The following is a 144179-nucleotide window of genomic DNA, read 5'->3' as shown; positions in this document are numbered from 1 at the left end:
ACCTTCTCCCTGAGGATGAAGCTAATATTTAAGCTGGGGGATGCTGGAAATAAGCTTTGACCAGGTAGAATAAGAAACTGAGAAAATAGTCCAGGTGAAGGAGTCATAGAAAGATGAGAGAGAGCCCGACAGTGTCCGTGTGTCTCGTTCCAATTATTCTAAGGCCCGGAGGAACCTAAACTTTCTTTGGGTTGTGTAGCAGAGCAGATACTGCAGGGTGCTGTCCAGATCCTCCCCTTCAGGACCAAGGGGCTTGTTCCCTGAAACACCAGGAGTGTGTGTTACTGCTGGCCCATAGCCGAGTCACTTTCTAGGACTTCCCCTTGAACTGAGGGAGCTTCTTGGACCAATGTCACACACCCTTTCCAGGGGCAGCCTACATCCAATGATTGATACTATGTGAAAACAAATGTCTGGGTTCCTTGCCTCAGTAGAGAACAACGCCAGAGCTCTCCATGGCATTAGCTGTGGCGTGACTGTAACTGTATCCCAGTTCAGTTTTGCCCTTTGCCCAATCCTGCTTCCCCCCATCTCTTACAGGTATTGATTCAAAGGACACTATCCAGTAAAGTTTCTGCATGCAAATCTCTGTCTCCATCTGTTTCCTGGGAAGACTGACTTAAGACAGTGGGTGTGGCAGAACTGTCTAAATGTCCCACATAATGTATTCTTCCTTTGTAATACAGCTTGTAATGTATCACAATAAATCATTCCACTATTATTGCTTAAGCTAGCACAAGTGGCTTCTTGTTATTTGCAACCAAAAGCACTCTAACTAATATATTATTTGCTTATGATAAATTTCTCAAGGTAAAATTGATGTTACACAGGAGCTAAACATTTTTAAGACTTTAATCCCTATTGCCATATTATCCTTCAGAAGCATTGTACCAATTTACATTCTCATCAGTAGCATGTGAAAGCAACCATTTCCCAGACTCTGCCCGACACTGATAGCATCCTGTTTTCACTCTGTCATTCAACAAATGTTCATTGAGTACCTGCTATGTGCCTGGCTGTATACTAAGGCCTGGGATTATATAAATCCCTACCCTCCTGGAGGTTGCATTCTAGGTGTGAAGAGACAGATAATAAACAAAATAAGTAAGTTATGTTGTACACCAGAAGGTGGTAAATGCTATAGAGACACATGAAACAGCAGAGTGGCAGGAAGGGGGTGAGGAGTGATCATTTTAAGTATAATGGTTAGGGAAAGCCTCTCTGAGAAGTGACTTGTCAGCAAAGAGTAGAAGGAGGTAAAGGACAAAGGCATGGGAATACCTGGGGGAAGAGCATTTCAGGCAGAGGAAGCATCAGGGGCCAAGTTCTGGAGGTGGGAGCAGGCTTGGTGTGTACAAGCAACAGCAACCAGGCAGGATTGAAGAGGCAGAAGCGATGGAGCAGGTGGGAGAGCAGGAGGAGGTAAGGTTGAGAAGGTACTGGCGTCTGCCACATGATCCTGAGGACCGCACCTTTCTCTAGGGGAGATGGAGAGCCACCAGAGGGAATTGAGTAGCGGAGTGACGTGTCACCATGTATGATTTTAAAGGCACCCTGGCTGCTGCATTAAGAAAAGACTACAGGCCAGGCATGATGGCTCACACCAGTAATCCTAGCACTTTGGGTGGCTGAGGCAGGAGGATCGCTTGAGGCCAGGAGTTTGAGACCAGCCTGAGCAAGAGCGGCACCCTTTCACTACTAAAAATACAAAGGTTAGCTGGGTGTGGTGGCACGTATCTGTAGTCCCAGCTACTTGGGAGGCTGAAGCAGGAGGATCACTTGAGCCCAGGAGTTTGAGGTTACAGTGAGCTGTGATGATGCCACTGCACCCAGGACAACAGAGCAAGACTGTCTCAAAACAAAACAAAAAAAAAAAAAAGAAGAAAAGAAAAGAAAGAAAAAAGAAAAGGCTACAGCCATATGTTGCTTAATGAAGGGGATATGTTCCGAAAAATGTGTCCTTAGTGATTTTGTTGTATGAACATCATAGAGTATGCTTATACAAACCTAGATGGTGCAACCTACAACACACCTAGGCTGTACAATGTAGCATATTGCTCCTAGGATACAAGCCTGTACAGCATGTGACTGTACTGAATACTGTAGGCAACATTAACACAATGGTAAGAATTTGTATATCTAAACATAGAAAAGATACAGTAAAAAATATGGTATTATAATCTTATGGGGCCACTGTAGTATATAGGGGCCATCATTGATCAAAACATTGTTACGCAGTGCTTTGTTGTTTATCTTGCACCTGAACATTTTATATATCAATTGGTTGTTTGCATTTCTTCTATTGGGAATGTCCTATTTAAGACCTTTGCTGATTTTTCTATTATAATATTAATACTTGCCTTTTCTTATGGATTTTCAATGATATTAAGAATGTAGCTCTTTGTTATATATATTCTTTGTCCCTGATTGTTCTTTTAGTTTAATGCTGTTTATTATTTTTTTAGATAAATAAATTTTTAATTTTTATGAGGACAGATTTTTAAAAAACTTTTCCTTTGGGGATTCTACTTGTAATATCATACTTAGAAAGCATTTTGCCAAGATTATTGCTTCAGTCTAGGCTTTTTTCTTTGCAAGCAATAGAAGCCAGCTTAAATATAGAGAAATGCATCATAATACATGCGATTTAAACTGGAACCCAGGCATAGGAGAGTTAGCCAGGCTGCATGAGATACTGGAACTAAGAACTGAAACGTTGTCCAGAATCAAAGCATCTTCTTTCTCTTTCTCCCTGAGCTGGCCTGCTCTCTCCTCTCTGCTTCTGTCCAAGCACCTGTTTCATTCTTCTCTCCTCTTCTCTGATAAATTGTTTATCCACCCATGGCTCTGATGTGGCCACCAGAGTTCTGGCACCACTGACAAGCAGACTAGCATCTCTGTGCCCCAATTTTAATTTGTGGGAAAGAAAAGCTAATTCACACAGTCTGTCTAGTAAATTGTCTGGTCCAGGGTCAAGTGCCCATCCCCTCCCAACCCCCCCCCCCCCATCCCCTGACAAATGAGCTGTGGCCAGGGTGTGTGGGAATCACAAGATACCAGGGGCTCATCTTGAGGGGGTATATAGAGAAAGGGCTGTTCTCAAAGGGAATAGGGGTATGCATTGAGCATATCCCATAAAAGACTATAACCCACATTCCTTTATGCTTTATTCTAGTATTTTTATTGTTTTAATCTGAAATCAATTTTTGTGTGAGGTATGCGTTAGAATTCTCACATTATTTTATTGCAAAAGGTTAGCCAGTTGTCCCAAAAATTTAATACAAAAAAAAGTTTAACTTGTTCCCAAATTACAATTGAAATGAACCAGATATCTTATTTTTTAGATTGCTTAAAATACTTTGACAACTACTATTTAAATAAGGCTTATCTGATTGTTGGAAATTCTTGGTTGTATGTTTTGTTGCTATTCCTTACCAGTTAAAAAGCAAGTTGACGAACAGAACCAGACAAACATGATTACTCTATCTAAAGGTTCATTAATGCCAGGAGGACGGGAGCCACCATGGAGCGACCATGCTTAGGAAATCCTTGATCTGAACTTGGTGAAGAAACAGCTATTGGTCAAAGGGTACAAACTTTCAGTTATAAGATGAACAAGTTCTGGGTATCTGAGATGCAGCAAGGGTGGAGGTGGATGTGTTACTTAATTTGATTGTGATAATTATTGGATAAGGTATATGTATATCAAATCATCATGTTGTATACCTTGAATATATACAAATGTCGTCAATTAAATATTTTTAAAAATCACCCAGAAAGTTTTAAAAACAAAGGTTTCCCATGCTCAAAAAGGGAAGAAAAGAAAAAAAAAATGGCACCGTCAGAGAAGTGACTACCACATCTTTCCCATCCTTTTCTTCCTTTGAGAAGAGAGTGTCTCTAGATTGGATAAATCAGAGATTGCAGAAGCACAAACTACACAAATTTAAAAAATCTGACAAGATTTTTGTTGCTATTTATTTTGAGGGACTGTGTCATTGCTCAGCAAGATAATTTTTTAATTAATTAGTTATATCATAATTTTTTCCAAAAAAAACTTGCCAAATAACTGTAGACTAAATGTCTCAGTTGAACTAGATGATTTCTAATGTTCTTGCAAACATAAAAATTTTTATTTACTGATTTATACTAATTTCCTGTGTATAAATGTGCTGGGTTGTATGAAATCATTAACGAAATGCTGTTTACTCCAAAGGCATTTAAAATCCACCAAAGGCAATACCACCAAAGACCAACTTACCAAAGACTTATTGAGAAATTAGCATACATTTAATAATTCCTTCATAGATAAGCAAACTATTTTCTGCATGATGTAAACCATGGAGTGAGCACAATACAAGTGGGCACTCCACAGTGTGATTTCCAAGAAAGTAATTGAAAGGGGCGGCTTTGCAAAAATAACAGGGAAATACCTAATCCTACAATTTCCCCAGGAACAGTTAAAGATCCATCCTCTGAGTTCACTCCCTAACAGGCACCCTGCAGGAGTTCTGTTTTGCGCAACTTCTGAAGAGCTGAAGGAACAGAAAAGAGATGTAAATCTCTCTCTTTCAAAATTGTTTTTTGGCCATCTGCTTTTACAGAGCTCCTGAGTAAACAGCAGAACAAACTACAGCTTCAACCCCGTATCTCCTGTAATAATCCTTTCTCCAAGGAAAGGCAGGAAACCAACTCTTGGACTTGGACATCCTTGCAGTTTTTCTTATCTATCTGCTGCCACTTTTGTTACCAACTGACAACCATCCCTATTTTTTTCCCTCTTCATCACCCTTAAAATCAGCGAACCACTGGGCCTTTCGACAGGCACCCCTTCTCTTTCTTTGGGATGCCACGCCATCTCCCTGTTGTCTTCCACCCCTTCTCTCTCTCTCTCTCTCTCTCTCTCATTCTCTTTATCCTTCTGAGAGGATAAAATAACTTTTTTTACTTTTATATATCTTAATTTCTGTGTGAGAAATCTTTCTCCGCCCCCACTGTGAGCACCTACTAGCCTTTCCACGCTAATGGTAATTTCTTCAGACAAGGTGGTGGCTGAAAGAGGAGGGGAATTGTCATCTCTTTCCCAATTCTTTAATGAAGACTTTGTAGAGAATATTTTTAGCAGCTTTTTTGAGGTGTGATTGACACATGATTAACTGTACATATTTAAAGTGTACAATTCGATACATTTAGACATATGTATAAACCTATGAAACCATCACCACAGTCAAGATAATAAACATATTCATCACCCCAAAAAGTTTTCTTGTGTTCATTTGTAATTTCTTCCTCCAGCTGCTCCCTAACTGCAGAAAACCACTCATCTCCTGTCACTACAGATTAGTTTTCATTTTTTAGAATTTCATATAAATGGAATCATACAATATGTAATCTTTCTTGTCTGGCTTCTTTCATTCAGCATAATTATTTAGACATTTATCCATGTCATCGTGTGCATCAGTTGTTCATACCCTTTTATTGCTAAGTAGTATCTTATTGTGTGAATATACTAGTTTAACTAGTCACTTTTTGATGGGTATTTTAGTTGTTTCCAGTTTAGGGCCATCACGAACAAAGTGCTGTGAACATTCATGTACAAGTCTTAGTATGCACACTTGTTTCCATTTCTCTTGGGCAAATACCTAGTATAATGGAAGAATGCTTGAGTCACATGATAAATGCATGTCTAACTTTTTAAGAAACAACTACACTGTTTTGCAAAATGGTTGTGCAATTTTACATCTCCACCAATGGTATATGAGAGCTACTGTTTCCTCCATATGCTCATCAACCCTTGGTTTTTCATTTTAGCTGTGCTAACAGGTGTGCAGTGGTGTTTCATTAATCTTGAATGGAGGAACACAGGGAGAGAAAAAAAAATGATTAGTGTTGCTTCATTCTAGCAAAGAAGCCTGTGAGTTAATCTCATGCTCCCTGGATCCCCAAAGCTGCCCTCGTTTTGCTCCTGGTGAGCTTGGTGTGCTTGGCTCTTCAGCTGATTTTATGAAAGGCAGGCTTTCTCTCATCTTTTACTGGCTACAGATCCCACCCATGTCGTTACCACATCTTTGTTTCTAGAGCTTATGGCCTCTAAAGCAAAATTTATTCCTCTTATACTTTAGACATATGAGCCAATAAATTTGCCTTTTGGCTTCATCTAGTTTGAATCATGTTTCTGTCACTTGCAACTGAAATCACCCTATGCCCAACCTTCCCCTTGTCTGGGCTGTAGGCTGTGTACCCAGTGCCAATAAGTAAGGGAATCAGAAGGTGCTACATAAGTAAACTACTATCCTCTGAAAAATAAATGAAGACATTTTTATCAAATCTATAGGTGGCACAAAGCTGGACACGTTGCTTCAACAGGCATAGTGGCTAAGTACACCTCTTTTGGGGCCAGACTGCGTGGGTTTGAATCCTAGTTCTGCTTCTACCAATTGTGCGACCTCAGGCATGTTACTAACTTCTTTGTGTCTCAGCTTCTTCATCCCTAAAATGCGGATGGCAATAGGATCTGCCTCAGAAAGTCATTATGGGAATTACATGAGTTAATTTACAAAAAGCACTTAATGCCTGACACATGCAAGTGTTTCTTCATCTTTGTTTTGCTTTTGTGCTAATAATTTTTTGGACGATAAAGTTGAAATTGAAATAGACCTTGATAGGCCATCAAGGAATGGTATGCTGAAACCTCAATTAATCAGTTGCTGTAAGAAATGCCTACCTTGCCTGAGAAACAGCTTTTTACTATTTAACCAGGCAAATTCAAAGTCCTGTACTCTGGCTCAAATGGACATAAGATGGTTTAACAGAAGTTCACTTAAGACCCTGAGTTTGGGGGTTGACATGGAGTCAGCTTGACCGCAAGGTCATTTTGAGCCAGTAGAGAGGCAAGGCCACCATAAACCTTGCAAAGGTCAGACTGCATTGCTAGAAGTAATGCGTCTTAATTAAGGAAGATTACAATCCTTGTGTCCTCTGCCCAGCACTCATCAAGCAAAGAGCACACATTCAGCACTTTGACAGGCTGGAGAGCCTCTAGGGGAGGGTGAGGAGAACGTGAGAGACTAGCAACTATGTAATTTGAAGAACAGTCGAGAGCCTTCAGAATGCTTGTTCTGAATAACCGAGACACAAAGCAGACAAAATAACAGTCTTCAAATACCTGAGGTGCTATCTGTGGAAGAGGGATGGGGCTTCCTCTGACGTGCTCCCGAAGCCCTGGCTGGAAGGCGTCGGTGCAGACTCGGGCTCAGCGTGAGGACTTGAGGACGCAGCTCGTTGCCAGCCACAGCTGTCGATGGAGAGGGCTGCCTCCCACAGCTGCAAGCCCTTAACCCCAAGAAGAGACGGGTGGACATCCATTCAGGGACATATTAACAAGGAATCCCAAACTGGGGGTGGACGGATCATACAGGACTGTTCTGTTTGGTTTTACTCTAAAAATGTGTGACTTTTTTTTTTTTTTTTTTGAGATTTTGTTTAGATTTAAAAGAGGAGAACCAAACACCAGACCGATGAATTGCTATTTTAAGCAGGAGAAGCAGTTGCCTTTTGCCTTTTGTCCTGCAGGCCCTGTGGGAATGAAAACAGGCACCGCCACCTCCCAGGCCAGATTGTCCTCAACTGGTCCTGTCTTCAGGACTGTCCCACGCAGGGAGGGTGGAGTCTACTTTCACTATTGCTGATGCCTGTGGCCACAACCGCAGAAAGACCCAGGAGTGGCACTGGGCCTGCACCTGTGTAAGATAAAGACTTGCTTGTAGTTTTTCATTTTGGTCACCTCCCCTCACCCTGGAGGCATAGAAGACAGAGCTGACAGCGCAAATCCATCCGCAAGTGCCAGAAAGAGTGGCCAGACTGTTTGCTCACAGAACAACCGCTGGCTAGACAAGCCCACACTAAATAAACACAGAGGAATAAAACAAATCAGAGGGATTGGAATTTGGGTAAATTTACAGTGAAAGCAGTTTACTTTTTCTTAAAAAAAAAAAAAAAAAGCTTTGTTCTCAAAAGCTGCCGCACCTTCATGCTGCTTTTTAAAAAACAAAAAACATATATAGGAAGATAGTATGTTAAAAGACTATTGTTTAAAAGTCTATTTCTTGAACATTGTAGATTCAAATAGCAGTGAAAACAGCCCATGGACATATATTGATATAAATATATATGCTTACAGGAAAAACATTTTATAATATAGAAAATGTTAATTAAATACAGCTTATTTAACCAAATAGAGGCAACAAGAGGGGTCAGTCACTCTGGGAAATTTTTGTTTTGTTTTGTTTTTTACTGTAAAAGCAGTATATGATCACTGTAGTAAAATATAAAAAAAGTGTGAAGATTTTGAGTTTCACAGAATGAATATAAAAATTTTAAAATGCACACTGTAGGTGGTTAGTTTTACACTTACTAAATGTGTTACTTTAAAAAAAATGTTTTAAATGCCCTAACAAAAGGGGCTGACTGGTTAATCTCCCTTCTGAGGATTGCAGAGCAATTTACCAATACTCTTCTAGGGCTGTGAAAAGGGTATGATGAGTCTTCTAGTCTTTAAAAGCATATTGATCCTCTCAAGCTCTTTGGGTACTCAGCACTGATTAACTCACTGCAAAGTAGTCTCAAAAAGGCAATGTACTGATCCACTCTATGCTTATAACTTTGGCGACCTCTTTCCTGGCAACGGAGACCTGGTCCAAAGATTCTGGGTCAGGCAATTGAAGGCCAGAATTTAAAAATCCTTGGTTAAGTATGTGGCCAAATGATTTTTATTAAAATTGTTCTGCTAATGGGCTTTCTTTCTTTGTATGATTATAAAAAACCAGCTGCTTAAATAATGCTTCCTGGCAATCTGAGCGCTGGGATTCTCTAAGTGTAGTCCCTGAACCAGCAGCGTCAGTATCACCTGGTACTGGCAATCTGTGTTTTAACAAGCCCTCTCCGTGATTCTGATGCACGATGAAGTTTGAGAATCACTGCCCTTCCCTGAACATGGAAATCGGCTCTGACTGACTCACAGTCTCAAACTCCAATTACATGTATAGCTGGATCGGGATGGTGGTTATATGGGCACACACCTCCATAAAAATTCTCCAAGCTCTGTATTTAAGATCTGTGCCTTTTGCTGGATTTAATTAAAGCTGGTTTAAAAAAAAAAAAAATCACAACCAAACTATGTTTCTGAGAAAATTGGTTGGGGCTCAGATTGTCCCTTTGCATGAAAGTGCTTGGTCCTAGGGGCTTAGGCCACAGTATCACTGTTCTCTAACCAGCACCCTCTAACCTGCCAGGAAGGGCCACGCCATGGTACTGACAACTAAGGAGATCTGTGTGTAGCAACCCCAAAGGAATTTATTGATGTTTTTTAGCAGTGATTCAATCCCTAAGCAATAACCTCAACTTGTTTGACATCATCCTGGGTATATTTTGGAGTTGTGAGGTACAGCCACAGGAACCCCTGACATGACCCCAAAAAGTGCGGGTAGGGAAAGTGCTGGTCTGTTAAGCTGGAGAAGGAAGCATGAGAAATCTAGGAAGCAGAAATTAAAATCAGCTGATCCGGTGGTATGTGGACGTCTCAGGCAAGAGAGGAGCCATGGCCAAAGGCCATGAGAGACACAGTGGTGAGCACAGAGCTGCCAGGTCGTGGGAGAGAGGGAGGAAGGATACAAGGGCCATGAAGGGCCCCACTGGGCCACAGCTCTACCAGGCATCTGCCCACTGTCTTGGCTGTAAGGGTGAGGCAAGGGCTTCCGAGAGCCGCGGTGTCTATTGTGCACCCAGTCCCAGAACCACAGAAAGTCTCCACCTCAGTGCTGAGGTATCTTAACGAACGAAAAAACACTCACGGAGCTTCCAGGTTCCCACTCTGACCCACCAAGAACTGCCTTCTTGATCAATCATCCCCTCTTCCACTTTTATTCCGTCCCGGAACCCACATTAGACTTTGCATCTGTGCCCATTTTGGGGCATTGCCACACTGCTGGGAAATGGGGGCCGTACACAGTGAACGAGAAGTTGAAGAAAAATTGCACCAGCAGGTGGACCCAGAGTCCAAATTATGCCGGGCTCATGTGCACAGCTGCCCGGCAGCACCTCCCTGACGGTTCCTGGATCCTCAGAGTTGCTTCTGCCTTCCTGGGCCTCTTGAGTTATGTAAATGTGACTTTTTTCATTCACGTACTCCCTACAAGGTGTTTTCTGGTCCTACCCTGTGCAGTTGAAACGTAAACAAATTTGAAATCATTCCTATCTAGACCACTGAATTTCCCCTTATTTTCCTAGGCCATTTCAGCTTGGGAAGCCGTCCTAGGTATTTTGGGCTCAGCTCCTGCTCAGTTTTGTTTCTGATGCTTCAATTTCACATTTCACAGTGGTGGATGCTTGTTCCTAAAAAATTCCTGCATGACAATTTCTCCTTAGTTCTTTGTTCCAATTTCTAGCTTTGCCTCTCAGTTGTAGACTAGATCAGATTCTAACCCTGTGTTCCTCTGTCTTCAGTCTCTGAGATACACAGACGGCAGCATCAGAAGCACATCAATCAAGTGGTAATAGTGCAGGAAGTTTGCCTTCATTTTTAGTAATGCTCCCAATATCAATCATCAGAATAGTTTGGTTTTTAGTCTTAATTTTTTTTTCTTGAGACAGGGTCTCACTCTGTCACCCAGGAGTGCAGTGGCCTGATCATAGCTCACTGTAACCTCTACCTTCTGGGCTCAAGCAATCCTTCCACCTTGGCTTCCAAGTAGCTGGGACTATAGGGACATCCTAGCACTCCAGCTAATTTTTTTTTTTTTTTTCATAGAGACAGGGTCTTACTACGTTGCCCAGGCTGGTTTCAAACTCCTAACCTCAAGTGATCTTCCCACCTTGGTCTCCCAAAGTGCTGAGATTACAGACATGAGCCACTGCACCCAGCAAAGTGTCCTAAGTCATTAATTCAACAAAGTAAAGAAATGTGATCACTTTTAAAATTTAACCTAGAATAGAAGGAAAGACTTAAAATGACCTTTTTTTAAAAATAAGATTCTGTATTTTAGTACTCAGAGTAAAAAAAAGAGAGGATGTCTACCCATTGGGTACATATTCAATTGGCTCTGGGGAAAAAGTCTTTTTTTGCAGAATAGGCCCACCTCACTCAAAGTCACCTTCAAAGAAGTCAAGAGTCTGCTCTCAGCCCCTGCTTCAGCACGCCAAAGGCGTGATCAGCATTTGCCAGAAGTGCATGAAGCATGTTCTGCATAATAAACTGCCCTAGTAAGGGTGGAGGTGTCCTGAGAGACAGGTGAATTGGCAAGGTAGGGTGGGATTCACGGAGAGAGCTTAGAACACTGACTTCTACTTCGTCAGAAAAGACAAGAGGTTGGTTTAGAAAAAGCTACTCTGACTAGAACGTCTGTCTGTCACCTTTTCGGCAGTTCTTACACAAAGGAAAAAGTCTGTAAAGGGTAAATTAAGCTGCTTAATATGTAAGCCAAAAGGATCTTAAGGCAGGGGAAATTCCTTTATTGACTTCACATTGTGGGTTTACAGCATACAGTATGTAACAGAAATTTAGATCCCGTGACTTTTCCCCAGTTCTACACCACTACTCCCCCCAATCTCCATCAAATTCTATTCATGCTGAGTAAAGCTAAAAAAAAAAAAAAAAAAAAGGAGCAAGGGATACTCTAGGCCAGGGTTTTTTCAGCACTGTTGGCCTGGGTAATTCTTTGCTTGGGATAAAGGGGACTGTCTTGTGCACTGTACTGTGTTTGGCAGCGTCCCTGACTTCTACCTAGCAGCTGCCAGTAGCAACGTCCCATGTGCGACTTTGGCTTCTATATTGAACAGATATTCTCCTGAGATACTCTTCCCTAATATCGTGAACCAAATGTGGCTCAGCATCACTGAACTGTTTCTTTACGGCCCAGAGTCGTTACTGGAAACATGAAGAGTTCCACTGCACTATAATGCAGTGAACGACCTCTTGGTCTACTGAAGGGTGTAAAGCGGCTTGTTTCAGTGGCAAAGTGGCCCCATATTCCCATGCTGCTTAAATTCTTATGTCTACTTTTTATTGTTTTCCCATATCCCTTCTTTCCTTAGGCAGTCACGCTCATTCAGATTCATTTTCTTTCTCTCTCTCTTTCCCTCCTCCCTCCCTCCTTCTTTTTAATTTATAAAGTGTCTTCCTACTGCTTAGAGTGTGTCTGACTGAATCAGCCATGTTATTCCCTTATAATCATCGTTCTGAATGTGGTATCGACCTGTTAACCAGACTTGTGGTTCCAGCGCATTCCATGCTTCATGGCTGCACGGACACCTACTCCCTTCCTAGTTTCCTGTCATAGTCTGGATAGTTGAGGTTTTTATATAGCCAAGTTCAACAAAGGTACCTCTTAACTAGTATATAAAAATGATAATTATAATAGGCCTGAATCATTAAGAAAAACTGAGTGGATTTCATCCTGTAACTGAGCTATTAAAGAATTTTAAGCAGGAGAGTGATGCGATCAGACATCACTCTGGCAGCAGCATAGCAGAGGGTCCAAGGCCAATGTGAAGTTTGATAAGCATGGTTACTATCACCTTTCATTTGTATCTTCCCAGAATTATGTGCTGTGTGGTGGGTAATGTAATTTTAGAGTGTAAGAAAAGATGACGAGTTTTATTCAGGGTTTATTTTCACTTTGGGGAGAAAGTCAATAACGGTTGATTTACAGAGGACAATAAGGCTTCGCTGTAAGAGCAGTGCCTGTCTGGGGCAGGGAGTGCATCTTTGTACCATACAGGGGCACTGGAAGGGAAACCTTCTCCCTATTAGCTACCTAGGCAGAGAGAATGGCAGGAGATAAAAAAAAAAAAAAAAAAGAAAAGAAAAAACACCAAAAAACAAAATACAAACCATGAGGAGAAAACTGTGTTTTCAACTCCGCTGAAAAGTTGTTAGCCGAGGTTAACTATGAACCCACGACTCAGGCTCTGATTTACAAAGAGGCTCAGCTCTGTAGGAGTAACGTGCTCCCAACAGAAAGAGCCAGCTGGGGAAGTTACTACATACTTCTACCAGCTCTGGAAACCAATATTTTAACTTCTCAAGATGGACATTTATAATCACTATGTAGAACTAAATAAAATCACATATAACTGAGCTGCAAGGCACCTCATTTTTTAAATAGTGTATTCATATTTTGATTAGATTCATTTATTCCATTCAGCATATATTGAGGACATCTTTTTTGTTAGGTCTACAGACCATAAAGGTAAATCATATATAAAGAAGTTAACAGAAATAATCCATGCCTTCATAGAGTTTACAGTCTAACGGAAAACGCAGACAATTAAAATATTGTGATTGGTACGATGGATGGATATATATGTGCAGGTTGCTATGAGACCCCATAGAGAGGCTTTCAAAGTGCCCTTAGAAGGTCCCAGGCTGCTGCAAATGGTTCTGCAGGATGAGCACTGAAGATTACAGTCTTGGTGACGAGCACCCCCTAGAGATGTGCAGTGCACATGGAGCTTGGTCAAGGAAGACTTTTCGGGGAAAGTGACCTCTAAACTGAGAGCTTAGATGAGGGGTAACAATGTATGCAAAGAATATGTTGCTTTCAGGAAACTGCAAACAGCTCCCTACAGTTGCAGCTTAGGATGCAAAGTTGAACATGGCAAGAGATGATTCTAAAAAGGTAGGCAGAGGCCTCAGCACAAGGGCCTTTCATCTCCTACAAAGGAGGGTGGGTTTGTTTTGAAGGCAGAAAGATAACACCAAATGGCATTAAGAGTTGTAATATTTGTGTTGTATAAAGACCATTTGGGCTGCAGTGTGGAAAAGTGCCTGGGAAGTGCGTTCCTGGAGATGAGAGAGATCATTTGGGAAGTGGTCACAGTAGCCAGGCTGAGACAATTGTGGCCTCTCACTTCTATTGATAATTCCCCTTTTCATGTCTCATGAATAGACTCAAGAGATACCAAGAAGATAAAATCAAAATAATTGTATAATTCATTAGATCTGGAAATTATGGTTGAGCCCCAGGACTCTTACTTGAACAATTATGTCAATAGCTAAAACTTATTGAGAATGTAACACATGCCAGGAACTATTCTTGGTATTTTATGTGTATTCTCTCATTTAAACTCATAACAATCCTCTGATGGAGGAAGTTTTATTATTTACATTTTAGAAATTTGGGGACCAAGACACAAAGAAGTTAAGTAACTTGCTCAATGATACCAGCTAGAATGTAGTGGAGTTGGGCTACAAACCTACGCAGTCTGCCTCCAGAGCCATTACCCCATGGGGTGCCGTCTTCTGAGCTAGGTCAGACGAGAGGAGGAGCAGATTTTGTGAGGGAGGATGATGGGTTTGGTTGATAAGCATGATAAGTCCAGGGGTCTGAATAATACCCAAGTGGAGAAGTTCGTCAGGCAATTGCACGTCTGGGTCTGGAGCTCAGGCACGAGATCCAGGAGAGATCCAGATGCAGGAATCATCAGTTTATGATGTAGTTGATGCCACTGGGTGTGAAAACAGTTAGCCAGCAAGATGTCTAGAATGGAAGGAAGAAGGAGCTTAGAGACTTGGGAGTGCAAGAATACAAGTAACAAGGAGAGTATAGTGATCGGGATGTCAAAAGAAGAGATTGTCTTGAGAAGGGAAGGCGAGTGGTACGAAATGCTCCCAATATGGCAAGTGCAATAAAGGAGAATGTTCGTTAGATCTGGTAACACGAGGGCCTGTCGGGAATCACTCAGTGAAAGAATGTGGGTGACGGCCACACTGGAGTGGGCTTGTGAATGAAAGGGAGGAGAATGGCAGGCAGTAGAAGCCCACCGTTTAAAATTGCTTGAGGAAGAAGGGGAGAAGTCAATAGGGTGGTAGCTAGACAGGGACACCAGGTCAGCGAAGGCTTTTGTTATGAGAAGAGAGAATGGGAAGGATTTAAATAATGATAGGAGGTATGGAAGTGGGATGGAAGACGTGGTTGAGTGGTCAGCTTGTGCTGTGTTCATGAAGTCACAGGAGGAGCGCCACCCTTCTCTGTGTGTGGATTTGGCAGAAGCACAGAAGGTGGCAGGCAAAGGGAATGAAGGGCTGGGCTTCTGCCGGGCAGGCGCAGCAGAAGAATAACAAGACACGTGAGTTTAGACCCTTGGAAAGAGTGTGGTGGAAATGATGCTCCGTGGCATCTTAGCTGGATAAAGAAGGCACTGAACACAGAGGAGGAAGGCCTGGTAGGAAACAAGAAAGGGGACCCTTTGTGGTTGGACTGATTGAAGTGAAGTGTGGGGGGAACATGAGTTTAGGGCCAGAGGGAGGGATGTTTGAACACAAGGGCTCCGAAGTGGAGCAGTTTGGGGTGAGGGTGGCCTACAGCGTGGCCATGGAAGGGCAGGCTGAGCTCTCAGGATGACGGTAATGCCCAGGATTCCTGGGTACCTCAGCCTGCACTTTTGGGTCACAGACAGGAGAAACCTCCAGCTCCTGCCTGGGGACATAATAAACAGACATGTCTGCTGCATACAGACTCAACAATGTCCAAAGTCTGAAACAGCTACTGTCATGGGTTGAACTGTGTCCCCCTCAAATTCATACGTTGAAGTCCTAACTCCCAGGACCTCAGAATGTGACCTGGAGACAGGGCACTTACAATGGTAATCAAGTTAAAATGAAGTCGTTAGAGTAGGCCCTAGTTCAATATAACTGGTGTCCTAAAAAGGGGAAGTTTGGACACAAACGTGTGCAGGGAGAACGCCATGTGGCCATGAGGATGGCCATCTGTAGCCAAGGAGATAACCCTGAAACAGACCCTCCCTTCGTAGCCCTCGGAAGGAACCAACCCTGCGGACACCTTGATTTCAGACTTGTAGGCTCCAGAATGAGATGATAAATTTCTGTCATTTAAGCCACCTAGTTTGTTGTATTAATGCTTTGTTATGACAGCTCCAGCAAACAAATGCAGATACCATCCCAAAACTGCTCCAGGACCTCCCTGGCAGCCATTGCTTTATGGGTTATTGGACAGAGTTTAGCAAAGGGCCTGGGATTACAATGAGGATTTAGGCAGGGCTGAGGTACGTTCCCTGAAGCACTGGTGTGCCTGATTCCTGACCAAAGTAAGCGATGAATAAACAAAGAAAAGGGGAGGGAATGCTAGTGGGTAGACAACCCCAGTGTCCGCTGCACCCCCTGAGGGGTCTGTTCCTTACGACCTGCTCGGCAGGCTGGTTTCTGTATTGTTCTACTCACTCAGGCTCCTTGGGGTGTTGAGGAATATACACATGCAGATTACTTACATTGATGAAAAATTTAATTAGGATACACAGAACATAAGCTAGACAGGAATTTACCATTTTAGGGCAGATCTCAATGGACACCGAGGGAAGGATCAGCCTTTCTACTTTAACCCTGAGTGACCTGGTTATACCCAGAAATGCTCAGCAAAGATAAACTCTCACAATTGATGTTTCCAATTAATTAGCTCTTAAACTTTAATAAGACTAACTTTATTTCTTACCACCCAAAAAGTGTTCTTGACCCTCAGTCTCTCGAAGAGTAAAATGAGGAAAATATATTTCCATAATGACAAAATAAAAAATCATGTTAAGCTATTTTCTAATGATTGTCATCAAAATATCAAATATGTCTGTATTTAATAATTAGTGCACATATTTCGGTGTTCTTGGAGGGGCCAACAATTTTCTTACATGAATAAGAAGAGTAAGAAACAAAATTTATGACATTTGATCTGTTTATTCTTGCCTTCATTTCAATAGAATAACTATGTTATAATAAGATTTCCACATAATTTTTGTTTTCTTAAAACAGTGATTAAAACAAAGCAATTACTCAAAGTATACAAAATTTAAATATATTTTCATCAAAATGTAAATTTAAATGAATACAAAAATAAAAAATTAAAATTGTTTTTAAAAACATTATTTTTTCCATACTAGTAAAATTTATCTATGAAAAGATAAAATTTTTTATTTTATAAAATTTTTTATTTTATAAAAAAGTAAAATAAAGTTACATTTAATGAATATCAAACTTATACTTCAAAATTATTTAAATAAACATAAATCATTTTACTATTTTGAAATTTTAATTAACTCATTAACTTTTTGTAACTTTTATTGCAATTGTAGTGTTTTAATGTCCATCTAGGTGCTGATATAAAGGGAATTGGTATCCTTTCACACATGCATTTAGAGCTGATACATACAAATTTAAGAGTAATATGAATTGTTAGTATTGCAAAATATTTCTCAGACACCGTGTGCATCTTGTGACAATCCTACAAATTGCAACAGGAAAAGAAGAAAATGAGCATTTGAGATTACTGGGAAATGATATTTTGTCGTGCAAGAATCTATTGCATTCATGTTGAGAGAAAAGATTTGACAAGTTAATTTGTCTTTTTTCTTACCTAAGTATTTCTACCACTCAAATCTTCCCTGCACTACAAACTAGTGTTCATCTGACATTGGCAATGACACAGCCCACAAAACTTCACAGCTCTTTGATGCAGTCACTTTTGTTTTGATGGCATATGAAAGAGATGTAGAGAAGTGTTTCCCTAGGGCCTGAGTGGTGTGAGTTATGAGAGCAGATGTTTAGGGTTGTGGGTTGTGCTGTGCTAGTGATGAGCACCAGATCTCCAGTGATAAAGGGACCCTCTAAAGTGTGGAGCCCAGGGCAGCTGCCTGTCTTGTTCAGGTCTGCGGGGACTAGAGAGACAGGGTTGGAGAAGCCAACTGCTTCTAAACTCTAAAGAATAAGCGACACCAAGAAAAGATTTGAATGTCAAAGGCCAATCCAGACTGAACCCAACAGCGAAGAATTGAGTCTTCTCACTGAAGTCGGATGGCTTCAAGCTGCCCCTGATTAAAGAGAGAAAGAGGCCTGGCAGTGAGCCACTAACGCAGGAAACCAGACTTGAGATGTTTGGAAAGATATGTCTAGGAACAAATGGTGGGTGTGCCTACTGGCTCATGAAACTGACTTGAAACAAATAAATCAAAAGCCAATTGAGCTTTTGAGAAAGTTGTATTGCAGAAGAAAACATAACCCTGCACTAAAAAGCCTTTAACAGATTGAGACAATCCCTGGCCCCCAAATTTGCAAAGGTAGGAAGTAGGCTGTGAAATATTGAGGCTCCCAAGGAGGGCATAATCTCCAATAGCAACCACAGATGTGGCCAAGGAGGATAATGAACATGGAAGAACTGCCAGAAAGATGACCCAGGGGCCACAAAGGAAGAGAGATTCCACCAATGAGTAGAATCAGGTCTAATCAAGGAAATTCTCCAACTGCCAAAAAAGAGGACCCTCGCAACACCAGTGCCATCAGATGTCATAATTTCTACTGACCAGTGGTTGCTGTGTGCCCTCCAACAGTCCTTTCTACGAAGGGAAGTGTCTATTGTAGTTATCCTGACATTGATACGCAGTTGTACAGTGGGAGCATTGGAGGTCCAAAGGAACATGACACGTCCATCAGTTCATGTGTCAGCAGGTCACAAGGAGCCACATCTAACTCTGACAGAGGGGTCTGTGCTTCAGTCTTCCCCAGCAGCCCTGAATTTGAGCTGGATGCAGTAACTTGATGGGACTTTGGTCTTCCTTCAGGGCATAAGAGTATGTCCAGTGTGGGAAGAAGAGTGTGGTCAATAGCTGGTGGCCAGGGAGGTGTATGTTGTGGACGTGAGCACCTTCTATCAAAGACTGCTCTCCTTCCATAGCGTAGAGATATTGCTGGAAGACATGCAGTCAATGTTTATACTTCACTCACATGGAGAACACAGACTGTCTAAAGGTTACTGGGTATGAGAAAAACTGGTCAGCAATGGCATATTAGGATACAAAATCACTGGCCACTTTCAAACATTGGTCAACTAAATCTGCTCTTGGTATGAAGATGTGCTGAGGTTTAAGGTTTCGAATAGCCTCAAGAGAAGTAACACACAGAAATTGGTCATGGTATTTTTTAAAGCAGGCTGCTATGAGAAAAACTGAGCGAGCTACGTTGAGTGTAATTTTAGTAAGATTATTTGTTTTTCTTAAATCTAGCATTGCTGAATATTTTCTTTTTAAAATTTTATTTAAATTATGAAACATTTTTGTATCTAGAAAATTAGACAGGTAAAATGAAACACCTGAGCAGTAGGATGTGTATCTTCGGCTTTATCAGGTATCGGGAAGTCGCTCGTCAAAGTCATTACACGAGTTTATGCTTCCCCCAGCGAAGTACGTGAGTTCCAATACTTGGTCACATATGATTTATTTATCTTTCCAATTTGATGAGAAATTTTATCTTATTTTGTTTTAATTTACATTTCTCTGATTATTGTTAAGGTTGATTTTTTTTGTTTGTTTTGCTTTGTTTTTAGAGATGAGGTCTCATTCTGTCATGCAGGCTGGAGTGCAATGGTGTCATCATAGCTCACTGCAGACTCAAAACTCCTGGGCTAAAGTGATACTCCTGCTTCAGCCTCCCAAGTCGTTGGGACTATAGGTGCATGCCACCACACCATATAATTTTTAAAATTTTGTAGAGATGGGTGCTTGTTATGTTGCCCAGGCTGGTCTCGAATTCCCAGGCTCAGGCAATCGTTACACCTTGGCCTCCCAAAGTGTTGGGATTCCAGGCCTGAGCCACTGTGCCCGGTCTGAGGTTGAATATTTTCAAACATACTGTATTTATTGACTATTTGGGTTTCTTCTGTTTGTCTTTTTTTTATCCTTTATCTATTTTTTTATTGGAATATTTGCCTTTTCATATTAATTTATAGGAGTTCTTTAAAGAGCACATTATTTATCTCTCTTCAAAATTTCATTTTTTAAGTGGTTATCCTAAGATTTACAGTATATATTTTTACTTAATCTCAGTTTATTTTAAATGATACCATATTACTTCACATATAGCTTAAGAACCTTACAACATTATTGCAATCTCTTCTTCCCATTTTTGGTGCTGTTGTGGTCATATATTTTATTTTTGCATATGCTATAAACTTACATTGCTTTTATTTTTGTTTTAGATGATCAATGACCTTTTAGAATGATTAGACATTTAAGAAAAATGTCTTTTATATTTACCTTCATTTTAACCATTTATAGAAATTTTAATTTTTTTTCCCTTCAATCCAAGTTTGAGTCTGTTATCATATTCCTTCTTCCTGAAGAACTTCCTTCAATATTTCTTATAGTGTAGCTCTGCTGGCAACAAATTCTTTCAGTATCTAATTGTCTAATAAAGTCTTTATTTTCCTCTAGTTTTTAAAGATATTTTTATTGGATATAGAAATTTGGATTGATCATTTTTCCCCACACTTTAAAGAAGTCACTCCATTGTTGTCTGGCTTGCTTAGTTTTGGACAAGATGCCTGGCGTATTTCTCATCGTTTTTCTCTATATGTACTTTTTTTTCCTGGTTGTCTTCAAGATTTATATTTCATTTTCAGCAGTTTATGTATGATATGCCTAGATGTGCCTTTTTTTGTATTCATCTCCTTGGATTTCTCTAAGTTTCTTAGATTTGTGGTTGGTTATTTGAAAAATTCTTAGCTGTTTTCTCTTGAAATGATACTTTTGTCAAGTTCTCAATTTGATATTGTTTAACACAGCTCTTGGATGCTCTGTTGCATTTTTTCCCTCATTCTCTTTTCACTTTGTTTCAGTTTGAGTAATTTCTGTGCACTCATCTTTAAGTTCATTGATTCTTTCCTTGGCTGCGTTGAGTCTATGATAAGCATGTTGAAGGCATTCTTCATTTATGTTATTGTGTTTTTTATTTCTAGTATTTCCAATTGGTTTGATCTTACTCTTTTATCTTTCTGCTAAAATTCACCATCAATTCCTGTATACTGGCCAATTTTTCCACCAGAGCCTTTAACATGTTCAGCATAGTTATTTTAAATTCCCAGTCTGATAGTATTGACATTTGGGTCATCTCTGAGTCTGGTTCTGTTGATTGCTTTGTATTTTGTCAATGGATTTTTTTTTTGGTGTGTATAATTTTTACTGCAATTGTAAGACCTAAGCAGAGAACCCAGTCATGCCAGACATTGTGTGTAGGACAGCTATATTGTAAAATATTTATTATTTTTCTACATATTATGATGTTTTGACTATTTTTTTTTTTTTTTGGAAATAGAGTCTTACTCAGTCACCCAGGCTAGGTTGCAGTGGTGTCATCATAGCTCAGTGTAAATGCAAACTCAAACTCCTGGGCTCAAGCGATCCTCTGGCCTCAGCCTCCCGAGTAGCTGGGATTACAGGCACATGCCACCATACCTGGCTAATTTTTCTATTTTTAGTAGAGATGGGGTCTCGCTCTTGCTCAGGCTGGTCTTGGACTCCTGAACTCAAGTGATCCTCCCACCTTGGCCTCCCAGAGTGCTAGGATTACAGGTGTGAACTACCACACCCTGCTGATGTTTTGACATCTTAAATAGAAGGCATAGAAGGTTTTTTCCCTGTTTCCTTCTTCCCTGGTGCCCTGGGGCAACATGGCTTGCTGCTGCTTTCCAGAGGAGCTTAAGTCTTTTTTGTTTGTTTGTTGGGTTTTCCTGCAGAGGAGAAGGGTCTGGGTGGAGGTTTGAGCTTTCCCTACAGCTTTCCCCTCCTCTGGGCCTGCACCGCCGCCGATGGTTTCAGGTCTCCCATCCTGCCTGGATCGCCTTGTGAGGGCCTGGTGGAGGTCTGTGGAGAACAGCCTGCAAGTGGCTGCAAATCTCTTTATGTCAGTGGCTGCCAGGGGTTGTAGAGTCCCATACTTGGTCTCTATCAATTTGTTAAACATTTTAGCTGAACTCTTTTTACCCATTTGTATGGCTACCCCACCTCCCTCCATGCCTGAGTTACTGCAACAACTTCTTAGTTGGTTTCTATGAGCACCCGCCTTCATACTGTTGTCCATTGCTTAAATACGACTTTCCTCATGTTCCTTTTCAAGTCAAGTTTACCGTTTTCTAGTATATAAACCAACTTTCAAGGCCCTCTAAAATTCAGCCCTATTCTAACTATCCGACTTCAGTTCTCATCTGCTTCTTCCCATCTCCTCACTGTCCTATGCACATTATACATTTGTTTATCTAAACTTTTGTCCTTACCTTTGTCTTTATACCCAAATCCCATTGATAATTTAGGTTGAAGCTCAAATCTAATGTGGTTTGCCTCCTACTTTTCTGAACTTATAAAACCAGTTTCATAAATTGTTAGGCTGTAATTACTTCCTGTTAGAGGGGTGACAACTATGTTGTCTTTCTAAATGGACCCCACTTGCAGGTAGGACCCTGGTCTTTATTTTTGTGGTCCCTACAGCATCCGACATCCTAGCACAAAGTAGGTGCTCTATAGGTACTTACCAAATTCTTCTCTTCCATGACCTGTCGTTTAGTGGACTAATATCCGTAAGTACCTTCACCAGTAAGAGAATCTAAATTCATTTTTTTAATACGTTAAGAATTCTAGTGACAGATTAGGGGAAATTTTTAAAAGGCTAAAAATTTTAAATTATAAATGATTTTAAATTATACATGCCTATGCACTTCTAGATAGTCATAGCAGGAATACAAATATATTTTATGCAAGTTCTTCTTAAATTATTGATCAATGTCATTTTCAAAAGTAGCTCACTACTTTTGAGGCACTTACAAAGCTTCCACAAACAGGACACTTAGTAATGAAAATGACAAAGGAAGCATATCTTATTTTCAAAATGTTATCTAATGTTTCCTTGTCACAAATATACTCTAGTCCATAAAGAATTGCAGCTAGTTTTATTTGAAATGTACTTCAGTGTCATAAAAAAGATCTGAAGAGTTTTGTTTGCAGAATGTTAACTTAGGCTACTGACACGGTTGTTTATTATCCAGCAGATTGCCTCATGGTGCTGGACGTCTCAGAAACCACTAGCTAAGTTGAATAAATTAAGATGTAACATAGAAGATATTTTCCTGAGAATTTAGCCATTGGGGAAGTCAATAATTATCTGAATAATTTTTAATGTCCAAGTTAATGATGCTAGGATAGTTAATATCACTTAACTCATTTTATTTGTATTGATGTTAATTAGACCCTAGCACAATGAATTTTAACAAGTACACCTCCTCAAAACAGACTGAGGAACTAGCCGCATGTTTAAATTACACGGAGACAAAAAATTATTGATGGGAAAAAATAAATCAAATAGATTAATGGATAATGCAAAGTGTTTATTTTTGAAGATAATGGCATTGACAAATTTTCTTATTTCCTCATAAACATCACACAATGCATTTGTTTCCAATTATGAGAAACTCAGACAATGCTATTATCTTAAATTCTGCTATATAAACAGAATTAAAGAATTTTTGCCTAATTTTTGTGTCAGGCTATGAAAAATAGCATCTCTTTTTAATTTACATGCTATTAAAAATTATTAAGCAAAAATAACTTTTAAAGGAGTTCTTTTGGGGGAACATTCTCCTCTTTTGTCTTTCACAGAAAGCAAAATCTACTGCAAAATTGAGTGAATAAAGTAAGCCAACCCTTATGTGACATAACTGACATAGTTAAAAGTGAAATTTAGAATCGGGAATACTTTCCCAAATAATTGAGGTGATTTTTTGTTAAAAAAATTCCATCTCTAGGAATGATGTCTTAAATGTAAAATCTAATGCCAAATAAAGAGGCATGGGAAGGTGTTGTGACCATGACAAGAGTGTACTAATGACACTGATGGAAATGAGGTCAACAACTTCTTGGAAAGTCACTGTAAGAACTTGCACGTACATTTGAGGAAAAAAGACACAAGCCATGGCTCATTAATGAGTAACAGAACCCTTCTAGCTTGATTGCTGTGACATGTTTGATAATTTATTTTACAGTTAACCCTTGATTTGGTGCATTGGGACTACTACAATAAAACTACGCATGTTTTTTCTTTCATTGTAGGTTGCAATGTCACATGGCCATTGGTATTTCAAAGTCCTTTAATTTTGGAAATATTTTCACTGCCTTTTTTTTTATGGCAATATATGTAATTTGCAACTCACCATTTATTTAAATTGTAGGACTATTTATTCCTTCAGATAGGCCTTTATTCTACATTTCGTCAGTTTTTTATTCACACAGAAGGATGCTAGCTCTCTAGGATCTTAACACCAGATTGTTAACTCTATGCACACCTAAGTCTCCGTATGTAGTTACTAATAATCTGGAAAGAACTACACTTTAAAAAAAAAAATCATATGGGAGAATTACAGAAAAAGCTTATTTGTATTTATTAGAAGTTTTAAAAAATAATTTTTTCCTTACAACGGACACAAAATGGTGTAACTTTAATTGCTGCAAAAGTAACTCTTCTGTGGTCAAGATAATCTAGAAATGTCAGATTTGAAAATTAATCCTTCTAAGTGTCATTATTGTAGAACTAATTGCTTTGATAACTCTGTGTTCTTTAGATATTTTGTGTGTGTTTGTGCATGTGTCTTCAACCAAGATGAAGTCCAGGGAGTAAATGGGATTCTCCCATAACTACATCCTCACGAAAAAATTGTCAGGCATCAAATCCTACAGTTTCAGATGTTGAATCAGCAAAACTACATAAAACAGTAAGTACACACCAGATGAGATATTTTCTTTCCTGTCCTGTGAAATAAGACAAAGCAAACATGTGTTTGATCTTTTAATACATCACTCATGTCGAAACTTATTTGTTACAGAAATACATCAGCTTGTCTTCATGAAACCTTTTATTAAACATCACATGATCTACCTTAGGCACATTGGCAGAATGTGTTCATGAACACTAGCTATGCAATTCTTTGCATCTCCTCAGATTGGTTCAATCTGACAGGTATGACTAAAATGTCACTCTACATGTTCTCCAGCAAAACTGGTATAAGTCTATTTCTTCACATAGCACTTCTAACATACAATTTACTTATTCACTGATTGTGTTTCCCAATGCCTCCCCCCACCCTCTTTAGAGTATAAGCTCCACGAAGGCCAAGAGTTTTGGTTTGGACCATTGGGGTATTTCAAGTGTCTAGAGCATGTATGGCACCTGGTACCACTCAAAACATTCACTGGTAAAACGTGGTAGATGAGGTCAGAGAGAGAATGGGATAGGGAAACAGACTGTTTAGGGCTTTGTGGGCCATTCTAGGGACTTGAGCTCTTACTGAGTGAAATGGGGGAGCCACTCCAGGATTCTGAGCAGAGGAGCGCTATCACCTGAATTATGTTCAAAAGTATCACTCAGGCTGCTCTACTGAGGATGGGCTGTGGTGGGGAGGGGTGAAGGCAGAGACAATTACAAGTCAACTACTAATTGGGTGAAGAATGATGAGGACACATATCAGGGTAAAGGCAGTGTAAATGGTGAGATGTTGTTGCATTCTGGGTTATTTTGAAGGTAAAGCAAACAGCATTTCCTGATGGGTTAGATGTGGGCTTTGAGGTGGTTCTAGCTTATGCAACTGAAGAACTGCATTGTCATCAATTGACTTATGAAAGTTTGTGGGAGGAGTATGTTTGAGGGTATAGGGCAAGGGAAGATTAGCAGTTCAGTGTCGGACATGTTATAATTAAGATGTTTTATTACGAGATCACCAAGAGATGCCAAAAGCTAAAATTCAGGAAGTGTCCTGGGATGAGGACATTGATTAAAGGTTTACTGTATATGAATTTCAGGGACATAAAAGTGAACGCAGAGAAGAGGAACAAAGCCTGAGCACTCTGCAGTTAAAAGGTCTTCAAGAAGGAATGAATTTTATCACAGAAATAGAAAGAATCTCAGTTTCTTCTTAGGTAATAAATGCCCTAAAGGAAAAAAAATTATCAGGTGATGTTACTTTATGAAAGACAGGTAAGAACAAGCAAATTATGAACATAATTTAAAGATAGAATTTATTCTCTGATGGTTTACTCATGCAAACTGCACATAAAAGAAAATAGTACAGTTTGTGTAACATCGCAAATATAAGGACTGAAAATGCTAAGTACAGAAGTAGTGTGACATCCTGAAAGTCAAAATGGAATTTGTGTTTATACAACTAATAATGATTTTTATTTGCTGAGTACAGATTGATTTACAATGAAAGTTTTGCTAACCTTGGTAAGCTCATTAACTGTTTACATGACTTCTTACATCTATGTAGTTTATTTTACAGTTGCAAGAATTCTGTTACCAAAGAACTTTAACTTGCATAAATAATAAGATGAAAGAAAAATGCACTGAAGGACTTAAGAGTGAAAAATTGAGGCTTTCCCTAACCCATCCAAACAACAATAAAAAGAGCCTTCTTGCAGAATTCATATTTTGTGCCTTTGAGATAACTCCTTAGCATAACTATGGCAAAATCATGATTAGAAACTGATTACTTTAAAATTATGAAATCAGTTAAAAATAGACAATTTCAGAATTATCAACTAAAAGTGCTCTCATTTTTAATAAGCCAAACAATAAAATTCCTATTATCTTCATACTTAAAAGTCCTGAAATGTCATTTGTATAATTTGAATGTTTCCCAGTTTGGAACTTAGGCAGGTGGGATATTTCCTTGAATTATCAAGGATATTCCATACAGACTTTTAAAATGTCAGTCTCATTAGGAGATGGCACTGAGACTTTAGCAAATAGTGCAGTATGGATGCAGAACAAACTACACAACTTATTATAAATGCATTACAGATATTTACATAATGGAATCCTGCTTGAATGCCAGAAGTTGCTACTGGGTAGGACTCATAACTATTTTACAAAGTTTTCTTACGCACATCTACTACTTTATGTTTAACAATTTAGTCTATTTTAAAATATTGTACTGTATTTTGAACATAATTTCAGAATAAAAATAGATAATGGCACATTAGAAAACTCAGTATCCCACAGATGACTGGATAATGAGAAAAGTGTACCTACAATCATCTCATCAGAAACAAGCTACATCATGGAATGTTAGTTATCCAAGCCTGCACAGTAATGACATTTTAAACTGCAATCATCTATTGGCCAGCATCACACTGAAGGCATCGTTAAACATTCAAGCAAAGATTGCTGGCATAAACTATTTGAAGACATACACACATACACACACACACACACTCACTCTCTCATGCTCACGCACGCTTCCCACATTATAATTACATTGTTCTAAAGATAGATACTGATTTTTTTTCCACGAGAAACGTTATCAAAATTTGCTACTAAAAGATGACAGTGCTTTCACAAGAATAAGTACAAGTTAGCTCGCAAGTACAACACAATGGGGGTAAACAGTCTTAAATTTTCTAAGTAGTAATTTTAGGCTTTTCTGGCAACCATACCGTACTTGATTATGCATAAACTTCTCAGTTTGTAAGCCGAAATCTGCAAAAAAGAAAAAAAAAAAAACCCCAAACCAACAAGAGCTAATTTCAAAAATTATTAGCTATCTGATAACCCTGTATTGTATATCATATTTCATATTTTTTAGCCTCAAAACATAGGTTTAAAATACTGAATTTAAGATTTGGAAAATAAAGTCATTTTTGAAATGCTGAAAATTCTAACATTTATGTTACTTAAAATCTTAAAAAAAGGAAAATGCACTATTATTAATGACCTTGATTTAGTTTAAGAATGTGCATAAAAACACTGTATGTCTTTTACCATATTTTCACTCACTTAAAAAAAAGTGTTCTCTAACGTTCTTCCTTTTGCATAATGTGCAAAATAAAAGGCAAAAAGATTAAAAGCAAATTTCTGTCTCTCTCTTGCCTAGTGCTTTATGACTTTGTTAACATTACAAAGTCAATAGGGACTATGCAGAACTTTGGTATAAATGATAACAATACTACCATCACAGTTGAGGGTTAAGGGGTGGTCAAAAGAAATGGAAGTGGGAAGAGAGATTCAGTATCACCCCCATTTATTAAAACACCACCAAATTAAAAGTGAAATAAATCACAATGAATTATAATACAATTTACACATTGAGCACAGAAAAATTAATAAATCTAACAATATTTATAAAAAAAGCAAAATCAGTCTTTTTCCAGAGACTAAAAACTGTTGTTCAGTCTGATCATCAACTGCTGCTACACCAACTTTAGAGCCAAATTTAATTTCAAGTAAAAAAAAAATTTACAACCACAGATTTCTCATAAATGGAAACTGGTCTTTCCTTGATTTCCCTTTGAAGTCACTAATGAGTATCTAAAACTGTTGTACTGCAGGTTTTTAATCAACTTCCTGAGGGCTGTGCCTGGGAGGAAGGAGCCATGACAATCTGTGAAAGCGCAGGCTCTGTACTCTGGTCCGCCATCTGGGTGAGGACTGAAGTGGCTACGGCTTCTGCCTTGGTGGTTGAACTGACTCCATTGGATGTGCTGACAGAACTATGCTGTATAGCTTCTGTATGTGGACTACTCGGCACTGAAATGTCTTCTGAACTATCATCTTTATCAGCAGCTGAGTGGAAAAAAGAAAAATTATTCATTTTCTTAAATAAAATATCTGTAAGAATGTCTCATTAGGTTTAGTCAATATACAGAGTAAATGTTAAAAGGTATTTTACAAAATTGATTATGTAGACAAGTCAGTGAGACTGGAATTGAGGAGCTATTAACATAAGTCATGAAGTAGGCAATTTTACCTGTAACAGGTCAAAGCAAGGCACAACCATACATATGGAAATATGTGGGTGCATTGTGCCTCACAGAATAGAGCTGAAGAAATTTTTATTTAACACTATTTCACTATTTGCTAAATAGTGTTAAGAAAGAAAATATGGTAAGAGTTTGGGAGATAGGCTTTTACAGATATAATCAAACACTTACCAAGCAACACATTTAACAAAACCAGTCTGGTTTGCCTACATGTCATTCTTATTAAAAGATAAAAAAGCATTTATTACCACATGCATAAACAAAATGAATTCTTACATACAAATTATATTTTCAAATGATTCCCTCTGCATTCTCCAGAACTGTATTTATTCTGGCTATCCATCTATTGTAGCCATGGATGATTATGACACCTGATTCTAATGATGATTACACATGAGACTAAGCACTATTTAGAATCTAAATGCCACCACCTGCTATAGTTGCATGAATTGATTGGGATTCAAATAAAAATACATATAAAACTCTACTGCAACTGCAAAGATATTCAGGATGGGGCATTCTAAATATTTATGAAAATAAATCCACCACTATTTAGGCCTGAACAAATCTTATATTTTGTTTATTGTAATAGAATAGAATCCAGTAATTTCATTTAGTGAAAAATTTGATATAGACAACACATGCAATTATTTACAGCATATGTAAGTTATGAGGCACAATAGTAACATGAGTACCTGTGAACCCAGCCCCCAACTTGAGAGAACACTGCCAATAATACTGCGGTTTCCTGGAGGTGCCCCTCCTCGCCAAAGGTAATCACCACTCTGATATTTCTTTAACCATTCCCATTGTTTTTATTTTTTGTAGTTTTACCATATAGGTATGTATCCCTAAACATAGTTTAGCTTTGTTTATTTATTTATTTTTTTAGACAGAGTCTTGCTCTGTTGCCCGGGCTAGAGGGAGTGCTGTGGCGTCAGCCTAGCTCACAGCAACCTCAAACTCCTGGGCTTAAGCGAGCCTACTGCCTCAGCCTCCCGAGTAGCTGGGACTACAGGCATGCACCACCATGCCCGGCTAATTTTTTCTATATATATATTTTAGTTGTCCAGCTAATTTCTTTCTATTTTCAGTAGAGACGGGGGTCTCGCTCTTGCTCAGGCTGGTCTTGAACTCCTGACCTTGAGCGATCCACCCGCCTCGGCCTCCCAGAGTGCTAGGATTACAGGCGTGAGCCACCGCGTCCCCGGCCAGCTTTGTTTATTTTTAAACATTCTAAAAATAGTATCATGTTGGATGCATTCTTTTATACTTTGCTTTTTCCACTTGGCATTAAAAATAATTTTCATTCAGTGTTCAGAAGTGACAATATGCAGGCTTACTATCAAATCTGATAATGGATATTGGCCTGCTTAACTGATGGCCAGATGCCCATACTGAAAGTCAATTAGTAAAAGACATAAGAAGCGGGACTTACCCCCCGCCCCCTGCCACGATTTGTCATGTACACGATGGAGGGGGAGGATACCTAGCAAGAACAACTTTAGTTCAAAAAAACTCCCCATTTTGAGGGTTTTCTGAAATATAGTAATTCTTATGGAATTTTGAAACATCTGCCTCAAATCCATGCACTTTTGAAAAGCAGGTTTTAAAATACATTAATTAGATGGAATGCCATCTTCTTTATAATGTGCTATAAATGTAAACCCATATCCTTAGATAAAAACTTGACGTCAAGATACAATAAAAAAAAAATCAAAATTAGTAATCCTTTAAAAATTATATAAAACAGAAAGAATAACTTTCTGATCAAGCAATAATGAAGTTATAAAGCATCTGTAATTCAGTTATTTAAATAGCCAATACAATAGTTACATGTTCAAAGAAAAGAAAACATTGGCAATGACAGTTTAAATGAAAAGAATACTAAAAAGCCCTGTTTGTTTAGTTCACCACTACTCTTCAACAGAACATGCTGACTCTTCCCTGAATGTTAAGTTCTAGAGATATACTATCTCTCAAAAATAAAGAAGTGATTTGTGATGAATGGTATAAGGAAATGTAAATATATACTGGAAGTAATGACTCAAAACAGTAAATTATAATGGACTAGTGCTTATCTACAGACTTTCAGAATTAGGTAAAGCAAATCTTTAGGTAGTACAAAGAATCAGGTACTCATAATTATGTAATTATAAATTTTATATAAAATACCTTTACAATGTGATATATCTGCACCCATGTCCAGTTCTAGAAGGTGAGGGGAGAAAATTACTGGTATAATCACAAGTACTAGAAAGATACAGGAAATCATGTTGCACTCAAAGAGCCACTTTTAGTTCTGCTTAAGTTAAAAGAAACCAGCTGTATTGACTATTCGATTCTCTACAAAGCTCTCTACCTATGTTCACATATATTTTTAATAAAAATTATTAGTCCTCATTTAGGACCCAAAAAGCTTTCCTTTCCATTTATGGTTATAGAGACAATTATAATACAAAATTAATTATGCCTAGATCTAGAGACTATGAATTCATGGTGATAAGATCACTTTTGTGCTTTATTCTTCAAATATTAAACTCAAATATTAAAAATGGAACTCAAATATTAAGATGTACTCTTATTTTCATTCAGGTTTTATATTATTTAACTGTTAGGGTGACCAACTGTCATAGTTTTCCCATCACTCAGTGGTTTCCTAGGATGTGGGACCTTTTCAGTTTTAAAACTGGGTGGGACAGACAGTATGACTGTTGACTTATCACCTTTGCCCGCAAGATTTTGTAATATTCCTTAATTTCTACGAAATCTTAGTTTTCTTCCCCACAAACGTTTTGAAAGATTTAGCTAGTATTACAGTTTACCACCATTAACAACTGCTGTGTGCCACAACATGACGAATTTGTGAATTTCTCTAACATACATTCACTTACCCAATCTATCTACCTTGGCTATTAAAAGAGAAGTCAGATTTACTTCAAAATTTTTAAATTTTAAAATAGAAATTACTTGAAAATTTCTACAAAATCCAATTATCTCCCGAGAACTGAGAAGAGAATTAATTTTATGGTAGAGCTATACTTTAGTTTGATTATCTAAATGACCAGACAAGAACAAAGGTAGGAATAGTTCTAAACAACAAAAATATCTTTATTCATTTCTTGTATCTCACAAACTAGCACAATATATATTCAGATTATTGAGATTTATATGCTCCAAATAGACAAAAAATTTATGAATCTAGATTTTTGTTTTATTTAAGTATATAATATATAAATCTACACATCTATACACTTAAAAATATATCTTTGTAAATCAATTAAAATGAATAATTGGCTTGCATCTGCTGAGGACCTATTGCTTGGATAACAGTTCAAATTGAGATTACCCAGTAAATTATCAAAGATTAAAAATTATAATTTTGAATTGAATACAATTTAAGAGGTGAGTTAATTTCTTTCTAATTTTATAGAATCATTTGTATATGTTCTTTTAAATTATCAAAATTCAAAAGAGCTTTCTTAAGAAAATCATATATGCATAATGCTGAACTCAGTAGCTTCTATAGGAAATTATGTTGTTAAGTCAGATGGGAACCATAATGGCCTCATCCCTGCAGCAATCATTGTTAATATAAATCCCAAACATATTTCTATATGGTTCCAATTTACTCCACAATGTGTTTCACCATCCTGTCAAAATGACAAGATATCAAATAACTGAGATTTATATGCTCAAAACTGACAAAAATCAGTGTTCTAAATATATATGGCAATTGAGAGTTGCTAAATCTACTGAATCTTTTAAATTAAAAAATATTGCCCATTCTGATGAAACTGCTTACAATGACTACAGGTAAAGATGGTGGCCATTAAGTTTTATTGTGAGCACCTGAGGAACTGTTTGCATCCAATACAAAATGTTTCTTTCTTTTGAATTACTGACATTGGCAAATTAAAATGAAGTGGATACATATGGTTGAAACAATCTTCACATTTACAAATATCCTGAAATATCACTAAATCATAAAAATGAAAGCTGTGGGTTATCTATTATGAATGTTGCCTAATGCATTCCCAACTCTATTATTTGTTACAAATTTGTGTACGATGGACAAAATTGGCCATTTATTCAAGAGTAACAGCTGGTTCTAACATTGTTCCTCTTATCAAAAAAGAAGGACATTACAAAAAGGAAAAAGCACCGTTAACCTCTAAAATACTGAAAAGATTCTGATTTTGGGGGAAAACATTTTGGTAGAAACTTACAAGCAGATTCTGTTTTAATATTTTTATGACTAACTAGAAAGCTTAATATAAAGGTTTACAACAATAAAAACACTGCACAATGCTGACATTATTTAAGAAAGAACAGGATCTAATGTTGTAAATGGATTTTTAAATATTGTTAAATGAAGATGGCTGATTAAAAACAAAATCTCATCATTACTGAATGGAGGCTGGGAAGGAAGTGTTTCACCCTGTCTATCTAAGACAAAGCATTAGCCTCAGAAGATAAACAAAATATCATTAATACTTACAGTATATTTTAAATTATCAGCTAACCCATTTTGTTGGTCTATAGTAATACCTAGAAAAAAGCTAGATATAGGAAAACAAACTCGCTAGATTCTAAAAAAGTAAACCCTTCCATCCCACTCCATAATAACCTTACAGAAATTCTGATATTTAATCTTAAATATTAGAACTGCAGTCTCTATTTTTTTCATAGTAGCTCAATTCACTCTGGCAGTATTTCACTGATGTAGCCTAAGGCTATAGGTAATGGAACATTACTCACTATGATAGCCAGATTTCTTCTGCATGGCGGTTACAGGGCAATCTTTATGAGCCAGAAGAAGCTGTTTCAGCTGTGCCACTTCATTTCTCAGCAGGGTGACTTCACTCTGGAGAAGAAACAACTTATGTACCTTACCGGTTTCAGACTAAACGTATTTTTTTTACTGTTTAAAAAACAAGTGAGGATTAAAATATGAAAACTGGACATCACTGGCAGAAACTTAAGGAATAAAGAAAATATGCTGCTCAAATATGTCTAATCAGTACACATTAGTTTTATATTTTAGCATTTATATAAAAATTGCAACTTGTTTAAAAATTTAAATAAGATAACAGCACAACTGGACAGCATATTTTAAAGTTTTTATATTACCATTTGCTCTGGGACTCTTTGTGCATTATAGGTTATCTGTTGAAAGCATTTTTATTCTATATATATTATATGCTTTCTTTTTTTTCTTTTTTTGAGACAGGGTCTTGCTCTGTCACCCAAGCTGGAGTGCAGAGGCCTCATCACAGCTCACTGCAACTTTGATCTCCTGGGATCCTTCTGCCTCAGCCTCCTGAGTAGCTGGGACTACAGGTGCGTGCCACCATACCTGGCTAATTTTCTACTCTTTTGTAGAGATGGGGTTTTGTTCTTGCTCAGGCTGGTCTCAGATTCCTGGCTTTGGCCTCCCAAAGTGCTAGGATTACAGGAGTGACCCACTGCACCTGACCTACACGCTCTTTTGATTATTTGAAAAGCTAGAAACATCAAGGGAGTCAGGATGAATTTTCACTGACTCCATTCTCTTGAAAATGAAAAATCCATTCTGGGAATTCAATTAAGCATGTTTCTAGTTTCCTAGAAACTAGGAAAAGCTCCACAGGGGAAACTATAACCAAGGAATCATGGATACCTAAAATTAATTGCAAGGCACTATGTTGGACACTGAAACCAATGAAACTAGATGTAATATTTAAATGGCTTTGTTGCCTTTGACCCAGGCAATTTGTACACATCTAAATTTAAATCTGGTAAGTCAATGGTGATTTGTCCTACTCCTTATAGCAGAACACATGCTTCAGCCTTTGTTTGGGATACATTAATCTGGTAAATTCTATGTAAAAGTTCCAAATTGAAGGAGTCCGATTAATTTCTTTGTGTTACCCTCAAATATTAAAAACATATAAATTAGTGATCGTTACCAGTACTTAAGAATTAGAAATAATATGAATTTAATACATTGGTAACATAAAAAAATTCTTAACTTATAAACACCTCTACTTACTTGAACCTACATTAACTTTAACCATTCAGATTCTATTCATGAACCCAAAAGTAAATGCGAAAATATAGCAAACAGGTGTAGGTAAAAGCTCAGGCATGCCATTTTCCACTCCATCTCTTAACCAGAAAACTGAATACAAAATAATTTTGCAGATTAGGCTCATTAGGCCTCTTCAAGTGATAAATGACAGAAACATACAAATCAAAAGAGTAAAAATTAAGTAATCTAAGGGCATGTCTATTGGGTCAAATAGTTCCTCACATCCCAATAACAATGAACCACAACATTTTGTATTTAAGTACAGAACAAAAATTGATGCTCATAATAAACCCTTAATAAAAAAGGCTTAAATTATGTTTAGAATATTGTATTTGAGGCCGGGCGCGGTGGCTCACGCCTGTAATCCTAGCTCTCTGGGAGGCCGAGGTGGGCGGATCGTTTGAGCTCAGGAGTTCGAGACCAGCCTGAGCAAGAGCGAGACCCCATCTCTACTAAAAATAGAAAGAAATTATATGGACAGCTAAAAATATATAGAGAAAAAATTAGCCGGGCATGGTGGTGCATGCCTGTAGTCCCAGCTACTCGGGAGGCTGAGACAGGAGGATCCCTTGAGCCCAGGAGTTTGAGGTTGCTGTGAGCTAGGCTGACGCCACGGCACTCACTCTAGCCCGGGCAACAAAGTGAGACTCTGTCTCAAAAAAAAAAAAAAAAAAAAAAAGAATATTGTATTTGAGTGGTGGCTCACGCCTGTAATCCTAGCGCTCTGGGAGGCTGAGGTGGGAGGATCATTTGATGTCAGGAGTTTGAGACCAGCCTGAGCAAGAGCGAGACCTCATTGCTACAAAAAATAGAAAAATTAGCCTGGCATGGTGGCACGAGCCCATAGTCCCAGCTATAGGAGGGTTGCTTAAGCCCAGGAGTTTAAGGTTACAGTGAGCTATGATCACGCCACTGCAGTCTAGCTGGGGTGACAGAGCAAGACCTTGTCTCAAAACACAAAACAAAAACAAAAAAACCCCCAAAAAGAATAGTGTATTTCAGATAAGGCTGGCTGCAAAGTACAAAAGATAAAATACAAAGTTTGCTTTAAATAAGATGTTATTTAGAAAACTTGTTTCTAGAGAATACAGCAACTGCTAGTGTCAATACCGCTAATTACAGCTCATTATTAATGACACTATTGATGAGAAACCATGTTACGAATAATCTAATATATATTATCCAAGTCCTCTCCCCTCACCTTGTCAGTTTGACTTTGAGACTGATATCTGCAAGTTTCTCATTAATTTCTGTAATATGAAATGGGGCTGGGTATTTATTTTTAGCCAAGAATTTAGAATCTTTTATAATCTGGTAGCCATGACCATACTGACATTCAAACTCTGACTGCTCTTCCAATATACTCTATCCTTTAACCATACCAAAACGGTAGTACTGCCCCAAGCCCGGCACACCCTTGCTGCCTTCACATTAGTTTGAACCATATGAAACAGCCAATATTTAAATTGTCTTGACCTACAAAAATAGCAATTTTAAGTGGCTCAGTGGATACTGTTGTCTCTGTCTACAGCACATTTCCTCTCTTCTTTGCCTTGCTAATTATTTCACTCATCTTTAAGAGTCAACTTAGTACAGTATAAACTGCATAGGAAAAGAAGTCAGGAGTCCATTTGTATGCTCATAGAGCCATATACTTTTGGGTATATTAGATATAGATATTTTCCATAGTACTTATCACACTGGATCGTAACTTTTGGTGTACTTGCTTGCTACCTCTATCAGACTGCGAATTTCTTGAGGTCAGACACTATCTTTTTCTTTGTACCCTCAGAGCATACATAGCACATTGCCTGGCATGGACTGAGTAGATAGTTATATTTTAGAGAGGACCATGTAATTCTATGTCTAGGCAGTAAAAAAACCAAAGAAGGTGACAAGAAATAGCTTAAATCTGCAGCCCCCAACCTCCGGTCCACACGTTACTAGGAACTGGGCCTCGCATCACCGTCTGAGCACTGCCACCCAGCCCACCCCCCAAGAAAACTTGTCTTCCATGAAACTCAGGAACCCCGGGGGCAGGAGGTGAGCGTGTGGTGTGGTGTATTTATTTACAACCGTTCCCTTCTCGTGCTCGCTTGCATCATGGCCAGAGTTCCGCCGCACCGCCCCTCACCAGCCCAGCCCACTGGTGGAAAAACCGTCTTCCATGAAACAGGTCCCTGGTGCCAAAAAAGTTGGGGACTGCTAGCTTAAATAATATAAAACAGGTCAGAGGTCCTAACTTCACTATTTATAACAACCATCTCATCAACATAGCTACATTGTTAATTTTCTCAGTTCTGAAAAGAAAATTTGCATATTTTACACCATCACCCAAATTACACAATTTAAAAAAATTACAAATACCCTTAAAGACTCTATGCATTCATCAAAAACCATATTATGAAACAAAATGCTGTATGTGATACAATTACTGAAAGCAGTTACGAGTTATCTAACCAATATAAAACAGTCGGTTTAAATACTTCTTTGAGAATTAAAAATTAAAATAATATTCCCATGCTCTGAAATAAAATTAAATATATACATATACATTCTTTCTTTAAATAGACAGGTTTGAAAGTGATGAATGGGACATCAATTTCTATATTTCAAACTTAACAGTTGGTGGTAGTAAGGCTGTTGATCTAATTAGACTATCTGGTCCATTAACAAATAAACAAATGTGAAGATGCCACTAGCTAACAATGGGTAATGAACATTAAGGACTCAAGAGGTAAGGCACTTGATTCTTGTTACAACTTACATTTGTGCTAACTGAATTTTAATTGAAGTTACGCTTGGAGCAAACAATGGAAAAGACCAAAAAGAGAAGAGGAAATTAAAAATAAAACTTGCACATTTTTACACATAAATTTACATATACCTAACAGATACAACAGATGAGTATACTGTAAATTATATTTAGCTAAAATTCAAATAACCAATCTCCCCCTGCACCTTTTAAATGACAGAAATAGGAAAAAAACCAATAATTTCAAAGCATGCTGGAATACAAATTCAGTCCAATCTTTTAACATCTTCCTGATCTAAAATGTTTTACAATGATAATAGATGTCGTAATAATGACCCTGAAGCTCAAAAGTGACTTTTAGACAAGAGGTTACAATTAGATACAGTTTGTATTATTATTTCATCCTGATACTTGATTTCTTTAAAAGCTGGTATCAGCACTAGACTGAAAGCAGCAGCAAATGAGACATAGTTCTGGGCAAGGAATTGGGACTGAGAGAAATACTATAAAGCAAACACAGCTGGAATAGAGGTTAGGCATGAGAGTGGGCCAAGCCTTGAAGGAAGTGAATGTAGTTGAGCTGTACAGCCCTAAGTGTAAGCATATGCTAGTGGTCAAGACCAAGTCAAACAGAGGCTGAAAATAGGAAGCTCATGCAAGAAAAGATTATATAACTAAATTAGGCAGAAGAGGCGGAAGCTCGGTGGTTTCTAAATCATTTACGATAAACAATAAAATTCAACAAATTAATCCAAGCATTCAAGAATTTTAATCTTATACATATATGTATAAATATTTTATTAAAAATACAGGCACAACTATAGTATTTAGATAAAATGGTTGCATAAATCATGATTTTAATTCTGAAATTTTTCTATGAAGAAAGATCCGAAAATAGATAGATAGACAGGTAAAGGGCTGCTACATAAATATAATGTGAAGACTCGTAAAGATTCTACACAGAGACTGTAAAAAATGTAAAAAAATAAGTGAGCCAGGTGCAATGGCACATGCACACCTGTAATCCCAGTTACTTGGGAGACTGAGGCAGGAGCATGCCTTGAGCCCAGGAGTTCAAGGCTGCAATGTGCTGTGACCATGCCTGTGAATAGCTACTGCACTCCAGCCTGGGGTACATAGCGAGATCCTGTTTCTTAAAAAAAAAAAAAAAAAAAAAATTTAAAAAATGTAAAAAAAGAAAGAGGATAATTTACCCGCCTTCCCCCACTCGCCCCCCCCCTACTGGTTTGCTTAAGCCAAAGTAAATCTGAGGGGGATGTTAAGCCATAAACAGATTTAACATTAAATGAAAAAAAAATGTACACCTCTACTATCTACTCTGTGGATTATTTTAGACTAGATTTTGATTGGATTTAGCTTTCAAAGTCCTTCTGGTTGTACTGTACTATTTGTTAGTATACTTGTAGGATATGTTAATTATCTTCCTGGATCATTTTGAAGATGAAATGAAATAAGGAATGTCGAAGCATTTTGAAAATGTGAAACTCCCATTCAAATGCGAGCAATTATTATTTTGTCAAAGTAAAACATATTTGGGAAGATGGAATAAATGCTAAAACAAATTATTATTCTGGCCTGAAATCCAATGTAAATTATTTTGGCATTATTTGTATCACTGCTCCACTCTAATAAATGTGGCTACTCATCATCAGCCTGATGAAATTATGACAGGATAGCCAATTGATTAATCAATCAAAACTTTTTATTGGTATCTGGCCATGAACTGATGACCAGGTATTACATAAATTTATGATCTTTGACTTTCTAGTTCAGTCATTACCCCCCACATTAAAGAATATTTGACAGTTTCTTCTTTTGGGGAATTTCTCATTACCCTAGATAGATAGATAGATAGATATATGTATATATATATTTTTTTGTTTAGTTTTCAAACAAGTCAGTGATTAAGTATCAAGATTCTCACCACAAAGTTCCAAGGGTTATTGCATATACAAAACCTTCTACTTAAGAACAAACTAGTTATTTAATTTATATCTATAACAATAAAAAAAGATGACAGCGTTCTCTCTAGAACTATAAAATATTTCAGAAACACATTGCAAAATGCATGGGAATGATTCTTACCCTACTCTCACACTTTAATTACTTGTTACATATCTGTCTCCTCTGACTACAAATACCATAAGTGCAAAGACAATGTCTTTTTTCACTGTTACCCCTGTGTCTAATAACCTGCCTTGCACACAATAGATAGATACATAATGACACTACGAATGATAAATAACTAGCATTTGCACAGTATGGTAACAACATACTTTTCTATACCCTGTCTCATTTGATCTTCTTAATATCTCTTATTCTATCAGTTTGACCAATGGAGAAGGCTCAAAAAGATCTTCAGAAAAGGCTAGTAAAAATAAGTACTAGATCTATAGTTAAAAACTCAGGGTAAAAAAGGGAGGACAGATCACAGAATAGTATCTTTTTCAGGAATTAAAACAAACAGGTATTATTGTATGGCATCTTCCAATTGTTGCTATTCTTTCCTATTTGAAGTGATAAATACAGAAATAGCATATTGTTTAAGTACAGGAATAAAAGATTTAATACCATTCCCAAAAGTCAAAGGACCAATAAATAAAACCTTTTCCACATCAACTTATGAGTGAAAAATCCTCACATATCCTAGCTATAAAAGTATGCTTTATGAATTTATAGAGCTTTTACTCACACATATTTTGTAATATCTAAGTTATAAAAGCAAAATTCACAACAAAACAATTTCGAAGTTTTACCCACAGAGTAATTGTTAAGGAGCTACTACTGTTAGTAAAGAGAAGAGTCTGCCTTTTTGTTCATAAAGAAAACATGCTAAAATTCTAAACTGAAAACTTCCATAATGAGTATAACAGAAAGACAAGGCCATAAACAGATTAAAACCATTTCAAGTTAAAGATAACAAAATTAGCAAAACACGTATTACTTTAAAAATTGCAATTTATAACCAACAGTATTCAACTCTTGGTCTAGATTATGTCAAATGTCTCTAATATAATTTGATGAAATTGTTCTTTTAGTAATGATTTTGGAAAGCTAAAACATGAGTAAATTCAGTAAATGGCACAAAAAGGTTGAATAACGTTTTCTTTAAAGCCTAATACGTATTCAGTAAAAATATGAACAATCATACTTCAATACTTGTTAAACCTTTTTATTATATATTAACATAATATATAAGTAACTATGGGTCATTACTGCCCACTACACTGATCAACTAAGCCTGTATATACGTCACAGGAAGGATTATTAAGGAAATGTAGAATTGATGAATGTTTTCACATAAAGTAGAGTTTAATTATTTCTTTGACATTCAATTTTCTTTACAAGTCATTCTGTTCTTCACAGTTAACGGTTTTGCTGTTGGCAGACTGAAAGAAATTTTTTCTCCCTGAATCTACTATAAGCATGTCAACTATTTATACTCTGAAAACTGAAATCTGTCACTTTATAAAAACTGTTCTTATTTTATTTGACAAGTAAGTAGGGAACAACAAAAAGTAAAAATCATATATTGACTTGAAACAATAACAGAAAGTCATAATGGAAGTACCCTTTCTACCCAAACCATCCATGCTTCTCTATCTTCTCCTCACCGGTGTTTACATCTTGGTAATATGTCATTCCTAAAATTTTACCTATACTGAAGGAGTCATTTCTATACCAATTACCATACTTATACATTTATTCATCTAAGTGTAAACCTTTTATTAGTAAAAAACGATTGTTATACCTTTTAATATGCAACTGATTTTGAATAATTTACTGAGGCAAAATTCACATAACATAAAGGTAACCACTTTAAAGTAGCATTTAGTACATTTTATAATACTGTGCACCTCCCACCCTATTTCTAGTTACAAAACATTTCTATCATTCCAAAGTAAACTCCCTTACCCATTAAGTAGTTTTTTTCCTATTCCCTCCTTCTCCCCACCAATATGCATTCTGTCTCTATGGATTTATCTAGTCTAGATATTTTGCATACATGGAATCATGTAATAAATATCCTATGTTTTGTTCTGGTTTCTTTCACTTAGCATGTTTCAAGCTTCATCCACATTGTAGTATATACTTCATTCTTTTTATGGCTGAATAGTAATACATTGTATGCATATACCACAATGTGTTTATCCATTCATCCTTGATGGACACTTGAGCTGTTTGTTTCCAGCAACTTTCATTTTGCCCATTAAAATATATTATGGGTATTTCCTTAGGTTAATATATACAGATGGACCTAATTGCTTTTGTTTTTTGGAGAAGCATTTTAAATCAAATCCCTGATAATACATCATTTCAGCCCCTCGTATTCTGGAATGCATTTCTAAAACTAAGATGATCACTTAATTTTTAAAAAAATTTCATAAGATTTACATGGATGAATTGTATAGTGGTAAAGTCTGGGCTTTTAGTGTATTTGTCACCCAAATAGTGTATATTATACTCAATAGGTAATTTTTCATCCCTCAAAGGAGTAATATCCACAATCTACAAAGGACTCAAATAAATCAGCAAGAAAAGACCCAAATAACCCTATTAAAAAGTGGGCAAAAGACATGAACATTTTTCAAAAGAAGAGATACAAATGGCCAAGACACATGAAAAAATGTTCACCATCAATAATTACTCAGTTTTTTTTTTTTTTTTTTTTTTGAGACAGAGTCTCACTCTGTTGCCCGGGCTAGAGTGAGTGCCGTGGCGTCAGTCTAGCTCACAGCAACCTCAAACTCCTGGGCTCAAGCGATCCTACTGCCTCAGCCTCCCGAGTAGCTGGGACTACAGGCATGCGCCACCATGCCCGGCTAATTTTTTGTATGTATATATTTTAGTTGTCCATATAATTTCTTTCTATTTTTAGTAGAGATGGGGTCTCACTCTTGCTCAGGCTGGTCTTGAACTCCTGACCTCGAGCGATCCACCCGCCTCGGCCTCCCAGAGTGCTAGGATTACAGGCGTGAGCCACCGCGCCCGGCCATTACTCAGTTTTTAATGATTAAAAATAGTGATCTTACTATGTTTGTAATTTGAAGTAGTAATGAAATTCCTGATCAATTGTAGAGCTTAATTAGTGATTTCCTGAATGTGACTTCCATTTAAAAGTCTCATGCTTCAAAAAATGTGCCAGCTAACTTCTACCTAGATAATAAATCTTGTTTTAATTTCAATATGCTATAGCATATCATTATAATAATGATATTTTTATCATAGTTTGTGGGGTAGAAAAAAATGAGATAAATGAAGATTATATTTATTTTGAATACTGAATTTTCCAAGGTTTTCTGAAATAATAAGGTGGTGCTACTAATAGTGGTGACGAGTATTGTAGTATAATTGATGACATGGCAATATCTCAATAAAAGCTGATAATAGTGCTATAACTTGGTTCGAAGCAGAAAACTGGCCCAACCTAAGATCCCTATATATAATGCCATCTATTTATATAACACTTTATAGTTTTCAAACATTTTTATTTCTTAAACAAGATACAATAAAGCCAAATTACAAAGGAAAATATTGATAAATTTGTCTTACTAATAAAATTTTCTGTACGAAGAAACACCTGCATTCACTTTAATTTGACTGATTTACACAACCCCAAGAAGTAGGACCAGCAGATACTATATTTACTCTACAGATAACTGAAGCTAATAGAGATTATATTTTATGTCCTATAAGTATAAAATAGCCAAGTCATTCTGAAGATTTTGTTAATTAAGAACAGAAAAGAAAAAAATAGATATATCTGAATCACTTCATTAATAAAATTTGAAAATTTAAATAATAATAGTTAATATTCTAACAGATTTGGTAAATAGCTGTTTTTGTAGTATATACATAAATCTATTTCATTTCATTTAAAATTTTTTTCTAAAAACTTGTGAAACTAGGTCTTGAATAAGAATTTATTCATCAGATGATAACGATAATATAGTTTCTTGATAAACCTAGTATATAAGTACATATTTGAAGTCTATATGATATGGTAAGCCATGCTTAAGTTTTTTCTAAATTATTAAAGTAAAATGGTTAAAAATAAGTTTTGCAAGGCAATCCATTTGTTCTATTATGTCAATATTCAAAGTGCAACGAAGACTTTCAAAAAATGTCTGCCTTGCACATGAAAAATTTTAACTTATAAAATTTACATTTGGTTAAATGCCTTGCCTAATGCTAAAAACTTTCTCTTAAGCATTTAAACAATTACACTGGTCACATTTTTACTGGTAGATTTAAGGAGAGAACAGGTCTCTTACCATCAATTATCATTATACAGAAAGATTCATTTTTAACTTGGAAAGGGTAATTTAGAAGATTGAGCTAGGCTAATAACAACTGCAATTTGTTAACATAAATTTTCTTGTTGATGTTCATTAATTTGTATTTAAAAGATTTTACTGGAGAATATTTACAATGTTAAAAAACAAAAATAACAAAAACAAAAGGAAGGAAGAAAAAAACAGAAAGGAAATGGGTTTAGTGCTGCCTGATACTGTCATTGGAAATCTTACCAAAGACTGAACTGGGAAGGGGCCTTTGAACCTTTATACTCCATAAGGTTCTAAGAAATGTATGTGAGGCACATTGGCAGGACAACATGAAATGATTTGTACTGCCACTGGCCACACTGTACCTGTTCTGTGGACAATTAGTGTCCTTTAGTTTCCAAAGCTGTCAATCTGGCACCTCTCACAAGCACTATATTCACATTAAATAAAACAAAACAAAATTTGTAATTCAAAGAATGAAAGAATTTAAAAATAAAAACTGCTACTGAAGCAACTTTATAGTTGTGATATAAACCAAAAAATAGACAATAAAAGTGAAATACCATGTGATATTTTTAAATTTTCAAATTCCTTGTTTGGACTTTATATCATAACTTTATAAAGTTCAAGCCAGATAGCTTAGGCACTTTGGACTACACAAGTAAACCCTTATACTTTAAAATTCTTCACTGATTCAGTGTTGAAAGGTTTTATATTACTTCATCTTAGCATTCAAACAGATTTACAAAACTATGATTCCATACACACCAAATATTGTGTCCTAAAATGTCTGGATGGCCAACTAGAAAAATAGGAAAAAGCTATGTTCACAATTATTAAAAAAAAATAAATAAAACGAAATTCACATATATGCACCATACCTGCAGTTGACCATTTAATGAACTCAAGTCTTCTGCTTTTTTCTCTAAAGACTGAACCCAGACTTTCCTTTTTTGTCGGCATCTTGAAGCTGCTGCTCTATTTCGCTCTAAAAACTTTCTCCTTTTTTCATCAGGATCTTCATTAGCTGCTCTTCTTCGACGACCACTTGTATTTTGGGTCTGGGGAGTTGTGTGAGCTGGAGAAGCCTATAATAAACACAAGTGGAACCTTGTTATATTTGTTTCTAGTGAGTGAGTTAACATAAGGCAGTTAAGAATGTCAAAGGAGGAAAGCTATTAACTTTATTTTCTAAGTCTTGCTGAATATATCAGTATTTTGAGGAAACATGAAAATCACTCTGTGGTTTAACTTCTTCCTTGAAATAAATGAGCTATGCTATAACAAAATTTTCACTAATGCAATGTTATAGTAAATGGTATTCTTTATAAAGCATGTATACTATTTTCATTTATGTAGAAATAATATGAAAAAACTAAAAGTACAATACAAATAATCATGTATAGATGTATTATTTTTCCAAGGGCACTTTTTTTTTTTTTTAAAGAGATAGGGACTCACTCTGTCACCCAGGCTGGAGTATAGTGGCATGATCATAGCTCACTGCAGCCTCCAACTCCTGGGCTCAAGTGATCCTCCTGCCTCAGCCTCTCAAGAAGCTAGGACTACAGGTGCATGCTACCACACCTGGATAGTTTTTTAAAGTTTTTGTAGAGATGGGGTTTTGCTGTCTAGCCAGGCTGGTCTCGAACTCCTGGCCTCAAGCAATTCTCCTGCCTTGATCTCCCAAAGCACAAGTGTACTTTTAAAAAAGACTTTATTCCATTATTCAGTTCTTTGAAAATTACTGATTATAAGTTACTAAATTAAAAAGTTTAATAGCTTCCTATTGAAATTCATGATAGGAAACCATGTTTTCTATGCTATTTTAAAGTTAAATATATCTTACATTAAATCTGTCAATTTTCTTTTTTTTTTAATTTCAATAGATTTAAGGTGTACAAGTGTTTTTTGTTATTGTGTAACTGCATAATGCAGAAGTCAGGACTTTTAGCATACCTAAAAAGTCACCAGAATAGTGTACAATATATCCAATAGGTATATTTTTATCCCTCAATTCCCTCATATCCTCCCCCCTCTTTAGTTTTCAGTGTCCATCACACCACTTTATGATCACATATATCCCTTGTTTACCTCCCACTTACAGCGAGAACATGTGGTATTTGTTTTTTCATTCCTAAGATATTTCACTTAGGATAATGGTCTCTAGTTCCGTCCAAGTTGCTGCAAAGACATTATTTCACACCGTTTTATCAATTTTCTTTAAAAATTGGTTTCTCTAAAATTAAGGAGTGAAAGTATGTATAAACTTTGGTGTATGCAGTTTTTGAAATTTAGGGTCAGTATTTTTCTAAGGGTCAGGTTTTCATAATTATTAATGCTCATTTTCCTGGTAGGTAGAATATCACAGAAGCCTTGATTTTCATTTTAATTGGTCCTCCTCTCCCCTAGTGGATCAGCTTGGTTATCTCAGAACAACCAGAAACAAATCTGTAGTCATTAGTCATACTGTCTAGTGTCTAGGACTATACAACAATAGGTACCTCCAAACTTCTACATACCCCAAAACTGTGCCACAAAACACTTGAATACGGGAGACAGAAAATGAATTCTTGGAAATGGTATGGAGGCAAGAACACTTTGTGGCTAAAGGCACATGATCCAAAGAAGAAGTCTGAAAATAATCTTTGCCTGTAATTAATTATATTTTGAAATGGTGTGAACAAATAAAATTTGTTTTTGTCTAATCTATGTAATAAGCAAAAATCTTACATACAAGGCTCAAGATAAGTTCTGCAGGTGAATCACCAAAATTTCTCACTCTACAAACAAATACAAAGCTACCATTTAATTCCTTTGTCCAAATAACTAGCATTAAAAATTAAGAGTTATTTCATTTATAAAGTACTTTAACTATAGTAAAGATCAAGCATTAAACTGAATTTTTTTTTTACCTACATCATTGCAACTTAATCTTTTAGAAAAATATTTCTATGGCTGGCTTCAAGAATTGCAATCTTGAAATATTTTTTCTTCATCCTCTTATCTTTCTTATTGAGAATAGCAGGTTTTTTTCTTTTACTCATTTGGCTGAATAAGAGAGAACAGTTTTTGGTTTTTGTTTTTCATTTATTTAACTCATTATAGCAAAGACTAATCACAAATACTAGTAGAATAGCAGAAACTATTACAGAGTTATATTTGTATATTTTTATGCCTAACAAGGATTTGAGGCTGCTTAGACTCCTATACTGCTCCTTCTCTCCCCTCTTCCATTGATTCATTCATTCCATTTCATTAAGAAAATATTTATAGGAACTATTCTAGAAACTAGAGATATAGCAGTGAACAAACAGATAAAGTTCTGCCTTTATGTAGGGTTCCATCTAATACTATAAAATATAACGATATAAATAAAAATTAGATGTAGGTAAACTATAATTAGTGTTAAGAAAATAAACGTTTAATGAAAATAAATTATATCCATTTCTTTAAAAAAAATAACTTTAAAAATGTAAAAACCATACTTGGCTTACACATCCCACATAAAAAGCCAAGTGCTACATTTGGCTTGTAAATCACAGCTTGTTAACCCCTGAATTATAAAATAAACACACACACACACACACACACACACACACAGAAACACATACTCTGTCTCTCATTCTCTCTTGGCCTCTAAGTTGTTAAGTGGATGACAACTATAATTACATTCCAGTTCATCTTAAGTTTTGTAAAGACAAAACACACTTATATAAATACCTATGCTTAGGTGGCTATCTAAAACTTGCTGTTTACCTGTGTTTCTTTGACTGAAAACTTTTGCTTTTTAATGCCAATGCTAATATTCTTCAAGTAGAGAAAAGGTCTAAATAGAATTCTGAAACATTTAACAGAAATATAATAATCCTTTACTATAGAAATACGCTGTAGACATAGAAATATCAATCATCTGATAAGCACTCACAGATTAGACATACGTGAAAAGGGCCTCTAGTATAAATAGCTGCCATAAAGCATATCTGCTCCTTTGGTGATGTTTCACACATTTGAATTCAAAAGCCATCTGAGTTATGTTGGTAATGTAATACATACATACATTTGTATATGTAAATCTATATCTATACATTTCTCTAAAAGACTTGTGATTACCTAGAAGTCAGGTAAGGTTACTTATATAAATTAATAAAAAGCAGTAATGTTTTATAATGAGTGAGCAAATATTAAAATCAGAAACAAGAATTATTAAAGGAAAAAATGGCTCCTCTTTGGGACATTTGGAACAGTAATTAACAGCCCTATACACTGGGCTGGAGAGGCCACCATAATACTAGAATATAATATGTATTGTAATCATGAACATATAGCATTTTTTTTTTTTTTTTTTTTTTTGAGACAGAGTCTCACTCTGTTGCCTGGACCAGAGTGCCACGGTGTCAGCCTAGCTCACAGCAACCTCAAACTCCTGGGCTCAAGCGATCCTTCTGCCTCAGCCTCCCGAGTAGCTGGGACTACAAGCATGAGCCACCATGCCCGGCTAATTTTTTCTATATATATTTTTAGCTGTCCAAATCATTTCCTTCTATTTTTAGTAGAGACGAGGTCTCGCTCTTGCTCAGGCTGGTCTCGAACTCCTGACCTCGAGCCATCCTCCCGGCTCAGCCTCCCAGAGTGCTAGGATTACAGGTGTGAGCCACCGCGCCCGGCTGAACACACAGCATTTTAGGAAACAGGAATATCAATAGTAATTTTTAAAAAAAAGATCTCAAAAGACTCTTTAGAACTCTCAGTTTTGCTACTTGAAAAAGAATATAAGGTTTATATCCATTTCTGAAGAATACTGCATTTATCAACAATATCAAAGAAGTTATTGTTTATAAAATTTACAGAACTTTACCTGTTAAAATTTTCTACAACATAAACACTCAGGTTATACAGGTAACCTGAGTATTTTTGTATCAATACTTGTATACTGAAATACCTTTTCCTAAGGCTTTTCATACACTTTTAGAATAACATGACCACCATAATTTTTTCAAATTACATAAAGTCACACAAATTACACTGTATTTGTCTTTTTTTAAGAGATGAAGTCTCACTATGTTGCCCAGACTGTACTTGAACTTCTGGGCTCAAGGGACCTTCCACCTCAGCCTCCCAAGTAGCTGGGACTACAGACAGGCGTGTGCCACCATGACTATCTGTACTATCTTTATAAAAATGACAGAGTGCTAAATGATGAAAACACACATACCGGAGTTTCCGTAGTAGATGTGGCTGGCTGTTGAGATGACTGTGGTCGAGATTCCTCTGACTGAGTCCTAACCAATCCACTACCATGACCTTTGACACTATCACCATTGGTAACTGGAGGATGTTGCTGGGTCAAAGCAGCTTTTAATCTCTGAAATGTAAACACCATTAAAAAAAAAAAAATCACCTGCTTTACACCTGAATTCAACTCTCAATATACTCTTCAGTTAAGCAAAAAAGATATATGTTAAAAAACACAAACACATTTGGCTTTAAAACTAGTTTTCATTTATTATATTTCATCGTATTCCTAAGATCATTATAAATAAATACAAATAAGACAAACAATTTGACCTTTGGAAAACATCTCTGAGTCTTTTTGCCTAGTACAGCACTACTAGAAGATTCTATACTTTGCTGTTCCTAATCAATTTTAAGAAAAGAGTAAAAAAATAAATACTTTTAATTGAAAACCATTGATCTGTTTTCTGATCTCAAGAGTGTTGTCTTTTCCAGAGCATCGTATAAATGAAAACACAGCCTTTTGAACCTGGCTTCTTCTCCTTAGCATAATGCACTTAAGAGTCATCCATGTTGTTTTGATATCAGTAGTTTTTCAATGAGTTTTTAATTAGATAATATCCCCACTTTACAGATTAAGAAACCAGAGATCCTTTGCTCGAGGCCACACAGCCATTAAGCTAGTTCAAATCCTCTATTTGAACACAGATCTCATTAATTTCAAAGTGCACAATTTTTCCCTGGCACCATGCTGCATACATTATACTTGATGCTACCAGGAAACACTAGGAAAGATCAAGAAAGATAATCAGAGACTATATGGCTTAATGATTCAAAACCAATCACTAAAGATTGAGAACACCAGGCCTGATATTGTAACTGGCAAGCCATGTCACCCAGGATCTGGCATGTTTTCTCCCTCTTTTCTGACAGATTACTTCTTTGTGAACTTATAAAAAGCACCACATATGTAAAGTCCTAGTGTCTTCACTGACTAGTTCATGTAACGTATTATAAAGTCCTATACAGCTGAAAAGACATTTTAGGGTCAGAACTTAGCTTTACCTCAAACTATCTGTGACTCTGAACAAATCATTAATCTTTGAGAGTCTCAGTTTCCTTATCTGTAAAACTTGGAATAATGAAAACTAACCTGGGAATAATGGTAAATTCCTTGCAGGGTTGAGTTAAAAATCAAATATAACATGCAAAAATCTATCTGACTCATAAAAGTTTCTCATACGTCAGCTTCCTTATTTCTTCGAGAATAGCTATTAAGGCCTCTATTTTCTTAGCATATGGGTGAGGGAACATCAAACAATCTGGAAAGTTCCTACATTTTTGAATTTTCAAAATGTACTTAGAGGTCATCGTAAGCATTGGTTTGGCCCTAGACACATTTTATATGTAAAATATGTTCCAGATTATATTATACACCGAGTCTTTCAGAATCCATATAAGATTCCTAGTTCCTTCCTTTTTTAACAATCAGAAACTACTATATTCGTAGCTAAGACACAGGAAATTAGGACACTAATAACTGATGGGACAATATGAAAGTGAATGGATTAAAACCAAAATTAGATGAGTCACCAAAGCAGTAGCTGACTGGAATCAGATAGGAACACTTAAAGAAAATGATCAATAAAAATTGAAAGTACAAAGACAAGAGTTGAAAAGTGTGAGTCATATATATAAACAGAACAAAGGAAGAGAGTCTGAGGAGGCGGTCAGTCTGCATACTTCTATCTTTTATAAACAGAATATTAGATATCAAAATACAATGAATAGTACCCAGTCTATAGCACTATGTTGAGGCTTTCATTTTTGGATATAAAATGAATATAAATGTAACTAGAGGTTGCAATGTGAGGCTTGGTAAATTATGTGTTGGTAAAACACTTTTAAGTCCTTAGGTAGAAAACATCATAGAACTGAAGAGCATTTAAAGTTTTATAGTGAAGAGCTTAACTCTTAGAATTAATGAAATACAGTAACTGCACATAGGGGAGCCTGAAGTACATAAACATCACTCTCTTGAATAATCTTTAGTAGGGCAAGTTACTACCTTACAGAGCACTTAAAAGCAGCATCAGTATTCATTCATTACCCTCCCTTGACTGCCCTAGGGTATACAGTACTCATCCAGTGAAGAAGCTCTAATGTTTGCTTCATGCTGTTACATTGATTACAATGGGTCTGACTTGGAAAGTGTGCCACTGGGTGTAAAATGCAAGAAAAAGGTTTTAAGGGTTAATTAACACTGCTCTGAACTGCCCATTAATTTTTTTAAAACTACAACAAAAATGCATGTATGCTTAAAAAAATTAGAATGAATTAGGTGAAAAAAGCAGTTATTACACATCATTCACATACATTTTACAACTAATATAAGGATACCCACATTCCACTCATGTATTTGTTAGAAGCATTGTAAAAAGGCCAAAAATTTTAGTTTAAAAAATTAATGAAAACACATATAAATATAATGGACATTTATTTTACAGAATTTTGGAGCTAGCAGAGATTAGGGAAGTCCATTAGTCTGATCGTCATTTTACAGATAAACAAATTCCCAAAGAGTGAAGTTACTTCCCAGAATCATAGTTAGCTGAGATAAAACCAGAATTTCTGCCCGTTGACTCCCAGTTCACTGATGATATTTTAAACAAAAGTTTTGCCAAACTAGAGCTCTGGTCTAATATTAAGTATTCTAAGTAATCAAGTTGAACATCAGACATTGGTCAGTCCATTACTAAGATCAAAATTTCTCCTAGTAAGGAAATTTAGTATACATAAATAAAGATTGGGTACTCTGAGAAATAAAGATGAAGCACTCAGAAATTAAATAAGATTTAAGAAGTCTATATTCAACATGTACAATAAAACATAGGCTTAATTGTAATTTAACATAAAGGTATATACATTGTTTACAAAACAAAAATACCTTATATTTCTGAGAAGCAGACTAGTATCTTAATGTTTAAGTTTTAGCAATTTTAGTTCAACTACTGTATTGAAAACTTTTTTTTCCTAGAGAGATATATGGATTGTGTCAATTAATTAAAGGGTGAAGAGTTTTGTTGTGCTGACCAATACGGCACACATTCACTTTAAGAGGTGTTCTGCTAAAAATAATTTGTTATTCAGGTTCTATGTTGCACCCTTGAAAATAAATTTTATCACATCTGTCAGAACTTGGTAGGAACAAACTACTCCATCATAGTTCAAAGAAAAAAGATAATGTTCTCTAGAAACAATTTATGAAAAAGTCAGATCCATATTTCATATGTGCCACAAAAGCTCATCAGAGTAATAACCCTCCTTCTCTTGGGTGTTATCCTACCATCTGCTGCTCTATTACTTATCTTTATTTTGCAACTAATTAACAGCATAATCTTCTAAATTCAGCAAGTTAATTATCATTATTGTGGTCTTTGCAGCATCATCAGTCCTCATGAAGTCTTGTCTCCCCACCCCAGAGAACATATGAAAATGAAGTAGGTTGGGAGAGGGTCTGTTTCTTCGGAGTGGGCTCATTAGGTATTTGCTGATTAGCTTGGCATGCAGAGGCAGGTCAGAAGAATTCTGCTGAACATGAGGTTCCATGCAGGGCCCAACCAAGTTAATGTAGGTTTCTGAACATTTGCCAAGATGCCCTCTGTCAGCTCTCAGTAGAAACCCCCTGCAGAAAACCTACTGGCTACCCACTGTGTACAGAAGATATTTCTCAGTTTGTCACACAAGTCTTAAAGGAATGATTCTGGAGATATTACTCAAATACTTTACTAAATCTTAAACAAAATTCCTAGATGATTAACATTTTCTTATTCAGAAGAGTTACTTTTTGATTACAAATATTATACATAAGAAAATTGTTTTATTATAAGAGTAATACAGAAAACAGGTATCTATGGTTTATCTGCTTAATGACAAACAAAACCCCTAAACTTGACTTTGGTGAGATCTAGTGTAATTCTTTAAAAAAAAAGATCCTGGGATTTTTCAATAGTGTTAAAAAGTACTAGATAATCGTGTGTTTGTGGGTTCCCATCCCCATTTCTTTGCCACGCTCTTACTTTTCCAAAGACTTAAAGTTCTTAAAAACATCTTTTAAAAAATGCTTACTCTGAAGAATTTTTTTTTTAGCAGAAAAAAAAGATCTTATTTCAGTATTTATAGTAGACACAAACAATGCATACATAATAATTTCCTGTAAGCACCGGGCATCTGAAATTCAGAGAATTACAAAAGTATCCCTGTCTATCTTAGGACACAGAGTAAGTTTCTCTTTAGCTGTAGTGTGTTACTCACTCTTACAGGTTCCAATCCCACCATTTCACTTACTTACTTCACTCTTTTTATCTATTTCTCTCAATTTTTTTATGAGACAGGGCCTTGCTCTATTGCCCAGGCTAGAGTGCAGTGGTGTCATCATAGCTCACTGTAACCATGAACTCTTGGGCTCAAGGGATCCTTCTGCCTCAGCCTCCCAAATAGCTGGGACTACAGGCACATGCAACCATGTCTGGCTAATTTTTCTATATTCTGTAGAGAAGAGGTCTTGTTCTTGCTCAGGCTGATCTCAAACTCCTAGCCTCAAGTGATCCTCCCACCTTGGACTCCCAAAGTGCTAGGATTACAGGTGGGCACCACCACACCTGGCTAATTTTTTTTTTTTTAATTTTTTAAGTGACGAGGCTCTTACATTATTTTTTAACCAGTGGTCCTTTTAACAGAATCACCACTTCTCTGCTGCTACACTATACAGCATGTCATTAACAGATTGTGACCACAAAGGTCAAATAAGTCCTTGGGAGAGATGCAGAACCCAAAAAGGATGAGCTGAAAACAACATAGTAAGATCCAACTAAAGTAGTGAAAGAAAAAATTACAAGTTTTAGTAAGGGACTGCAGACAGATAAACAGGCAAAAGATTTACTTAACATGTAATGGGAATCTAGGGGATGTGAGCTGGGAGCCACCCATTTGGAGATCTATCTATGATATAGGAAAAAATCAAGTTCTGTGATCATTTATTTGGTCATTAAGAAACCTCTCTGCAGATAGGGATATAAACCTATCTTCACCTTTCCTCACTTAGGATGATAGAATTGTTTATTTATTTATTTTTAGAATTGTTTATTTTTAAGTTTTTTCAGTCCCCTGAAGCTTAATAAAGTAAATCAGTGACATTGACATTTTAATTTCAAACTGAGAAATAAACTGTACCTATTTGGTATTTCACGTTCTAAAAGCGTCTAAAATAATTTGCCACACTGAGTAAGATTACCCTTGGACTTCAATTTAAAATGTTTAATTAAGAGATTGATTTAGGCTGATTATTTTAGTTGTAAGTGCTAAGATAATCTTAAGTAAGCTTCTAAGTAATACAGGAATATTTAAGAAAACCAAGTCTCACTGTATCTTTAAGTTTAATTAAATTTAAAAGTTACTAAAGTATGTGTGGAAGTCTGTTAAATGACTGAGGTAATTATAGAGAAACCAAGATATATTAAGTGCATAAATGCAACTTAGCGTGTTTAAGATTAATTATATTTTAAGCCCTTTAAAAGCAATCATGACATAACTGTATTTGTAAACTTCCTTGAGAACTTAGGGAAGAACTAGTATTATTTTAAAAAAGTATTCTCTGAATAATCGTTTTGTGCACAAAAGTCACCATAGAAGGCATCAAAAACAAACAAAACAACATCCCAAACCAAACATCTCATTGATATATAATCCTCACTGCTGTACATGTTGAAAAAAATCAATAATGGCCTTCTTGGATGAAGAAGGCTCTTTTTTGATTCTCCTGATGGTCACTGAAAAGATTTGGAAGAAAAACCTCAAAATTTAAGATCATGCCTGTTGGAGTTCTTAGTACCCGTGAAATGTCTGCCAGATAATAATCAATAGAAATAGCTGTTAAATATATGAACATGAATTAACAAACTATAAAAACCAAACTATTTCCAAGATATTCTCTAAGGCTGGTGGGTTCATTTCGTACATATAATAATTATGGCCGATGATGATAATGATACACAAAGTACTCAAAATTCCTAAATCAAACAGATACTAATAATGTTCACTCTATGTTACTTACTAAAACAGGAAAAATAAACAAAGAATATTTGATAAAAACATAAAAACAATAATGAAGTATGAAATAAAGTAATTTCTACACAACAAAAAAATTCGACTAATCACAATTCCCTTAGTACTCCAGACAATTGATATTTTCAGTTACCAGTTCATGTTACTTGACTAGTATAGCAGTATCTATTGTTTTCACAAACTAGCCAAAATGAATAGCTGTTATTAAAAAATGGAAATACAGGACAATCAAATATACCAAAGATGGTATGTTCCCAAACCACAATATAATTAAAATAGAAATCAGTTAGCAAAAGGTAAATAGAAAACCCCCAAATATCTGGAAACCATACAATGCACTTCTAAATAATCTACAGGTCAAAGAAGAAAACACAAGGGAAATTAGAAAATTAATGATAATGAAAATATAACATATCAAAATTTGTACACAGAGGGAAATTTATAGCTTTAAATGCCTATATTAGAAAAGAAAAAAAGATATAAATCAATAAAAGCCTCTACCTTAAGAAGCTAAAAAAGATATGCAAACTAAACTTACATAGGAGAAAAGAAATATTAAAGACAAAACTAATAACCAATGATAGTACAATCATATTGTTAAGAAAAATAAAGGCAAACTACAAAGAGTAATTTTCAAAAGATATATATATCTCTAACAAAAAACTTGTATCCAGTATATATAAAGAATTCCTATAATGTAATAATGAAAGGAACACAATGCAACTTTTAAAATGGGCAAAAGACTTCATAATAAAAGTCTGGACAAAAAGGAAACGCAAATTAAAACCATGAGACACTGCTATACAACCCCAGAATATCTACAATTATAAGGACAGTGAAAACCAAATGTTGGGAAGAATGTGGGAACAACTGGAATTCCCAAATACTACTGGCAGAAATGTAAACTCTTGGGAAAAAGTTGCACAATTTCTTATATAAAGTTAAATGTATACCTATCCTCTGACTCAGCAATTGTATTCTTAGGTATTTATTTAAGAAAATGAAAATATATGTCCATGAAAGAGTTACATAAGAATGTGCACAGTAGCTTTATTCATAATAGCTACACACAGGAAACCATTCAAGTGTTTTATCAACAGGAGAATGGATGAAGATTGTGGTATGTTCACACAATGGCATACCACTGAGCAATAAAAAAGAAGTGAAGTATGATACATTTAATAACATGTATAAATCTCAGAGACATATGTTGAGCTAAACACATGAGTATATAGTGATTCCATTTATATGAAACTCTAGAATTAATCTATGGTGACAAACATCAGAACACATGGAGGAGAGGACTGATTGCGAAGGGAAATAGACGAACTTTCTGGGTAGATGTTAATGTTCTATATCATAACAGTCGTATGGGTTACACAAATGTTTTATCAAAGCTGTATAGTTAAAATTGGTTCATTTCAAGGCATGTAAATTTCACATTAAGAAAGACTTATAAAAAATAACTGAATAGGGACAGAGAGAAGACTGAGGTATAGATAAACAAGAATGGTAGTATACTGCTAATAAATGAAGTTGGGTGATGAGTACATGGGTATTCATTATACTATCCTGTTTACTTTGTGTATGTCTGAAATTTTTCATAATGAAAAGCTAAAAAGACAAAAAGGAAGCATTGAAATTATTTTAATTTCTAATGTCGTTATCAAAAATAGGACAACCTTATTTATTATCCCAATTAAAATAGGAAATCACCTAAATATGACTACATTAGGAAAATTCTTATAAGAACTTTAATTGGATTATTAAATTTAAGTGGAGCAATCTGTGACTTCCCATGCTACTTTTGGATCTTCAACCAATGACTGTTTTTCATATATAAATTTATAAAAGTTATAGTTTTGGTATTTTTTTTAATATATAAGCATACAAAACATTTTTATTCTTTTAAATTTAATTTCCTGGTGACCTAAAAGAAAAAGTTATTTAGGTTAGTGTTAAGTTTAATAGTTTCTAGAAATATGGTTTACTCTTTCTTGCAGATAAAAATATTACTTTAAATTGAATTTGTTCCTTTTGAATTAATTTGTAGCAAAAAGTCCACTGAATATGTAAAAATATTTTTAGATGCAGTGTGTAACAACAGGATCTTTTTAACTCCTATGTCTATTTACTTTTCACTGTATGGAAAATTAAACTGATTTTTTTTCATTATTACAGTAAATAGAAGTGTAAAAAACATCTCCGGTGAAGCTCTTCTACTATCAAATGAAGAAGATTCATCTTAGCATTTCCAAAACTCTGACCTGGACATGCTATGATGTGAAAAATTTCTCACTCAGGTTTTTAGGTTCTTCTTTCACCACTACCAATAACGAGCTAGTTTTTATATCCCTCAATCAATTGTTCATTCAGATGGTGTATAAGTTTTATTGTTAAAAAAAAGATATGTGCAAATTTCAGATTATTTTACACTAATAGAAAAGAGCAGTAAAAAAATTTTAAGCCTTGTAATATACGTTTTTAATGTGTAAAATTTATATTGTTAGCATAGTGCCTAGCAAAGAACTGAAGCCAATAAAAGGTGTCTAATAACTACTTGTCTATTGTTTTCCTAAGGATACATTAATGAATTAATCTTATTAGCTGTATTACGATATAGAACATTAACATCTACTAACTGATGCTATTGTGTTAGCCTGTAAAAGAAAGATTTACACTGATTTTAAAAAATAAAAGAGAAGCTTGAGGTCAATTAGAAAGTTTATAGGATTTATGGCAAAGAGAGGCCCCAAGAATCAAAGCTTAATTCTTTTATTTTACAGATGAGGGAACAGAAACTCAGGAAAATTAATGTGGTTTGACTAAATGTAGGGAATAATAGTGTTAGGATAAAGGTTAAAATTAAAATATATGTCTCCTGATTTCTAAGATATAGCTCATCCCTTTAAACAACACTAATTTCTTAGCATCTGAAGCACAATGAAAAAATGGTTTCCATTTTATGTATCAAGTACAATGTTTGCTAACTTTCGGAATTCTTTTAAAATCACTCATTATATCAGCTTTGCCTTCCTATATGATTCCATCTAGTTTCAGATGTAATACTTCTATCCTCCACTAGGAGGAGAAAAGGTTTGTTTAAAAAGCCACAGGTAACAACCTGACAAACTACATGTGACAAGAACTAAGAATTTTACTCAAGCCACCCATTTAAGGTATCACTAACTAGTCACTACACTAATGAATGGAAGCTTTCCTTTCCCAAATTTTCTAGTTCATCTGTAGTGTAACACAGTCCACAATTTTATAAAATGTGATCTAAATTGTGCACGTGAAGTAAGCTTTAATGGAAAAACTACTTTAAAACAGGGTCAAGAAATGTACAGAATAAAATCATGCTTACCATTTTTGCTTCTGACTGTACTGGCTGAGGGGAGGAAGGACCTGGGATTCCTGGAACACTAGGCACCATGGTGACTGGTCGAACAAGCTATGCAAAAGATATTGAAAAATAATTACTAGAGAATATGCTTAAAATGCGATTTGTACTTTATTTGCACTATAGCCGTTATAAGATCTGTCACACTTCCATTTTGAATCTGAAAGGAAAAAAATGTCAAAACTTGTGACAACTAGGCATAAAAAATAATTTTAACAATGAATTTTTACTTTTCTAAAATGTACATATGCATTTTATAAAATATGTAAGTTCTTTGATATGTTAATATACTGCATAATAACAAAGAAGCTGATAACCACTAGTAATTTCTCTTTTTTTTAAAAAAAGAGACAGGGTCTCTCAGTGTTGCGCAGGATGGAATGCAGTGGCTATTCACAAGTGTGCTCCTAGTAGTGATCAACACAAGAATTTTGACCTGCTCTGTTTCTGATCTGGGCTACTAAACTCCTCCTTAGACAACCTGGTGGTCCCCTGCTCCCAGGAGGTCACCATATTAATGACAAACTTAGTGCGGACAGCTAATCAGTACAGTGCACTACAACCCAGAAATCCTGGACTCAAGTGATCCTCTGCCTTAGCCTCCCAAGTAACTGGGGCTACAGCTGCATGCCACCACACCCAGGAATTTCTCAAGTAATAATAATCTAAAACAAACTTCACCACTTGGGTTTGTGCCTTTGTTTTTTTAAACCTAACACTGAGTACACAGTAAGTATATAAATAGAGTATATCTCTTGTTTCATTTCAAGTTGCTGTCATGACAGGTATATTTAACAGGATAACCATATAATCTCAAATACAAGGCAAGAATGTTTCTCCCCTCAAAAATATCCTCAGAAAAGAGGAAGGAGACACCTTATATTTGAGTCCTTACAAAATCTCTCAATGATTTTGAACAAAGTTCTGTTTAAAGAAGCCACATTATCTTGAAATTACCTCAATGCTACTTTTAGATACTTAGAAAGATCACTTGGAGGAATTAGTTAATAAAAAAGAATATTTAACATTAATCTTTGTAATATTCCTAGGTGTATAATCCTACCAAAAGTGTTGGAATGTTACTGTAAGTAGGTTTTTAAAAATAATTGTTAAAAGCTATACAGTAAATAATTACATTGTACTTGATCAGCAACATGTTTCCATAAGGTTTAAAAAAAATCCTATCTTTTTATGATATAAATGAGTATTTAAGGCTAAGGGTAAGATTTCCAGGAAGAGAATACTAGAGAGATTTAAAAAGTGATATACTATAAATAATTTAGATGAAAATGAAAATATGTTCTGGAAAATTGTGCTACATGTCTCAAAAAGTGGTTCTCAGGATGAAAACTTGAACATTGAAGACACATTTGAAGAGTCTGAACAAAACTGTTTTATGAAATGTGAAAGTAGAAAAAAAAGCATTATTTCTAACTTAATTATTCCAATGTTTTTAAATGTTCACTACATTATTAAATATAAGTAGTGTATTTAACTATTTTGTCTATGTCTTTCAATATTTACATATTTAACATGTTTCTCAAACTTTTCCTTTGGATCTTCTCATTAGAAAAGTAGAAGACTATTGTTTTAGAACATTTAGATTTTAACATTATTGGGCCACCAAAGCAATTCTATAAACTCAACTTGACCATGAAAATTTAGAGTGTATTTTTATAAATAATTTCTATACTAACTGAAATACCATGGAGTTACCTGACAAATATTCTATAGCATAAATATCTTTTTAAAATTAGAACTCTGTGTTATTATTTGAATCCTACAAATCCAGCCAAATTGAAATGGGTTGAATAAGGAATACAGTTCTTGATATTAAAAAAATAAGGAAAACAAAGATTTTTGGGAGGAAGAAAATATGTTTTCTATCCAATTATGCTTGCCTTGGAGAGTATATGTTATGACCATAAATATCAGTGATTAAATACTACCCACTACTAATAAGCACTCTATTAAATTCAGTTTCATTAGCCAATCAAGCAGCCCCAACGGTATTTCCTGATTACTATATAAAGACCCATTTTGCTATAAAGATTTAAATAGTCTACATTTCTAACTTACTGGGACTGCAGCTGGAACATGCACATTAGAACTTGTAATTGATGCAGGAATAGCAACAGGCATGGTTTGTCCATTAGGAAGATGTAACAGAAGAGGAAATGGGCCTGGTACAGGGCTAATAAAAACAAAAGAAGGGAAATTAAAGAAAAGAGGTCCATACCAATCATCTCTTCAAAATACAGCAGTATTTTTTACTCCTATCATATCATTTAAAAATAAATTCTCTAACCATTGCAAAGTAAACTATAAAATTTAATTATTTTAAATTGCATCTTAAATGTAGTAGTATTAAAAAAAGGGGGAAAAATTAGTGATTTACTGAGGACAATCTCCAATTCATAAAATGAGAAAAATTCTCATCTGAAAGCTCTTGGGAGTTACTTGTAAGAAATGAAAGAAACATCATCTGGTAATGGAATAATTTTATATGTTTTATGTGAAATATGAAAATAAAAAATTACCTTAAATTTACATTCTATTTTGATTTGTTTTTAACTAAGTTTTAGATATTTATTATATAATATTTATATTAAAGAAAGACTACCCAAGTACTTTTTCCAAAAGTCAAAGCATGCAGATCTCACAAACATACTCCCCCAGGTTATAATTTGAATAAATGTCTTAGGAAAAATCATAACAAGAAAAACTTAATAATGCATCTATATTTCAATGATTGGCCTGAATCACTTACACAATTGGCCTGTTAGAGGATGGTGCCTGGGTGATTACAGTACTGGAGGTTGGTGAAGGTACTGCCTGTTGAATAATTACACTCGAGTCAGAACTTGTAAGCAGCACATTAGGAACCTGTAATGATGCTGGACGAACGATAGCTGATGTGGGCTGTGCAGTTTGTGCCAACGGTACTTCCTATTAAACAATGAAATGAAGAAAGGGTAGCATTTAAAAATGCCAATCAATTCATATACCTTTATGAACAGAATGTAACGAACTTCTAAAAGCATCTACAGGATAATACTTAACCCCAAAAGTAAATTAATATCTACAATTAACTAAAAGACAATTTTAGAAAGAGCAGTAAAGGTCCAAATGTAATGTTCAATTAATATTTTAATTTTTAAAAATGTGAGTGCTTTTTTATAAGTACAGCTTTTTTTCCCTATCAATCCAGAAATAAGTTAGGCTGGGCAACTTGGCTATGATTCTGTGAGAATTTTAGTAAAATATAAAAATAAAATCCATTCTCATGGAATCATAGAATTTAAAATCCATAGAATTTAAAATTTAAAATCTGCCTAGTTTTACTCTTTCATTATACTATATACAGAGAAGAAACAGGTCCAGGGAGACTATGTTATGGTTAACACAAATTCAATAACAGAAATGCTTAAAAATAGTTTAAAGCAATACAAATATTTGCTAATCTCAGGTAGCTACCCCTTCTATAACAGTAATTCCTCAATATCAAAAGGCCAAATAATATTGGTATCTTGAATGTAAAATAAATAATTACTGCAGTGAGAGCTTTCCAAATTAAAGGAAAACAGAATTTGTGAGTCAGCCAGGACCTTAAAGATGGTATTCCTCCAGTTTTACAGATTAGGAAACAAAGAGATTAAAGGGTCTTATCCAGAATTCCTTAACTAGTTAGCATAAAGATGGGGTCTACTGTGTTCTTTAAAGTTGGCTTGTATGCTGCCACTTGTTGTCAAAATCTTATTAAGCTACAAAGGAAGGATAAACTAGCACTACTATTGTGATTTCATTTATTCAACAAGTTGAGAATTTATAACATGCCCTCAAACACTAGTAGGAAGAGAGAGACAATAAACAAGTAAAACAAACAAGAAAAATTCAGAATATAGTAAGTGTTAAGTGCTATGGAATAACAAGTGCAAGGCTGGGCATGGTAGCTCACGCCTGTAATCCCAACACTTTAGGAGGCTGAAGAGGGAGAACTGCTTGAGCCCAGGAGTTTTCAGAGCAGCCTGGGCAACACAGGGAGACCTTATCATTACAAAAACTTAGCTGGGCATGGTGGCATGCACCTGCAGCCCTACCTACTTGGGAGGCTGAGGCAGGAGGATCATGTAAGCCAGGAGTTGGAGGCTATGACTGTGCCACTGCATTCCAGCCTGGGTGACAGAGTGAAACCTTGTTTCTTTAACCAAAAAAAAAAAGAAAAGTGTAATGTAATAAAGAGTGGAACATTAACTGAGGGTAAGGCAGAGTTGGCTACTTTAGATAGTGAGGGAAGGTGAAATTCTTTGCAAAGATGGCATTTGAACTGATACTAAAAGGGTAAGGAAGGAGCATTTCCTTCTAGGAAGCAATACCACATATAATGTCTTGAGGCAGGAAAAAGCTTGGCCTATTTGATGAACACAATGCAGTGTCATGAGGTGAGGATGAATGGATAGACAAGTCCAGATCAAAGAGGGCTTATGGTAAGGAGTGCGAATTATCTTCAATACAATGGCAAACCACTGAAGGATTTTAAGCACAGAAATGATATAACTTAACCTATTATAAAAAACTTATAGAACATAGAATGGAGATGAAAGCAGTAAGTTTAGTTAGAATGCAATTGTTAATAACCCAAGTAAAGTATACTAATGCTTTGGCCTAAATTGGTAACATTGAACACAGAAGAGGGCAAGATTCAGGAAATATTGCGGAAGTAGATCTGATAAAATTTGCTGTTGGTTTCAGTGTAAAGGAAAGAAGGAATTAAGGATGTTCCCTAAATTCTTGGCTTGAGCAACTAGATGGAGAAAATTTACTGAGATAGGAAAAACTGGGGAAAGAATCAAGGGTTCTGATTTAGATATACTGAGTTTAAGATGTATATTAGGTTGGGCATGCCTGTAATCTCAGCACTTTGGGAGACTGAGGTGGGAGGATCGCTTGAGCCCAGGAATTCAAGGCCAGCCTGGACAATACAGAAAGACCCCATCTCTACAAACAAACAAACAAAGCCAGACATGGTGGCACACGTCTGTACTCCTAGCTACTCAGGAGGCTGATGTAGGAGGATCACTTTGCTTGAGCCCAGGAGTTCAAGGTTACAGTGACCTATGATTGCACCACTGCACTCCAGCCTGGATAACAGAGTAAAACCCTGACTCAAAAAAAAAAAAAAAGAAAAAACAAAAAGAAAAAAATGTCTATTAGACATAGAAAAGGAAATACCAAGATGGAGTTGGACATGAATATGGCAATCAGGAGAGATACCTGCGTCAATATAAATTTGAGAGTCATCAGTATGTAGATGGTTTTTAAAGTTACGAGTCTGGATGAGATCACCTAGGAAGAAAATCAAGAAAGAAAAAGAGGCCTAGAAATGATTTTTTTTTTTTTTTTTTTTTTTTACAACTTGGCATGGCTATGCCCTGCCCAAGAGAAGGTAACAATTGAGGAATGCAGGAAGAAGAAATATTCCTAAAAGATGCTAAAGCAGCCATGAACAGTGAAAAACTGATAAGTATGAAAGGACTAGAATGTTTTTTAGGAAAAAGGTTTATATTAAAGATTTAACAACATTTCTAATAATTGTGATAATGTGGAAACAACCTTTATGTCCAAAAAGAGCAGGATAATTAAATACATTAAGATAATGATTAAATAATTACAACCATTAAAAATCATGATTTGGCAAAATCTCTAATGACATGCGAAAATGTTAATTATTGCTATCTAAAGCATAATGTAAAAGTAAGCTAGGATCTTTCTTTGCATCCATCTATCCTTCTATGTAACTATTCACACATATTTGTATGTAGATATCTAGAAAAAAGTTTCAAAATACTAGCGATTCTTAGAACTCAATACAGGCTAATAGGTGATTTTGATTTTTTTCTTTGCATTTTTTCTGTATTTTTACAGAAGAATAATGAGAATAGACTTTTAAAATCTGGAAAAGAGGCCGGGCGCGGTGGCTCACGCCTGTAATCCTAGCACTCTGGGAGGCTGAGGTGGGCGGATCGGTTGAGCTCAGGAGTTCGAGACTAGCCTGAGCAAGAGCGAGACCCCATCTCTACTAAAAATAGAAAGAAATTATATGGACAGCTAAAAATATATATAGAAAAAATTAGCCGGGCATGGTTACATGCCTGTAGTCCCAGCTACTCGGGAGGCTGAGACAGGAGGATCGCTTAAGCCCAGGAGTTTGAGGTTGCTGTGAGCTAGGCTGATGGCACGGCACTCACTCTAGCCCAGGCAACAAAGCAAAACTCTGTCTCAAAAAAAAAAAAAAAAAAAAAAAAAAAAAAAAAAAATCTGGAAAAGAAAATGAAAAAAACAAAAAATGAACCTAAGATCAAAACATGTATTACTAGGTAAAAAGTTACTTTTTCTGTATTTCCTTATTTCTAGCTTCTCTGCCATGGCAGGAGTCCATTAATAAGTTATTATGGTTTTAGAATAACATAATCTAAAAGAGAACATTGCCATTGCCTCTTTGTATGTCCCACTGCCTCTTCATTGTGTCTCACATGGTGCTCCCAAATAAATGTGTTCACTTTATGTGCTTATAAACAAAAACATTACTCAACAAACCACTATAGCCCAGGTGGTCTCAGATTATCATGGTATTCAAGACAGAATCATCATCTTTTTTTTTTTTTTTTTTTAAAGAGACAGGGTCTCGCCATGTTGCCCAGGCTGCACTCAAACTACTGGGCTCAAGTGAACCTCCTACTTCAGCTTCCTGAGTAGCTGGGACTATAAGTACCCGCCACTGTACCTGGTAGTATCATCATCTTAATTGCTGCTACCAAAGATCCATTGCTAAGAATGACTAACTAGTCCTATAACCCTTTAAAAATCTAAATAATCATTTATAGTATAGATTCTTATGCCTTCACTGTATAAAAGTAGCTAAATATAAAATACCAAAACCTAGAAAAATTAAATTTGTAAGTTTACATATCCTTCTTTAAATAACAGTTTTATCTAAAATGACTGCTATTCTCCCCTATGTATTTTTCTGTGTATAGTGAAAAGATAATTATCTATAAAGGTACAGTCTTCTGTACCTGAAATATCTGAGCAACAGAAAAACTTACAATAGCAAAACTAGAAAAACTATTGCAAGCTGACACTGAATTATGTAAAATTTAATACATTAACATTTTATGGAGATTAAATATTAAACTTTATTTGGGTACTACATTTTCTCCTCAGTTTATATTTCTACCATGAATACAAATTTCTAACCTTTTCATCACTGGTAGTAGACTCTGGGTGAGGTAAAGGACTATCCTGGTGAGTTGTTTCAACAATAGAAGGCTCCTCAATTTTGCTTCTTATGATGGGCGTTGCAAGAGGGGATAAATCTAGAGGCATCTAAAATGCAAACAATAAAGAAAAAGTTACAAGCTCAAAATAGTCAATCAGCATGTCTAAATTAAGAAAGCAGGAAGCATGAACTATCATTACTTTTCTGTCAGAGGTACTCTTTGAATTCATGGTTAACAACATACTTTTTTAATGTCGTCTTCTGAAGCTTTCTTGAATTCATTCTCAAATGGACTTGCCAACTCATTAAACAAACCCACTTCTTCACAGTTTTTCAAGAATCTTGTTGGTGTTGGGGTCTGATCTGAAATAAATATCAAGTAATCACATAGATTTTAAATATGATGTTAAGACTGTAAAATACAGTTACTAAGTTAAAAAATTAGCAGGACTGGTTCAATCAGCTGTTAATTCTCTCTTTGGAAAGACCTCTTCCTTTAAAGCAAACAAAATTTGGTTAAGTTTTTGTTGCATTTCAAGATTATCTCCTCCAACTTTATGAACCATAAAAATATGAAAGAAGTCCTTTTTGCTCCTTAGTCCACTCCTTCTGAGTAGAATGGCATAAACATCATCTACTCAAGAGATAAACTATTACCATTATTTAACATAGTATTAAGAATGTTTTAAAATTTATATTATAATAAAAACTACAATTGTTTAAATACATGCAATTTAGGAAAAAAACTAGGATAAGAGCATGTATATTTGCTTTAACTTGGCCCTTCTATTAGTTGCTCATAATCTATTATGAAAGTAAACTTAAGACAAAACAGAATCTTTAGCAGGTAGATCAAAATACTATAAGGAAGAAAAAGTTAAAATAAGAGCCCTAAAAACAAACCATAACAAAACAAAACCCTCCTTAGTACTAGCTACTAAAACTAATTTTCTATTTTAATGCATTTTGCAAGCTTAGTACAAGGGGTATGAGTCACATGTTTACAGAATGTTCTAGCTCAATTTCTAGGCAGTGGAGAAACAGCCAAGTCTATTCTCTTACAACATGAAATACTGACTATGTACTCATGCTATATACATTAAAATATGTACTGAGAGTACATGTTCTGGCTACAACAAATGCCAGGTAAGGCCCAGGCTGAATGAAAAAGAGCAAATTTATAAATTTTGCCCATTTAGTCTTATTAATTTCAAGGATACTTATTTATATTTATTAGAGTTGGTAGCACATTCAAACTCTATTCACACTTTATATACTGTAGAGCACCAATCTTACAGGTTACATGAGAGATCTAGCCTAAATTAAATTAAAAGTATTAAGGATGACTTCTGGTTTAAGATTACATAGTCATAAAATCTTCTTTGAAATTAAAATTCACATATTTGTTAATTATTGTTTTCCCACAATGGGCATTACTCATTATTTTATCTTTGCCCCCCCCATGCAAATCCAGAGTAACAATATTTTTACTATATATAAATATATTTAACACTAAAATAACCCAATGTCGTACACACTAAACAAAATACAGGCCTGTCTAAGGCACTATTAGTAATATTAGAATTATTGAAGGGACTCTATTGTGTCATAATTTTATCTATTAGTTAGTGTTTAACCTACCCTTTACTCCTATCCCCCAAAAGACCTCCAAAATCATATTATGGTAAAGGCCTAGTGTACATGTATCAGCTTAAGTCCATGATGACTGAATTAATAAGTCAAACACAAATTTGACTCTTCTGTTCACACCCAAAGGGTTTGTCTATCTAAGCTCATTAGAAGGCTCTTATGTTAAAGGCAGGGAAACGTCTTTAAAAAATAAAATGCATAAAAGCATAAATCACTTTTATAATGATTACTGGAACTATCGGACTTGAGAAAAGTCAACACAGGCATAATCATTTAACATGCAGACTGCATACAGATTATCAAATATATACCACACACATCATGCATTATATTTATACCGTAATGCTGTATTTTTTTATCTCAAAATATGTTAGTTCAAAAATGGGGCTGGGCGTGGTGGCTCACGCCTGTAATCCCAGCACTTTGGGAGGCTGAGGCAGGAGGATGACTTGAGCCCAGGAGTCTGAGACCAGCCTGGGCAATAAAGTGAGACTTCCTCTCTATAAAAAAATGAAAAAATTAGCTGGGTGTAGTGGTATGCGCCTGTAGTCCCAGCTACTTGGGAGGGTGAGGGAGAAGGATCACTTGAGCCCAGGAGTTTGAGGCTGCAGTAAGCTATGACTGGGCCACAGCACTCCAACCTAGGTGACAGAGAGCAAGACTGTCTCGTTTAAAAAAAAAAAAAAAAAGGATGAGCACTGTGTTTGTGTCCTGTTTTTCTACTGTATTAAATGTAATCAGATAGAAAGGTAATTTCTAGAAACCAACTTCAAAACATTTTTGAGTTAAGAAAAGAGAGAGAGAGATTGGCTAAGGCAGTGAGTTTCAGAGAAACAAAGACCTTCGTGCCTAGGAGAGTGAACTTTTCAGGTTATTATTGCTATATTGCTTGTTTGCTTTTTTTGGTTCCAGCCCTTAACATCTAATGTACAATATTTTAAAGAAAAGCATACTTCACTCTTTTCTGCCTCTTTTTACTTATGGAACTGAAGATATACTGAAAGTTCCTATACCTTTTTCCTACATAAATTGTTTTTGAATAAATTATCAACTTTTGCTACCTCCAATTTCTTCATTACAAAAATTTTGATACTGAAAATACGGGAAAAACCATCTAATATTTGCCTTATATTCTATCTAAAGCATTGCTATACTGAATAATAAAAGTGTTAACAGTATTTAGCTATAATTGCAGACTTACAAATAACGTAAGCTTTATAAGAGAAACGAAAAATCTAGAGTTAATCTGAATAGTTATGATATGAAAATGCATAAGTATAACACAAAAGGTCTGAAATTTATATAAAATTTTATATAAGACTGTTTTCTTATCACAATACTTATTCATAAAATATACAAATGTAGTGAAATTACACATAGTATATGTGTGTGTATATATACATAGATGTGTGTGTATATATATTTATATACCAAAAAAGGGCAGCTAATACAGCATGGAATGACAATAAACCAATGCATGCATTGGGATCCTCCTTTCACATATTGTGAAAAGTCATCATCTGCTTAATTTGACCCATTAGGTGATACTGTAGTTCATAGGTAAAATCAACAGTTCATAGGGTCAATACACAAAAAAAGCATTGACTGAATTTAGGCCCACTTTATTTTAAGTATTTTAGTAATACAAATGTTTAGTCTGAAAAGAAATATAAACAAAATTCTAATGAACAAGTCTGCTAATTGCTCTTTCTCCAACAGGAGGAGCTTGATCATTTTCTATCTTCATACAGCCTTGTAGACCAGGTATGCAAGACAGCTAAAAGAAACACTGACTAAATACCACGTTAGTTCAATTATCAGTTAAATGAAAACTTTGTAGATGGTATGAATGCTCCCAGAATTCTAATTAACTTCCACAAAATTGACATTGAAATCTGTGTTTGAAAACCACACAAAAAGTGAAATGAATGGCCAGAAGGAAACATGGAAATGTAATGGGTAAAATACATGTTGCCAACATTTACTGTAAATGAAGTCATTGGAATATCACCAGACTATATTATTTACAGAGAATACACAAAAGTTGTGCACATTCCAGGTGAAATATGTATATAAGCTATTAATAAAAGCATATACTAACCAGCCACAATGACACTGTCATTACGTGCTGGACCAAATTTCAGTGTCATCTCATGTTTATGTTTATGGACAGCCAAATGATCCTCGTTGGTAAAACGCTGTGGCAAAAAGTTTTAAAATATAGTTAAGATTTTCAATTTGATCAAATAAGTAAAATGATAAGGAAATTCATTTCCACAACATGTAAAACCTCCATTAACAGTGAAATAGTTTGTAAACTATAAAAGAATCTATTATTGTTAGTATAGATAAGCATACTAGATTTCAAACAATCATTGAGAAATCTATTACCCAAGAATAAGCAGTACTGATATATTACTAGGTCACATAACTCATTTGAGAGCATTTAAAAATAAAACCTGAGGCAAAAAACTTTATATAAATTTCATTTGGATACTAAAAATAGACCACTATATTTTGTTACATGATACTAGAAATTCTATGTTTACTCCATGATACAATTACTTTTTTTTTTTTTTTTTTACAATTACTTTTGAAGAAAGTACTGTATTTACCTAGACTTGAGGTTACTTACCACTTTTTAAATGAGACTTTTCTTATATAAATATTATTCCTGGACAAATTAAGAAATAAATAAGATTCTTTATGTTACCACATAAAAAAGAATGCCGTTGTTTTAATCCAATGAAGAAATAGCAACCAATACAATAATAAAACAGCTCATTTTTAAATAAAAATTTTAACAAAGTAGCCAAAATGATTTTATCAGTGTTTTTACAGAAAAAAATGAAGTAAAACTATTTTTCAGATAATTTTATTTTTAAAGCTATCCATATTTTTCTACACATAATCTGGGTAAGTCCTGCATGCCAAAGGTGACATTTATGATTGCAATATAATAAATGTATTGTATCTCCTGTGTCTGAACATCAACCTTTATGAAGATGCTCATCAAGCAACATTTATAACTGAAAAGAGGGAGCATTTATTTTTTTGTTATTTCAGAGCAATAATTTTAAAATGCCAAATTAATAGATCTCAATTCACTCTTTAGTCTACAACCTCACAAATGGGGATGTTCAAATACATATACTTGATCTTGGTTTCCCCAAACCATTAAAATGGATTCCTTCTCTTGTAGTTTCCTCCCCCCACCCAATTCATTACATCCTTCCATGCAACTAATATACGATAGTAGCTTTAGGGTGACGGCAAAACACTGTAAAATAAAGAAACTTTTTTCCATTATACTTTTTATTCTAATTTTTTTTAAAAGTATAACACTAGTACCTGTATCATCCTTAGCCCAGACCACTAGCTTCCTGCCTATAGAAACTAAAACCCTCTCATTTGTGTCCCAGTATGCTCTGCACAATGCCTTGGTTATAGCACAATATTGTACTGATATTATCAGAGCAGGCAGACCTCCTACTGTGGTCCCCCAAATTTAATAAATGCTAATTGAAAGAATAAGCACCTTACAACAAAAGAGCTGAATCTTAAAGATCACTCTGAGGGGGGAAAAACCCCCACCTCGAACCACAAACTGTTGATTAAGGTGAATTAAGCTTTCATTTAATTTGGCTATATTTTATCACTCAGTGTTTATATTACTTCACACACCAACAGAAAATTAACTATTGTTTTGGGACCTCTCTTCACAACCTGCTGGTATTCCCACTGAAATAGTGTTCAGATGCAACAGTACGTCCATCACTTGCCTTTTTCATTCATCCACTCTTCAGACATTTACTGAGTACCAATTACAGGTACTGGGACCACAATCTAGCTCTTTCCCACCCAGGGACTATCTTCCTATTACTTTATCATTGTAAGAATCCCTCCCAAATTTGGAGGAATAGGAAGTAGTGGTACTTTTGACAGACTGCTGAATAACAAAGCTCTTGGAGAATAAGCACATCTATGTAGTACGCTAATATTATTTTACTGTTTTTTATACTTTGTATTAGTTTTAAATGTATGTATGTCTTACAGCCCACACTAAAAACAACTTAAAGTAGGATTTCATTTTCACTTGGTAAGTGAGCTGCAAAAAAATTTTTTTTTTTTTTTTTTTACATAAAGCAAGATTCATTTTAAGTTCCAAAGAAACTCACAATGTGGCTTTTCCACTGAAGGCAGTCATTAAGCATTTGTGAATGAATGCATTTTGGCACAGGTCCCAGATTTTAAACTGAAAAGTCAGCAAAACTAATAATAGATAAGAACTTGGAAAGTTTTCCCCTAGGAATTTTATTCCACCAGTATCCTCTCTGTTTAGTTTGACCAGAAATATTCCAATCAAAGAACTACCTATAGAATAAATAACATTGTGTTATTATATACAAAATGTATGAAAATGGCACCAAGCTCCATCCTAAAGTGAAAAGGAGTGGCTAGAAGGAACCTAACAAGTATTTATGATCATATAAATATTAAAAGGGGGAGTGCAAGGACTATGCATTCATAAACTCACATAGGATGCACAGATCAAATTTACCTAGATGCTATTTATAAAGGGATTACTGATTGTATAATGGTATATCTATATACATAAATAGCAATACTTTCCAATGCAAAGGACAAAATATACTCAAATGGGCACACTTGATAACAGGCAAATTTGACCTTGGCTATCATCTGAGAAAATTTATTCATCTTTAACCAGAAACTTAAAAAAACGGTGTGAAAAGGCAATCTTGTAAAAAGGCAGTCACCAAAAAAGTTTTACGTATATGCAAGAAATGTATTCTTTTTCTCAACAAAATATTTATAAAGTAGCTACTACAAACCAAGATAAAATTTTTGCAGAGTCTATGTAAATTGCTTACCTAGCCAAATTAAAAGGTTTATTCTAAAAATAAGTTTTGTAGAAAAATTATATTATTAGCAATGCCAACATACTGAATTCATAAAATTTTTCTTCCAGGCAATTCAAAGCACAACCCCAATGCAAATGCTATAAATGTGTACAAAACCAAAAATATTTTGTTAAACAAGAATAAAACCTTGAGCATATAGCTCAATAAACAATGGGAAAAACAGTGAAAAAATATTTTTTGGATAGGTCCCCAGCAGGATAGGTAACCATCTCTCTTAAAAGGTTAAAAAGGAAGGGTAACCTGACAGATGGAGGAAGGTGAATCAGTTGTTTCTATAATAAATTAAGTTCTTATATATGGGAAATCTGTGATACTAAGGCTTGACCACTCTTACCAGAACCTACTTCCTAAGAAATCAGTCATTCTACATTTAATACATACACTCACATCCATGATATACTGATTATTCCAATTTAACATATTAAATCGGCACAAGTAAGTTTTCAAGTCACCATACCAATAGCTCTTTTTACTACTTCTTTCACTTGTTGAAGGACTCTATGCAACAGCAGGAAGTTCTGATTCATTCTCTCTCTCTCTCTCTCTCTCACACACACACACACAGACACAGTCTCTCTCTCACTCTCTCTCTCATATATACCTCCACTGAGACTTTAGACTAAATATAAAATGTATCTTTATCTCCTTTGTAAAACAGCTTATAACATAAACATTCTACCAAAGAAACAATTTTCAATGAGAGTGATGCCAAAGCAAAGATATTACTAATAATATAGAAGAGTACCATTGTTAAATGAATCTTTCACTGCATTATCTCACTTTTACTAAATTCAACAGAGCATTACTTTAACACAAATGAAAGTAACAGAAATCTTTCTGTGGAATTCCTAACAGTTATTTAGGCATATAAGAAAAGATTTAGTAGCCAGAGCCTATAGTTAAAACTTTTAGCATTGATTTCCATAGGTCTCTCTCTGAAGTGGTATTATCAACAAAATACATTTTAAATTGTAAAAAATCTATTTGAAAATTTAAATTTAACTAAGTCTATTAAATGAGTTAAAGCTAAAATTCAAATTCAGAATAATGTCACTGTTTACTGCTGACAAAAAATAATTTGTACTACCATCACCAAATTGGTGCTTCTAAAATCAATTCTAATTAGAAACTTCAATTTCTTAGGAAGTATTTCAATCTAAAAAAAGACTATACCATTTCTGCTCTCAGCAAGATTTAACAAATGGATGATGGTGACATTAAAAAGGTTATATTTTGGACAGTAACAATTACAAGGTGGTATTATAACACAGAGATTATTTTAAGTATTTTAGGGAACAAATATAGGCCCCCAAAATAATACTCAGAATGGAAGTATTCATGTTTGAAACAGCAACTATTAGCAGGAATTAAACTATGAATAAGAAAAAATTGATTTAGCTTTTAAAAACAACATGGCAAAACATATGAAGAACCTTAGAAATACGTATATATTTTAATCCAGTAATTCTAGTTCTAAAATGTATTTTAAGAAACTAATTAGAGATGGCTACAAAGGACTACATAGAAGGATATTAATCACAATGTTGCTTAATTTGAAATTAATTTAAAAGTTCACAATAGCAGAATAGGTAAATCAATTACAGGATATGCTCTAGCAATAGAATACTACACAGCAATTTAAAAGCATGTTCTCAACACACAAAATGCTCATGATACACACATCATCCGAATAAAAAACTGTAGTATAGTCCTAATTTTGTTTTAAAAATAAACCTGGGCTGGGCATGGTGGCTCATGCCTGTAATTTTATGGGAGGCCGGGGTGGGAGGATGGCTTCAGGTCAGGAGTTCGAGACCAGCCTCAGCAAGAGTAAGACCCGTCTCTACCAAAAATAGAAAAACTTAGTCTCTACCAAAAATAGAAAAAATTAGCTGGGCGTGGTGGTACGTGCCTATACTCCCAGCTACTTGGGAGGCTGAGGCAGGAGGATTGCTTGAGCCAAGGACTCTGCGTTGCAGTGAGCTATGATGACATCACTGCACTCTACCCAGGGCAACAAAGTGACACTCTGTCTCAAAACAAACAAACAAACAAACAACCCCCTCCATCCCATCCTCTTAGCTACTTAAGGACCGCACTCCTACAATGGTACCTCTCTTTGCAGTGCCAAATATGTTGTGATATTCCCATCTTAAAATGTAAAACAAACAAAAAAGCTTCATCTTTAATCCTACATTGAAGTTACATAGCTCACTATTCTCTTTAAGCTACACTCTAAGTAAGAGCTGTCCTATAATGTCTCCATTTCTGGTGCTTCCCCTTCTCTCTTCAACCTACTCCAGTCACACAGTTATTACTGCTGCTTCACTGAAAGCTACTCTTAACAAGGTCTCTAAATCCAACAGTAAATACTGAATTCTCATTTCATCCTATATTATTCCCCCCACTTTGAAATATTTTTTTCTACTTGACTTCCAGGACTCAGTTTTCCTCATTGGCTACTGCTTTTTAGCCTCCTCCCACGCTACATTCTCCCTGTTTCTGACTTTTAAACAATGGAGTGCTCTAAAGCTTAGTTTTCACCCTTCTTCTCTATCTATACTATTTTGACATAGAAATAAAACTAAGCAAGTATGGGAATTATAGATAAGACAAAATTTAAGTATTTCCAATCTTGAGAAAATGTAAGTATTATAAATCTTGACAATGTAAAAAATAATAGAATTTATCAGACATCAGGAGATGGGAAAGTGGATATGGGAATAAAATGTTAACTTTCTTTAATAGTAAGAAGTCTAAAAAATAATTCTAACTTCTTAATGTTTTTTCATATATATTTAATGTTAGAGAGGTCTTTTAAAAAACAGTCTCTACATACACTTATGTTCTAATGTTTAGCAATTGGTTTTTCTTCTGTTTACGTATATTTAAATGTAATGATTTTAAAATTAACAATAGCATGTATATTACTAGTATAGAGTTAATCAAAAAATAACAGAAATCATTTAACTATTTTAAGTAGAAGAAAATCAGGAAAAGGAATTAGGTAAGGGCTTGTTTGAGACTGAGTCTCCAAGAATGACACCTAGAACAACATGGCAAAACTGGTCATTGTCTAAAGGCTGGCCCTAAGAATATATTGTATTAGCTGTAATCCAAGGATTACAAAATCATGTTGTGTCTGTTCAATCCAAACCAATGAAATGGATAATTTGAGTAATATGACTTCTCTCTCCGTTTAATTCAGTACCAAATCCAAAAAGTTAAAGTAAATCTGATTTATCAGAAGAGTGAATTTGGTTGGTGGAGCCTAAAGTCATACCCAGAATTGTAATTGCAAAGGATTCAGAGAATTATAGTTTTTAGCTCTCAACTTTATAGAAAAATGTATATAAAAATATCTCCTATTTCTCCGGTCTATAATCGGTCTATTTCTCCGTATGTCCAATTGTTACCACCTAGTCCAAACCACCATCATCTCTCACCTGGACTGCTACCAGCCTCTCACCTCCCTGCTTCCACTCTTACCTCAGCAACAGCTTCTCACTGCTCTGTGAATGAAACCCAAATCCCTTATCACACAGTCTACAAGGCCCTATAGGATATGTCTTTTGTTCCTACCTCTCTGACCTCATCTCTTTTCCATCTTCTCATTGATCATTATATGCTACAGCTACACAATAGTTGTCTTTCTGTTCTTAAACATACCAAACCTATTCCTTCTTCAGGGCCCTTACATTTGCTGCACCTTTAGTTGGATTTGCTCCCATATTTTCTTCATGTTCAAACGTCACCTTATCAGAGATGCATTCCCTGACCAACCTATCTAAAATAGCATGAACTCTGATAACTCCTATCCTTATCTTGTTCAACATTAGATACCACATAAACTAAAATTAGGAGATACCACTATATCCTCACCAGAATAACTAAAAATGAAAAGACACAATCTTGAAAAGGGAGAACTATAACAAATTGGAGAACTTTTGACTGGAATACTAACTGTAAAGTTAGAATAATCAAGACAGTGTGGTATTGGCACAAAAGTTGACAGACCAATGAATGGAACAGAATACAAAGCCCAGAAACAGATCCACACTTATACAATCACTTGATTTTCATTAAAGGAGACAGAGAAATTTAATGGGGAAAGAAAAATCATTTCAACAAATGATGCTGGAATATCTGAAAAACCACATTGAAAAAAACTTAACCTCCACCCCTAATTCACACCATAACACAAAAATTAATTCAAGATGGAAGAGACCTAAATGAAAAAGCCAAGCTTTTAGAGTAAAACAAAGGAGAATATCTTTGTGACCTAAGGTAGGCAAAAGTTTCTTAGACAATCACAGAAAGCAACAATCACAAAAGAGCAAAAATTAATACATTAGGCTTCATTAAAATTAGAAAGACCTGTTCATCAAAAGATGCTATGAAAATAAAGATGCAAACCACAGACTTGAAAAAAAAAATTGACAAAAGACTGGTATCCAGTATAAATAAAGAATTCCTACACCTCAATAGTTAAAAGACAACCCAATTTTTAAAAGTCAGCAAAAGTTTTGAAAAGATACTTCATCAAAAGTAAGGTATACAAATTGCCAATGAACATATGAAAAAGTGCTCATCATTTTGTTAGTCATCAAAGAAATGAAAATTAAAACCACAATGAGATACCAGTCTACACACATAAGGATGGCTAAAATCTAAAAGACTGACAACATCAAATGTTGACAAGGATATGGCACAGTAAGACCTCTCATACATTGTTGGTGGGAATGTAAAGTGGTACATGCATTTTGGAAAGCAGTTTGGCAATTTCCTAAAAAGTTAAACATATATCTATCATATAATCTCATCATTATACTCCTAGGTATTAACCCAAGAGAAATGAATGCATGCATCCATACAAAGACTTGTATACGAATATTCATGCCAGCTTCATTTATAATAACCAAAAGCTGGAAATAAGCCAAATATCCATCGATAGGTAAATAGATAAGCAAATTGTAGAATAATGAAATATTACTTCTCAAGGAAAAGGAATTAACTAACGGTCACATAACACAGAGAAATCTTAAATTATGTTGAATGAAAAAAACCCCACACAAATGTACATTCTATATGATTTCATTCATGTAAAATTCTGGAAAATGCAAACAAATCTATAGTGACAGCACATCAGTAGTTGACAAGAGTAAGAGGGGTGAGGATTACAAATAGGCATGAAGAAACTTTTGGGGTGATATTCTTCACTAATTTGAAAGTTGTGATGGTTTTATGAGTATATACATACATTAAAACTTATCAAATGGTACACAAAGTATATGCAGATTTAAGAATATCAACCAAAGAAAATGAGAACCAATGATCAACCAATAAAAACCAATAATGCTTACTTATGATTTATAGTCTATGTATTTAAGTACTTTGTAACTTCACTATACATTACATTTATTCTTTCATTCTTCCTTAGTGTCTATAGTTATTTTAAGATTAGATAACACCAATAGATTAATAATTTAATGGCCTGTTAAAAAATAATATTATTTTCTTAAACTATTTTTACAATTGCTTCCATACATGCTCCATATTAAAGATGTTAGCTTAAGAACATTAATACATTAGTGATACTGCCAGAGGTAAATATCAGTTAATTTCATAAGAATTCAGTAAGATAATTCTCATATAAGACAATGTATATTTGATTTTCCACTAGACAGTTTATCAGTGATTTTCAACCAATAAAAGTCAAATTAATACACTTTTAAATCTTGGATTTTTGTCCAGGGTTTCCATCTTTCCATTACAAGATAAAACTATTCCCCCCATATTACACTGTATTTTCTAAAACTCAGATATGCTACTGAGGAAAAAGAATAATTTCTTTTCCAAAAGTTTTCTGGGTTTTTCATCCTAATTCTAAAATTCTACAAAACATAATAAGAGAATCCTTTTAATGTTAATATATTCAGTCATCAGTGTTGTAATAAGTGGGAATATACAAAGATGATTTAAAGTAATTTATATGTTACCTGGCCACATCCAGGCGCAGTGCACAGAAAGGGTTTGTCATCACTCATATTCCACAGGTCCTTGTATTGCCTATAATCAAACACGAAGAGATGGCTAAACACTTTACAGTACATACTTTTTTAAGTAAGAAATAATTTAATCTCAACATTTGATTTTCACTAAACTTATTAACTTTTCTGTTTGAATGTGAAATAAAACACTTGCTGACATTTTACCTATCTTCCACTTTCTTATGAATAGACAAATACATATAACATGCAGATTCTGCACTATAGAAAAAAGGTTAGGAACACTGCTCTGTCAGGCTAACTCTTTCCTGTTCAACAGTATAAAAGTATTTATGGTCAAATGAATAAATTTTGATTCATTCAAAAAATTAAATGAGCAAACACTATGCAGTCTTTCAAGGATCATACTATATAGTTATAAACATAAGATGTATACGGTAAAAGAAACTGAAGTAAATAGGCTTTTGTGTTAGGTTTTTTGTGTATCTGGCTAGGAGTTAGGCTGTGTTTATTGTTTGCTGAAGCTAAGACACCCTCTAGTGTCCTTGTTTTTATTTCCCCTATGTCTTTGGATTTCCTTAGAAACTTCTTAAATAAGGTCTGAGCTTTTAGCTGTACTGTACTGTTATCATACAGGAGCCTGATTGATGTGGTGATGAGGTGTGGGGAGAGGGGGAGCATTCTGTGCTCCTATGATTAGGTCTCAGTGTTTTAGTGAACCTGAGTCCCTGGGCTCTGGGCTGTGACCTTTACAAGTTCTTCTCAGCTTTACTTCTTCACACCCCCCCATCCCTTTTCTTCTTTTCCTGCTGGAAGCTGGAGTTTGTTTCTCTTTTTCTCTCCAGTCTTCACCCTGACATCCTAGTGGGGACCCTGTACCTAAAACAGGCAAGTGTGTCCATCCTCCATACGCCTATGACTGGGCTACAGGAGTTTTAACTTAAGCTAGTCTACAATGAGCCTGTGGCAATTGGTCAATTATATAATAGTTTAAGTATTCCTAACTCTACTGGCTCCATCAGCAGGCCTCTACTTCTGGTAAACTAGTGTATCTGCCTTAGTCTCTACTTTTCAGGGTAACGAATTTCCCTGTGACCTCAATTCTCTGATGGATCTAAGAAGAGTTGATGATTTTCAGTTTGTTTAGTTTTTTTCTTGTTGTTAGGACAGGAGTGATGACTTTAAAGCTCTTTATGTGTTGGACTAGAAACCAGAAGTCTACATAAGTGTTTCTTCAAGTGTTATTCTTACACCTACCAGTGTAATATCAAGTTGTCCATAGGCTATTTGACAATTATAGCAATAAAAACTTCAGATAAAGCAATAAAAATTTGTTCATACATTTCACAAATTCTATAGATAAGGTTGAATATGACTTCTTGGAAATCTTTATATTCTCAGTGATCACTGTGTACATGCTTAAAACTTAAAGCTGTGACTACTGTGAACCAGCATGAGTTTCCTAAAAATAAGGTATATGAAACCTTTGACAAAATTTTGGTAACATTAGGAGGAAACAGCATAAAATATTGTCAAGGGCTTTGAACTTGGACTCAGAAGATTAAGTTCTGATTCCAACTATACCACTAACAAAGGGTTGGAAATTGAGGATTTAGAAAGAGATTAGAGTTAGAGATAGAGATTTCGTTATGTAAATATTATCTCCTTAGTCTGGGACCTATTTCTCTTTTATTTTTGTATTTACCTTTGAATTTTCCATAGTGCTTCCAACATAGGAAAAGCTGTAACTTTAAGAAGGAATTTAAGAGTTTGCTTTTTGGCCAGGCATGGTGGCTCATGCCTGTGATCCTAGCACTTTGGGAGGATGAGATGGGAGGATCACTTGAGGTCAGCAGTTAGAGACCAGCCTGAGCAGGAGCAAGACGCTGTCTCTACCCAAAAACAGAAAAATCAGTCAGGTGTGGTGGTGCGCGCCTGTATTCAGGAGGCTGAGGGAGGAGGATCGCTTGAGCCCAGGAGTTTAGGTTCCACCTGTGGTTGACTTTTTTTGTAGAGTTCTTAGCATATTATTTATAATTATTTTAAATTTCCAGTCCAGTAATTCCAAAATCTCAGCTGGAGTCTAGTTCTATAGCTTGCTTTGTCTCTTCAGACTCTATTTTTGCCTTTGTAGCATGCCTTTTAATTTTTGTTGAAAGCTTTCAACTATAAACAATGGAAAATGTGGGTAATATAAATAAAGAGACTGAAACTTGTAATTGCAGAACCAGTCCACTCTGGTTCAACTTTGTCAGTAACAGATTATAACAAAATGATGAAGTTGTTTTCCAGTTGTAAAGGACCCACAGGTTGCAAGTAACATAACCTGAGTATGCCCAGATGAACCAAACCTCAATACCAGCCAACTGGAACAAAAAAGTCAATCATGGGTGGAACCTAAGTATTTGGATAGAGGAACTAGGACCCAATTAAGCAGCAAGGGGTGCCCTGTTTTGCTGCAACAGAGATTTAAAAGCCAAGGACCCAGCACTGCCCGTTTGCATGACCCAATCAGATCACCCCTCGTATTTTCTCTCTCTGTCATTGTTACTCTCTGCCTATAAAACCTGCCCCAGACCATAGCTTGGGGAGGCAGATTTCAGTGTTGCCACTTGTCTCCTTGCCAGCTGACTCACAATAAAGCTTATTCTTTCCTCAAAAGCCAGGGCCACAGTATTGGCTTCTATGCACCTCAGGCAGTGAGCCTACTGCATGAAAACACTCTCAGAAAGATTCAAAAGGAAATGTTAGAAATAAAAAATACTGTAATAGAAATGAAGAATGCCTTTGATAGTCTCTGGGTACAATTGGATATGACCGAGGAAAGAACCAGGGAGGTTGAAGATAAGTCAACACAAACTTCCAAAACTGAAATGTAAAGAAGAAAAAAAGAATGAAAAAACAAGAACAGAATATCCAAGAATTGTGGGACAATGATGAAAGGTATAAAATGTGCACAATGGGAACATCAGAAGGAGAAGAATAAAAAGGAACTAAAGAAATATTTTAAGTAGAATGGCTGAGAATTTTTCAAAATTGATGAAAGATACCATATCACAGATCCTGGAAGCTCAGAGAAAAGCAGAATATAAAAAAATCTATACCTAGACATATGTTTAAAGTACAGAAAATCAAAGACAAGAAAAAATCTTTGAAGCCAGACTAAAAACAAAAAAGAGGAAATACTGGTCCAAGGAGTATTTCTACAGTAAGTTTCTTTGCTTACCAAATAAAAATATATCTGTAGGAATTTATAAGATAAATACCTTTTCTTAAAATTAACTATATAAAACGGTCCCAATGAAAAATACTTGCTTTTTAAAATCTAAGGTTTTCATTATTATGCTCTGTAGAACAAACCCTAAAACACATAACTTGATATTTATGATCTTTAAATCTCCAAAGGTGGCTTGAAATGGGGATGGTACAGTAACTGTCATTAATTTCTTTTCCCCTAGTACTGAAAGATTTTCCCTTTAGTAATAATAGGGTTATAGCTGTACAAAATCTTGACAGACCAAACTGAGTACTGTTCAATAATTATGGATTCAAATGACAACTCTTAATTACACAGTATAATTTCAATTGGGTTAAAATATCAATCTAATCTATTACCTTCTAACAGTTGTAAAACATGACTGCAAATTCTTTGAAACTCTCTCCATTGAGATGTCCTGTCCCTTGAATCTGGGTGGATTTATAACTACTTCAACTAATAGAGTACTGTGGAAATGACACAAGGCTAGGTCAGAAGTCTTAAAGTCTCTGCCTTGGCCATCTGGAACTTGCTTGCTCCCAATATACTACTGGTGGACACTCTACCCCAGAATTCAACCACTATGATGTGAGAAGCTTCATTCACATTTTCCCGTCTGATCACCCATTCATCAAAAAGGAGAGACAAGTCATCCCATTGTGTTCTGTTCAAATTCTTGATCTACAGAATCTGTGAGCACTATAAACTGTTTTACAACTAAGTTTGGAACATTTCCTCATGACCTTTGCAATTTACCTGAATCACATCCTTCCAGTGCTTCTCAAATTTTTATAAACCAAGGCATACTGATATATAAATCTATAAATATAAGCAAAAGTATTCTACAAGATTGGCTGTGATTGACCACTAATGAAATTTATTTAAATAGAAAATGAGTGAGGATGCTGGGCACGGTGGCTCAAGCCTGTAATCCTAGCACTCTGGGAGGCCAAGGTGGGAGGATTGCTTGAGCTCAGGAGTTGGAGACCAGCCTGAGCAAGAGTGAGACCCCATCTCTACTAAAAATAGAAAAAATTAGCCGGGTGTGGTGGCACATGCCTGTGGTCCCAGCTACTCAGGAGGCTAAGGCAGGAGGATCACTTGAGCCCAGGAGTTTGAGGTTGCTGTGAGTTAGGCTGACACCACGGAACCCTAGCCCAGGCAACAGAGCGAGACTCTATCTCAAAAAAAAAAAAAAAAAAAAAAAAAGAAGAAAGAAAGAAAGAAAAAGAGCAAGAAGGACAGTATGGCCTAGCAGTTCTCATTCTTAAAATTTTAGAACCCCTAAAGAACTTTTTAATTTATGTGAGTTATTATCAATACTGACAGTAGAAATTAAAACTAAGAAATTCTAAAAATATCAGTGTATTAATTTCTTTAAAAATAACAATGAACTCATTGCATGTTAGGTATAGCATATTTTTATGAAAACTAAATGTATTTTCAAAACAAAAAATTTAGTAAGAAAGAGAAGCATTATTTCCTATTTTTTGCAAATCTTTTATTGTCTGGCTTAACACAGTAAGACAGTTGGATTCTCATATTTGCTTCTTGTATTCAACCTGTTGCAGTATCATTGTCATGTCTCCCCTAGAAAACTCTATGTCTGCTTGTGAAGGAATGACAGTAAAAAAGGCAAATAATATCTCAGTATTATTATGAAAATGTTTTTGACTTCACAGACTCCTTAAAAGATCTCTAGGACCATTAAGGGTCCTTCGACCATTATGAGAATTGCTGATATAGGCATACCTCATTTTATTGCACTTTGCAGATACTGGATAGTCTTTTAAAAATATGCCTGATTTTTTAGACACCCATTATCAATTTAAGAAAGTATCCTCCTATTTCTAATTTCTTAAAAGTTTTAATCACAAATAGACATTGAACTTTATCAAATGTTTTTTCTGTATCTCTTGAGATAATTATTGTTTCTTCTTTTATTGTTTTTATATGGTAAATCACAATGAATGATTTTACTGATAAACCAACAACAATTTCTACTTGCTAATCTTTTAAGATTTTTACATCTATGTTCATGAGAGAAAACCTTGCCAGGTATCAAGGTTATGATGGCTTTATAAGAAGAATTGAGTCATGTTAATTCTTTTCTATTCTCTGGAAGAATCTGTGTAAGACAGATACTTATCCTTTCTTAAATGTTGGAAGACTTCACCAATGAAGCTATCTGAGCATGGGGTTTTCTCTGTGGAGAGGTTTTAAGTCATGAATTCAGTATCCTTAAATAAACTAAAATTCTTCTAGAAATTCTGTCCTCCAGAAACTTGCCCATTGCATCTATATTTTAAATGTATTGGTATAGTTATTCATAACACCCTCTTACTTTTTTCTTGTCTACTATATCTGTAGTGATGTCTCCTTTAAAATTCCTAATATCATTAGCTTTCTCTTTTTCTTTAATCAGTCTGGCTAAAGGGTTTATCCACTTTTTGCTAATTTTAAATCTTTTGCTTCATTTACTCAATTGTACTCTTGCTTTCTATTTCACTAATTCTACTTATAACACTAAAAACAAATACCTAGGAATAAATCTAATGAAAAATGTACACCATACATTTAAAAAAAAAAAAAACCTACAAAACATTTCCCAAAGAAATTAAAGAAGGACTAAATAAATGGAGGATGTAACATGTTCATGGATTGGAGGACTTGATGTTAATAAGACAATTATTCTGCCCAAATCAATCTATTAAAATAGAATTCCAACCAAAATCCCAGCAGGTTTTATGTATGTGTAAAAATTGATTCTAAAATTTACAAGGAAATGCAAAAGGTAAGTAAGGCAATCCTGAAGAACAATAATCAAGCTCAAGGGCTTATATTATGAGACACCAAGACTCATTATAAAACTAAACTAATTAAGATAGTATGGTATCAGTCCAATGATAAACATTTAAAGCAATGGAACAAAATGAAGTACAAAAATGGAAACATACATAAGGTCACCCGATTTGTATAAAGGCTCAACTGCAGTTCAGTGGGGAAAGGGTGGTCTTTTCAATCCCTGGTTCTAGAAATTTTATATAGCAATAGTATTCAACTCAACTAGTAATGGTGTGACATTCCCTTTACACAACAGTAGCCTATCAACCCTTTAGATCAATGTTTCCCAAAACATATTATACCGTGAGATTCATTTTTGCAGGATTTTCCAGAGCCTTAATGCTACGACAATTAAGTATCTGTAAGTTAAAAAAAAAATGACCCTTGACTCCTATTTCAGGACGTACTAAAAATTAAGTCACAGAAGATTATAGATCTAAATGTGAAAGGCAAAGACAACGTTTCTAGAAGAAAAACTAGGAAACAATCTTCCTGATTTTGGAGTAGGCAAAGGTTTCTTAAAAAGGCAATGTCCACACAAGAAAAGACTGATAAAACAGATTTTACTCTACATAGTCCATTTTATTCTATATAAATTATACTTCAATAAAAAGCAAAAAAGTAAAAACCATCATAGTATATCTAACCAAATACTAAGAAATAAGACAAAAATTACATAGGCAACTTTACCCAGATACAGTGTGTTTCAGGAAAACTTAGAGAAGCTTTGATTTGAAAAGGACACATACTATAGAAAACAGTAAAAAATGAAAGAATATGTACATCCTCTGTATCCGTGGATTCTATATCCATGGAGTCGAACCTTGGATCAAAAATATTCAAAAACAAAACAAAACAAAACAAAACACAACACCATAGCACCTATACTAAACACATACAGACTTTTTTTCTTGTCATTATGACCTAAATAATACAATATAACAACCATTTAGACATAGCATTTACATTATTTTAGGTATTGTAAGTAATCTAGAGATGATTTAAAGTATATGGAAGGATGTGCATAGGTTATATGCAAATACTATACCATTTTGTATCAGGGACTAGAGCATCCACAGATTTTGGTATTTGTGGTAGGTCCTAGAACCAATCCCCCATAGATGACAAGGGGAAAGTGTATATTTAAAAATGACTGAACTTCACAGGACTTTACGTAGAGGTGGAGTATCACAGAGTCAAAAAGTCATAAACCTAACCATTGGAAGCTGGAGACTGTCTATACATAGAAAAATCTACAAGACAAATGACCTGATCTCTTCAACAAGTAAATGTCATGGGGGAAAAAAGAAGAACAAAAGAGGTATTGTTTTAGATGAAAAAAGGATCCTCTTTTTTTTTAATTTCTAAATGTTCTATGTAAGGACCTTTTTGGATCCTGATCTAAATAAAACAATTACAAAAAGACATTTTTGAGTAAAGATTATTTTCCTACTTTTTAATTTCAACTTAAAGTTCCCAATTATTCCTTCCATCAACTTGTAAGTTTTTGTTTCGTTATTGCTTTCTTTCTAGAAATTATATATAGCAAATATATTTGATTCAACTAATAATTCTGTAATATTGTTCCTTTTCAACACCAGCTTGTTAACCCTTCAGAGCAATGTTTCCCAAAGGATTTCCATAGGGATGTAAGTAGGTAATATACGGAAAAAGATATGTAGCCAAACAAATTTGGGAAATGCTGAAGTATACTTTTCTTTGCAGGGCTTTTCAGGGCCTTTAATATGCTCAAGTGAAGTGACTGGAGTAGCACCTAGATTATAGCATTTTTGCCACAGATATTTGTTATTTGAATACATTTTTGCAGAACATCTCATGGGACTAGTATTATTTAGAATTCATTTTAGAAGAAATCAAAACCTTAAAACACGTTTACATCTGTGATAAGTATACTTTGATGCTCTTATTTTGATAATTTAAAAACACAATAGGAGTATCAGCTAAACTACATACTAAATAAGTGATTTCTTACTTAAGAAAAAAACCAAATATTTATTAATAGAAATAACCCATGAAAATGTATATAACCTAAAATATAAAAAAATGGCTAAAAATACCAAATATTGCACACATACCTGGCAGAATTCACATGTAACTTGAATTTCATAAGTTGGACAACTTATCACATCCTCTTTCTCATGGCAAGGATACTAAAAAACAAAGTGGTTTCACACTGTTAAAAATAGTTTTGAAACATTTCTTGAAACACCAGTAGAAAATAAGAGTGCTCAAATTACTCTGTAGCACTAACGTCATCCAAAAACCTAGTTATTATTAAGACTTTTCATAACAGAGTACTGTTCTTAAAATATGAACACACATACATAAATGTCTTAAACATAGGATTAATATATCCAATTCCACCAAAAGGGTTGAAAGACTAAGAAACATTCAGTTAAGCCCTTAGGCTGTGGCTGAAGGGCAGCCATTAAATGAGTAAAAACACTTACTTTTGAACTTCGATGAGAAAAATATGACTTAATATTTCTATTCAGAGTTTTAAAAATTTTTAAATGTACTCAGTAGATATCAGCTTCTCAGCCTAATTCATCAAAACTTATTTGTCCCATGATATAGTTGATCTATACAAGCAGCTCCTTGTTCCCTAACTTTACAATTTGCTTATTGATATTAGCTTAAGGTACATATAAGCATACTGAAACTGCCCAGGTCAGTGCTTCACCTTCTATTCACTGAAACCTTGTCTAGTGGTAAATAAGAGCAACTATATGCTTATACAAATAAGCCAATGGTACATAGATAAAGTTATATATTTCATAGTTTTGTTTATAACTGTGGTTTCAAGAATATCTTGCTCAGAAAAATTAGATAATTCTTGTGAGGAAACATGAAACTACCCACAGTTCTGAGTCCTGGAGTAAAAGGTCAATCTGGTAGAGAAGACAGAAAGAGGAAAAGTTTCTTCCCTTGCCCCAGGCAAAACCTGTATCTGGTAGGGTTCAATTTCCCCATTTACATCCAACTTTACCTACTGCCTGTGGCGACAGGGAAAAGAACACTAGAACAATCCAAAGTAAATCTGTAATAGTCACATTTCTGTCATTACAAGTAGAATGTCAGCTGCATGAGAGAGGTTAACTACCTAAAACAGTGCCTCATTCAGTTTAGCACAAAATTCATTTAAACATCACATGTATGGAGCCACAAAGATGAAAGAACCAATCCTTGTACTTGAGACTCAACTTTTAGTCTAGCAGAAGAAAGAGGAATACAGAATCTCAATTAATTTGGTAGGAATAAGAACTAAAATATGAGAGTATAGATTACAAGGACCAATCTGATAGTTCTAGAAAAGCTTTCAGAGGGAGTTAACCCTTGAAACCCTCCTTTCTCATCTCTTCTCTCCCATCACTACACTGCCCCCTGCACCCTATAAAACAAGTTCCTTAACTACATAGCTGTCTATTTACTAAAAAAATAGTAAAAATTCCCATTTCCTTATTACCATTTCCTAATATCTAGCTGAGGTAAATATTAACTGTAAATATTAACAGTTCAAGCACCTAGAGACATAAATGATAACAATTCCTCCTCTGGGAGGCTTAAATGCTACCTTTTTGTTAATTTAGTTGAATCTCAAGCCTCTAAATCCAGGCTTATCTCCCTTTTACAGCAAGGTTGGAAATATGCTCACAACAGAAGCCTGAAAGGAGACTTTGTTAAACTATAAATTATTGGTGAAATCAATGATTGCAGATTCAGAATTGCTAACATACCACACTGCTCTCTGGCAAGCCTCTACAACCTACTCTAGTAGGAAAATTACTGTCATGAAAAGTACCCAGGAGACTTCTAGATAAAATTTTTTAAAAAGTCAGCTTCTTTGGCTTCTCTTAATTCTTCTTCTAACATTCTTTTATCTTCCTTTTTGTTCAGTTTCTATGTTGTGCTTGGCACTGGCACTTCTTGCTAGATGCTGGGGATGTAGTGGTGAATTAAGATAGATACCTGCCTTCATAGAGTTTCCAAGATAGTAATGGAGTATAAACTAACTAATCAAGCATCCAACTCAAACCTCTTTTTCCCTGCAACCCCAAATTAAGATTCAAAACTATCACCGAATACTATAAAGACAAATCTGATTATCCATCTGGTATATCTTAATATATACAACCTCTTAGGGGTTATATCTATACCTTGAAAGATACAGTCAGAGCTACCCTTTCTTTTCTAACCTCACCTCCTGCTAAGTGCTACTTCTAATATACCATGGCCCATTTAATAATCACAGTGCCAGTTATCCTATGAAAATGACTCTCAATTTGCATTCTCTTGGCTCTATCTAAAATACACCCTCTCCCAATTGCTTGAGTCCAGGAGTACGAAGCTGCAGTGAGCTATGATCATGCCACTGCACTTCCAGCCTGAGTGACAAGGAAACCTCATCTCTAAAAACATAAATATACCGTCCCAGATGAATGTTTGCCTTCTTTGATATTATATTGCCAAGGCCCAGTTCAAATGACACTTCCTTTGTGATACCCTCTCCATAACCCAAATTGAAAATTTCTTTTACTAGGCTTTCTGTGTTGTTTATGCTTTGCTTATAGCACTCACATTATGTTCTATAATATAGTCTATAATATAATCTGTGTGCTTCTCTCACCCCATCCTATTGCCTACTACTCCTTGAAGAATCACAACATAGCAAAAGGAACATGAGCTTTTGAGTTAGAATTGGTTTCAAACCCTGGTTTTTGCCACTCATAAGATAAGCAACCTTGTGCAAGGTTTTAAACTATTTTGAGCTTCAGTTTCCCCTACTACAAAATAGGGGTAAACTGTGAGGGGTATCTCACAGTTGTTGTAAGCATTAAAAAATAGTATATGTAAAGTGCCTAGTACAATGCTTGGCACATCAGTACCTGATAAAATGGCAGCTGCAATTCTATTAGTACTATTGTTATTAACATTATAAGGCTATTCTATTCATCCTCACATCTGTACAGTATCTTACTTGCCAACAGCAAGCACAGAGTGAATGCTAAATTGTTAACCTCAAAGAAACTATAATTTGTAAAATGTGTAGGTACACATTTACTTCTTACAGAAGTAAAAACTCTATATCCTATCAGAAAGGCTGCCAACTACTATGTCAAGGTTTTTAAAGAAATAGACAATATTAAATACCTCTACCTTTTTAATTAGGAAAAGTACAAACAAGTGATTTTTATTTTTAAGAAATTTTTGTTTGACAGTCTATGTTACCCATGCTGGATTCAAACTCTTGGGCTCAAGGGATCCTCCTGCCTCAGCTTCCCAAGTAGCAGGAACTACAGGTGCCCTACCATGCCCTGGCAAACAGATGATTTTTATCAAAGAGACAGACAACTAAATTTGGGTAGCTTAAGGTTTAAATATTATGAAGGATCTAAAACATGACTTTCCCATTTATCAGCAAATTGTAAATATTTCCATTCCAATTCCTCACTACTGAAGATAGAGGTGCCTAGTACTGGTATAAAACATCAGAGATTAGCTATAACAGGTATCAGTCACAGAACTAAGACTACACTAAGATTCTTGCAATGTTTACAAGGTACTGAGGCCCTGTTATGTGAGGTGGAAAAGAGAACACTTGTCCTATAGATACTAAAAATGAGGTAAATGCCATTTGTATAGAAGCAGCACCTGGTGAAACATGGCGATATTTTAAAAGCATAGCTCATATCTGATAGTGCACTGTGGTCAGAGCCTAAGCTTTTACTCTACCACTGTGAAGTCTGGCAAATGGGAATAATAGTATCTATACTACAGAGTTATTTTGAGAGTAAAATATTGTATAAAAAAGCTCAATGACTTGCTTATAGTAAGCACTCAAATGGTAGCTGCCATTATTTTTTAAAACACAAATAATCTGTACTAGAGATGGCTTAGATGATAAAAGTAAAATTATTATAGGCTTCTGATCCTTCATTATCAGTATTTAACAGAGGCTCTTATTCTCCACACTATCAATAACTCAGCAAGACAGTACTTTATTCAAAGTTTCAGACAACTGAAAATATACAGTAATATAATTTCAAATAAATATTTCATAGCTATTATGAGTAATAATCATTCCATATTGAACACTCTAACATTTTTGTAAGTGATTTATATATACTGTATACTTGCTGCTCTAAAAACTTCATGAGGTATGCTTTATTATTCCCATTTTACTGATGTAGAAACTGGTTCAGGTTAGATGAAGTCTCACAATCTTACTCCAGAGCTAGAGGTACACTATCTTAAACCAACACTACCATTCAAGTAAATTGCTGAAATATAATTATTCATGAACATAAAGTAAAATGAAGGTTAAAGCAAAATGCCCACAAAGGTAAGCTAAAATTAAAGTGCCTTACTGGGACAAAATAATATAATCCCCTCCTTTGAGAAGAACTACAAAATGCAACAGAAAATCAGGAATAAATTCATTCAAGAAAGAAGTGATCTTTAATTTCAAAAGTTACTATGAAGCAATCACTGCAAAGACACACCACAATAAAATATCTTAGTCCTGGAATGTTTAAAATGCCCTGTGGGCTATAATCTTATTAGCTAGACTAAAATCCTGAAGATTAAAAGTCCCAAATCAGATTGCATCTTGCTATGCTCTTATTTTAGTTAGAACCTGGTCCATTCTTACGTGTGTAAAGAGTCTGTCTTGAAAACTACTGATACTACAACATGGAAGAATCTCAAAATAATTATGCTAAGTGAAAGAAGATAGTCCAAGAAAAATAATCATATTGTATGATTCCATTTATACAAAATTCTAGAAAACACAAACTAATTTACAGTGACAGAAAGCAGATCAGTGGTTGCCTATGGACAGAAGTAGGAGTGGGAGGGAAGGATTACAAAGGGGCACAAGGAACTTATGGGGTGAATGTTATCATCTTGATTGTGGTGACAGTTTCATGAGTATATACATGTAAGTTAAAACTTGTCAAGTTGTACCCTTTAAATATGTACAATTTATTGTAGGTCAATTATATCTCAAAAAGCCGTTTTAAAAATATTTAAAAACCTTAAGGTGTCAACTCCAAGGTTTGTGAAATAACCTGCCATAGATGTATAAAGTCAAAGACCGTGGCTAGTGACCATTCATGAATGGTATCTGTAAATTACTTAAGTGAAACTCACTTTACTTTTTTCCTCCTAGTATCCCACCATCACCTGGATTTTTCATTTCACATCCTATGAAAACTCAGCGAAACTTCCAGGTTTGAAATGGCAACTTGCTCTCTGTCTCCCCTTATGCAGTGGCTTAATAAAGTGCCTCTGATACTTTCTCTAAATTAAATTCCACATGAAGCTTTACTTTCAACATTTAAAAATTTCACCTAGGTATGTGGTTCTTGTAAAACCAATACGGTACGATACAAATATATTTTTCAGACCTGAATCCATGAAAAAAATTTTTTAAAGAGATGGGGTCTTGCTCTGTTTCCAGGCTGGAGTACAGTGTTATTATGATCATAGCTCACTGTAGCCTTTAACTCCTGGGCTCAAGTGATCCTCCTGCCTCAGTATCCTGAGTAGACAGGACTACAAGTGCATGCCACCATACCCAGCTAATTTTTTAATTTTTTGTAGAGACAAGGGTCATGCTATATTGCTCAGGCTGGTCTTGAACTCCTGGGCTCAAGTGATTCTCCCACCTCAGTCTTCCAAAGTGCTGGGGTCACAGGATTGAGCCACTGTGCTCGGCTGGAATCCATAACAAACCTTAATATGTATGCTCATATGTGTTATTTCTGAAAAAAATGTATATTCCTCCATATGGACTACTTTCTCAAACTTCGAATGAGAAATATAATCAAAATTGCTCTGGGATAAAAAGCAATAACAATTGCTCCTAAGATTAGAGCAAGAGGTGAGTACATAAACAGAGATGGAAAGAGTAAGTAAATCTCTGAAAATTCTAAAGAAAAAAAATCTACATAGTATGAGATAACAATCATTTTAATATAGGCATAAGAACATCCCATGAATTGAGGACATCTGCTTGATGCTCTTGCAGAAATAGATCAGTACAAACGTGAAGGCTTCCTCTTTCCAGCTTTCTAAGATAATTCCACATATACACACATAAACACGTATATGTTTCCTTATATTTTCTGTTTTATTGCTATAAGGCATTTTAATTTAGAATCTCAAATTTGTTAAAATTATACTTTGACTTTCATTTGTGACAACAAAACCAGAATAATTTCTACTATTAGTCATACTGTATAAATTATTAAATTCTAAACTTTAAAGCTGAAGTTTTCATTGGGATTCAGAAGAAAATTGTTATTTCCTGATAATATAAACTAAACTATACGTATTGAACTAAGACATTGTAAGGAACTTTAATTTTGCTCCCTGAATAATACAGAAGAGCAAACAGAAGAAAATAAAAGCCACCTAGAATATCACCATTCAGAGATAACCACTGTTAACATGCCAGAGTACATACTCCAGTCCTGTCAATGTGTGGATATACATTAACTTTAAAAATTATAAAAACAGTATTACAACTTATTTAAAATGCAATTATCTAAATTCTGCCCCATTATTAAATAGTAATGTCATTAAATATTAGATGTCATTTTAATGGTTATATAGTATTCTACCACAAAATTCTTTATTAATGGACTTTTATCATCAACAAGTATCTTTGTGCAGTATCTGTAGTAATTTCCACAGGATGAATTTCTAGAAGTGAAACTGCTGTGTCAAAGTGAGGGTCTATATTTAAGGCTTTTGATTTATATTGCTAAACTGCCCTCCAATATACAGTATTGATTATTACTTTGCCAGTAAAGAAAGACTTCATTTCTCAATATCTACATCAACAGTAGATATTATTTTTTAACATTTTTGTCAGATTAGTAAAAAAACTAATTTTAAAGTTGCATTATCTTTACACACTAAAGAGGTTGAATTTTTTTCATTAATAGTCAATATGTAGTTTTCTGTGAAATGTCTCCTTTGCCCACTTTTAAAAAATAAAACATTAGCTGAGTGCAGTGGTGTGCGCCTATGGTCTCAGCTACGTGGGAGGCTGAGGTGGGAGAATCACTTGAGCCTAGGAGTTTGAGTCCAGTGTGGGCAACATTGCGAGACCCTGTCTCTAAAAATTAAAAAGAAATACATAAAATGTTAGTCCAAAATTCCCTCTCTTGAATATAGATCATAGGCTCTTTATCATGACATGGATTTTTGATCACATACCTCATCGTGTTCCTGATCTAGTCTAAACTATTCATTCACCCTACAAATGGGACTGAGGTCTGAAAGGGTAAAATGACTTATCAAAGTAAAAAATGGAAAAAAACCATTTCTCCTACTATACTGTGCCTACCAGCTGTTATTGTCTTGCTATTCTATGCACAGCAGCTATATAGAAATTTTAGGTAAACCACTTTTTAAAAATAATAGTACAGAAAGACCATTTTGGAACTTCTAGAGTTATTACACAAACCCATTATCAAATGGAATCACACATAATATGAAATGTCAGTAAGAAAAGAGAATAGTAAAGAAAAACATTTTAAGATGAATAGAAGAAAATGGGAGAAATTAACTAGCAAAGTATTTCTAATAACTTAAAATTAATATAAAAGCTAAGAAATATAACAGTGTCTGTAAAGAAGGTAGCTCAGACAGGCCCTGGAGGGAGCCCCCTGCAGAGTATCTGAGCCTGGGAAGGTGAGAAAGATGTCAATACAGGTTGGGGAAGGGGATGGCGGGGGGGGGGGGGGGGGTGTCAGCCCTGCATGGGATGTTGGGAGTATGAATTGGGTGAAGAAAGATTTCCTTGTGAAGGGGAGACAGCTTGATGTGAGATGTCAATGCCCAAGTGGGCTCAGAAAGTGGATACATAAGGTAAAGCATTGGCACTAGTCCAGAGAGGGTGTCAGGAACCAAGCAAGAGGACATTTACTTGATGGAGAAGAGAGGGCCTGGTGGCAACAGGTGATTCATTATATACATACATGGGGATTGATCAAATAAGTAAATTTATCAAGGATGTACTGGGTGAAAGTGAATTGACACTGTAGTGAAGGGAATTACAAACATAGAATGAACCTTGGTATTAGATAAGATTTGGAGATACTGGTGTGAACTTCTGGCTTTCAATATAAACATACAGAAATACAGATGTTAATGTGTGTGTATATATATGTGTACATGTTCATATATTTCCCTATCTGTGTCCACTGAGAGGGCCTGGGAACACTGAAACCCTAATAACAATAAACACACTTAGCACCCAGATCTTAATGTCTACACACATCCTCTCTCAGAATGGACCTGGACTCCTTGAAGAACTGGCTGATTCCAGGGCTGGGGCAGGAAAGTACAGGATAGGCTTTGAATATCTTGTGCCAGAAAGTAAGAAAGAACTTATAGATTTGGCCACTTTCTGGGACAATTTGAGCATCAAAATAAATAATGATAGTAATGGATCATATTATGAATAAAATAGGGTCCACTAATCCATAATCCATGCTGATATAAAAGAATAAACTGAATGTTTGATAAGGAAAAGGACATTCACATTGACTCAAAGTATCTCCCTATAAAATATAGCTTAATTACTAAGGGCAAAAGAGTAATTTACATTACAAAAGTCTGGCAAACATCACCTTACTCAAGTGATTCCAGTTAACCCCATCAGAAATAAGGAAAATCAAAATCAAGTGCTCCTCATAGAATACAATGAAGACACAGCATCACTTCTATGATAGTTGTGCCAAAGATATAGAACCTGAATCTAATTATGAAGAAATACTACACAACCCCAAATTGAGGTAAACTCTACGAAATAACTGGCCTATAATCTGCAAGTGTCCAAGTCATTAAAATCAAGGAGAGACTAGGAAACTGTTTCCAATTTAAAAAGACCAATGAGATATAACAAATAACTGCAACATAAGATTCTAGACTGAATTCTTTTGCTATAAAGGACATACTGGAACATACATTACTGGAACAACCGGCAAAACTAAAATGTAACTTGCAGATTAGATGGTAGCAATATATCAGTGTTAACTACCTGACTTTCATGGTTGTATTGTAGTTTTGTAGGAGAATGTCTTGTAGAAAATAGAGTTTTGGGGAGTAAAGGGGCATCATACTGGCAACTTATTATTAAAGAGTTTTGAACTAAAAAAAAAATACAAAGAAAAAAGGAAAAATGTGTAGAAGGAGTTTAAGTTATATATAAATAATATGCACTATAGTTCACTATACAGTAGTCCCCCCTTATCCATGGCTTCACTTTCCACTGTTTCAGTTACCTGCAGTCAACTGCAGTCCAAAAATATTAAATCTCTGCTGTATACATTACCCACCTGTTACTATATAGGAAAAAACATAGAATATATAGGGTTCAGTAATAGCTGAGGTTTTAGGCATCTGCTGGGGGTGTCTTGGAACATATCACCCTTGGATAAGGGAGGACTACTGTATAATCATTATATAATTAGCATCATGTAGTTTCTGGCAGTAGTCATGAGAAAAATGCTACAAAATATGCTGATTCTTTAACAATTCTATGCTTGTTTCTGATTTATAATTTTCATATTTATATGTTAAAGAATAGAAAAACTACATTCTGTACTGCAGTGTTAAGAGCAAAGAGAATCATATTACAGAACAATTTACAAATCTGCATAAAGACTCAAGAGTTGATATTAGATAATCCTTTATCCTATTAGACAGCTCCCTTGTTCCCTTTTTTAAATATGACATGTGGGTTAAGTCTGTAGGCTGTAGTATCAATATTCCTATGCTATTTTGAATTCTATCATTCAAGTGATTCAGCTGATAAAATATTTCCTTTTCCTACATCTCTATCAAAAACAAGAAAGAAGGAAACCAACCCACTTCAAAGAAAATAGTGCTGGTAAATGAATCTACAAAAATGGGAGGGATGAATCAATTTCTGGTGACTAACTTTAGAAATCTCTAGATTCTAAGAGGTGAATTTGACTTATCTTCTAGTTAGTTGGTTATAGAACTATAATGTTGCAATCTCATATACCTTTCAAATATGTACTCAAGTTTCAAAGCAAATTTCTAAAAATGGATAATACTACTACATACAATATACAGCATTCTCAAACATTTCTAATACAAATCATTTATTTTATGAAACTTATTTGGAAAACATCTGACTGCCTATTTTGTATCCAATACCATGTTAAGAATATGAGACATAGTCCCTGCCCTTAAAATCAGAGTAGTAAGGAAGACAAAAAAAGTGAAAATAATAATTATTCACTGAAATATACAATAATAAAGATAAACACAGACATTATGGAACATAATGGAGTTGGTCATCTCTCCAAAGCACCCATATTCTCCTCTTAGAGAGCCTGATCTGCCCTGCCAACAGTGAAGGGCAATCTAATATATCCATAACCTTGACATACCTGCCTCAGGTGAACCAGAAGAGACACCTGACCAAGTTAAGCCAAATCAAACTACCTCTTCAGGAAATTTATAAAAAGAAAAATAAATCAGTCAATCAGGGGTTGGTACCAGAGATTTAAAATCATACTTAGGACTGGCGGACACTTTCTGTCACGTTCATACTGATAAGGAATTAATGAAGGCCTGAATCAAGAAGGCAGAGAAAAATAGTGATGAGAAACCATGCAGTCAAGAGGATGAAAATTAGTTTCTGTGATGACCAACTATGCTTTCTGTGATTGGGTCCCCCAGAGTCTCCAGTATCCTTAATATAAGTTCCTTTGCCTCCTTTTCACTTGAATTTATCTGATTGAATTTCTGTTCCCTAAGCACCTAGCCAACCCTGGAGAGGGCCTGGAAAGGCTACTGAATGGAGGATGTAATGCCTGAGCTGAGTCTTCTCAAAGTAAGAGGCATCAGCCAGTCAGGGATATTTCAGTAAAAAGGAGACAGCATGTTATGGTGCAATAAAGCAGAGAACAATGAGGAATTTCTAAGAACTTCTGATGGTTGAAGAATATAAGGTTAAGAGAAGAGAGGTAAGGCCAGAGAGGTAAGCAAATCTTGAAAGGCCTTTAATACCATGGTAAGGAATTGGATTCCATCCTCGCCCCCCTCCACTTTCTCCCCTCCCCTCCCCGAGGTTACAAAACTATGTCCCTGGGCCAAATTGTTGAGCTACGTAAGTTTTACACATTTTTAATGCTTCAGGGTGATACAAAGATGAATATGCAACAAAGATTCTATATGATCCCCACAAGGCCTAAAATATTTACTATCAAACCACCTTTAAAGAAAAAGGTGGCCTAACCCTACCCTAAGGAATTGGAAGATTTTATGCAGGTGAACTAGATAATCGGAGGGGCATTTTTGCAACACCACTAATAGTGTGGAGGATAAATTAAGAGAGGGCAATGCAATGCATAAGAAAACCAACATAAGCTACTGCTAAGTTCAAGATAGAGAATGATGATCTAAACTCAAGCAGTGCTAGTCAAAACAAGAGGAATGGACCAGTTATAAAGAAAAATGTTCTTAGGATAAAACCTCAAATCCTTAACACTGTTTCCAGACACCTGCATAGACTGATCACTGCCTCCCACTTCAGTCTTATGCTACTCCTTAATCTCTGGATCTAGTTATGCAGGCTTTTAATCAGCCCCCTCCCTCATGTCATCCATTTCCCACTCATCCATCCGGTTCTTAGTTAACGTGGCTCACTTCTGATAGCCTTCCAACCACTACTCCCCTAACCTGAAATTCAGATCTCTCATTTAGTCACTCATTTAATAAAATATTATTGAGCACATGCAATAGGGTAAAAATTATGCTAGATTCCATTCCAGGGTACAACGACACACAGGGTCTGCCCTCATGTGGCTTCTATTTATGGAGAATACATCTAATCAAAACAGTAAACTGGATCATCTAAGCTAGTCAAGTAGCTCAAAATTATTTAATGCACATATCAATGTGTAAGAGGAAATTATCAAATGTTACCACCCTTTCCTTTTGATACTTGCTTTAAATTTTTTTTACTTTTAAAATAGGTATTATGTACATTTAAATTATTTTCCAAATTTCTGTCAAATTGTGCATTTATGCATAGTTTCTCTTTTGATCTGAACCTCCACACCCAGGTACAACAGAACGGGCCTATTTGCTTATGTATCTTGATAATTATCTGACAAAGTCACTGACTAGATCACCATGATTTGAAAGATTTTGTATGCTAGACTACATTTATTAAATTGATATTTTCCTTCCATGTTTAGAAGCCACATCCCCAAACTGTAAGTGGCTTGAGATCAAAAACCATTCTACTTTGTATCTGTAGTATCACCATACTGTGGCTGGCACATGGTAGATGTTCAGTAAAGTCATGTTTGAGGGACTGTACAACTTCCAATCAATGTTTCTCATCAGCATGAGACAATCACGGTAACAAATTTAGTTCGTATAACTCAATCCAAAAGCAAATAAATTTAACATTTTAGTAACCACGTACAGCCATAGAATGGGTAAACCTTTTGTTCAAAATATTTTTGAAATGTAGAAAATACCTCACAGATTAACTCCTTTCATTACGATCCTTATAAAATCCTAGGAGAGTTGGGACCTTTAAATTGGGACCCTTTGCTAAAGAGGTATCTCTACTCAGATAAGTTTAGGAACCTCTGCATTAAAATCAAACACTTTAACATAAGTCTTCAGTGTGCTTTTACATGCTGATATGCATTCTATTTCCACAAGGACATTTCCAAATTTGCTGAACCTCAGAATCTTTTTTTTTACTAAACGTTAATATTTTTTACTAGGACATTAATATTCTAAGGACTACTATCTTTAAACATGTGCTGAATTCAGTAATATTTGAGAGATAATCACAAAATCATAGTATTTGAGAGATATATCTTACAATATAAGATAAATTCTTATAACATAAAAAGAATACTTTTATGTTAAGCTTAAAGTCTCTTACCTTTCTAGCTGGTGGGCCATGAGCTTTAATCACTCTGCTGCCAGGAATGCCTCAGCTCTTCCCAAGAGCTGTGCTTCTCAAGTTTCCATCTAGTATCTCTAGGGAAAAGGAGAGGTAGAAAAGAGTAAACTCATTACCCTTTGGGATCTAAAGAAATGGCCTCATGCAGTTCAACTCCCTAATAAACATTTTAAAAGGTTTCCTTTATTTTGTATTTTACAAATGCATGTAAATTTTGCCTTCCATTCCATATTTTTGTATAAAAATTAAGGTTCCCCCTAAAATCTTCAATGCTCCAGGAATATGCTTATCCTGTAGCCTCCTGTAACTCCTGGCACATTAACACCTATCAGAGGTATGACAGTTTCAAGGATAGAAGAAGGGCAATGGAAACCTGGTGAAACTAGAAAAATGAACCTTTTTACCACAATAGACTGGGGTGGAAGGGTGAGGAGAGAGGGGGATCATAGATAACAGATGAAATGGCAATGGTGAATCTGAGCATTAAAACTTTTAGAGTGGAGATCAAGTTTTTCTTCTGTCATTGCTGTACCATAAAATCCATGACACCCAGTTTATGTGCTTCTTATTTGGAAAAAGTTTAACGTTTTTTTGTATCTGTATCAGTTAGGATTAGGCTCAGCTGTTAATGACAGAAAATTCAAAATTTAACAATGGCTTAAATGACTCAGAAGTTTATTTCTCTCATACAAACATAGGCAGTCTAGAAGCATGATCATTAGGTACCCACGGTCCTATTTTTTTGCTCTGCCATCCTCAATACATGGCTTTCCCTTTGTGGTTTTAAAGTTACTGCTCAAGTTCTAGCCATCACATCTGCAGATCAGACAGCAAAATGAGAAAAGAAAGATGAGCAATAGCACCCCCTGCCTTTAAGGAAACTTTTCAGAAATCTCATAGGAAACTTTATTTAATACTGGTGAACAATTAGTTGCTTCTGTCACACTCAATTCATTCTAAAATGTAGAACAGCTGGATATCTCATAGAGATGCCTTGGCAGTCTATTGAAGGGAGTTTTCAAAAGCAGAAGCTGCCAGTGGTGAAGAGGCAAGACCAACATTCATAAAGACTTCTCTAAATAGGCAAGGCCAATCTGCAGGTGAGAGGAAGAAGCGAAAAATCTGAAGACCAGAATGACAACGTAAGAACAAAGAAACAACCTAAATTGTAGTTTGGGAGGGTAAACTCACGTAAGCAGTTTACAAAACTCAGAAATGACTGAGCAAAATCATTATGTAAGTAATGGAGTGGCCAACATGAGACTGGGTAAGTATTTGGCAGAAAGCTCAGTTACCAAATGCATCAGGAAAAGGCAGTGATCCCAGGAGCACGATGTTCAATGGGAAAGTAGACTTTCCTTTACCATCATCTCAGGGCTGAGCTCCCACTATCAGGACATATGTGAACTTGAGAGATTTCCCAATTGTGCAGACTGTTGAAAAGAAAGGTTGTACCTTGCCTTGAATAAGATTGGTTGAAACATCCTTAGTATGTTTAAAACTTTGACGTGAATACCACAAACTACAAAGAACCTCATTCCAAAAGAGGCAACAAAATTCTGTTTTATGTACAGGCTGTTCCTTAAGGAAAAAAGGACCCAAGTAAGTTATTTAGCTATACAGATATAAAACGGGGACTACACATGGAACAGCAATTCAGAGGACAAATGACTCTGTGGGATAAGTTAAGGTTCACACCTTCTAGGTAGAAATAAATTTCTGTGAATTGTTTCTTTCAGAGAAATATTTATTTTTTATGTATAGCTTTAGGTTTTACTATTTATACAGAGATTTTCATGTTCTTATTTCAGCAGTTGCTCACAAAAGATCAGGAAATATTAATAACATCCTAAAAAATTATAAGACATACTTCTAGTATTATTGCCATTTCAATCAAAAGTCAGTACAGCTATGTCTTACATATGCAGTGTTAACATAATCATCCAGACTTTGAACATTAAAAATGATTTTTTTGTAACTTGAAAGGCACAGATAAAAGAAACTTCTCCTTTATCACCACTACCCTACCTATTGTACATTTCTTATACAGTCATACATCACTTAATGACAGGAATAAATTCTGAGAAATGTATCATTAAGTGATTTCATCATTGTGTGAACATCTCAGAGTGTACTCAGACAAACCCACATGGGATAGCCTATTGCTCCTATGCCACAATCATGTACAGCATGTTACTGTACTGAATACTGTAGGCAACTGTCACAACATGGTATTTGAGTCTCTAAACATAGAAAAGGTACAGTGAAAATACAGAATAAGCTTGCAGGCCTGGGAGTTGCTGTGAGTGAGTGGGGAATGAATGTGAAGGCCTAGGACACACTGGTATCCCACTGTAGACTTCTAATACTATACGCTTAGGCGACACTAAATTTATTTAAAAAATTTTCTTTCTCCAATAATAAATGAAACTTAGCTTACTATAAGTTACTTTTTTACGTTATAAACTTTTTGATTTTTAAAAACTTTTGACTCCTTTTGTAGTAACACTTAGGTTAAAACACATTGTACAAATGTACAAAAATATTGTCTTTCTTCATATCCTTATTCTATAAGCTTTCTTCCATTTTTTTAAAATTTTTACTTTTTGAACCCCTTTTGTTAGAAACTAAGACACAAATACGCACATTAGCCTAGGCCCACACATGGTCAGGATCATCAGTATCACTGTGTTCCACCTCCACATCTTGTCCCACTTGAAGGTCTTCAGCAGCAATAATACACATGGAGCTGTCATCTCCTGTGACAATAATGCCTTCTTCAGGAATACCTCCTGAAGGACCTGCCGGAGGCTGCTTTGCTTTTTTAGTAAGTAAACTACACTCCAAAACAATGATAAAAAGTAAATACATAAACCAGTAACATAGTCACTTATTATCAAATATTATGTACTATACATAATTATATGTGCTACACTTTTATACAACTAGCAGTGCAGCAGGTTTATATCAGCATCACCACAAACATGTGAGTCATGCATTGCACTGTGATATCATGATGTCCTATATGTGGTTTGTTGTTGACCCCAAATGTTATGCGACATACAACTGTATTTGGATATAACTAACCTGTGGGTAGGATCTCCACTGAAACGTACAAACACTGCTAATGGCAAGTATCCTAGTAAGAGCCAAATACTGTATGCGCCAGGAAACAGGGCCCAAAAGGTAGGCATTAGTGTGAGAAAGGAATTAATCTTCTCGTGGGTTTGGACTCAGAACAGTGTAACAGACTCAAGGGCAATCCTGGGTGGCAGAAAGAAGCTGGCTTCTGTCCTTGTGGGAGGACAGGAGCTAAGCAGGAGAGAGAGACAGTCGTTTCAAGTAGGCAGTGTTGAAACTGGGGTATGTATTACTACAGGTACATTAAGGCTTTCCAGGGGATATTTGAGCAAGACAAGTTTTAAGAAATCAATTTCTGTATCTTCAACTTCCCTTAAAAATCTGCCTACCTTCTCTGAGTTCCCATTCTCTCACTTTTCAAAAGAAACCCATACCTCTCACCCATCCCAAATCTGATCAGAGTGCATTGCCCCAGGTTGGAAAAACTTCCATGGAACAAAACAAATGGATAATTTAAAATAAGAGTGTCTCTAAGTCTCCATTAATCAAGGCACCATTAACCCCCAGGCTTGTGTCTTTCCCTGTCTTATAAATATTTCTGTTAAACACAAAGCATGGCTTTAAGAATGGGGTTCTGCCTTGTGTTTAGGAATGTTCTGAATTCAGATATACTGTATGGTGTGACAGCAGAAACAGTAACAATTTTCATTTAATGACTGCCTCTTTCATTCTTGAAATGTCCAAAAATGGACTATCCTAAGAAGTTCCACAAGAATGAAGAGGAAAACAGTAATAAATTTCAAAAAGCTGGCTCACGCCTGTAATCCTACCACTCTGGGAGGCCGAGGCAGGCGGATTGTTTGAGCTTAGAAGTTCGAGACCAGCCTAAGCAAGAGCGAGATCCCGTCTCTACTAAAAAAAAAATAGAAAGAAATTAGTGGGACAACTAAAAATACATAGAAAAAATTAGCCGGGCATGGTGGCGCATGCCTGTAGTCCCAGCTACTTGGGAGGCTGAGGCAGGAGGATCGCTTGAGCCCAGGAGTTTGAGGTTGCTGTGGGCTAGGCTGACGCCATGGCACTCTAGCCCCAGCGACAGAGTGAGACTGTCTCAAAAAAAAAAAAAAAAAATTTCAAAAAGCTAAATTTATATTTGTTAACAAAGTATGAGAGCAGATCAATAAAATATTAAAATATAAAATATAATGTTTTAAAACATTACAATATGCTGGATTCAAATAAAATTATGTTGGAGAAGTGGAAAGAATATGAAAGTTTAATAAGAAAAAGGAACAGTGAAAATTTCCAACTGTTAAAGACGGGTTAGTTTAAGTTTGTTCTTTAAAACCAATGACAGTATCAAATCACTATAGTATTTAGATACTTATAAAAGAGTGGTGTCACCGTCTGGGGGATGGATACACTTGAAGCCCTCACTGGGGTGGGGGGGTGGGGCAAGGGCAATATATGTAACCTAAACTTTTGTACCCCCATAATATGATGAAATAAAAAAAAAAAGTGGTGTCAGTATCTAGAAGAGCCAGAAATTATACTTTTTTCAACTATTTAAACTTATGAAAAATTTTAGGAATCAACTTAGAAATGTGCAATGGTACACATCTTCTCAAATTTCTTTTCAAGGGTATACACGAGCATAGCAGGCAGAACAGCCCCTCAAAGATGTTCATACCCTAAATCCAAGGAGCCTCTGAATAGGTTACATTACATGGCCAAAGGAACTTTGCAGACGTAAAAGGATTACAGATCCTAAAATAGAGAGAATCCTAGGTTAACAAGGTGGGCCCAATCTAATCAAATAAGTCTTTAAGAGCAGAGAACTTTCTTCATCTGGAGTCAGAGATTAAGCTAGGAAAAAAAAAGACAGGGGATTTAACCTGTCATTATTGGAGGGGGGCCACAGGAATAGCATTTCAGCTTCTGCGAGCAAGGACCAGCCTTTGGCTGATAGCCAGTAAGGAAAGAGGGATGACAGCCCTACAAGTGCAAGGAAATGAATTCAGCCAACAACCTGAATTAACTTGGAAGTGGATTCTTCCCCAGAGACTCCAAAAAGGAACACAGCTCTGCCAACACATTGATTTTGACTTTGTAGGACCCTACCCAAGTGACCCAGCTGAGCCCACCTGGACTTCTGACCTACAAAAACTGTGAGATAATAAATTTGTATTAATTTAAGATGCTAAGTATGTGGTAATGTGTGAGGCAGAAACAGAAATTTAATACAGTGAGCAAAACTTTTTGAGATACCAGAAAGATGGACTTGAGCCCCAAGACTTCAAGAGCAGTAGCACCTTATGACACAGAGGGGGGTTTGTGTGTGTATGTGTTATAATTTCTTTCTTGGTCAAGCACCACAAAATGCAAGAAAGGATCCTAGCGCTCACCTTGGCAATAGCAATATGACCATAATAACAAATCTAAGAAGGAGTTTGAAAACCTGTAGCCATGAGCTAGTAGGACTTCATTCCCCTTTCAAGGTTAAAGTATCTTTGACTTCCTATATTAGGAAAATCTTAAATGTTGTGATTTCACTATGATCCTCTCCAGTAAAAAATAATACACATTTCAGAGTTATCAAAAGGAATAAATGAAAATAATGTATGTAAAATATATAGTGCAGTACATGACAAGTATTAAGTCCATAAATTTCACTGCATTTTCCTTTGACTTTAAATGTACATTTTCCTAATGCTTCATAAATACCTAACCTTATTATCTGCTTTATTTTTAAGGCCAGGAGCTGAGAACTATGTAAATTTAACTTTTAGACAGAAGACTTTTACATTAATCTTTAACCCATGGATTTGATGTTATCCATAAATACATCTGATATGTAACATTCATCAATGTAGGGAAATCAAATTCTTCAGAAATGAGATATAAGCCCAACTTTAATGAGGAAAGCAGCAGTTTTTATTTTTTCCTCACAGCAGACATGACAGATGTCCTTCATGCATAAGAGTATACTAAAGTTTTGATGAAATTTCTCAAGGTTGATGGGACACATAAAGAACATCACAGACTTCTCAAGCCTGTACTATGAGTATGTGAATAGTTATATCAGCTCCAAACCTCAAAAATACTCTAGTAGTCCAATTCTTAAGTAAAATTTCACTTTACAAGTGAGCCTTGATTATTCCCAGACCTCTAATCCCAAGGTAAACAAGTTTTTTTTTTTTTTTTTCATTTCATCTTATTATGGGGGATACAGAATTTCAGGTTACATACGTTGCCCATGTACCGCCTGTCCCCCCAGTTAAAGCTCCAGGCGTGTCCGTTCCCCAGGCAGTGCGCGTTGCACTCATCATGTAGGTATATACCCATCCCCTCCTCACCCCCCATCAGCAGCACCTTCAAGCGTGACCATTCCCCAAACGGTGCATACACCCAAACGGCATACACCTATCCCCTCCCCCCACCCCCCACCTCAGTCTGATATATTGGTATCGTTCCCAGATAGTAAACAAGTTTTTTTTTTTGAGACAAAGTCTCACTCTGTTGTCTGGGCTACCGTGCAGCGGGGTCATCATAGCTCACTGCAATTTCCAACTCCTGGGCTACAGCAATTAGCTATCCTCCTGCCTCAGCCTCCCTAGTAGGACTACAGGCATGTGCCATTATGCCTGGCTAACTTTTGTTATTTTTTGTAGAGACAGGGTCTCACTCTTGCTCAGGCTGGTCTTGAACTCCTAGTCTCAAGCAATTCTCCTGTCTTCCAAAGTGCTAGGCTTACAGGCATGAGCCACCACGTCAGGCCAGGTTCTTATTTTATAGTTTAAAATTATAAAAGAATAACACTAAAAATACATAAATACAAAGAACTTACAGATTAACAGTTATGAATATGAACAGTGCTAGTGCAAGTTTTACTAAATCACTTTAGATGTGGTCATAAAATCTACTATGTGATTATAAGGTCCATAGCATTTTTGCCCAAGGTAGATGTTTAAAATATACTTATCTATCATTGCTTTTTCCCTCACTAGAATTTACTTTTTGTAAAAGTAAAAAGATACTAGAAACAGAAATCCACAGCTCACCAAGAATTACAATAATTCATAGTCATTACCACTATTAAGAGTGTATCAAAAAAAGGTCTCATTACAAAGAGCACAAATAAGATAGACTACTGATTCTGTACAATACCCATTACAACACAGGTAAGGTCACTTTCTCTTTTCAGAGTATATCAAAATTCAAGTAAGTGAAAGTGATATACCCTCAACCCAACATCCACATTTCAGCAATCATTAAAATCTACCTTACAAACAATAAAAGACTTCAGTGACTCTCAACATTGTGGTTGAGATTGACAGTGTAGTTATGAGTTGGATTTCAAAAGAACACTGGAACTGTGGTATTTTAATTTAATCATAATCTGTTCCACAATGGCAAGGACAAACGAAAGGTTTTATCACAATGTTTATAGTGGGACTGTTGGAGTAAAAGATCATTGGAGTTTATGGAAATCATAGTATCACAATTTTATCATATGAAAATAAGGATATGCTATACTGCATGAATTTGATATAGAAAAAGTCTGGGGGAGAAAGGGTACATATGGAATAAAAATATGAAATATTCTTTCAAATGGATTTATGAGAATTCTAAGGTGGTAAATTCCACCACAAATTATAAATTCCTAGGGAAAATCCAACTTTGTTGCTAAAGATACCAAACAGATGGTTGCCGTACTGTCTTCCAGCCAGGAGGGCTACGCTAGATTATTATTATTGCTTCTGCATGAATTTTAACAATAATAATTACTGCACTATATACCGAGTGCATTAAGTTCTTGACACTGTTTTAAGCATTTTATATATATTATATTAATGCTCACAGCAAGGCTATGTAAGTATTCTTCTTCAAACAAGGTTCTGAGCCACAGAGAAGTTATACAATTTGCCCAAGATAACACAGTTAATAAGCGACAGACCCATGACAATCTGGCTCCTCATTACTATCCTAAAACACTGATTACATACCATGTGCCAGAAGATATTGAGGAAACAAAAACTCAGTCAATTTGGTCATAACACACTCTTTATTTGAAGGGTTACCTATATGTAAAGGAATCTGTTGTCATAAATCTTAACTCATAATGACAAATTCATAAGACAGTAATCCTATGAAATCTATAGTTCAGACTTAAAACAATCTAGCAAAGGATACTCAATGTGCAAGCCATATAAAAGTGCATAAAATTTAAGGATTATTGTTACTAGGCTGTTAAAACTTTCAGTAAAGTTTAAGAGAAATAGTGACATGACAGAAAATACAAAATATATAATACTTGCCCCAGCACATAGATCACTTGTAGATAAATAACTACAGTATGATATGGCTAACTAAATAATTATAATACAACTTATTTCCAGTAATAATTCCCAATTAAGTAATCACACTTTCTTAATAACCACAACTCTAAAGTTGGCAAAATTATGGCAAAGCTATTGCATTCATTCTCTGATAATAGTGTAAACTTGCTCAAGTCTTTGGGGAGGCAAAAATTTGGCAACTGTTGAAACATCTGTATCCTTTGATCAGTAATCACATTTGAGATTAGTATTCTACAGAAACAATTCAAAAGAAGAAAACAATATATGCAGAGAGATGTTCAATTCAATGTTAAAATAGGCAAAAACAGAAAACAATTATTTTCCTCTTGGGTATTTAAATTTGAGCAAATTTAATAGTTATCTGGTTAAACCATCAGGTAACCACCAAATATTACAAAGCTCATATAACATGGAAAAATATAATGCTATAAAAGTAAAATAAATAATACTTATTCACAATTCTATAAAAACTATAATGTATATGCACAAACTAGAAGGAACAAAAATAATTGAACAAATCTTTGTTAGTACGGCAAAACTGAAGTTGATTTCTAATTATTACTATTCTAACAAATGTTCTATTTGTTAGTAAAAGAAAATATTCTAGCCCAAACAGTAAAATTAGAAAAACAAAGTTATAAAATTGGAATGACAAATGTTTAGGTTCTGTTAGGCAAACTAAAGAACATTTAGGAGAGATATTTGTAAACTTATAGCCTATGCTACACAGCTACCATATACCACAAAAATAACCAAAGTCTATATGGTATTTTGCCAATTACAATTATTCCCACCCCATCTTTCCCTACGAATCTTGTTGAGAATCTCTTGTGGTAATAAGCCACTATTACTGTTGAGAGCATTTTCTTATTCCTTGGATATTAAGGCAAAAAAATAGTTTAGAACCACTATCTTTGTTAAGATAGAGAAAGCAGACATGGGTGAATAGGCCTAGCTCCCAAAACACTGTATTTATGCCTCTTCTTGTTGAAAAAAAGTTTTTAATCACTTTACTACCATTGCCAAAATGCCAAGAAAGAAAAATAAACATCATTAAACATACTTTAAAGTGAAAATCAATACACCAGTTTCAAGACTGTCAACAAGAATGAGAAGACATACATAATAAATATATATTTATTTATGATGATATATTTAGAATCTAAAATAACATGTTGAAAATAATTACAATTATTGATGGTCTTAAAGATTTACAAATTTCCTCAATTTTCTTTTTTTTTTTTGAGACAAAGTCTCACTCGATTGCTTGGCAAACGCCCAGGGCTCAAGTGATCCTCCTGCCTCAACCTCTCAAGCAGCTGGGACTACAGGCACGTGCTACCATGCAGTAATTTTTCTATTTTTTTGTAAAGATGGGTTCTCACTATGTTGCTCAGGCTGGTCTCCAATTCCTGGCCTCAAGCGATCCTCCCACCTTAGCCTCGTGGGGTGCTAGGATTTCTGGCGTGAGCCAATGCTCCTGGCCCAAATTTCCTCAATTTTCTATGAAACTATACCATACTGTAACTTTTTGGCCTTGAGAAACATAACAAAGGAAATAAAATGTTTTGCAGGGTTTTCCCTTAGATATAAATAGATGACTGCTATCCTACTACCTAAATATTAAAAATTACATAATGAGAACGTGCAGCATTTTAGACAAGTTTTTAGCCTCGAGAAATAGGCATGAATATAAGATAGACACAGATACTAAATTGAACTACTGACTATAACAATACAAAGTATGTTGTTTTTAGGATAAATTTTAGTTATAACAAATACTATACGTATTTGTTTTTATAAGGATCAGCTGAATATCAATTATTGTTATTCACTGGGTTTTAAACAAGGAGTTTCTGGTGAAAATTTGGTTTTAAATAAGGGTGACTTCAACTACTTTATCTTCTCTAATGACATTTCAATAGTAACAAAGGGAAACAAATGCCAGCTTATAGACATATTTCATACTGGAAGGAAGACCTTGAAGACAAAATGAGTGGAAATAACATGCACGGTGAGACTGTTTACCTGATAAAACAATTCATCAGCAAAGGACATATGTATCATTAAAACCCAAGTTTTCCAAAATGTAAAAATTTTGGTAGAAAAAAATTACACAATTTCTTGAAATAGTTAATGCTAGCTATAGGTAGTAAATATTTGATGTACAGTGTATCATTTTTAAATGATATTCACAAGGCTTCCAAATCCTGAATATGAACCAAAAGCACCCCCCACTTATTTGTTAAAAAGCTGACATAACCATTTACACTATTAGTTTAAAAATAAGAAACAAATACTCCAAATAAAAAAGCAAATGCAGGAACTTCTGGATTATGTATTTCATAGATAATAATACAGTGCCCCAAATATGAAATAAACATTCTAATAAGGAATTTCCAAGAAATGCAATCAGATCTCCAAATTATGTACCTTAAATACACACACAAGTCCCTAAAAGCTCCATACTTATTGACAATCATAATACAAAACACCCAAGTTATAGATTACCACAATATTATATTTTAAATTTATAAAACTTAATGGCAATAACATCCTCTCAAAGCAAGATTAAATACATTTTAGGAAGGCAGTATACACATCACTGCAAATTTGGAAGATTCAAATTATTTTACAAAGACTACAACTCTTAACTATTACTCAATTACTGATGACCTTAAAGATCTTAAGATTAAGAATCTTAAGATTCTTAATTCTTGACCTGCAGAAGAGTATATTTTACAAGGATGTTCCTACAGTTTTGAAAAAAGTGTTTACAGTGGATTCCTCAAGTGAGTGAAACAAATTTAAATTCAAGATAAAATTGCTACTGTGTTTGCATTTTTAAGGCACTTAATCTTGTAGGGTTGACTTTTAAAAATAAAGTCATACCTTCATAATTTTGGTACAATATACCAAGGCTATATGACTATTTAAACATTACGGTCTAGAAACGCAATTACTGACAATGGCAATGTCAGTGGTTATATATTTCTTCAAACAGGCCTAAAAGTATGATCAGAGGAAGTCAGTTTTTGTTCTGATTTCAAATATATACATTAAATGTATGCATTGTGACCAGACTCATAATTTAAAACCCCTAAGAAATTGTAACTTTCACATTATAATTCAGGGATTAGTCAATAGGCCTAAAGTCCATCAAGAGTAAGCTCTTCTACTCCACCATATTCACAGTAGTTTTGCTCTTGCTTCACCAGTTTTAAGACTCCCCATTAAAGAAAGACAATTTTATACTAACTAGGGGCATAAAAATAGTCCCCAGCTCCTCCTCTCTCTCCCTCTCTCCCTATCTTCGGTTCAACGAACGAGCGTAAGAAAACACACACACACGCACACACACACACATACAAACACTCTCTCCCGCCCCCCGCACCCGCGCTCATATCGGCTTTAGTCCCTAGGGCATTGATAAAAAGCAAATTATTTCCCTACAGAAGGTCTGCTGTCCTCCCAGGGAGGTAAAAAAAATAGGGGAAAATACCGGAATCAATCTGCACGCACACCTCAGCCCCGCCCCACGAGGAAAAAGTGGGGGGTGGCGGGAATATGAGGGTGGCAGAAAGGACAGAATGGGCCGAGACTTCCAGCTCCCAGCTTCTCCATACCATTCGTTCCATCAGGTTCCTTCCACACAAGCCAGGGACCCTGACCCTATTTTCAGGCGCGCCTCCCGATTCTCCTCCCCGCCACCATCACAAACACATGGTCCTCAACCGCTTGAGTCCTGGGTGGGGACACCAGAGTGGGCCCTCTCTCTACCCAATCCAAGGGCTGGGGTAGGGGGAAAGGTCTCCCCGCGCACACCGCAGACTCGATGTGCGCCCCAGGGACCTCTGAACTGACCCGAGAAGGGAAAGATAATTCGGAGGGAGGGGTCTAAGAAGAGCCGTTATTCCTTTTTTCCTCTTCCTTAGGAAAGCGCGCGAGAGGGAGGGGCCGGAACAACGAACGCTAGTTACCTAACGGTCCGGCCCAGCCGGTCAGGCTGCAGAAGCCGAGGGCTGCTGAGGTGGCAGCACAGCCACAGTCGCCCCGAGGGCTAGGGACCGCGGCAGGATCGCCCGAGGTGATGGGAAGCGGGGGGTGGGGACTATGGTGACCGACGTCGCCATGTTAGCGCCTTCTTTCTCTGTATCCCTACAGTCTCCAGTACTGCGGCCCTCTGCCCATTACTACACTCACCTTTCCAGGTCACTAGTTCATGATCCTTCTGGTTGCCTGGGAGCCCTGAGCACAGCCGTGTTTACAAACTACCCCTGGAGGAAAGGGCTGAACCGCACTTTAAAGGCCACGGGCTCCCACAGGCTTCCGTCCTCTCTCGCGAGAGCGGACTGACAACCCTTCTCCCCGCCCCACTCCCGGCATCCCCCCCATTCTTCTCGCGCCCCTCCCCTCCACGCACACGCCCCTTCTTGCCTTCCTTCAGAGGGAGCGCCTCCGGGTCAGGTGATTCCGTCAGGCCTAAGGAAGGAGACGGGTTTTCAAGAGGCGGTGATAGAGGGGGCGGGAACCCAAGAACACTCGTTCGCTGATGATTGGGCAAAGAGCCCGAAGGGCGGGAAGCGGTTCTGGATGGGGCGGGACCAGAAGGCTGAAGGAGAGTTGGCTCTGTAACCCGGGAGCTGCAGAAGGCTGTGATTGGCAGCCGGCTGGAGGACGGTGCAGGTGCTGGGTAGCGGGAGGAGATGGCTGTGTGAGGGGAGGAAAAGTGAGCTCCGGAAAGGCTGCTAGTGGCTGGAGGGAAAGAAGGATGAGTCCTCCGACCCCAGCCTCAGGAGCCCGGCATCTCCGTTGCCGTCAATTCTCAGCCTTGAGTAGGGAGGTGGGCAAAGTGTAGGATGTATGCCCACACTCCGGCTACCCGGAAGCCTGAGAGGTGAGCTTGGGTTAAAGTGAGGTTTGGGAGAGGCGGAGTTTGCTGGTAATTAACCACCCCCTCTTCCCCAAAAACCGCTACACGTCTAAAGAGGGAAAGCGAGATAAAGTCAGTTTTGAAAAAAGAAAAAGCCTATTCTCTGAATAGATTTTGTTCTCATTTTACTAAGCTATAACTGGAACTGATTCTTCGGGCTTCTTTTACCCAGAGGCTAGTACAGTGTATGACATTAGCATATAATCGTGTTTGAAGAAACTTACCAAAAGGAAATACAGTCTCTTCTGCTGTATCATCATAATTTAAAACAGTGCAACGACTTGTTTCCAAGAGAAAATCCTCCATATTACTGTGTATTCTATTTATCAATTTTCCTTTGCTTATTCTTAGATAAAAATCATTCATTCATTCATTCATGCATTTATGTAGACAGGGTTCTTGCTCTGTCGCCGGCTAGAGTGCAGTGGCGTCATCATAGCTCACTGCAACCTCAAACTCTTAGGCTCAAGCGATCCTCCTGCCTTAGCATCCCGAGTACTTGGGACTACAGGTGCACGCCACCACGCATGGCTAATTTTTCTATTTTTTGTAGAGATGGGGTCTCGCTTTTGCTCAGGCTGGTCTCGAGCTCCTGGCCCCAAGCAATCCTCTCTCCTTAGCCTCCCAAAGTGCTGGGCGTAAGCCAACACGCCCAGCCAAAAATATGTTAATTTTAATAGAGATAATCTGAGCCGGTATAAAACTTCAGCAATCTGGTATTAACATTTTAGGAACAAAGGACACCAAATTAGAATATGACACAGCAACGGCATTCTTCACACAATACTGTCCTACTGCTTAGTAGGTCATTGCAGTGCCAAAACAATGTCTGTCAAGTCTGAAAGTAGCTTTTAAAAAAGGGGGGACAAGAAGAAAGATCGTTAGGTTAATTTAAAATGACGACAAAAGGGGCCATTTTTATAGCTCTGCTATTGACACAGGTACATTATCCAAAACACAGTACAGTACTGAAAATATTTCATCTTAATGTTGCTTTATGATTCTCTATACAACTTAAACATTCCAGTGTTAACTATAGAGATACTGGTTGTTCAATAAGTAGACAGGCCCAAGTTGAAAAGTATGATCAGGGAGACATCTGAAAATTTGCATTAATTATTAAAAAAAAAAAAGAGAGTGCCTTATGTTTTTCCATTTACTAAATGTTGATTTCTGGTTTGTTACAAAATTGTGAATTAGTTTACATATTAACATAAAATGCACTCTATATTACACTCTATGGTGTTGGAAGGTTGTGGGGGATAGTATTTGAGAGTTAATGAAACTGCATGCAGTTCAATAATGATACCTGGCATAAAGGTGAAATTGTAATGCCATTGGACCTTTTAACAGATTTCTGTCTGTATACATGTATGTGAGCCAACTCAATCCTCTTTTAAAAGTAATTTTAATTGCTTAAGATACCTGAAAGTAGCCAACTTATTAACACTGTTTAGTTCTTAAAATGAAAGTACCATCCCTATATGATAACATTGTAGTATTGTTAGTGTAACACTAATTATGTCAGTAAAACCTCACATCTCAGATTACTAATGATGAAAATGATGATGGACTAAATGTGGGATTGACAGATCACAATTGTTAGCTCTACAAAACATTCACAAAAATGATGCTTCTCTTTCCATTCCCCAAAACATCTAGTGTGAGAAGAAAAACTATAAATGTTATATAGCATTTCAAAAGAAGCTTGGGTCAATTAGAGTAGATTTCTTTAAACAATTATTTTTCCATTCACATACATTAAAAATATGAAATTCTTTTTTCTAATTTTGATTCCTTTTCAATTGCCAATAGCTTTGTTTTTAAATTTCTCCCCCTTGTTTTTACTTCTCCACTCTTTTGTCAAGCAGTTAATTATCTACATAATGCACTAGAGGAACATATCATTTTAAAGACATTCTTTCAAGAGTTCTTTTAGACAAGAGAAGAATCATTTAGTAATATGGATAGTACTCTGATATGTTTTGAGAATTCATTTTAGCTAATTTTCTAAACAGAAGGTATATCTAAAGTGAGAAAAAGCCTAAGATTAGGGGAAAAAACAGGTGGAAACTATGCAGATCTCCTACATATGTATCTTGGCTATCTGGCAGTTAACAAAGGGCCTCACTTTACACACTTACAGTTCTACAACAGTTCCTTTATTATAGCTTTTCTACAAATGGGGAATACATTCTGCATAGCCAGAGTGAATGTAGTTACTATTTTCAATTCTGGTCCTGTGAACTGGTAAGTCTCACTATTTATCCATATCCTCATAAAATGCTGTGCTTTTCAATTTTCTTTCTCACTTCCTCATTCCTCAATATCCTGAAGAGTCCTAAAGTTCTTTACAGTCTTCTCTACCAATGCAGGAAAATTCTTCTGGACTCCTTTGCTTGTCTTATTGTTCCATAAATGCTTCTGCCCAATTTATTTCTAGGCGAATTAGTGAGGGTCTAGTGGCCTTAAGAACCCAGCGTGACTTGTGAATAAAACTAGTATCCCTTAGGTACAAAAAGAGGCTATTTGAAGAAAACTCATTTCTTTTACAAAATGCCCATTACTAAATACCACAAGAATCAGTGGTCACCTTTAAATGCTCTCAAAACCTTCCAAATGCCACAGAATGTGGTATTTACACCTTGTATAGGGCTATTAATCCATTAATCTGTTATTGCTCACAAAAATTCTAAAACCCTGCCTAACTATATATATGTATATATATTATATCTATTTCTCATTTTTGTGTGTGATGTGTGTGTGTATAAAATACTTCCAAACAAGGTAGAAATAACCACATTCTGTGTGGGGAGGGTCGGGGGTGAGGAGCGGGGGAAGGAGAAATAATTAATTTTAAAAACTTATTTTCTGTTTGTAGCTAAACAAAACATAGAATACTCCAGGGCAACTCTTCTGTCTGCTTTGCACAACCAGCCCTGGGCTCAGGGAAAGACCCTCCACATGTTCATGATATCCTTAAGATGTAGCCCGGTACAGTGGATTAGTATTTTACCAGTGGGATCAAGGTGTATGTGTGATGTGAAAGGGATGGTGGAAGCAGGGTATGATAACCTATCTGATAGCTGAGCGATGAGGTGAGGATAGTGTGGTCCTAGACATTGTAGTTGACTTTTTGGTAGCTTCTATCTCATGGCAGATCCTTTTCTCCCTCTGACAGCACAAGGTTTTCCTGAACATTGCTGAAATGGCCTATGTTATAGTTACCTCTCAGCACCTATCCTCATGGAAATTTCCATTCAGAACATTTCAAGTGCAAGGATGTCCACCCTCCAACCCAAATCCTTGGTTTTCTAAAAGAATTTGTAATTAATGGATTGTGGCTTTGTGGGGAAAAATTAGAGGGCTATGTTTATTTTCAAATCATACCAATTAGCTTATACCAACTTCAATGAGACCAGCCCAGAGAGAGAGAATGGAATTTAAGGGCCTTGTTTTCATCCTTGATACCAATGCCTCATCTTATTTTGTATCTGACTCACTAGAAAGAGGGAATGCCATCATTATATTCTTCTCTTTACACACTATTATCAATAAAAGTAGATTGAACCACTCCTAGTGTAGAGTTTTGTCTGGTAGTCCAATGTCTACCCTTCATGGCTCCCCATAACAAGTCTACCTTTCAACCTGAGGCCCACATAATATCAAAGCCATGCAATCCTTATGACCAAAACTGAGAGAGGTCTCTCTGGTCATAGAGACCCTTCTGGGTCCTTTGACTACTAACACCGTGCTCTTTTCACTTACTATTTTACCTTGGATACAGCCTTTTAGGTTAACTGTGGTGTTAACTAGGTCAATTATCAACTGAATTCTGTCTCTTTACTCATAAAGCATCTATATTTATTGAGCATGAACATTCCAGGCACTGTTCCTGGTTCTGAGGCTACAACTTTAAATAAGACAGAGTCCCTTAAAGGAGACTCTCATGGTGGGGTGGCAGGAAGATACACTACATACATAAACAATAAGATAATTTAAATAGCAGTAAGTACTAGAAAATAGAGCAGAGGTGTGATAACATGCAGTATTATAAGCTTGCTTTTTAAACACAACTTTAGAGAACTTGAGAGTAACAGACATTATAGATAGCTCTAGAGAGGTGGGAAAGTTCTGTGAGCTATCCTTTTAATACAAGTCTTGAGGGAACAACCTGAGATGTCTAGCAGCTGAGAGACTCAGCCAACCTATATAGCTATTTGAGGAAGCAAACCCTGGGACTCAACTATAAGAGAAGATCCTGGAATCTCCATGACTGGGACTTGTTGAGTAGAAGATGTTGTTAAAAAGCAGCCACTGCCAACAACGTGGGTCCTCTGTCTCTGCCAAGATCAGTTATAGGATGCTAGCTTGTGCTAGTAAGAGGAACCACCAAAAACCCTTGGATTTATGAGTCCTTATTGATCTTAGGGACTCTCTTCAATTCCTCTCTTCAATATTTAAGCTCCCTTGAGCAAGAAGATCTGAGCTACTAAAGATCAGAGGAGATACATTACTTATATCAATTCAGGAGAAAGAAGTACAAATTCTTGCCAATTTTAGAGATTATAAACAGATTGATAGTGGACAGGATGTGACTTAGGGAGATGGGGTACCCTCAGTTTACAAAAGTGGCATTTCTATAGAGTTGTAAATGAAATGTCATATATTGGAACCTGTTTTCTCACTGACAGATTAGATCTGTGATTGCTAAACGTTTTGGTTTTGGGACCCTGGATCCCATAACAACATGTTAACATAAATAACATTCAAAATACCCCTGTATTTTCCAAAACAATGCCAAAAATAGAATGGCATTGTTTTCATTTTTGTAAATTGCTGTCATACTTAATAGAAGACAGCTGTATTCTTATGTCTGCTTCTGCATTTGATCTGTCTGTTATGATGTTTTGAAGTATATAATGAAAATCTAGCCTCACACAGCTATGTATTGGAAAAGGGTGGACCCCATGAACCCTCTGAAAGGGTCTTGAGCACCCCCTGCCACCTCCAGAAGTTATCATACCACATTTTGAGAATCACTGGGTTAGCAGTACATTCCAATGCAGGGGAAAAAATTCTCCCAATGAATGAGTTGACAACTTTTTAAAACATAAGTCATGGAATGCTGGGAATTGCAGTATTCTAGTACAGTGCTCCTCAAAGTTTAATCTGTATACAAATCACCTGAGATCCTTGTTAAAAATGCAGACTCTGATTCAGTAGATTTGAGATGAGGCTCCAGAATCTGCATTTCTAACAAGCTCCCAGGTGATACAAATGCTGCTAATCCATGGACATTGCTTTCAGTACACTCTCTAGTATGTTATACACATCATCAGAAAGCCTACAGGAGTGTGTGCAAATGAGGATGTATGTGTATGAGGGTGGGAAGGTAGAAGGGATAGGGATGGGTAGAGGAAAGAGAAGTATAAATAAACTCATGCTATGTACTTTAAAAAAAAATCTGTGAAAACAATGTTTTTTTGGTAAATCCTATATTATGACAAGTTTTAGTTAGCTACTATTTATTAACAATCTCTACATCAAATCAAACCAAGGCATTTTGCTGTTGGCAGAGACAATCAAACTGCCATGTTTGTTGAGGCAGAGGAGGATGGTATTAGAGCTGAAAAGAATAATTTTTCCCCTTAATAATGTAAAGAATTCAGCAAGTAACTGATGACAGATCATGTGTTTTGGGTCTTAAGTCTATAATATTAGCAGTAGAGTAATACCACAAAATCACCAAGTTGATAGGCTCAGCATGTAGAGAATTCAACAACTCATTTATAATTTCATGTGTAGAAATCACATAGTATTTTAAAAGGCTTTGTGGATGATAGTACTATAACAATACAAACTTTTCCTCTCCCAAATATTGGCTAAACTTACCTAATAGAACTTAAACTTACAGCAGAAGCATGAGTGTAGTTTATTTGGCTCTACAGTGTTATTTCTCACTTGTCTACAATCCCTTACGATTAACTGCAATGACATTTATTTTTACCCAACTTTAGTCTCTCAGCGACTGGAGCACAAATTTTGTCATTCCTTGACCCTTCCTTCCCTCCAAGATCTTGAACTCTGAAATTCTTTTAAGTTTCTTGTGTATTTCTTGGCTCTTGCTAAAATGGACCTTCAACCTTCCTGATACCTCTGAGCCCTTGACCCCTCTCTCTTATTCCAATTTATCACCCCTACTGTTAAATGTTTTCACTTGTTCCTTACTGTTTGAAGTTTATGGGTCATCCTCTTGAACAATGTGTTTGTTTGCTTTCTGCCTAGAGCCCCCTTCACCTTCTGTCATTTCTTGCCAGTGGCCAGCCCTGATAACCCTCACTGCTCTTTAGGTCAGTTCATGTTAACACGTTTCCCAACACTGTGGGACTCACAAAACTAGGTTAATGATGTTCACTACAAATTCAGCTCCTACGTGGATCCTTACTGCTGCTCTGCACTTCTTTTAGTCACATCTACTCCATGCTATACATCGTACCTCTCCTCTCTTTTCAAGCCCACAAATCTATCAATAAGATTATATCTCTTATGCTTAAAATTATATTAAATAACGGAATTCATTTTCCGCAATCAGCTTTTTCTTTGTCATCCCTAACACAGTCACACTAAAAATCAAAGTATGGGCTTTGAAATAGAGGAAGATCCTAATTTGGATCCTGACTTTGCCACTTAATAGCTATGTGATTTGGAGAATTATTTAACAACTCTGAGCCTATTTTTCTTTGCATCTTGGAAACTAATACCAATTTAACAGGGTTGTCATGAAGGTTAAAGGGCAGTATACATAATGTCTCTAGTACAGGGACTAACACTTATTAGGTGCATACACCCTCTCCTCTTATGTGGTTCCTGAAATCTAGGTGTAAAGTCTTACTGATACTACTTTTGCAGACTTTTTAAAATACAGTTGACCCTTGAACAATATGGGGGATAAAGGGACTGGCCCTCCATGCAATCAACAATTTGCATACAACTTTTGACACCTCCAAAACTTAACTATGAATAGACTACTGTTGACTAGAAGCCTTACTGATTACATAGTGAATTAATACATATTTTGTATGTTATATATATTATATACCGTGTTCTTACAATAAAGTAAGCTAGAGAAAATAAAACGTTATAAGAAAATCATAGGAAGACAAATATAGTACTGTACTGTATTTATCAATACCATAAGTTTATGTTGTCTGTTTATAAGATGAATCGTCTGTCTGAATGGTGGGCAACCACAGCTGCAGACCTCAAACTACCGCACATATGAAGTAGTTCAGCTTTTTCTTGTAACATCATGACTTTTCTCTGCTTCTTGGGAGCACTTCCAGCATCACTGGTGGTGGCACTTTGTATGAGTCCCATGGTGTTATTCAAGGTTTAGGGTATTTCACTAAACACGATGGAAAATACAAAGGAACTGAGGGATCTCTTTTTATTGCAAAACACAACTTACTGGAGAGACAGCTGCTCATCCACAAGTGATTAGCATCACACAGCGTTTTAAGTGGATACGCACAACACCTGAGCTTACCGCAACAGCAACAGGAGGTGGTGTGAAATTATCACAGTAGCACAGTATATGGTACAGTTAATTTTATACAGTTATGATTTAATATTGTATCTTTATGTTTGTTTACATTTCTCTTGACTATGAATGTTGCCATGTACAGTGCATAAGTGTTGATAAATTTTAACTTTTTATAATAGATTTTATGGCATATTTTACAGTAGCAAATGACAAAATGAACTAGTATCTACATATGTTTTATGCATTCATGACATACCTTTTCTTAATTAAAAAATTTTTAGGCTATGTGGTTCATCTACAAGTTTTTTCAAATTATCATAAATTTCCAAAAAAATTATCCAACATATTTATTGAAAAAAATCCACGTATAATTGGACTCATGCGGTTCAACCTGTGTTGTTCAAGGGTCAACTGTACTCATTGCCACCATCCTAGACTAGGCCCTCAAAACTGCAAAGCTCCTGTAATAACTGCTGTTCATTGCTGGCTCCAGTCCATTCCACACTGGTCTCATGTCAACCTTTCTAAAACATAGCTCTAAACTTTCAATGGCTATCTGTAGTTACAGGAATACAGCCATACCCACTCTTAGATCTGTCAATTTACATAATGTGGTCCCAGTCTACCTTTGCAGGCTTATCTCAGCCTATTTGCTTCTCATACTCAGGAAACTATTTGTTTCTCACGTACCAATGCTTTGCTGATTTACCTTCCCTCATTGCTGTTCACTAGCCAAGATATCCTCCTTCTTCTGGTCTGTCCCCATGACACCAGTTCTTCAAGGTTTATCTTAAATTATAGACAAACAGCACTTTTTCACGTGATTCCTTCATTGGAAAATTATTTCTACTCCCTGTCAACATCTTGGCACTTACTGCCACTCTGGTGAAATTCACCATTTTACTTTGAATTTTGTTTGCATACATGTCTAGTGTTTGCGGCTAGATGACAAATGACAAGCTTCTCTTTAGTTAGTTCAATGATAGATTTCATACCTCAAATCTATATTTTGAGTTAATCCCAAAAACATTAAAAATATTACATTTCTGCACTAAGGAAACAATATATTACCAAATAAAAAGTGTGCCTGAAAATCTAAAATGCCTTTAGGAACAACATTCTGAATACAGTTGAACTGGCACTCTACCACTCTAGGGTGCTCTTGACTATCGGAGTTTTTAAATAGGCCAATTCTTATCAACACAGAAAATTCTTCATTTCCTGTTTGATGTGAAAATAACATCTTGATCAGCCTGTGTTCAGAAACTAATAAGTTAGTAAAAAGCATTTACAATGAATATTTGTTTGCAAAGCTCACAAACTAAGGGTGGTGGTGCTTCCTATAAAAATGGTACACAATAAACATTTCTGCTGACAAGAGTAGATGTACTCCAGTGTACTTTCAATGTCAGAAACTTTGTTATAGGCCAGGTGCGGTGGCTCACGCCTGTAATCCTAGCACTCTGGGAGGCTGAAGCAGGTGGATTGTTTGAACTCAGGAGTTTGAGACCAGCCTGAGCAAGAGCGAGACCCTGTCTCTACTAAAAATAGAAAGAGACTGGCTGGACAACTAAAAATATATATAGAAAAAATTAGCCGGGCATGGTGGTGCATGCCAGTGGTTCCAGCTGCTCGGGAGGCTGAGGCAGAAGGATTGCTTAAGCTCAGGAGTTTGAGGTTGTTGTGAGCTAGGCTGACACCACGGCACTCTAGCCCGGGCAACAGAGCGAGACTCTGTTTCAAAACAAACAAAAAAAAAGCTAGTTCTGTTGTCCAGGGTGGAGTACAGTGGCACAATCATAGCTCACTGCAGCCTTGAACTCCTGGGCTCAAGTGATCCTCCTGTCTCAGCCTCCCAAGTAGCTAGGACTACAGTCACATGCCTTCATGCCTGGCTAACTTTTTAAAAATTATTCTTTCTAGATATGGGGGTCTTGCTATGTTGCTCAGACTGGTCTAGATCACTCTTGGCCTTAAGTGATCCTCATGCCTTGGCCTCCCAAAGTGCTGAGATTACAGACACAAGCCACTGCACCTGGCCATTTCTACCTTTGGGCTGTTACGAATAGTGCTGTTATGAACATTGGTGTATAAGCTTTTGTTTGTATACCTATTTTCAATTCTTTTGGGTATATATCCAGGCATGAAATCACTAGGTCACACAATAGTGCTTTTTATTTACGTTGCTGAGTTTTAAATACTGGATAGTGCTGTTCAAGAAAATAGGTTAGGCTCTAGGAATTTCATATTTGATATAATAAACTAGATGATTAATCAACTAAAAACTGGTAGTGACTCTAGCTCTTTAGCTTTTTTGGGCCTCATTTCATGGAGATGTATAACTTAGTCATTCTCAAACAGTATGAACAAAAATTACCTGGGAAGCTTTTTAAAAAAATGCAGATTGCTAAGTCTTGTGAGTAAAGAATCTAACTGAGTAGGTACAAAGCCTAGGGATTTGTATTTTAAACAAGCACTCTAGGTGATTCTGATGGAGGTGGTCTTCCCACCCCACTTGAAAAACTTTAGTATAAACTGACTGCTCTTTCTCACTTGAAATCAAATTAGGCAGAAGCCACTAAAAAGTAAAATGTAGTTTTCCTAATGATCATCTTAACCTTCAAATAAACCCTGAAACTTAGATGACAAATAATATAATGGTACAATATATTTGCTAGGGGAAAGACTCAAAGTCTTTCTATAGTAGCACCACTTTATTCCTTTTAATAGAAAAAGTTTGACCAAGAAGCAACATGTAGTATCAGAAGCCAACTGATACTGTTGAGCCAACTATCATTCCCAAGATTCCCACTATAAACATGTTAGCAGCAGTGATAAGCCATTACATTAGCAACTTTTGGCTTTAAAAATGTAGCCAATTCAGTTTCGATATTTGGTTTTTAATAAGAGTCTTGTCCAAGTAAGAAACTAGCTGCTAGTTAGATTGAGTCCCTTCTTAGAATATAGGTAAGATTCATTATAGACACACAATTGCTTAATGTGAGACTTAATGAAACACAAAAATCCTATTAGCCCCCAGTTTAAAGCTTTAATTCCTAAAAAGCTGGCATGATTTATTTTTAGAACCAGCTGTGTGAGAACAGCCAAGTCAGTCCTTGATGTGATTTTGCTTCCAAGTATTCTAATTCATGTTAGACCTTAAAAACACAAAACCATCTTGAGCATTAACTACCTTCATTTAATTAATCATATTTCAAGAAGTTCAAAACACTCAAATACTTCTCCTTTATATGAATAAACAAAGGCCCTATAAATTACAATGTACAGAACACTATATAAAAGAATTCCCATAAAAATTACATTAGGACATTTTTCATCAGTAAGGCAACTGCTGTAGCTTCCTCTGAATTGGACAGCATCTGCCTGAATGCATATTCTTCTTTGTGATGACCTAAATTTAGTATAAGTACAAATCACAGCAAAAATTAAAGTTTTCATCTTTAATGAAATGACTTTGGAAATAACGTACATTTCCATGACACCAACACTACAGTTTTCGGAGTCACAGTAAGATACACAGAATTACATCCGTAATTAATATGAATGCCAACATTTCAAGCAGTAATTTGTTACATGGCAAACAAAATCAAGAAAGCAACCATCAAACAAAAGAGACCCATAGCTTCAGACAAGGCAAATCCCAGGATAGCATACGAGAACAGCTGCTGCTTCAGTGAAGGGTTTCTAAAAGAGACCACATATGACTGTTACTTTGAAATATTAGTTTCAACATGTTTGGTAAATGTTAAAGAATCAGATTACTAGCATGGGGATTTTTGTAAACTGGAAAGTCTATTAGAAGAGTATTTGCCTAGATCTCTTTTGTTTCTGCCTTTGACACTTCTTTCTCCCCAATTCTGATAATCCTATGGCATAAAGGCAGGGAGCTCTCTATGTCAACATAAATGGTTTGTTTTCATCCATTTTAAGGGATTCTGACATTCTTCTTATCCCTCTGAAAGTATATTCTATACTTTTTAAGATCTTAAAGTTTAGAAATAAGGTCTTAAAAAATAAAATGGAATGGACACTTTTCTTAAAGTGCTCTATTATATTCTCAATATAGCTTCATAATTAGGAATGCAGACTCTGAAGTCAGACTGAAAAATTCATTTTCTAACACTTACTAGCTATGACTCAGGCAAGTAATATAACTTCCGTTTGTCTCTGTTCCTTCACAGGTAGAGTATACCCCAAGGGTTGTTACGAGGATTAAGTGAGATAATGTATACAAAGCCCTCTAAATATAATGCAAGACACAGAGTAGGCACTTAATACAAAGTAGCTATTATTATGTCAGTAGTTTTCTAAGTTTCCAACTATTTCAGGCATGCTCTTAAACAAAGTTATTCAGGGATAGAAATATTACCTGGCATAACCAATGATAAGGCTGCCAAAGACTGTTCCAATACCAGCACCTGAACCAGCCACTCCTACTGTTGCAGCACCTGCACCAATAAATTTGGCAGCAGTATCAATGTCTCTGCTGATTGCACTCGTCTGAAACTCCCTTTGGATTAGCTGAGACACACCATTCTGAGCCCCATTAAATACTGTAGAGCCCTAGAGAACAGGAAATAAAGGCAAAGGTCAAATCAGTCATCACAGCTGTTTTAATTACTGTACTGTCGAAATGAGTACTTCTCTATTTTGTGAATAGGCAGTGGTATGGCACAATAGAAAAACCAAGAGCTTAGAATAAAATTCTGATCTTGTAGAATAGGGATAACAGTATCTATGCCTTATAAGGTTGTTGAAAATTATGAAACAACCTATATGAATATGCTTTACAATAAAGTAAGTTTTTTAAAAACTGTAGCTATTATAATCTCAAATATAGGAAACTCAAAATTATAGACTTAAATATAAATACTGACTATATTTCTTGGCCAACTCAGGTGGATAAGTTTTGGACACACAGGTTTCTCTCATTGCCTCATCTTCTACATATTTTTTGGATAAAAGGGTAAAAAAGGATTGTCCTCAAACTATTCATTAATGGAGTTTTTTTCCTTCACTCTAATCAAAACCATAAATAAGGCTAACTAGTGTTACCTAAGTTTTATTATTACCATTACCTCTCCAGTCCTGGTCTCTGGTCGAGATAACACTGATGCAGAAATTGGTCTGTATGCAACTCTGGATCCAGCTCGGATCTATTAATGAAAAAAAGATTCCAAATATTAAGTAAGAATACAGATAAGACTTCAATGACCTTCTTGCACTATCAGCTCTAAAAAAGCAAGCAGCAAAAATGAATCAGAGACTTTTCTGTGTTGACTCTTATCTTTGCTGTTTGATCATTTTCAATACATGAAGCAATTTTAATAGTTTCATGCTAATGAAATGTAAAGTTTTACATAACCTGTTTGCAATACTATGAATAAAAATTCTAGGAACAATTAATTAAAAAGAGAGTAAGAATTGCTTTTAACGTTTCAATTATTGTATTGCCACAATTCAAGTCAGAAAAACAGCAATAAAAACCCCACATTGGTTGGTAAGTTTAAGTGGACCAATAAGGATATTAGGAGTGTCCCTCTAAACATTTGTCATTTAAAATAGTCCAGTAGTTAATGAGCTCCCCCCATGTCCAAGATGTTCCTATATGACCATTAATCATAAAATTAAAATAAAAGAATTGAAGCAATTCTACATCAGTTAGGAATAACTGGTAAAATACTCTGACCATAAGGACATATTCCAGTCCAGCTTCTTTGCCCTTGAGTGTCCACTAAACTAAGGTCACAGAAAATCCCTTCAGAACCAAGACCTGATTCCCTAAAACAAATCCTCCAGATTTAGACTTCACTCAAAGCCTGCAAAATGGTTATGGAAATAATATCCAGAGGCAGGAAGAAAGACTGAGCTCCCTCACCACCTTTCTCCGCCCCCACATGGTGAGGCAAAGTCCCTCCCTCTGCAGCAGCGAGTTTGACCTACAGAGAAGCACTGAAGAGAAGCTGCGGTGAACTAGGCCTCAGCAGCCCCCTACATCCTCAGCAGTACCCCTAAGTTAGCGTCGACCCCAACTCAACAGAGAGATCGAGAAGGTGGGGGAGTGGGCCGCTCCAGGACTAGGGGCAAGGAGGGCTTGACCTACGCCGAGAGGGGCCTGACAGCTAGGCCTTGGCTGTTCTCCACCGTCCTAGTGGAGGGGAGGGGGGCTGAGATGCTCCAGGATTAGGAGAAAAGGAGGAAAAGGGCATTGGTGTAAGGGGAAAGCTGCTGCTGAAAGGGCGGAGTGTCCCGCCCAAGGTTGCCGCATTCAACAACGTGGACGCTCCAGGCCAAGAGGCCCAGCCCTCAGTACCCCGGCCCAGCCTGGGCTACGCACCAGAGCGGGGGTGCAGGCGAGCTTGGCGCAGGCGAACATCTTACACTCTTCGGACGGCGCGGCTGTAGGACCTGGGTGACAGGCGACTTGGGCTCCTCTCCCGCTTCCTCTCTGCGGAGGCAAAGAGGCTTAAGGTCAAGCGCCCTCCAGGGGCCTGTCCTTCCCACCCCGGCCCTGCCAGGTCCCGTGCACACCGTCACCTTGGGCCCTGTGCCCAGTGAGGCGCCACTAGAATGAATGGGTCCCTACTGGACGCTGCTCCGCCCCGTCAGGCCGCGCTCCCGCACCCGCCACTTACCTTCCCGGCTGGCGGCGGCGGCGGCAGCGGCAGCAGCAGCAACAGCGGCGGCAGAGGTCGAAAGAGTGGGGCTGGGCGCGCAGGCGCAGTCTGCCTCTTATTGGCGCCGCGGCACCCGGATGGAGAAGGCGGGGTATCGGGTGATAAGGGAGTCGCTCAAGGTCACTTTGTAACAACTTTATTGGTAACTAGCCCGGAAGGACAACGACAGCCACCGGTGATGGGCTGACGGGCAGCGGGTGCTAATGGGGAGACCACCAGAAAAAAATGAAGATGCATCCCGGCAGGGATCACTGAACGGGTTGTTTCGCTTTTGATCTGAGCTGGCCGGAGAATAGTGGGCCTTTTTCTTTCAGGTCTTTGTTCAGATGTCACCTCTTAAGAGAGGCTTTCCTGGATCTCCAACCTGTCTTTATATTTCTTCATAGTTCTTATTATTACCTGGTATTATTTATTGTTTGTTTGTTTGGCCCTTGTATTAGACTGTAAGTCCATGAGGACAAGGAATTTGTTTTGTTCATTCCTGTATTCACTCACTTTAGAACATGCTTGGCCCATTAATAAGCACTCAATAAATTTTTGAGAAATGGGGTTAGAGAAAGAAGGGATCTCTGTATTATTTGATATGTTACAATAAGCATGAATTATTTTAAAATTTTAAAAACTAATAGGAATGTTTTAATAATGCACAATAATTGATAAGATTTATTATATTATCCCCTCTGTGTGCTTGCATTAATTAAATCAAAGGGAAGCATGACTGATGTTGAATTTCAGTTCTTGGTGATAGACTTGGGTATACTTGTAGGCGGTAGCCCAATACTCTTCAAATTGTATTCAAATTCTATCTATAGCTAGGCTATCCCTGTTTTAAAGCATTGTGTGACTGTGTGTGTGTGTGTGTGTGTGTGTGTATCTTCGTATCTATGTATTGGCTGGAGTTTCTTATATGTGATAGGAATGTTATATGAATTTTAGCTATTTTTTTCAGGAAGTCAATTGCAAGTATAAGTTCTCATTCTCCTTCAAGAAGTGAAATCCATGTATATTTAGTGGACCCAGATATTTGATTTATGGTTAAGAGATAAGAAATTTCACAACATTAACAAAATGTTTGAGAAGACTCTTGCTTATCAAATTTTTCTGCCACTCTAGTCTCAGTGAGGTCTGTAGGGGGCATATTCCTAGTCCTAGTACTATGTGATATACGAGGCTCTTACATCAATTAGGGAATTCTAGGGTACCCATGTGGTACAAGTGAACCGTACTGAGTAATACATCATTTTCTTTCCACTTTTGGATCATGATGGCCTTATGGAGGAATAACATGGTTATATAGCACTAATCATGCTTTCCTTGGCTACCTTTTTCCATCACTGATTTTAATCAATTATTCCATTAGGTGAATAGTGTCAGACTTTTCCTTACCCATCTCATCCTTCTGAGAATTTTTGATCCATGTGCTTTGATAATTTGGTTACTTTTCTATGTCAGGTCCCCAAGCCAGGGAACTTGGCGTAAAGTAGGAATGGCTATGTAATAATTTTAAGAGAGGAGTGATTTTCAGAAGCAAAACATCAAGAAAACACATTCTACAAAATGGGATCTGTAAGTGGAAGCATCAAGATTTATTTATAGATTAAGTTAGGGTGCTTGCTGAAATTGCTTTCCTTGATTTGAACTAGAGATTAGCATAAGCAAAGAATGCAAGTTTAAAATGGAAAAACTTGTATTTGAACTTGAAGTAGAAAACATGGTCCAACAAACACCCATGATCAGTAACTACAGGAAAGCAAAGCAAGGAACACAGTAGTTAAAGGCTTTAATTGAATGGGGTCCTATCCCCTCATTGTGGTGAGAACATTGCAATATGCAATGCCACACATTGGAAAAGCACTTGTTTTATCTGGCCCAATTTTTGCTCAGTCTTGTGCAATCTTACATGGCCGGTCAATCATTTCAGGAGAAAGGCTATGTGTTCATGGTGGCTATGTGTTATTTAGTTGCAAACTCTATCAGTGGTTTCAGGTTGTTCTTTGGTCAGACTCCACCTGCCTTTCTTAACCATTTAAGGGAGTCCTCTCAATTTGTTCTACCACAGAACTCCCACCAGCAGAGGAGCACAAATAGATCCTTTTTAAGAGTAAAGCCTTAAAAACCAGTGAAACTTTTTTAAGGTTTCTGTTCTATTTTATCTTAGAGAAAATCTTCAAATCTTTAAACGATCATACCATGTTTACATTAGACTCTATTGTATATCTGATTGAGTTAATTTAAAATGCTTTAAATTGGCAATTACTTAATTCTCCCCCTCCCCCATTATTCTCAAGTAAAACTGATGTACTAGGAGATAGGTCATGTTTTCCTACGGTTTTGCTCCCATCCTACCCCACCTTTGCCTACCTTAAGAGGGCAAGGACTCAGCTTTAGCTGGAGCGATTTATTTTCAGAACTTCCTGTTTCTGGTCTGCGCATCCCATGGTCTTTAACTAACAAAGAATATGTAACATACAATAATAAAGACAGCCGGTAAATAGTCCATCTTTCTGGAAACTTTACTAGACAATGGCAAATTAGATACAAATCCTTTTCTAAAGATCCTAGCATTTTCACTTCTCAAGAGTTAACTTTAATCAAATTCTTCCCCCCACCCTCTTTCCTCACTATATTTCAACCTATTGGCTCAAAATATTCCATTAATTTTTTTTTGCATCACATTCTTATATCTAAATCAGCATCAGTTAACCTCATTTGATCACACAGCAAGCATGCCAAGAGCTCTGGGGAATGAACTGGGGTAGGGCGGGGGACCAGATATAAAGAGTTCAGGGCCTGAACTCAGGGCCCAAAGTGATAGCTTCTTCTGCCACAGAAAGGCTGCATATTCTTCAGATAAATCCTTTGAAGGGTACTTTTGGTAGGCAGAATGATTTCCCCCCACCCCCGCCAAAGATGTCCATGTCCTAATCCACAGAACCTGTTAATATGTTACCACACAATCCAGAAGGATTTTGCAGATGTGATTTATGTTAAGGATTTCAAGATGAGTAGATTATCCTGGATAATCTAGATGAGCACAATGTAATCACAAGGGTCCTTATAAGTGAAAGAGGGAAACTGGAGAGTCAGAGTCAGATGAGATGTGATGATGGAAGCAGTCAGAGTGATGCAGCATGAGAAGGACTCTACTAGCCTTTACTGGGTTTGAGGATATGGAAGGAGGCCACCAGCCAAGGAAAGTGGGCAGTCTCCAGAATCTGCAAAGGCAAGGTGATAGATTCTCTCCTAGAACCTTCAGAAGGAGCACAGTGCTGGCTGTCAATACCTTGATTTTAGCCTGCTAAGACCCATTTTGGCCCTCATAACTGTAAGATAATAAATTTGTGTTGTTTTAAGCCAACAGCTTTATGGTGATTTGTTACAGCGACAGTAGGAAACTAACACAGTAGTCAAACTCTTGTCTAAATCCAAGCATAGATCATTAATCTGGGAGTAGAAATCAAGAAGATGGGATGGGGCTTCAATTTTAGAATTCAGACACCTGAGGTGCTGCTTGTTATGTGGAATAGATCATTCATTATGGACCTTAGTTTAGTACAAAGCTAGCCATATGAGCAGTAGGGCCATGCCCTGACCAATGATGGCATGATCCCCAAGATGACAGTAGGTATACTAGCCAGCTGGCTGGATCATAGGACCAAGCTTATCCTGGACACCCACAATTTTGGAGGATAGGAAAAAAAAGCCACATACCCAAGAAACTGGACAGAAGTATACTGGAAGACAGGTAAATACAAGAAGCTGATATATAACAGTGCTGATGAAATGCTCTTGAGCATAAAGCAACAGAACACTCTGTGAACCACTGACCGTTAAAAGAAGAGCTATAAATATTTCCAGGTTGGGCTCCAGTAGTTCCTAGTTGCTGTTAGGATAGAGAACTGTGCAGGAACAGGACAGCCAGAGGAGAGTCATCAATGACAAGAGTGTTGACTAGAAAGATAAAAGAAAGAGAGCCAGGAAATGGGAGGCAGCATCGGTTCAATGATGGGTCAGTTTCACTAATAGCTTACTGGAGGGTAAATGTCCTAGGCTTCCAATTCACACTTCCTGACCAGACAGGGGTCTTGTCAGGTGGCATTAGGGAACAAGTGTAGACACATCCCTTTCTTTTCTTGCTCCACTGAAACCATCTTATTTAGGTCAGTATCTTACTGGTTTTATTCTACTCTTATTTAATCTGCTTGTCTTCATCTCTTTTCCTTCAGATTCTTGTGTCTCATTCGTGCATTCAATAAGAATTTTATTCATTGATTATATACAATTGCCAGACTGCTTTCCTAAGGTATCTGTTTGATGAAAAACCTAGAATAAAATGTATACTAACTAGTGTAAATGTACAAGCCTCCTTTTTTGTCCTTCCTCCCCCACTCTGTTATTGAAACCCTCTGATGTGACCAAAATGGTCCACTTCCCATCCTCCAAACACCCATTGCATAAGAACTTTTTTGTAACTCTAACTGCTTTACTCTAGTAAAGTTCACAGGGACCTCTGAGTCTTCAGTTACCTCTTACATACATTAGCAAGACATACACTACCTAAATATAGCTGAAGATTAAAAATAAAATAAATTGGTGGTGTGGGGAAGCTATCAGGGGAAGGTTAAGAAATAAGACCAAGTCTTCTTTACTGTCTCTATTTGCTACTGCTGCTGCCAGATTATCTGAACAAACAGCATTACCCTTGAGATCTGCTAATTCCTTCCCAAGCTACAGCTCTCCTGCCTTGGAGTTTTTATTTAATTTGGATCTCTAGCCTGCCAAAATATTGACTCTTGGCCTGCTCATCGCATGCTTTGACTTCTGACCAACTTTCTCTTAAAACAAAAGCAAAATAGTGCTTTTAAAATTATATAAGTAATAAATGAATATGGGCTTGTAAATAATCTAAACGATATGAAATCATGTAGGAAAAACCCCACAGCTGTTGCACACCCTACTCCCTAGTGTTGTCTTCCTTCCCAGAAGTAATCATTATCAGCAGTTTAGTGTGTATCTTTCCAGATAGTTCACTATGTTTTTACATGGAAATGTATGAATGTAGTTTTTAATTTTCTTAAATAAAAACTTATACTTTATTTTCAACAAATGGTATTAGGAAAACTGGATATCCATATGCAAAATTATGAAGTTTGAGCCTTACCTTATACTATCTGCAAAAATTAACTCAAAATGGATCAAAGACCTAGATATAAGATCTAAAACTATAAAACTCTTAGAAGAAAACACAGGAGAAAATCTTCATGACATTGGATTTGGTGACAATTTCTTATATATGACATTAAAAGCACAGAAAACAGCAAAAAATAGATCGGACTTCAGCAAAATTAAAACTTGTATGCATCAAAAGACACAATCAAGAGTGTGAAAAGACAACACAGAATGGGGAAAATATTAACATCTCTGATAAAGGACTAATATCAAGAATACGTAAACAATTTCTACAACTCAACAACAACAAAAAAACCCCCAAAACAACCCAGTTCAAAATCAAAGGACTTGAATAGATGCTTCTCTAAACAAAATATACAAATGGCCGATAAGCACATGAAAAGATGCACATCACTAATCATTAGGGAAATACAAATCAAAATCACAACAAAATACCACTTCACACTCATTAGGGTAGCTATTAAAAAAATAACAAGTGTTGGTGGGGATGTGGAGAAATTGGAACATTTGTTCATTGCTAGTAGGAATGTAAAATGGTACAGTCACTGTTGAAAACAGTATAGTGGTGTCCCGAAAAGTTAAACATAGAATTATCATATGATCCAGCAATTCTACTTCTAGGTAAATATTCAAAAGAATTGAGAGCAGGAACCCAAATAGATATATGTACATTAATGTTCACGTAGCATTATTTACAACAGCCAAAAGGTGGAAACAACCCAAATGTCCACTAACAAATGAATGGATAAACAAAATATGGTATATACATACAATGGAATATTATTCATCTTTGAAAAGGAACAAAATTCTGATACATGCTACAACCTGGATGAACTTTGAAAACATGCAAAGTGAAATAAGCCAGACATAAAAGAACAAATAGTATATGATTCTACTTATATGTTGTACTTAGAATAGACAAATTCATAAAGACAGAAAGTAAAATAGAGATTACTAGGGCCTAAAGGCTGGCGGAGATGGGAAGTTATTGTTTAATAGGTACAGAGTTTCTGTTTGGGAAGATGAAAAGTTCTGGAAATGAATAGTGGTAACACAACGTGTGAAGGCACTTAATGGCACTGAATTTACACTTAAAAATGGTTAAAATGGTAAATTTTGTTTATTTTACCATAATAAAAATTATACCTTGATTTTTCAACAAATATATATTAGTAGTATTTTCATTTCAGTAAATATATAGCTACCTTAATATTGAAAAAATATTGTTTATGGCTGGGTGCGGTGGCTCATGCCTGTCATCCTAGCACTTTGGGAGGCCAAGGTGGGAGGATTGCTTGAGGCCAGGAGTTTGTGACCAGCCTGAGTAACAGAACCAGACCCTCTCTCTAAAAAAAATTTAAAAAATAAAAATCATGTTTATAATTTTATAATGGAAATTTAAAACATATTCAAAAGTAAAGCGACTAGTGTAATCAATTCCCTCCTGTCCACTAACGTCAGCAGTTATCAACACTTGGTCAAGGTGTTGTGTCTTCTATTCTCTCTCTCATCCACTTCCTTTCCCCACTACCCCTTTCCTTTATTTTTTTATTTTTATAATTTTTATTTCAAAATATTAGCAAGTACAAGTGTTCTTCTTACATGGATGAATTGTACAATGCTGAAGTCGGGGCTTTTAGTGTGTCTGTCACTAGAACAGTGTACATTATACCCTACTGGTAAGTTTTTATTTCTCACCCCCTTCAACTCCACTTCTTAGTTTCCAATGTCATCTACAACACTTTCTGACCATGTGTACCCATTGTTTAGCTCCTGCTTAACTAGTGAGAACATGCAGTATTTGCTTTTCTGTTCCTAAGATATTTAATTTAGGATAATGTTCTCTAGTTCCATCCAAATTACTGCAAATGACATTATTTCATTCCTTTTTATGGCTGAGTACTACTCCCCATACCACATTTTATTTATCCACTCATCAGTTGACAGGCACTTCAGTTGATTCCACATCTTTGCAATTGTGAATTGTGCTATAATAAACATGTGGGTATATACTCCATTTTATTTTGAAACAAATTCTAGAAGTGATAATATTTAAATTATAAATATTTAGGTATGATTTCTATAAGGACTCTCTTCTGGAAAACATAACCACAATACCATTATCACATCTAAAATAGTTAATAATTCTTTAATATCATCAAATATCCAGCTAGTATTCAGGTAGCCCTGATTGTCTCATAGTATTTTGCAACCATTGGTTTGTTGAAATTAAAGATCTCAACAAGTCTATACATTGTAATTAGTTATACGTCTTTTAAGTTTCTTTTTTAAAATTTTTATTTCAGCATATTACGGGGGAACAAATGTTTAGGTTACATATATTTCCTTTGCCCCACCTGGATCAGAGCTTCAAGTGTGCCCATCCCCCGTAAGTTTCTTTTAATGTCTAGATTCTCCCTTTCTCCTGTTTCAAATTTATTAGTTGAATAAACTGTGATGTTTGTTATGTAGTTTCCCACATTCTGGATTTTGCTAATTTTCTCCTCATGGTGTCACTTAACTTGTTCATCTGAACCCTATATTTCCTGTAAATTAGTAGTTAGATGTACAGGCTAATAATAATAAGGGGCTGAGCTAGTGTTCAAAGTCAAGTTTTGTCTGACACTAAAGTCCATCCTTTTTCTACTCCACACTTTTATATGGCAGCACAACTTGAAAACTTTCCTATAGTATATTTGCTAGAAAATAAATGCTCTGTGGTAACCTGAAACATTAAATATTGTTTCAGATGATACTATATTACGAGAAATGTATGCTGAAAAACATACACATTTTTATCATTTTCCCATCTTTAAAAACACTTCACAAACATAACCTAATGCTAGAGAAGCCGGCCAGAAAATCCTCAGCGTGCACATCAAAGTGTACCCACTTGGGGGCACCCACAATGCAGTTTTTCCGCCAGTGCTGCCTAGAAACGCCGAACCCTGCAGAGCTGGAGTGAGCCAGCTGACAGTTCAGTCTGCTCTACAGGACTTGGACAGCCAGATCTGATGTCTCCAGGAATAGCTCCACTGTATCTCCAAGTTTGGGGAATATTTTAATTAGTTTTTTGCCCACGCAATGAACTATTAAGTGCTGTTTACAACATTACTAGTTAGTACACTTGCTATAGGCCAAAAGTGCTAGATATATTGTAAGGATTTAATGACCAAGAACTAAACATAATTTGCTGATTAAAAATGATACCTTTGTCCACAGGAATTTTTTGATTTATGCTATGCCAAAATTAGGAACATAATAATTAAACAGCAGGGGTAAAAACTATGCCATAAAATCAAACTAAGTGTTTTAACATGCTCCTTGATGTGGGTATGGTTAATGGGTACAAAAATACAGTTTGATGGAAGGAATAAATTCAGTGTTTGAGAGCACAGTAGGGCAACTATAGTTAAGAATTTATTGTATATTTCAGAATAGCTAGAAGATATTTGGAATGTTCCCCACACAAAGAAATGATAAATGTTTGATATAATAGATATCCCAATTACCCTGATTTGATCTTACACATTTATGTATGTATCAAATATCACACGTGCCCCATAAATATGTACAATTATAATATAACAATAAAAAAGGAACTGCAAAAATTTTTCATAATAATCTTATGAGATAGATGCTATAACTTCTCCATTTTATAGGTAGGGAAATTGAGGCACAACAGGATTAAGTTACTTGCCCAAGATCACATAGCTGGTAAGTGACATAACTAACTGACTTCCACTGCAGGAAGCTAAGTCCAGTCACTTCTCACCTCACATTGTTTCTTTTCGGAGTTAAGTTGAACCTCAGCCCTATGGATAGTAGCACATAGGGCTATCATTGCCATGTTATAATAGATTTGTTACTGAAAAACTGAAAGGAAACAAATATTTATTTGTTAAATTTCATTTTTCATGAAATTATATTAACAGTTTGTCTGGATATCTGTATTTTCATCAATTCAGACCTTCCCAACAGTGAATTACTTGTGTGAATTCTTGATCTCTTGCCCTCAAAGTGGCCAGGTGGTCAGCCATTCACTGACCTATTAACTCCACTGGGATCTGCAAATATTATCATTTCTACATGTGCTTTGATGTAAAATGGGTTGGGAAAACCCAGCAAATTAGTTGATATTTCAAGTTTTCCTGTTCTTGCCTTCTTAGCAAGTACTTACGAACACTAAATTTGCTGGGTAACTTTGTGGTTTAAATAGCCTTCTTTTTGCTTTTTATCATCTCAATTTATTTATTTATTTTTTGGGGGACAGAGTCTTGACTCTGTCGCCCTGGCTAGAGTGCAGTGGCATCATCATTAGCTCACTGCAACCTCAAACTCCTGGGCTCAAGCGATCCCCCTGCCTCAGCCTCCTGAGTGGCTGGAACTACAAGTGGGCCACCATGCCTGGCTAATTTTTCTATTTATTGTATAGACGGGGTCTTGCTCTTGCTTAGGCTTGTCTAGAACTCCTGGCCTCAAGGGATCCTCCTGCCTTGGCCTCCCAGAGTGCTAGGATTACAGGCCTGAGCCACCACACCTGGCCTATCATCTCAATTTAGTTGTATGCTGTTTAAATTTTTTGATACCAGTCTCTCCCTGGCCAGGGAGAAGGAGGGTTTGGGAGATACAGAGGAGTGGGATACCAGTAGAATAGGGGTTTTGAATATTACATCAGGAGGTTCAGTGAGATTTAAAAAGTACACTAAAATCAGAAGCAAACTTAAATATAGTGCTGTGAAAAAGGGTGAACTAGAATGTAAGTGACTCACAGAGCACAGAGGGCTTTGCTGAAAGCCAGAGATTACATAATTTTTTTTTATCTTATCTAAGGGTTTAAAATAAAGTGATCAATCAATCAAAGAATTGTTTAAGCAAAGGCCTATATGTATGCTCTTTCAATAAAGACTTACCTGCATTTACAAAGGTCTGAAGCATTTCTCCTCAAAGCTTGTGAGTGTTCTGATTAGTGAGAATAGTGCTTCTCGAACTTTGCTGCACATTAGAATCACCTGGGGGGATATTAAACCCCAGGTTACATCATATACCAATTAAGTCAAAATCTCTGGGGTTGAGACATAGCCATCAGCATTTTAAAACATTTCTCAGGTAAGCCTAACGCTTGGGCACCAGTGGTTTAGTGCAGTGGTTCTCAAACTTTAGCAGCATCAGAATCACCTGGTGGGCTTGTTAAACCACACATTGCTGGGCCCTACCCCTAGGGTTTCTGATTTAGTAGGTAAAAAGTGGGGCCTGAAAATTTGCATTTCTAGCAACTTCCCAGATGGTGCTGTTACTGCTGGTTCAGGGAACCACACTTTGAGAACCACCAACTTAGGGAATTATTTATATATGCATTAATCCCATTAGAAGACATGAAAGTCATACATTTGCTGGGCAGCCTAAGTACATGCAACATCCTTGGAAAGGAATCTAACCACAGTTGTGAACTCATTGCACACACTGATTCTCTGGCAGGGTTACATTCAGGCCCATCTGTTAGGCTGGCAGCATGCCCACGGAGAATGTGCGATGCCAACTTCAGCAGGGCATAGGTGCTAACCAAACACGGTTTTAGAGGGGTGGCTTTCATCACACAGCAAGCGCCATTTCTTGGGCCAGGCAATCCTGCTGTTTGCAAACAGCTCCAGTCTGAGGCCACATGCTTCCTTACATCTGTAGAAGCTTGAGGACATGATTAGAAAATAAATAATCAACAAATGGTTGATTATATTTCTCCCTCAATCTGCCTTAGTGTTGTAATTTGGCATGTAGAGAAACATGAGCTGGAATGAGCTGGAAGCCATTCTAAGGGACCACATAGTACAAGTGTAATGCTTTAAAACTGCAAGAATTGGATCAGCTGCATTTGTTCCTTTGAAGATGTCATCATCATTTTTTTGCTTTATTTTTATTTATGGGCTTTTACTCTGTTTCTGAGCTAGACTCCCTTCCTCCATTATCGTCAGTATTCTGAGGTCTTCTCTGATGTAACTTTTTTAAAAGAATTTTTATATACATATATATTTTTTCCTTTAAAGATGGGGTCTTGCTTGTCACCCAGGCTAAGGTGCAGTGGCACAATCATAGCTCTTTGCAGCCTCAAAGTCTTGGGCTCAAGCAATCCTCCCACTTCAGTCACACCCACATGGGGGTGTATGACTATAGGCATATGTATAGCTATATATGTTTTAAATAGATTTTATTAATATTAGAGCAGCTTCAGGCTCACAGCAAAATTGAGCTGAAGGTACAGAGATTTGTCATATACTTTCTTGCCACACACATGCATAGCCTTCTCCTTTATCACAGCATACCCCACCAGAGTGGAACTTTTTTTTTTTTTTTTCCACAATATATGGACCTACATTGACATATCATTATCACCCAAAGTCCATAGTTTACATTAGGATTCACTCTTGGTGTGGTACATTCTATGAGGTTAGGACAAATGTACAGTGACATGTATCCACCAGTACAGTATCATACAGAGTAATTTCACTGACCTAAAATTCCTCTGTGCTCTGCCTATTCATCTCTCCTTCCCCCCAACCCCTGGCAACTACTGATCTTTTTCCTGTCTCCAGGGTTTTGCCTTCTCCAGAATGTCATATAGTTGCAATCATATAGCATGTAGCTTTTTTAGATGGATTTCATTTAGTAATGGGTATTTAATGTTCCTCTATGTCTTTTCATGGCTTGATAGTTCATTTCTTTTTAGTGCTGAATAATATTCCGTTGTCTGGATGTGTCATAGTTTATTATCCATTCACCTACTGAAAGACATCTTAGTTGCATCCAAGTTTTGGCAATTATGAATAAGCTGCTATAAACATCCATGTGCAGGTTTTTGTGTGAACATAAGTTTTCAATTCATTTGGGAAAATGCCAAAGAGCAAAATTGCTGGATCTCGTGGTAAGAGCATGTTTAGTTTTGTAAGAGCCCTCAAGCTATCTTTCAAAGCTGTACCATTTTGTATTCTTACCAGCAGTGGATGAGAGTTCTTGTTGTTCCCCATCCTCACCAGCATTTGATGTTTTCAGTGTTCTGGATTTTGGCCATTCTAATAGGTGTGTAGTGGTATCCCGTTGTTGTAATTTGTATTTCCCTGATGACATGCGATGTGGAGCATCTTTTCATGTGCTGATCCAGACAATGGAATATTACTCAGTACTAAATAGACGTGAGCTATCAAGTCATGAAAAGACATGGAGAAAACTTAAATGCATATTGCGAAGTGAAAGTTATCTGAAAAGGCTGTATGCTGTATAATTTCAGGTATATGACATTATGGAAAAGGCAAAACCATGGAGGCAGCAAAAAGATTAGGGGTGGCCAGGGATTATGGGGGAAGGAGGGCTGAATAGGCAGAGCACAGATTTTTTAGGGCAGTGAAACTACTCTGTAAGACATTATATTGGTGGATACGTGCATATCTTCTTTGGTGAAGTGTCTGTTAAGGTCTTTGGCTCACTTTTAAATTGGTTTTTAAAAAGTTATTATTATTATTGAGTCTTAAGAGTTCTTTGTTTACTTTGGAAAATAGTTTTTTTTTATCAGATATGTCTTTTGAGAATATTTTCTCACAGTCTGTGGATTCTCTTTTTATTCTCTGAACAGTGCCTTTCAGAGAGCAGAAATTTTTAATTATAATGGAATCCAGCTTATAAATTCTTTCCTTCATAGATAGCGTCTTTGGTATTGTGTCCTAAAAGCCATTGCCAAACACTATGTCATCTAAATTTTCTCCTATCTTCTAGGAGTTTTATAGTTTTGCATTTTACTTTTATGTCTGTGATCTACTTTGAGATAATTTTTGTGAATAGTGTAAGGTCTAGATTCATTTTTTTGATACGTGGATGTTCAGTTGTTTCAACACAATTTGTTGAAAAAACTGTCTTTTCTCCATTACATCACCTTTGCCCGTTGTCAAAGGTGAGTTGATTATGTTAATGTGGATCTACTCCAGGGCTTTCTATTCTGTCCCATTTATCCATTTTTCTATGCTTTTGCCAATATCACACTGTTTTGATTACTGCAGCTCTATAGTAAGTCTTAAATTCAGGTAGTGTCAATCCTCCATCTTTGTTCTTTAGTATTGTGCTGGTTATTTTGTTTTTGCTTTTTTGGTCTCTCCATAAAAACTTCAGAATCAGTTTTTTCAATATCCAGAAAATAACTTGCTGGAATTTTGGTTGAGATTGTATTTAATCTATAGATTAAGATGGAAAGAACTGACACCTTGACAATATTGAGTCTTTCATCCCTGAACATGGAATATCTCTTCATTTATTTAGTTCTTTGATTTCTTTCATCAGAGTTTTGTAGTTTTCCTTGTATATATTTTGTTAGATTTATATCTAAGCATTTTATTTTTGGAGTGCTAATGTAAATGGTATTGTGTTTTTAATTTGAAATTCCACTTGTTTATTGCTGGTATGAAGGAAAGTGATTGATTTCTGTGTAGTTTTTCCAGCATTTATCCTACTTGGTGTTACCTAAGCTTCCTGGACCTGTGATTTGTTATCTGACGTTAATTTAGGAAAATTCTCAGTCATTATTATTTCAAATATTTCCTTTGTTTCTTTCTTTTTTCTCCTCTGGCATTCCCATCATACATGTGTTATGCCTTTTGTAGTTGCCTGCAGTTTTTGGATATTCTATTCTATTTTTTAATTCAGTTTTTCTTTGCTTTGCTTTTCAGTTTTGAAGGTTTCTGTTGAGATAGCTTCAAGCTCAGAGATTCTTTCCTCAGCTGTGTCCAAGTGTACTGATAAACCCATTAAAGGCATTTTTCATTTCTGTTGCAGTATTTTTGATTTCTAGCATTTCTTTTTTGGTTCTTAGAATTTCTATCTCTCTGCTTATATTGCCCAACTCTTCTTGCATGCTGCCTATTTTTTCCATTAGAATGCTTATCATATTAATCATAGTTGTTTTAAATTCCAGATCTGATAATTCAAACATTTCTTCTATGTTTGAGTCTGGTTTTGATGCTTGCCTTATTTCTTCAAACGGTGATTATTTCCTTTTAGTATGCCTTGTAATAAGTTTTTCTTGATAGCTGGACATGATGTACTGACTAAAAGGAACCCAGCACTAGTCCCTACAGAGGTTGCTGCCATGGGTTTCTCCTCTGGTAAGTTGTGATTCTCTCTATTTGTCTGTTGCTCTCTCCAATTTTGGAGGCAGTGGTTTGCCCTGTGACCTCACTTCTCTTACAGATCTAAGAACAATTGTTGATTTTTCAGTTTGTTTAGCTTGTTACTTGTTCTAAGGACAGAGTAGCAACTTTCAAGCTACTTGTATGCCGAAGTGAAAACTGGAAGTCTGATTTGACTTTTAAAATACAGAAGAGTCCCATTATAAAGTTAGACTGGGAGGGAAGAATTTCTGCTACAGAATTCCAATTCCATCAATTATAAATCAAAGTGTATATGTTATTTTATTTGTCTTACAATCAAACTTGAGATTTGAGGAAATCTTTGAACATTCCAAAGGTTTCCTTACTATAGTCCCCTCACAGCATGTACCCATTTTTATCTGAATTCTTTCACTCTGCATAAGTATTTTGAGATTCATCCCCAGTTGGTGGCTTTTTATCAATGATTTCAAATAGTCTTCACTAAGGTGAGTTTTAGGTTTGCATTAGGACTACATAGAATCTCTGCAAGCAGAAGGACAATGAATTGTAAGTTGGAATCTGTGGCAGCCAAGGAACTACCAGGCAGTCGCCTTTGTTTAAAATGTCAGTCTCCATATTAGTTAGGTTTTGGGTAGTAAACAAAGGAAACATTTTTGGTTAACTCACAGAAAGGAGGAATTTACTGGAAGGATAGGAACTGGCTCAGGGAAACAAAGGAAAATATGAACAACCAGGGCTCTATAGTACAATTTCAGGCCATGGTAGAGCCTGAGGCAAAAAGGGAAAATCAGTAATGCTGATCCTGTTTTTAAAGTTTTGATATTGTATCACAGATTTTTGCATTAATTTTGATTTTTAAAAAGATTGCATTAAAATATTATTAACTTGACTACTGAGTTTTTTGGAGCCCTATAAATTTTGCACCCCAGGTGAATGCCTCACTTGCCTCACCCCTCACCGCTCACCCCTCACCCCTCACCCTAGTCCCAGCCCCGATTCTACTGGATAAAAACTGGGGCAGCTCTGGATTCTAAATAGTAGGCCACACTGTACATTCTCTTCAGCATATAGCAGAAGCTCAGGTCAGCTCTCACTGCTTTGAATTTCACTGCTCAAGACTCAAATTCCAGGAGGCAAGATGCTGATTGGCCTGATATGGGTCATAGGCCCTGCCCTTCTCTCATTGGCAGGTCAGGGTGGGGGTCACCTTGTTTGACAGTTTCAGCAGCACTGCTGTTTTCAAAAGAAGGTGGATGAGATATATGACAGGTAGGAACAGCAGATGTCAATTACGGAATCCAGGCAAGAAAAACAAAAGAGTTGTTCAGCAGCACCTTATTGATCAAAATCAAATCTTTGTCAGAAAGCTATCAGAAAACAATTGAGGAGAGTCATGTGTGGGTTATCCTCAAGTAGCAGGGTAATTTGACTTCCTTTTGGCATTCACATGTTGACCTCTCCTTCTTTCTTTTTAATTTTTAACAATTTTTATTTTTTTTTTGTTTTTTTTTAGAGACAGTGTCTGTCTCTGTCACCCAGGCTAGAATATAGTAGTCTGATCATAGCTCACTGCAGCCTTGAACTCCTGGGCTCAAGTGATCCTCCTGCCTCAGCCTCCCAAGTAGCTGGGACTACAGTTGCATGCCACCATGCCTAATGTTTTTCATTTTTTTAGAGACAGGGTCTTTCTATGTTGCCCAGGCTGTCTCAAACTTCTGGCCTCAAGCGATCCTGTCTCAGTCTCCTCTCCTTCCTTCTTGAAACAGGCTTTCTGCACACCAGGTCTTTGGGGTTCTCCTGTTATGACTTGCACTTTCTCAGAGCACTTTCCTGGCTCTTTGTCCTCTGCCCTCTCTTTAAATGCCCATGTTTCCCACTTTCCCTCCTTGACCCTGTTCTCTTTTTACTCTGTTCTTTCTGAAGAGTCCCATTCATATCTCTAGCTTTCTGGTACTTCATATGACAATATACTAATAAGATAACTTAGTGAAGTCTCTTTCCTGAGCTCGTGACTCATATGCTCAATAGAAAACTGAGCCATAATCATCACCCACCTTAGACACAAAACTTTTGCTTATCATTTTTTTCCTTGTCTCAACCAATGGTCCCAGCATATATCCAATGACTCAAGTCTGAAGTACAAGAGTCATTCTAGACGTCCTCACTATATCTAATTAATTCTCATCTTCGGTGACACTCCTTCTTGAGTATATTTTTGGTTTATTCATTCCTCTCCATGTCATAACCTTAGTCCAGGAACCTGTCATCTCTTGTCTGAATAATTTTCAGTGGCTCTTACTTGTCCTTTCTTCTTCCATGCCATGCCCTCTGATCCTCTCTTAACCCTTCTCCCAGAGCAATCTTTCTAAAATTTACATGTCATCCCCTTCTTAAAACCCTTCAAAAGTTCTTCATGACTTTTGAGATTTAGAGACCCATTCTTCTGTCAGTAAATTTAAGAGGATTGAAACCCTATAAAATAGATTCTTAGACCTCAATGGAATTTAATAAAAAATCAGCAACAGAAGGAAACTTGGGAAATTCACAAATATATTGAAATTAAATTATGCACTCCTAAATAACCAGTGAAGAAATTACAAGGGAAAATTAGAAAATACTTTGAGATGAATGAAAATGAAAGTACAAACACCCAAATGTATGAGATACAGTTAAAGCAGTGCTTATTAGGAAATTTGTAGCTGTAAATACCTGTAATAAAAA

The 144179-nt window shown here is 36.1% G+C and overlaps 3 protein-coding genes across 4 annotated transcripts; 1 reads left to right on the top strand and 2 right to left on the bottom strand.

Moving 5' to 3' along the window:
- Positions 1-27904: 27904 nt before the first annotated feature.
- ATF2 (activating transcription factor 2) lies at positions 27905-112271 on the bottom strand. Of its 2 annotated transcripts, none has more exons than XM_069470633.1 (14): positions 112149-112271; positions 99484-99581; positions 86600-86674; positions 78395-78464; positions 69554-69650; positions 66047-66165; positions 65781-65909; positions 61294-61472; positions 60603-60717; positions 58488-58574; positions 48978-49127; positions 44644-44850; positions 33388-33493; positions 27905-28429 (listed from the first exon to the last, which is right to left on the bottom strand). In XM_069470633.1, exons 3-14 carry the CDS (start codon positions 86629-86631, stop codon positions 28203-28205), a joined length of 1518 nt encoding a protein of 505 aa, XP_069326734.1. In that variant the 5' UTR covers positions 86632-86674; positions 99484-99581; positions 112149-112271; the 3' UTR covers positions 27905-28202. The 2 variants fall into 2 exon arrangements, with proteins under 2 accessions (XP_069326734.1, XP_069326740.1); XM_069470639.1 differs by having other exon boundaries at positions 61294-61358.
- NANOGNB (NANOG neighbor homeobox) lies at positions 63650-64543 on the top strand (the record flags this gene model as incomplete). The annotated part of the gene is given in 3 exon segments (XM_069465257.1): positions 63650-63764; positions 63965-63969; positions 64490-64543. Coding segments are annotated over 3 exon segments (174 nt in total), but the record flags the coding sequence as incomplete, so codon positions are not given.
- A 7994-nt stretch (positions 112272-120265) lies between the features above and the next one.
- Positions 120266-127148, bottom strand: ATP5MC3 (ATP synthase membrane subunit c locus 3). Its single transcript, XM_069470623.1, has 5 exons — positions 127081-127148; positions 126783-126893; positions 125524-125601; positions 124815-125008; positions 120266-124129 (listed from the first exon to the last, which is right to left on the bottom strand). Exons 2-5 carry the CDS (start codon positions 126819-126821, stop codon positions 124015-124017), a joined length of 426 nt encoding a protein of 141 aa, XP_069326724.1. The 5' UTR covers positions 126822-126893; positions 127081-127148; the 3' UTR covers positions 120266-124014.
- Positions 127149-144179: the final 17031 nt, after the last annotated feature.

This window comes from Eulemur rufifrons, chromosome 1 (assembly GCF_041146395.1).
Source record: "Eulemur rufifrons isolate Redbay chromosome 1, OSU_ERuf_1, whole genome shotgun sequence".
In the NCBI taxonomy this organism is placed as follows: domain Eukaryota; kingdom Metazoa; phylum Chordata; class Mammalia; order Primates; family Lemuridae; genus Eulemur; species Eulemur rufifrons.
Note: the sequence above shows the minus strand (reverse complement) of the source record. Positions and strands in the feature narration are given on the sequence as shown.

What these genes read in the sequence shown, in the direction of transcription:
- ATF2 (XM_069470633.1), bottom strand. Translation starts at nt 86,631, where the DNA reads ATGAAATTCAAGTTACATGTGAATTCTGCCAG. An exon ending in TGACAGTGTCATTGTGGCTG is followed by an intron (nt 66,166 to 69,553) that starts GTTAGTATATGC and finishes TATTTATTTCAG; the next exon opens with ATCAGACCCCAACACCAACA. An exon ending in CATCTACTACGGAAACTCCG is followed by an intron (nt 44,851 to 48,977) that starts GTATGTGTGTTT and finishes TGTTTATTATAG; the next exon opens with GCTTCTCCAGCTCACACAAC.
- ATP5MC3 (XM_069470623.1), bottom strand. Translation starts at nt 126,821, where the DNA reads ATGTTCGCCTGCGCCAAGCTCGCCTGCACCCCCGCTCTG. An exon ending in TCGCCTGCACCCCCGCTCTG is followed by an intron (nt 125,602 to 126,782) that starts GTGCGTAGCCCA and finishes TTTCATTAATAG; the next exon opens with ATCCGAGCTGGATCCAGAGT. An exon ending in CAGAGACCAGGACTGGAGAG is followed by an intron (nt 125,009 to 125,523) that starts GTAATGGTAATA and finishes CCTGTTCTCTAG; the next exon opens with GGCTCTACAGTATTTAATGG.